The sequence below is a fragment of the Pholcus phalangioides genome, unplaced genomic scaffold, assembly GCF_987345545.1.
Source record: "Pholcus phalangioides strain wild (caught in Gottingen) unplaced genomic scaffold, Ppha-v1.0 ptg000004l_1, whole genome shotgun sequence".
Classification (NCBI taxonomy): domain Eukaryota; kingdom Metazoa; phylum Arthropoda; class Arachnida; order Araneae; family Pholcidae; genus Pholcus; species Pholcus phalangioides.
Genome location: NW_028301597.1, coordinates 28592846 through 28737024, shown reverse-complemented (window position 1 = coordinate 28737024; position 144179 = coordinate 28592846). Strand labels below are relative to the sequence as shown.

The following is a 144179-nucleotide window of genomic DNA, read 5'->3' as shown; positions in this document are numbered from 1 at the left end:
GATGTCTAAAGTCGAAAATGGCACAGGGACAGAAATTCAAAGATGGGTGCTATTCTAAGAATCCGTATTTGCACGAATTCAATATTCCAATCCTTGACACAAAGACGATAAATGACACGTACATATCTCAAGATGACACGAATATATTGAATGCGAGAAACGACTAGACTGGTACGAATGCCTCCTTGCTTTGTTTGCCTAACTCCAGTGACCCTAATATGACTGGACAAAGCTTAAAAAGTTTACATGCCCGACCGGGAATGTAACTTAGAATCTATTATGAATAATAGATACCCGAATCAATGTTTTACATGCCCGAAAAATACACTACTGGCCACCGTAAATGCAACACCCTGAAGGAAGCATGCAAATAATATGAAATTTACAACATGCATTAGCGGAGCTGAGATATGCAAATGATTAGAATTTCAGCGCAGACGCACATCACGCGCGCCTGTGGCGCCACTTCAAAGCGCTATTTAAGGCTTGGAGATTTCGACGATTTGAAGTACGGCAATTGTGTTTTTCTTGTGGTTTTTTAAAAAAAAACGATCAATTATGCCTCGCAGAAAACAGCGATCATCTTTTGATCAAGTATCCGAGTTCGACAGAGGAAGGATAGTGGCCTACCGAGATTGTGGATTATCTTTCAGGGAAATCGGTAGTCGTGTTGGACGAAACCAAAAAACTGTAATGCGGATATGTGATCGTTGGATGCAGGAGGGTACGACGGACCGACGTGTTCGATCGCATCCACCTCAGTGCACCACTTCACGTGATGACAGGCGTATGGCAGTGACGGATCGCTCAGCCACATCATGAACCATAGCACAGCACATTCAGTCTGTACCGCATCATCCAGTGTCTGCGCGTACCATTCGACGCCGTTTACAGCAGAGTGGTCTGTCCGCAAAACGTCCATTGCTTCGTCTACCCTTGACGTAGAACCACAGACGTCTCCGCCGCCAATGGTGCGATGAAAGAAGGATGTGGACGGCACAATGGAATGAAATTGTCTTTACTGACGAGTCACGCTTCTGTCTGCAACACCACGATGGTCGGATTCGAGTCTGGAGACACCGTGGAGAGAGGATGCTGAACAGCTGCGTTATGCACCGCCACACTGGTCCTGCACCGGGTATTATGGTATGGGGCGGTATTGGATATCACTCCTCTAGTACGCATTGCCGGTACTTTAAAAAGCCAGCGCTACACCTCCGAGGTGTTGGAGCCAGTTGTCCTTCCTTACCTTCAGGGCTTGCCCACAGCCATATTTCAACAGGATAATGCGCGACCACACGTGGCACGCATTGTCCAAAGGTTCTTCGTCAATCGCCAGATTGAATTGCTTCCCTGGCCAGCTCGCTCTCTGGATCTTTCGCCGATAGAAAACATGTGGTCCATGGTTGCTCAACGATTGACCCAGATTACATCCCCAGCTGCCACACCAGATCAACTTTGGCAACGCGTGGAAGCTGCTTGGTCTGCTGTACCCCAAGAACACATCCAAAGTCTCTTTGAATCAATGCCGAGGCGTGTGGCAGCGGTGATCTCCAACAATGGCGGCTACTCTGGCTACTGATTTTGGCAGGAACCACACTTCACAGAAGTCTATAAATTTAATCATTTGATGCTTGGTCAACATGCTATCTACAAAATAAATATTGTTGCGATATCTCTTGTCTTTCTTGGTGTTGCAATTTGGGTGGCCAGCAGTGTATTATCCCTTTAAGGTTTTTAAAATTTTCCTGATCCACATTACAATTGCCACAGTCGAAATCATTAGATCTTTCTAGGAATCGCCATCTATATTCAAAAAGAATATTTTTTCTCCGATTGCTTGAGCTGATAAATGATCCCCCAACACCGAAAATAATAACATTAAAAAAAACAAAGGAAGAGGAAAACTCTATCGTTTTCTGTTACTTATGCTGTATTCAATAATGTTATGCAATCTCGAAAATGAAAGGAAAATCATTGTCTCTCTTCTATTATCAGACTTTGAACAAAAGCTGACTCCGCCCACTGGCAGTTGACCGACAGGTTGGAAGAGGGTATGGAAAGTATGTTTAACTGTAAAAACAACTTTAGTGCAGTGACTGGGCTCGTGATTACCGAAATGAGAGGGTTTTAAGGCGATATTTCGTGGTTGCCGAAATAAATCAGATCAAGTTAGACGAGATATCTCGTCACTGTAAGGATTAAAACAAATGAAAAACAAATTGATTTATTTGCATAAAAAATATTGAAAGCGATATATTTTTTTTCTGTAAATTTTAAAAGAAATACAAAAATTCAAAAAGATTGGATTGGATTTTGATTTTATTGGCACAAAGACCATCTACGTCAAGCTGCGCCAAAACAAATGATCATATAAATTTAAGATAAAAACTTGTTCTTGTCATGTCAAAAGTCTTGTTCTTTTCATGTCAAAAGATTTGACGCGTGAAACGTAAAGCAATTACAGGAATTGTAAAAAACTATAATTTGTCGTATAAACCTATGGTTTTGATGTTTTGATGAATTTAAAAATGTGAGATGCATCACAATGATCAGATAAAATGTCACGAAGTGAAAGAGGATTCTGACCAAAAGTGGTCGTAAAATGATGATGATGCGAACAAGTAAAAGCATGATCAGTGATCAATGGACTTAGACAATGTGGGCACTCTGGTTGACTCCCTTTTAATGAAAGATAAGAATGTGTGAGGCGACTGTGTCCTATGGTAACCTGGCAAGCAGAACTTCCTCTTTTCCGTTAGTCTTGCAGCTCGAACGCCAATGGCCAAGCGTGGGCTTCATGGCACGTAATTTATTATATACCGATTATTCCAATGATTTTGATAGCGATGATTCATCACTTGTCGGAGGATTGAGAAGTGTCACTGGCAGGTACCAAAAGGCTATTGTAAATGTTGGTTGTTGTTGTTCGAGCTGCGGTGTCTGCTTTTTCGTTGCCCGGTATTCCTACATAACCTGGCACCCAGTAAAATTTTACTGTGGTACCATGTGATGCATTTCCATGAAAAATGACACGAATAAATGGATGAGTGTGATAAGTGAAGGAACACAGTGCCTGTAATGAGCTTAGAGAGGGCGTTTGTGTCGTATATGAGCCTGAAGGATAGCGTACAGTTTCGCCGAATAAATAGAGAATGTGGCGGGTAGTTTGAAAGATGTGTCCTCACAACAGATGTAGGCACAACCGACCTGCCCAGGGTTCTTGGAGACATCGGTATATATGGGGAAGTACCTGTTTGCACCTACCCCTGTGCCTAAGGAATGTCTGTTGATATATAATGACATCTGCTGTGGTGGCTCTAGGGTATGATGATAATGAAAGAGAGAAATTCAAAAGGGGAATGTGGTCAACAATCAAAAATCTAAAATTAGTCAAACCACCAATTATAATTTTTAGCACTGTTGTCGTTGGAAAAGAGGTCACCAAGTCACAATTCACCTCGCTTATAAAATCACAGCCGATTAACTGCGTGGGGTCGGACTTGGGCAGGGGCAAGCCTAGGACAGGATAGCTAGATCATGCTACCGAGAAACTGGTACATAACACAAATTCACTGGAAGAAACCAGGACATCTTGAAAAATGTTTTTCCGAGGGCATTCTAGTGTCTAATTGTAAGGCAATGAAAGAATAAAATTACTTACTGACACTATAGCCTGAGACTTAAATGGTTTAGTTCAGTGTTCTTCATCGCAGACCGCTAAAAATTGGGTAAACGTTTTCGTGAACCAGCGAAAATGAAAAAAATAATTTGCGAACCAGAGAGAAAAAAGGAATTAGAATGCAATTTTTTTCTGACTGATATTTCAGAACCACTGTGTTAGAGGGAACTAAAATGATTTTTTTCCTCGTAAAATCGGAAATGTCGCGTATAAGCACTGGAACCTAAACCAAGTTTACTTGTGAGGATAAGATGTCAACGTTCAGCAAGAAGATTAAAGTCTGCACGCGGGTATAACACCCACCAGAAATATCTAGTATACCTATACCCCCTGTATATCTAAGCGTGGTACATCCAGGCGAAGACCATCCGGTTTCAATACCTTCACTCTAGGTAAATTAAATTTATGATTTTCCACGTCACGTAATATCCTCTTTATACGATTGGAAAAATATGTTCTAATTAAAAGTGCAGTATAAAGATTAAAAAATCTTATCCATCATCATTTATATAATTCTTAACCTTGATCATGAAAATTAAAGAAACAAAAATTATTACGTATTTATATTAATCCAACCAGAAAATTAATTCGAAAAAATTTGGAGAGCGAAATTCTCTCTCGAAAAACTTCAAAAGAGAAGAAACTTTATTTTGCAACTTCAACATGTTGAAAAGAACTCCCTTTATATTACTCGATAACGTTTAGAATTAATTTTAATTTATAATTCCTTTTCCATTTAAAACATAAAAAAAGACAGGAAATATTGTTCAAACAAATTTTTCTCCAAAAAAATCCTTAAAAGCGAAAGATTTTTTTGACGGATCAATTAAAAATAGAATGGGGGTTTTTTTTTTCCCTATAAATATGCAAAAAATATTCTTTTTTTGGCATCATTTTCATTTTGTTTAGTATTGTTTGTCCTTCTCTCTCTCTCAATATATCTTATTTCCCCCCCCCCCCTTCTTTAAATAATTGTATTTTCTTGTGTGCATTTTCCTTTTTTCAAGAATTCTTCTTCTCTTTGTTCTTTCTGAAGGGAATGTTCCGTTTGCATTGACATTACAAAAAAAAAAAAAAAAAATTATCATGTTTTCTTTTTCTCTTACATGGAATTCATGGAATTTTGTATTTGCTTTGCTTTCTACAATGAGTATCCTGGATTTCTTTTTTGTTTCCCTAGTAGTTATAGAATCGACTAATTTTTATTCTATTTTTTAGGGTATAGGAAAGTATGTAAATATGCGTGTTTTTTTCTAGTGACTTTATGAATGTGCTATGGATCAATTAAAAGAGGGAGGTGAGTTAAGAAACAAAGATTTAATGTATTTTATAAGTTTTCTTTGTCCTTTCTGATTTTAGGAAAAATGGAAAATTGAATTGTGAAATTGTCTCTGGGAGTGATTTGAATCACGATATGGATCGCACGATATGCTTTTTAACGTTTTATAAGTTTTTCATAATTCTTTTTTTGTAGCTTGATTGCAGTTATCTAAAATTTTCATGAAAATTATTTTGTGGATAACGATATACTCGAAAATTGTGTTGCCACATTTTTGGGCAAGTCGAAATGGAGACACATGTTCGTAATGAGTCATTGCTAATGACCATACGTTACCCCGATTTGTGACGTTTTGCATCATGTTATTTTTTCATTGTAGTTTTGGAATTTAGACTGTTATTTTAATCAATTTTTGATCGATAATTTGCAGCTTTCCGTGGTAACTAGAGATGTTGGGCTGGTTAATTTGTTTTCGTCTTATTGACATAAGCTTATAAAAACATATCGGAAACGTCTGACCACTTCTGTCAGACCACTTAACTACTGAATGTTTTAACCACTTTACGATCAAGGACGTAATACTGCGTCCAAACGCTATAATAGAATAAGTTCAAACAAGTTCTCTCTCTTTTCTTCCCTCTTTCCACATCCTCATCATTGTAAAGCTTTGTTGCAACCCCATGAAAAAAAGTAGTTCTTTTTATCTCCGTGATGCATCCTTTTCTACTATATACTGTACATGTAAGAGCGAAAGAGAACAATTAGGTGAGGAAGGAAAAGAGAAAAAAAAATCGACTTTGTACCTACTTTATCTGTATTACAGATGAGAGAAAGTGTATAGCATATAATAGATATGTATATCTTTTTTACTTATCTATTATACTCTGTTTTCCTTTCATTTGTTTTTTTCCCCTTCCTTGTTCCTTTTTCTAACATGCGGTTAGGTTAAGACAAGGTTGCCATATTTATCACCAATTCGTCAAACACAGATCATACGAATTTCTTGCCAATCGCTTGAAAAACGAAGGGCTTAATGAATAAAACAGAATAGTCAAAATTGAATATGTGATCTTGATCCTATAAAAAAATTAAAATTACTGGATACATTGGTGTCATCATTAGGGAATTTTGTTAATTTACTGACTTCAGCTGAATTTGTGTGATTGTATTTAAAGTTTAATTTAGGGGATTTAATAAATTAATTTAATCAGTCCTTGAAAGTTAATATAATTCACAAAACTGTATCAACTTACAATTTGTAGCATGCTGGTTTTATCATGCAAGCAATGAGTTTTTAAAATGCTGTCGAAGCCCTATTTAGCATCAGAATTTATCTCGCAGAATTCTGGCGCTGTAATGATTTTAACGTTATATCGAATCGAGGCTGAAATCTTTGACGGTCCCCTCAGCAGTGAATGTAAAGTGTAAAACAGCAAAAATGATGAGTTTTGTCTGGGGCCCCCCCCGAGCTAGAGCCCCTGTCAGCCCTACTCTTATAGGGACCATGCCATCGGCATGGAGGATTTGGTCTTCATAATTTTCTAGCGCCAATTGGGGTTGGCGCTCCATCGGGGAGAACGGGGGGGGGGGTGCTACAACGGTGTTTGACTACTACTAAACCACACATGCACTCCATCTGCATTCCTCTGCGGAAGTTTTAATGAATTGGTACATGGATTGTGCGTGTCTGTGTTGTGAACCAAACATCCAGTTTGTGTCAGTGTAATGCGTGTTATGTGTAGTGCTGCCATGAATTTTTGTAATTGTGAGTTAAGTGTCTACCATTGCAGGCCTGTTGCTCTCTGTAGCGAGACTTTTTATTGGGGGAGATCGGCTCGCATTCACTTCTCGAAGTTGGGAAACCACAGAAAAGCGACGTCAGCAGACTACCACTGTGGTAGTCTTACCACCATCGTCATACCACTGTGGTGACGGTGGAGGCTCGCCAGTTCGTCATTATGACCACTCGACCACCACAGCGGTAACGGGGTTTGACTGTACATGTTCGAATATTCATTACTATTCGGAGATGATGTCACTCTCCCCTACTAATACGAAGGTTTCGAGAGCTGTGGAAATCTTCGTATTTATTTCCGTATTTCTCGAAATAAGTGCCACAGCGGAGAAGAATCATTAAATATATTCATGAGCTTGAAGTAATTGCAACACCGGCGTATCCAACGCACGTTTTACATTTATTTAATTACTCTCTCCTTGTATTTTGAAAGAAAAAGTGTTCATTTGAGCTCTCGCTACTACTTCTGAATAATCAAAACTCTATTCAATTAGTTGATTATATGAATTTCTTACGATAACTTTCATTATAATTAAAGGAGATTGCGTTTCTTGTAGCAAAAATTAACTTAGGTGCAGGAACAGTGCAAGTGTCGCAAGCTATCAAAATTCTGTTTTAAAAAACGTAAGCACCGCTGTAGACAGCTGTATTATACGGTACTATAAACTCAGGACTGGAAAAATCTCAGGCACCAGGTCACCACGGTGACTAAAAAATTGATATTGGCACCTGAAATTTTCTTTGTGTAGTTACTAATTTGCAGGCTGAGGGTAGCACAAGATGTTTGGAATTCATGGCAGTATATCTGCCAACATGTGAAAGACGGCCACTATGCCCTGAAAAAGTCAAAAGAAGAATTATTTTGGACCTTTTACTCCTGGTGAAAACTTTTTTGCGATGTCTATCCCTGCTATAACTATCATTAATATCGGTGAATAAAGGCATGATGTTTTTACTGTCAAAAAAAAAGTGCAATTATACGACTCAATCGGATTCTGAATGGTAATGAAATGGAACGTGGAATATCGGGTGTCAGAAAGTGCTGATGTGCGAGTATGAAATACGCGCGGAGAACTCCAGTTATACATTCATTCAAGGGGTTATGAAATGAAAACTGTGCGTAGCAAATTCCAGTCAGACACTCATTATTGCGAAAAAAAAGTTCATCTCTTATCCATATCTTTTAAGCTCATAACGAGCATTCCCTTGAGAAACAACTCTCCTAATAATATTATAGAATTAGTGTTTATATCGTCGTCGATATATTTGATCAATGAGAACAAGGATATTTCGATCTGTGTAGTTTAACCACCAAAAACACGACGTTAGACTCTTTCGGAATTTCTCCTTGTAAAATTAACTTAGTTAAATGACCATGTAACAGGGCTTTTTGATTTACTGTAATTACATTATCGTAATTATATACCACTGTCTCTTTAGGGGGTAGAGAGAACCTACGTAGTAAGAGATTAATTAGGACGAGCGTGAATTAGATATTCCCTTTCTTTTTTTCTCTCTTTTTATCTGTAGGTGTCGTACTTTGACAAGATTTGGGTGTGGAATAATCAATCAAGTTCCACCTCCTACGAAGGTCGATGGTCAATCGATGAGCAGTGTGCCGTCAGGACTGTCGCATACGTAGGCGATTGATTATTATTTTATTGAAGTGTAATGAGAGGAGAGAAATCAATCTTTTCATTAAACAGAGCAATCATCGGAATTAGAGAATTGATGGTTTTGGGGGAAGAGATGAAAATAATGGAAAAAAAATCACTGCAACACAATTAAATATTCGTGTGCTTAGGTTGTCAACTTGTTGTGGTGAGGACCTACCGAAAACCATAATTAGTGATACGGGGTCCCAATGGGTAGCTATAACCCATCAACCACCCTTCCCCTTCCTTTCTTCATCAAAACTCTGCTGATATAAGTATCAATCAATAATTAACTTTGTCAACTGTTAATACACATCAACCACTATACTCATAAAGTTTTAATTGAATAAAACATTTGGACTTGATCAAAAATATGTTACAAAGGCGAAATAAATACATTTGAGAGTAGGTACTGGCCTCCAAGTATTCAAGTTGTCTTCAATACGTACATTTAATTATTCTTATTTCATTCTGTTAAGCCAATAGAGGACGCTAACTTCTCTGATGAAAAGTAAAACTCGTGTATTGTGATCATTGTAATTAAATATAATTTATAACGGGATATAATCACCCCCGACTTAAGCGAACCCAGAAGATTCCACACTAAACAAGCAGCTTCTACCGTCCCCGACACATTTCACCCCCCCGGGGGTGATATTGCCCACTTTGGGAGACACTGGTATAATTACTAAACATAGTTCACTAAATTTGTGTAATGTTGAGGAGAAACGCGGCAAAAACAAGACCACAATTTTGTTACTTGAACGTGCCCAGCAGCAAAATCTCTGTCAAGGTCACAGACAAAGAGCTGAAGGAACATTCAGTTCCGAGGTAATGTATTTCTAATCACCTGCACTCGAAAAACATCAGCAAGAATGCAATACTGTTAAAACAATTTCAAGTATTTCTAGTTTTACTATGGTCACGATATAACGGTTTTCCCCTGTATGTCGTAGGCTAATTGAAAATTCCCCCGGCTAATTGGAAGTTATTTAACCCTTTCTAATCAGTCTGATACTTTTTGGGTTTGTAATGAGCCCATGCAGATTATTAAATTTGTTTGCTCAAACAACCTGGTTTCATCCAAGGCATATCGCAATAAGCCAGATTTTTAAATCAGCCTCCAACATATGTAGTCATACAGTCTGGTTTCGTCCGGGCTCTTCACAATAAGTCGCAATTTCAGACTACGACATGCATTACAAAAGTAGCATTTGTAGAGAATGAAATTGATTGAAACAGCATTTCAAGATATTTAAATGTACACATATAACGTGATATCCATGTATTCCCAAGATATGCGTATGATCCTTCCAGGGAATTTGTTAGTATTGATAGGCATTCATGCCCCAAACGGGATTCGAACCAAGATCTCACAGCCAAAAAACTCTCCAGCACGCTAACAACGCTTTCATTTAATATTTGGTTTTTTCAAAATTTTTGATAGCCTAAACTATACGTATGTAGGTACGTACTGCAACTATACGTACGCCTTACAATAAGAAACAGCACATGATACAATGTCCCACAATCGACTGACGGTTTTCAACGGGAAAGCAAGAAAACGGTGACAGATGTATTAAAATCATTCTTGCGGAATATAAATGTGCGAAGTCAGAAAGTTCGTATATATACACGTCCATTCATGTTTCAAGGAGATGTTTAGTTATCAAAATAGAAAAATATTATTGTTTTTTCACGGACACTCTGTGCCCAAAAACCTAATTAGAAAGTCGTTGCCCTGTCTCTGTTAATCCAACCAAAAAAAAAAAAAATTCCACGTTTCTAGGTGAAATATTTGCAGAGATATTCGAATTCAAAAAACGGAGAAAAAGTTGGGAAAGTATCGTTGTCGTTAGTTTTTGACTCTTCCTATCACCCCAAATTTTCCCCCGTTTTTGAATTTGAATATCTCAGTGAATATTGCACTTAGAAACGTGGATTTTTTTTGTTGGCATCAGAAGGGACAGGGCAACAACTTTATAATTGGGTTTTTGGGGAACAGGGCGTGTAAAAAGTTAATTCCGTATAAAAAAATCAATTTTTTATTTTGATAACTGTACATCCCCCTTGAAACGAATGGACGTATATATGAAATTATCTACTTCGCACATTCATATTCCGCAAGAATGATTTTAATATACTTGTCGCCGTTTCCTTGCTTTCCCATTTTGAAAACCGTCAGTCGATTGGGGGACACTGTAGGACCCACACAACACAGAGAATTATTTATCAAAATTTTTGAATCAACGAATGCATAAACAGCATACCTTTCTTAATTAATTACAGTTAATAACTACTCATTTGACTATTAGAACAGAATAATTAATTACTCATGAAATATTATTTAGCTGTTAAAAGTTCTAAACTCATTAAAAAATGAGAAACTAATTAAAAATAATAATTTCAGTTCATTAAACATTCGATTTCTTAATTACTATTCCAACAAAATAATTTGGTCTCACTGAAATTAGTTCGTGACTTTTGAGGAAAAAAAAAATCTTGGAATTAAACAGTAATTAACGATTAATTAATGATTAAAAAAAATGTTTTCCTTATTCAAGGTTTCATATGGGAACGTTTCTGAAGGGAATGCGGTCTAATTTCGATGCGGAGAACTTTCCCAAGAGTTTTATGAACCAGTTCAGCATTGAAATTATTCATTCAGTTCCATTCAAGTGGAAAAATGACATTAAAGAGACAAAAGAAAAATGAGGTTTGATCTGGAAATAAGTCGAGTATATATAGATATTTTAATTTTAAATAAGAAATGGAATACTTGGAAGATATTAACTTCAAATTCGCTTTCAATGCACCTCATATCGTCTCAACTGGAAGGTATTTAAAATGTCATAACTGGGGCTCGGATTTTTATGACTTAAAAATCGTGAAAATATGACCTTAATATTCAAAAATATGACGTTAAAATTTTTTCATTACCTTTTTCACTTATTGCTTCTTCTCTTATAAAGTTAAAAAATAAACAAGCAATTCATTAACTTACCTTTTAATTAAAATTTTCTCACCATTTAAATGGAAACCACACCATGTTGTTTCACTTACCGACTGAGTTTTAGAGATTTTATCATACAAATATCGAAATCCATCTGGTGATAATAGTTTTATAACTTTTTACTGTATTAGCATTCAACCATATTGAAATTAAACATTATTCTATGTATGCAACCCTTTGGCATGCGTTCCGTAGGTTGCTGATGCATGTTCTGATGAATCCGAGATTTAAATGATATCCGTGTTCTAGAGAGACCTTGAAGAAATATCAAAGCTTTAGTGAACGCCGGAAACAATATCCACGTGTCCGAAAATCCTTGAAATACCATTTATGCTGCACAGAATGAAAATTCTCTGAAACATTGCACTGCTCAAAGCTGATTTTGTTCCCAAAGATTTTCCGGTGATTTTGGGACGCTTATTCCTAATCTAGCATTGGTTTTGCCTGATCGGCTCTAGTTTCGGTGATAAAGTAAAAATTAAATTTCTCAATGGTAATACATAAGCGGAGTACAGATCACATTCGAAGTGGGTGAAATGTAAATCAATAATAAACTTAACATCAATAAATAAAGACCATTGATGTCTGAGATGAATGTAATGAATCGTACATTTCTGTATTTGTTTACATCAATTCAGTGTAGATATGCGTGAAATGAATAGAATATATTTTTATACAGCATCAAAATTGATATTGTATAGTTACCAGCACTAGATTTGTTATGAACGAATAGCATTTGAAAATACTCGATTAAAATTCGGTTCGACTAATCGGTCAACTAATCAATTAGAACTTTTTGATTAACTAATTAAAAATTTTAATCGATTCCCACCCCTAAAAATAATTTCTTTCACTCATTTTGAAATTATTTCTTTCACTAGTTCTCAGAATTGTTTCAGCATTTCGAATTATTTAGCATCTTACAGTTCTAAAATACTGAAAATCAATCAAAAATTTGACTGACCAAACTAAAAATATAATGATTAATTACAAAATAATTTTTCTCCGAATAAATCAATCGTTTTTTTTAATTTGGTCCCAAAAAAAAAATCCCCCCCCCCTTGATTTTCACTTATACGACTATCTCATTTATGCATCTTTTTTTCCTTTGCACCGACGTATAAGTGAGAGATCACTGCGAATACTAGTGTGATGGCCATTGAGAAAGAATCCCCTGTAGATAGAGCTTATCCGTTTCCATTTCATTATCACATTCACGGAATCTAGCAAAAAATTCCGGCTTATCGGAAGACTCTTCTGCCCATAGGAAAAAAAAAAAATCTCAAGGGAAATGAATCGCTCAGAGGACAATGATACTTTATTGGATTAGCATCAGCCTTATCGACGTGGTACTGAGTAGCTCTGATCTGTGCTTTTATTTTCCTTGTACCAATCCTTGAAGGAACCAGCAGACGAAAAAAAAAAAAAATGAAGGAACGCTTCAAGTATCACTCACAGTAAATAACGAAGCCAATAAAGCTATTCTGTGTATAGTATTCCCTAGTTATCATCAGCAGTTTTTTCTTTGTTTGGCTCTCGCTCCTTTGACATAATTTGATCATTTCCATTTGCTTATGCTTTTTTTTTCTGGTTGGAGAAAAAGCGAATTCGACAAAAATCAAAGGCTTTTGATAATTTAATTTAAATTAACACAGTTGACGTCGCTTATTACACAGAGAGAATTATGGATAATAATATCACTTGGGTATTGCTATTTATCACTTTTGCTAAGTATGGAACGGACCAATATTGGGATTGTAATAACTTCCCAATAGCATGGGGAAAATTCATTTATATTTCGGTTTTGTTATCAGTTATTTTTTCTATCGAAAATGTGTGTGTATATTTTGAAGCTAAGGTTCAATTCAGTGAATAAGGACTCATTTGTTCCGTATAAGTTATCGTTATCAACCGGCGAGACTATGCAGGAAGTCAGAAAAGAATACCTTATTGACAAAAACTTCCATACTCGTTTAACAATGTCCTAATCGGGCCGTAATAACCGCTACAACACATGTGCGTGAGGGACTTCTTTTGAAATTTCTGTCCTATAGTGAAGGCATGTACAGTAAAACCTATCTTTTGCGGACATGGGCACGACAGAAAAATTTGTCCGCAAAAATGGGGGGGGGGTGACCTTTAATGAGAGATTTGAAATGCATACTTTGATTATATTCGAGGGGCAAATTATTATTTGGCAGTAAAAGAGGACTGACCGCATCTGAGGGGTGGGGGGGGGGGGTATCCGTTAAGAAAGGTTTCACTATATAAGGTTTAAGGAAAAAAAGCGAGGACCCGGGTTTGAACCCCACCTTGTGGTTCCCAACTTCGAGGCTCGAATGCGAGCTGATCTCTCCGTTAAAAAGTCTCGCCACAGACAGCAACAGGCCTACAACCCCAGGGCCGTCATTTCAACTTTTTCCAGGGTTCCGGGGGGGGGGGGAAAGCGCATGTACTCAATGTATGTATATATTTGTGTGTGTGTGTATATATATATATATATATATATATATATACCATTTTTAGTGTATTTTCAAAAGCCGGGGGGGGGACATTGTCCCCCCCCCCTAAATGACAGGCCTGCCTACAACGGTAAAAGTTTTGTCGCAACACCTCATTCATAGTTAGAAAAATGGATAGCAGATGGGGGCACTATAAAAAGTGCTACACAGAAACAAACTCCACGTTAAGTTCACAACACATACACGCACAGCTTCCAGCATGGCCGTGGCCTTCTTCGAGCATCTCTAAAATCTCTCCATTGAGACAAAGCGGCGAGTCATGATCAGGTTAGGAGGATGTCGTAGATTTTCATCTACTAAAAATACTCATATCCCATTGAGTAACAATTCGTCACACTTTAAGTACATTATGGCTCATCTATAGCACCATTTTTTTCTGTAAGTTTCATGAAAATTGGTTGAGAACTCCACATGTTATAAGCAAAAAACGCGATGAAAATTGAAATTTTTATAGAAAAAAATTTGTATTTTCGTGAGTATATATATGCGTGCTGTTCTCACAAAAATGCACACAAGTACTGTACTACGTTAGCACACACATGTGTAGTTAAAGTTTAAAACCATTTTCTGCTTTCTCTAATATATACAGTGTTGATCAAAAACATTTTACTATTAGAAGTTTCAGGGAGAAAAACGATGGTCTATTTTTTGACGGAAATGATTTAATGGTGCCATCTGTTAATTTATGAGGTGTATTATCAATATCTAGAATGAGTGGTGGTGGGGACACCATGAAGACAGTTATCTAGTCGATGTAACGTACAAGTCATTTGATTTAGGAGAAAAAATTGCACGTACGCCCAGTGGCACATAAGGGCCGAAGACCTCAGCCTGGGGTTTCAAAAGAAGCCTACTGGGTAAAGCTTGTATTAAAGATTGATATAGCCATTATAAATTAGAATTTTCAAACATAATCCGATGTCGAACTGAAATTCGCAGAATCTCCGCCTGTTCCTCATTGGAAATGCAAACAATGAACTTCACACGAAATCTAATTAGAGAACCAAAGTTGGTCCTCAACATGAAGAAAAATCACTCCTAACTTATTTATAGTCTGTAAGATATTCTTTTTTATTCAGCGTCGAAGAAAAGAACCCCCCATGGGTGATGCGGTGCAAGTACCGTCGTCATACAAGTGAATTACTTGTACGCATTGTACCTTTATTACAATGGTAAACCGACTCTTCTTCGTGTTTGGGCTTTTCAACATTTTGAGAATAATGCACGGTGACATAGAGGTAAAATTTGTTATTAAATTAGAAATCGGGGTAATTTCATTTTGTTTTTCGATTGATTCGTAAGCCGAAATGTCTTTAAAAATTAATTGATTGATTAATTCATTAATTTGGGTCAATATCGTTGCTAGAACTACTGAGTTAAGTACAAACATGTGTGCCTCAAATCTTAACTTGGAAAAAGAATCATCATAAAAATAATTTAAAACCGTCAAAAATCAGTCTGGAGTTAAAGCAATAAAATGCGTCTTTGAGATTCATTCATATTTTCTATGAGGTGTTCTCATTAACAAATCAGAGTATTTGCGAACAACAAAATGTAAAAAATTCTACTTACTTACCGTTCATAATTCACAAACTTCTTCTTAACCGTACACGCACCTCGTACACATTCCTCTACGTAATTTATTAAGAATTGGAACACGACGGAATGTATGTTCTTAGTGTATATGTGGTCCTAATACATTTGTGTCCTCAGAATTGCACTTGATACGTGTTTTTGCTGGTGCTGCCATTATAATATACATACTGTACTTACTAATACAGGGCATCCATAAATTTTTCAATAATTTAAAAATTTATAAAAGCTAGAGAAGTAGGTATACACGTATTTGAATGCGGCTTACGAAAATAGACTTGCACTGCAACCAGTAATGCACACACTCACACGCACACACAGGAGTGATTTTACCAAAACCCCCTGTTCTTTTGTCCCTTCCATTCGCAAAGCTTTAGCTGGAGTTTCGTCGCTGAAGTAAAACAACTTCACCAATAGTGCTTTATTCACCAATGTCAACATTCCGATGAAAACCTCATGTAAATACCAGTAACAGCAAAATTCAGAAATGAGTTGTTGATTGATCGTACATCCCGCATTTTATGGATCTGATTTGAATATTTCCTGTGATTTGCTTTCATGGAGTGCCTTCTATCAGGCAAAATTCAAACTAATTTTTTTCTGTACCAAAAAAAAACCTTTTGTAAGAATAACTCTTGTGCGAACCACATTCAAATGTACCAACTTCTTTAATTTTTATAAATTTTATAAACTTTTTATGAATTTATGGGACTGCATAAATCATTCAACTTATCTTTAAGAAATGCTTTATTGGAATTACTTGAAAAATATAACGCAATCGGGTTGCTGCCGTGTTCTTACATTTCTGTAGCTTCTCTCTGATATTTACTGGGTGAAGAATATCGTAGCGAGCAGCTTGTATGGTTGTAACTTTCCGTGTTCCTTTCTCACGGTGTTTCGCTACCGGTGTGCCGCGGCTCCCTGCGAGATATTATGTAGATAAATAAAAAACATGACAGTCCACAATTAAGGTCTTATTAAAGTCGAGTTAATTACTCTCCTCTCATCGGATAAGTCGCCATCTGGTGGCAGTGTCAGCAATGTGAGCTTTGGCCTGAGTTAGGTCTGGCTGTCCATGTACGGCCCCATTCAGCGAACACCATCTATAGTAAGGCCTGATTTCAAGTACCTGCGCACTAAGTATCAGTGACAAGTTTAATATTAATGATTAATCGAACAAAACTTTATTGATGTATTTTTACTCGGTGATTTTTGTTATATTAAACTGCAATTGTTATTCAAGGAAAGGTGCCCCCCAACTTTTTTATGTTATTCCCGAGGGGGTGCCGCGAACTTCAAAAGATTGGGAAACGCTGCTTTATCACTTTCACTCTGCTTTCTAAATCGATTGCTTCTCGATTCCAAACCATGTCACGATTTTGACAATTTCATTCATTTAATAATTTTTTAAAAACCTGCTCATTATTATCGATGTCCGTTTTTTATTTAATACTGTACCCTCACATTCCAAATTCAAGTTCATTAGATTGCTGAGATGCATTTCAAAAAGACCGAAATTTCGGTATTCATTACGATTTTTTCGTGTTTCGTGGGAACGTACAATTCGGCATCACTGTGATTGTTTTCAACTGGCAAAGTTTGTAGGACCTACATTATTCCAGTATGCTATTTATTCTTTGAGGTTTTTAGAGTGATACTTTCCGAAGCTTACACACAACAGTCCAATCGATTCACCTATGCGACGTGAACTTCTCATTTTTACCGCGATTGACAAAAGTCAACGTTCTATTCAGAAAAACGTGATCCAGAAGCAAAACTCTGAAGATTGTAGAATGCCCATATTCCTAGACAGTAACATAACATTTATATGTTAATGTTAATTTTTCGTCGATTCCCGAGCTATGGGTTGCAAAGAGAAATGCAATTCGATGGCAAAATTCTCTCTCAAAACATGAATATTTAAATGTTTTCTCTTGGTTCTAGTTAAAAATAAAAAATAATAATTATAAAATTAGTGAAAAAAAGTGTTAAAACTGATTTCGATAAAAATAAATCATTAAAAACTTGAATTGTAAAAAAAGAAAGCCTGCCAAATGTCCGGATTACAGAGGTTTTTATTATACTGGAAAAATGTCATTCAACACATGAAAGCTCGGGTGCCTCAAACCAGTAGTCAATATTGATTTTTGTACAAGAATTAATATTGCGGAATTCTGGAATTCTATAACAAGGTCTCCATTATTATGAATGGGAAAGTTCGTTTCGAGATAATAACTTTTTAGTGTTCAACAAACTTTCAGGAACCAATCCGTCCGGCAACTCGAGATACCATTTTATATGCTTTCTGATTCATAATCATTCGTCATTTCCATAAGTTTTTCACATCATGGAGAACTCTAAACCAGGGGTTTTCAACTGGTATGCCCAAGGACCGCTGCTGTGCCGTAAGGGAATTGTAGGTGTATCACGAAAAATTGCACACAAACAAAATTTAAATAATTTTTTTCTAAAGAAGCCCAAAGTTAAATGTCAAAACAAAAATTGAGACACTATACTACAAAAAAAGAAGTGTCAAAAGCACGTGAATTGAAAAACAAGTAAGAGACTATTACATTTGTTCGAGAGAAAGGGTCAAATGGAAAATAAGATATAATAGAAACGTTTGAAGTACAAGAGGTGTGAAGTCGATGAGGTCCTTATCGAACAAATTTTTGTAAATTTCAATTTATTGCATAAAAAATTTGGAAAAAGTTTGTTTATGCACACCTACATTCGCCGTATACGAGCATTTTATCCAGATTGGGCGAGAAATTCTAATGTTTAAGGCAGTGGTTCACTACCTGTGCTCCGTGGAGCCCTTGGACTTCAAGGTTACTCCAGAAAAATTAAATTAATAAAGGAGTTTAGAGATAAGTAAAAAAAAAAACCACATACTTAAAAGGCTTCAACATAGCGTTTTTTCTTTAAAAGAGAAGAGGTAACAGAAAAAAATGTGTGAGCGAAATTTTACAACTTCTCCAGTGGAGTTGTCAGTATAAACTCCCTATTTCATCATCAAAAAAGCGGATCAATGCATTTAGGTAGACGCACCGATCCTGAATATTATCAACTAGGTAATAAAACGTTACAGCAATGGGACACATGCGTGGATTTAGGTATTGCAATGAGCCGCATTCGTCATATGCTTTCTGTGTGTACGTTCGCCCGACTCTGGAGTTCTGTTACGCAGGTATGGAGCCTTTACAAAATCAACGACGTAAAGTTCCTCGAAAAGCCACAGAGGTAGTTTACTAAACGAATAGCAGGCGTGAGCGGTTGGTCTTATTGCCAGAGATTTCAATTTCTGGGTTTGCACTCGCTGGAATGGCATAGAATCGCTTCAGATCTGAAGATGTGCTACAAACTAGTCCACCAAATTGTTTATCTACCGTCGAGAGGACGTTTCTTCGAGATCATAGACAGGCGCGTTATCCTACGAAGGCATCGCTTCCAAATAAGAATACCAATGGCCAGAAGAGATTGCTTTTTCCACGGATACAGATGCCGTGTGGCGAGAATAGGGAATAATCTGCCAATCAGAACTTGTATGCGCCTCCTACGCAAGATTTGCATCCGCTGTTGAGGATTTCGACCTGGCTCCGTATGCGAAGTGCTATCCTTTCTGACTATTATTTCTAATTATCTTTATTATTTATTCATTATTATTATTATTCCAGTGTAAGTGCATTTCATGCCTTCTGGGGTGATTGTAAATAAAAAATTAAAAAAAATAAATTTTTGACAGAGGATCGTAACTAGCCTCTCCTCGTACAGGCTTTTGCCAGCAGATTTGGATGATCTGATGATCTCTATTTGACGCATCGGCGATAAATCTGGTAACCTTGTCCTAAGCCAATCGCACATTAGAAAAAGGAAGCAGAAAGAGAAAAAAAAAAATAGAAGAAAATTGAAGAAATAAATAGAAAAAAATAGAAAATACAGTATAATTGATAAGTAGATAAGAGTGTATACTATAGATTTCTGTTTTCACCCTGAACCCTAAGTGTTCTCTTTCGCTCTTACATGTATATAGTACAAAGAAACATTATATGGGGGGGGGAGAGAAATAACTAGCAGGAGTGTAGAAAAAACGGGAAGGAAAAACACTTTGGTTCATAGGGTTACAATAAAGCTTTGCGATGGTGAGGAGAGAGGAAAGAAAATACAGAGAAGTGGTTTGAATTTATTCCACAGGCATTTGGGTGAAATATTGGCATTGGGGTTGGCAACAGTAGTTGGGGGTGTACGCACGTGTTTGTTTTTGCTCCTCTAAAAAAAAAGAAAAAAAGGGCAAATTTTTTTTTTTTTGCGTTACATTCTTTAAAAACGTATAATATATACAATTTACAGCATATTTAATTCACATGGTTCGTTACTAATCCTTTTAATGTGCAATATTTATTTTAGTTAAATCCCACGTTAATTATCTAATCACGAGCTACGTAGCTGTTATCAGTCAGCCGTCAATATGTCTAAGTGTAAGTTGTGCTCCGAAGATATTCTAACAATGGATGATGGATTAACATGTGTCGTATGCAGGAACATATTTCATTTTTACTGTGGTGGGCTAAGTGAAAGATCGTTCCGAAAACTCAAACGAGATGAAAGTTCGTGGTACTGTTTTACATGCAAAAATTCAGGAAATCATAGTGCACCATCAATAACTTCAGCTTCATCGATGCCGACATTAACGACTATAACAACAACATCGACATCAATAATTACACCAGTCGCAGCTTCATCAGGTGTCGCCAGCACAAGTCTATCAAATATCTCGATCTCAACAAACGCAGCATCTACTACCTCGACAGCATCAATCGCTGATAACTCCTTAGTCTCTACATCATCAATTCCGCTCATCCAACCGCCAACAGTGACTGAAAACACAGATTGCTCAATTTCAGTGAATACCCAAATGGCCTTGCCATCTAGCGATGAACAATATTTACAAAACTTACCATCCGATCTAAAACAAATAGTTGACATAATCAACAAGTCTTTCGAAAACCAAATTACGGCACTGAAATCGTACATTTCTACTCAGTTCCTAACACTGACAGAACAGAACCATCAATGTCAAATTCAAATAGCTGACCTCCAAAACAAACACCAGGAAATAATATCCGAAAACTCAGTTTTGAAAACCGAAATCACAAAACTACAAAGTGAAATTGGAGGTCTGCAACAATACTCAAGAAGATGCAACATCGAAATACAAGGATTGCCAGAGACACCAGAGGAAAATATCGACAATTTGAAAATGATTATTGTTTCTCTAATAGATCCCGAGATGTCAAATACCATCACAGCCATTCACCGCGTCCCAACGAAGATAAAGGACAAAATTAAGCCCATAATTGTCCAGTTTGATGGGAAATCCAGCAGAGACAAATTTTTAAAAGAAGCAAAAACAAAGAAATTGTTAGCGTCATCAATTGATAACAGACTTAAATCGGTGCCTGTATATTTTAATTGCCACTTATGTCCATATATGAAAAACGTTTATTATCACTGTAAACAATTCAAGCAACAGAGGAATTTCAATCACTGCTGGATCAGAGATGGTAAGGTATTTTTGCGTCAATACGATGATTCCAGGGTGTTCAGTATTACTCATGTAAATGACTTAAATAATGTTTATTAATTATTAATCCCAATCTAAACTACACTGACCTGAACACCCTGGATGAACTGAAAACATACTTCTCTACCAGCAATTCAAATTTAAATAATACTAACTTTACATTTTCCTCATTTAACGTTTTCCATATAAATATACGCAGTGTTAGATCGAATTTTAATCAACTGCTAACAACTTTAGGTACCAATATTCAAAACATACATATTTTAGTCCTCTCAGAAGTCTGGATTTTTGACAACGAAATAAACTTTTTCAATATTCCCGGATTCGAAATATTTCATTGTTGTAGACAATATAATAATTCGGGTGGTATACTGGTATATGTTAACGATTTCCTAAGCCTAAAACATTTAACTTCAATCACCATGCAAACAGCTGAGATTGTTGTATTGTTTCACCAATCTTTGAAGTTTACTATTTTATCTGTTTATCGATCTCATTCATTTCTATCTACCGATTTCATTAACGAATTGAAAACTACTATTGATCGAATCAAATGTAAAAATGTTCTAATTATTGGTGATATCAATATTGACCTTCTTGACTCTAACTCTAATATTACTACTGAATACTTAAACTTATTGTGTAGTAAAGGATTTCAGCCATATATCGAAGGCATAACTAGACCTCGATCAAACACATGTCTTGATCACATATTCATACGGAATTCATCTGATATTTCTGATATATATTCTTCTATTTTTTTCTCTGATTTGACAGATCATTATGCAATAATTTGTAAGCTATGTTTTAGTATATCCACTTCAACTATCAGATCAAAACTAACTAACCGTCAGTTTAAAAAACTTGATTATCGGAAACTTCATATTTTTCTTCAAAATTACAATTTTTCATTCAATAATATTGACCCTTCTAATAATTTTGAAGAATTTTTACTTAAACTTGAATCAATAGTACACAATCACGCTAGATATATCAATTGTAAAAACAATAGATCGCAGCTGAATCCTTGGATCACTCATGAATTACGACACCTGACAAAAATTAAGCAAAAACTGTATTATAAAACACGAAAATTTCCATTCGATATCCCATTAAATATAGCCTATAAAAATGTTGTAAAGCTGGTCAAATCCAAAATAAAATCTGCTAAACTTGAATATTTTTCCTACCAATTTTCAAAATGTAACACTCCCACAAAACGCTGGAGATTCATTGATGGTATAATTAAAAAAACTGATGGTCGTAATAAACTGTTTTCCTCCGATTCTGATCCTATTTCTCTGGCTCAAAACTTTAATTCCCATTTTGTTAATATTTCCACACTCAATATCAACATAAATGAAGATTTTAAGCAATACATGAAATCGAATTCTCACTCAATATACCTTTTTCCAACAACTGCTGATGAAATCTTGACAATTATTAAAAAATTACCCACTTCTGGATCCTTTGCAGAAACAATCAATACCAAGGTCTTGAAAATTCTACCATATAATATTTTGAATACTCTCTCAGATTTAATAAATATATGTATGGCTAATGGTATATTCCCGAGGTCTTTAAAATCAGCTATCGTAACACCTATTTATAAATCTGGAGATCCCAATGATTTTAACAACTTCAGACCAATCTCAGTTCTACCCTCTATCTCAAAAATATTTGAAACAATTATCAAAAATAGAATTTTTTCTTTCTTGTCACATTTCAGTTTCTTTTCTAACAACCAGTTTGGATTCCTTCCTAATAAAAACACAGAAACAGCTCTACTAACATTTACTAAATTTATCGCTGAAAATATTGATAAATCTAAAAAAACCATTGCAATATTTCTTGATATAAGAAAAGCATTTGATAGCGTGAATCATCATATATTACTCAATAAGTTGTCATATATCGGAATCAGAGGTAATACTCTGAATCTAATTGCTTCTTTTTTAACTCATAGAACACAATCAGTTAAAATTCACAATAGCCTTAGCACCCCATTGGAAATAGTGAAAGGCGTCCCTCAGGGATCTGTATTGGGACCATTATTATTTTTAATATTCATAAATGATTTATGTAACTTAAACATAAATGGCAATATCATAACTTTCGCCGATGACACAGTATTACTTTACTCATCTGATGATTTTCAATCTCTTACTAACCTAATCAATACTGATTTAATTAAAATTCGAAAGTGGTTTGTTGCTAACGACCTTCAGATAAATACATCAAAAACTAAGTTTATAAATTTCTCTTCCCAATCTAACACTCACTTTCACCCTAATTTAATTTTCCATAATTGCAATTGTACTATTAATTCTGATTGTAATTGTTCATGTCTCGAACAAGTTACTACAATTAAATACCTTGGAGTATATATTGATCACAATCTTAAATGGAAGAGTCATATCAAGTACTTGCAAAAAAGACTACGACTAGCAATTTATAAATTTTACTATCTCAAATCCTACTTGAATCAGTCGTTTTTATTAACCCTTTATTATTCCTTGTTTCACTCACTCCTACTATATGGTCTAACTGTCTGGGGTTCTGACTACCTTTCAACCCTTTACCCTATAATCAGCCTCCATAAGAGAATAATTAGAATCATCACAAATAACTTTACTACACCATCAATACAACTTCATCAACATCTTGGAATACTTACATTACGTCAATTATATTTCTATAAATCTATTCTCCTCCTATTCAAAGGTCAATTCTCCTTGCCTTTAAATACATCTCGATCTTCAAATAGATTAAATAATATGTATTCACTTCCGCTGCCTCATAAAACACTGTTGAAGAAACATTTTACTTACCTTATCCCAAAATTCTACAATACATTACCACCAGATATCACTCACAATACTAATTTATCATCCTTTAAAAAGTGTGTCAAGCAATACATATTCTCACTAGATGGTATAGAAAATTTGTTTTAATGTTTTTTTCACTTGCTCATATAATCCTTAAATAACGTAACAGTTTAATTTAACTACATGCTGCATCTAGTCGTTTTTGCTTTCATTCCAACATCTAAAAAAATTATATTTTTAGTTGCAGCATGTAGAACTGTTTTTAAATTGCACTCCTCTGTTGCCATTAATTTTTATTTTAATTTGAATAATTTTGATTTTTTTTTTTAGTTGACTATTCTGTTTTCCATACTAATCTTTACTAGCATTTACCAGAATGGGTCATTTTTTGATTGACTCCTTGGTAAATTTTTTTCTTTTTGTACTGTTATATGATAACAATAAATTTGATTTATATAATAAAAAAAAAAAAAAAAAAAAAAAATATTTCGTCCGAAATCTTAATGGGGTTAAATTATTAAAAATAGATATTAAATTGTGATTTAGTTTGGTAAGTCATAGACATTCGGAATCGATAAATGGCTCATTTTGAAATATTGCAAAAAAAAAAAAAAAAATCAATAATTCTATTAGCATATCAAATCAGTTTTTCTGTAATGGATGATATCAAAAATAAAACCCGATCATAAGTGGAATTCTTGGAATAAGATTTAGGAATGTCACTGTCTAAAAAAGAAAATATTCGACAAATTTGCCAAGCTTAGATACCTAATTAAGCGTTTTTTCACGAATTTCAATCATTTTTTTATTACGAATAGAAATCAACTACTTTGTGATTAATGATAATAATAACTAATTCATGATTACTCAATATTACTGATAACCAAATAACTAGGTGTATAATTTTTAAAACCTCAATTTAAGTTTGCGGTGGAAGTTGAACTGTGCTGTGCGATAGAAAAGGTTGAAAAACGTTTCTCTGAACTCGAAAAACGCATCGAACGTAAAAATATCGAAGAACCCAGCATTATTCTCTACTACTACTCCCTTTACTTCCGACAAAAGCAACAGTATAAAAATACAATATTATTTTCCACAATTCAACGGAAAAATGAGTCAAACATTACGTTGACAATATAAGTCAAATACATTTCACTGCGATTTATGACACGACAAACCTATACATTTTTATCTAAGTCTACATTCATGACATATTGGAGATTTCTAAATAAAATTCTGCTCATATGAAATTGTAATAAACTGCTCTAAAATTCGATAAAATGTTAAGATACATTCATTTATTATCCATCACCGAAATAAAGTCAATCGTAACTATTGTGTGATCTATGAATTCATGTTCGAAGGAAAAAACAACGGAACATTAAATCATTTATTCAAGGAATTCGGAAGGAAAGGCACTCACATACATCTTTTGTAAGAGAAAAGTTTTCTTAAGAAGAAAGATCACTTTTTCTCAAGTTTTTTTCTTCCTCTCCTGTAGGATCAACCGGAAAAAGGTGTACAGTTTCTGGAATAAGGAATCGAATTTCTGTAGTTCCATTCCGAAATACCTCCTAGGCTTTTCGTCCTTATCCAGCCGGAAGGATATTCCTTCGCAATTTTTTTAAGGATGACTGGTGTGTGTGTGTTTGTGCAGTATACTCTTTTATACATAAATATAACTCATACATCCTTCCCTGCAAATAGCCCAACAGAAATATGTATTTTTTTTTTGGCACGTAACATTCAAGTTGCCAAAGGGCTCCTCTGAGCAAAAATAAATATACCTAAATTTTTATTCCGTGAAACTAGGTCAAAAAAAAAGTTTGTATAAGTGACCATATCTATTTTTTTCCTCTCTGTAAAATATGAGCTGGTCAAGTTTCATAAGTTTTTTTAACATAAAATTCCGAGAAATAAGCGCAACTCCTTTTTTTAAATTTATATTTCACATATACTTTTATTTGGTGTCACTAATAATATCCATACGTACAGAAATTTTTTAGTTAGCGCATGAGTATAAATATGAATTTCGTATAAAAATTCGGAATATTCAAAATTTAAAGTTGATTTTAATTATCAATGTCGAAATATATAAAATACTGAAATGATTTCGTATATTTATTGTGTAAATTGTATTTACAGTGCATTATTCGAAAATGACTGAAAGAGAAAAGATTTCGGTGTCAGTTCGACAATCAATCATTGATGCAAAAAAATTTTATTTTTATGACGATAGAGGATACGTAAGTTTCGCAATAAAAAAAGGCAATAAAAAATTTTGCATTTATTGGCAAGAAAACGAATCGCACAATTTCTTTTACAAGTTTAAATTACAGTAATTAGTTAGAAAGCCTAAAATTGTATATACTGTATGTATATATTTTCTTCCCTCAGCCTTTGCCTTTTGTCAGTAATAACGACGACATTGAAACTAAAATATCTCTCAACATCCTCGCTAGTGGTGACTATGAAGGCTTTGAATAGCTTCCCCTTGAAAAGTTCATGTAGGACTACTTGTATTTTTTTACATTTAAAGTCTGCAGACAAAAACAGAAGTCTTTTGGTTCTAGAGGTGTCGGAAGCGTTATGTCCCTGTGGGTGCTTGGTTTGAGCTTTATATGGCAAATTTTGAGTTTTGAATGAATTCTGGAGTAGGGAGTGTTCGGATCAGTAGTAAAGAATACTGGGGGTGCTTGAGCACCCACTGCACCACCGGCTCTGACGCCACCGCTTAGTTCAGTACTGGAAATACCTTTCTGTTAACCCGCAACCCCGGATTGATGCAAAGCAATTTACTTCCGTTACCTCAAAACCGGCAAGGTTATGTCGGAAAAAGTTAGCAAAGGTATATAGCAGTGCCCCCCCCCCGCCCCGTGCTCCCAGCTCGCGAGTATCAAATCACTAAATCACTCGCGCCGTTCTGCTCATGAAGACGGCTATCAAGTCGATGTAACGCACAAGCCATTTGACTAAAATGGGTAGCTGAACCAAGAAGTTTGCATGATGAGGTGGGAGTGATTCGAGAATGGTCTAAATACACAATATATACAAAATATATACAGCGCCTCCACAGTGACGGGAAACGAAGTATCAATGAACGATAGGTCATCACGGCAGTGACAACTAAACGTTACCTATAGCGATCTATGACTCCTGACGACCCGATAACGACAATCGAACCGATATATGGAAGCTGGACGATGTGATAACACGGATGACTGTGATTACCTGATTCACTGATTCAAAATTTCATATACAAAGATTATCGACGGTCATTCGATTTTAATTGACAATTACTAGATTCTTGTAGGATGAACGGCTATACTCCATCACCTCATAATCATTTATAATTTTAATTACCAATTGGCGTAGTTTGTTAATATTTTGTTTGTCTGTTATATGATTACAGATGTTGATTGCTGATGTTGCAAGATGATTACATCAATTTATTTCTTCTTACCTTCGTATGAGGCGGCCATGTTTCTTTGTTTTCAATAAAATTCTCGGATACACTCCCATCTTTCGAGAATGTCAATTCCTGTGTCGTTTTCAAAAAAAATACCCTTGACCTCAGAACCTAAGATTACTTCACAAAACTTGCGCGAATGAATAGTTTGAACCTTCCAAAAAAAATTGCCGGTTAATTTTGTAATTCTTTTATAGACTAAGAAACGAAAGTTAAACAGAATTCGTATTATGTGAATTAGAACTTCATTTTCAAAACTAAAGAAAGGTTGCCTAAACCAAGTACATATTCTGCGAAATAATCATGTATGTCTTTAAAAAAGTGTAAATTATTGAGATTGCGTGGTAAAGTAGTAAAAACAAATTTTCGCATTTATTGCATCTATTTTGTAAATACAAAAATTACGTATCCTTACTTATACCGCAGATATTACCCGAAGAGACATGAAATTACACTAATGATAACTACGATTCAAGTCACTTTAATGGTGACATTTCGTGAATGAATCCAACTTTGTGAGATATACATATTAATATCAATTCGAATGATATTAATATGTTAATGAGTGAAGACTTACTGTTTTAATTCGCAAATGTTGAAGAAAGTTTCGGAGATAGATGTGATTGTTACGGAAGAACTGTCGAGAAAGTTCGTTTGCCTTATGACTCCCATTATGATTAATTTAAATTCAAAAAAAGAAAAAGTTCTTGGATCAAAATATTTTGTGATAACTTCAGAAGAAAAGATTACGTATCGATCATTATCATAATTATTAGATGATACAGAATAACTTTCAGAAAATGCCATACGAACGGATACGAAAGATTTTTAGCGGGTAAACTTCCTTTAATGTCTATGTATTTTATTATAATGTCATCACATGGAAAAAGCACTGTCTATTTATATATTATTGTACTCTATTTATATATTTTATTATATATTAAATTAACTATATTAAATTCCTTATAAGTAAAAATCTCATAGCAAATGACTCTTTAAAGTCACGTGAACTTAATGAAGTATGTTCTGATATACATAGTTCAGGCCACTAATGCAATTCATGCTCATAATTGTTTTCATGATTTTTATTCTCAAAATTATAAAGATGATAATTTTCAAAGTTATTTCCAAGAAATTTTGAAACATTTTTACTCTAATTATATTAAAAAAAATACAAATTATAAGTGGAGAGAAAAAGAGATGATAAGAACTAGTGGTACTAATTACAGAAACCAATCCGCTTCAAGAGCTTATGGTCTCTTGCTTCGTGACTTACGAAAAGTTGGTTCATTGTGAAAGACAATACGGGAAAACTTCAAAAGATCAGCTTATTTGTTAAGATGTTTTCAGACCTCCTTGAAAAATAAAAACTATGTTTTTTAGAGGAAAGTAGAAGGACAGATTGAAATTTGAGACGTGGGACTTTAAAATAACTGTATTGTATTACGCATAATATTTGAACTAAATAACCGCCAATTCTCTCTATGTAATTCTAAGTAGATTTTTACGAAATAGGATACGTAGTATAGAATACATAAAAGGATTCAATATAGAGGAATAATTTTAAATGCGCGGTAAATTAACGAAAAAAATGTGAACTTTCGGTAAAATTTATTTGCATAGAAGCGCGGATCATTATATACAGGGTGATAGCTTATGTCCGTTACACCTCAAATAATCCGTAAACGTTGGCTATAGAAACATACTTTCAATTTAAAAAAAAAGTGTTTAAATAACGTGCTCATGTTTTAGATGTGCCATTTATTTTACTAAGGGCTGTATATGTACCGAGATGAGAAATTTAATTTTTTTATTTTTTTATACGGCTCCCTGTTCTCTAACTTCCTATTAGAAAGTTATTGCCTGTTTGTCCCCTAAGTCGAACAAACAAAAACAAAAAAGAAAGAAAAACAATTCCATATTTTTAAGTCTATCTATCTATCTATCTATCGAAAATAACCGTATAATAATAGATATAAACCTATCGAATAATAGATAGAACCACTCACAACCCCGGACTGATGCAAAGCATCTTACTTCCATTTCCTCAAAGAGGCATTGTTGTGTCGGAAAAACTTAGCAACGATTTTATAGCAGTGGCCCTCTTACCCCGTGATCGCAAGTACCGAATCACTCTCGCCGTTCCTCCCATGAAGACAGTTATCAAGTCGATGTAACGTAAAATATACATATCCACCGAGATAGTTGAACTCGAAAATCACTAAAACTATGGAAAAGAACAATATATGAAGTGAAAAATGAGCTTGTCCGTTAGTTTTTGCTGTTTTTTTCCCAACTTTTCTTCATTTTTCGAATTCAAATATCTCAGTCTGAATATTGTGTTGATGAGCGTGGAAATTTTTTTTGTTTTCCTCAGCAACAACTTTCTAGTTGGGCTTTTGAGCACAAGCTGAGCACAAGGCTTTTGAGCACATAACATAAAAAGTTATATATTTTTATTTTAACAACTATACAGCCCCTTGCAATATGAATGACTTATCTGAGGTCGAGACTTTTTATTTACATTCTTCTTATTATTCAAAGTATGTCTTGAGGGTGAACGGTTTGCCAGTAATTTGTGGTTCGTGCTGTTAGCTACGCACCCTATGTAAAGAATTAAGTACGTATATCCTAAATCACAATGAACTCTTGACGGATAGATAATAATATTAATTATTATTATTCTATTATTCTCAAGGGAATAACAGAATAACAATATAAAGAAAATGTAGTAAGTATATTAGTATTTGTGTTAGATTGAATTGTATATGTGAAGTAAAATTTAATTGTCTTTAGAACGAACGCCATTAAATTCAAAGGAAATTTTCTCGTTAATGACAGCATCATCAAAAGTAGAAATTTATGGAAACGATTCTGATTTTAGTTTTAACAAGCATATTGAGAATTACGTAAATTACAAAATTCTTACGCGCATATCAGGAAGATTTATTTATTAACGATAATATCAGTCAATTTCAGTCTAATGTAATTTATGAATACTAATTTTTATTTATAACTTGAGCGACGGAATTTATTTTTTTCCATACATACCATTGCCATTCCACAAAAAAGCCATTCCATTGGCTTTTTTATATACATACGCGTCAGTCTCAAATCCCACGAAGCAGCTCAACTTTTGTTAAAAAACATGCCAGCAGAGCTTCATTAAAGGTGCTAATGAACTAGTTTTTTAGCTTTAGATGTCACTCTCGTCCAATGGTTAATGGGTTAAGTTTAATAGAAGAGCCGACTTTTCACTATAAATAAGAGAACTTTTACTTGCTCTCGCTTTTCTTCTTGAGTAATTTAAAACCTGAATAGATTCGCTAGAGAAAGTTAATCACTCCCCCCCCCCGTTTTTACCTTTTTTAATTAGTGATAATTCATCTCGGATTTTTTTTTTCAATTAGGTCACGTATGAAATTTTTCAAATTACTCACTTCAGATAATTGGTTTCTTTTATTGTTTATTATTAATATGAAATTCATTTTAATATCAAAGTTCAAAGACATTTATTACGACACACGTGTTAAAATAATTGAGAAAAATAGCAAAATATATCAAACGCTCGTTAGAAAGAAGAGAACTTTTGTTCGTAACGACAAAATGAATTTTTCGCTTGTATAATATATAATGATGGCTGTTATTATTCTACTCGATCTTTGTTCTTCATTTTTTATTCTGTTTAACTGTATTTATGGCGATGAAGATGCTACAGATTTTTGAGATCGGAGATGCAAAAATTAATTTTTCCACCTCAAAGACTTGAAACATGTTTCTCTTAGCGTGAATGCACCTGTTGACTTTTTTTTTAAAAAACGAAAAATTCAGATAATTTACAGAGTGGAAAATGAACTGCGTTTATTCCCTTTTATTCCCCTGACATAAAATTTATTTCTTTCAAACATGATATAATGTTATGACTTTCAAATTTTGCGGTACCAATTTTTTCTATAGAGTGTGTATGTTACTGCCAAAGAACGAAGTTGGCCACTTCGGTGAACTGGAAGGTCCAGTTGATCCAGCCAATGTCCGAATTTCGGGTTTTCGCTGGGCTTTGGCCGGCCCCTATATGTTTATACCTATATATGAATCACTAAAATAGCAATATTCCCTTTGATCGCTAGTGTTGCCATAGCTAACCATAATTATTATGGTTAGCTATGGCTATATGGTTATAAATGACCATAATTGTCACAAAAAAAAAAAAAAAAAAAATACGCCAACGTGACTATGATACCGAATCATACGGATATATATATATAGGCATATATAGAGATCAATATATGGGGGCCGGCCAAAGCCCGCATTAAGGACATTGGTCGGGTCAACTTGTCCGGCTAGTTTCCAGCAGTATCCAGTCCGTTAGGGCAATGAGCCGATATTGCCATAATATGGCGATGTGGCCTGGATATCTTTCGGTTTGACGGGCCGGGCAGTTCACGAACTGGTCAACTTCGGGCTTTGGTAGTCACGTGTATATATATATATACAAAAAAGAATTATTTTAAGAAAAAGGAAAAAAAAATTTGAATTTTTTGTGAATGAAATAGAACCTATATATATATATATATATATATATCCGGCCATTTCCCAAATTTGCGGATTTCGTTAAATATTGACCCGGAAAATGTCCGAATTTCGGACACTAGCCGGCCAGTTTGCGACGTGGCCGGCGATGCTTGGCCAAAGTCCGATAACCAAAGATATAATTCGGAATCATTGTGAAGTTGGTGTATTTTTTCGTGGTAATTATGACCACGTTAATTATGGCAACCCATCAAACCGCAGTGACAATGCGGTAAATATTTTTTTGTCTAAAATTTGGCAGAAAAAAAAGTATATCTTTGTATAATTACTATTATAGTTTTTCTCTCAAATTTAACTTTTTTTCTCTCTCGTCACATGAAGCTAATCCAATACAGCTTTATGTAGACAGGTATCATACATTGGTGATTAAAAAAACGGATTTATCTCCTACCGGACTGTCTAACATCAGCCCATTGAGCTTTGGCAGGAGATCTCCGGCCACTTCGCGAAATGGCCGGAAAAAATTTGAATAATTTCTGACATTTGGACTTTGGCCGATAATCTTGGCCAGTTCGTAAAGTGGTTGGACCCGTCCTGAATTGGCCGAACTTCGGGCTTTGTGGCAGCAATATATGAATAGATTTTTTTCACAAATTCTGAAATTGTGTTTCATTTATTGCAAATTTGTTTCTCTCACTTAGGGGCCGTTCAAGTATTACGTAAGCAAATTTTTAGCCATTTTTGACCCCCCTCCCCCTCTTATCAGCAAAATTTCGTCATCAGCTCTGTCCCTCTGAATCCTAACTCATATTTTCATAAAGGGTGGTTGATAACGTAAGGACTATCCAAACCCCCCCCCCCTCCCCCCTTGTCATCAAAAGTCAACAAATCGGAAACCCCCTCCCCCTCCCATCGATGATGACGTAATACTTGAACGGCCCCTTATTGCAAATTTGTTTCTTTCATTTATTGCAAATTTGTTTCTTTCATTTATTGCAAATTTGTTTCTTTCATTTATTGCAAATTTGTTTCTTTCATTTATTGCAAATTTGTTTCTTTCATTTATTGCAAATTTATTTCTTTCATTTATTGCAAATTTATTTCTTTCATTTATTGCAAATTTATTTCTTCTAGAATTGTTCCATTTACTCCAGAATTTTTTCACTTATTTTAGAATTATTTCTTTCATTACTGCCAGGATTAATTTTCTTCAATGTTTTCAATCATTTCTGACATTGATCGGTGGGCCACGACAGAAAAATTCGAGGGCGAAATGCAGCCTGCGGACCATGCGTTGAAAACACCTCCCAAAGAGAGACAGAAATGCCAAATAATAATTTCATGAATTATTTTTATGCCTCTCAACAGTTATTAAATGAACATTTGAAGTATATAAATTTATATCTTTCATCTGGGTTGGTTTTTAATGACATTAATGCATGATAACCATCTTCCTAAGCATGAAATATTTATTACCTATATTAAAAGTATCATTTTATCAGATCAGTTTGAAGTTATCATAAAAAAAATACCCTTCCACTCGAACTATATAAGTGATCATTAAAATACAAAATTATTAAATAAATTTCAACGCACTGATATGTTTATATTAAAAACATATGAAATCAGATACGGATAGGATAAAAGCAGTGCAAAACCCACGTGTCTCATTAAACTTTGAATAGGAAACGCCGAGTAATCTAGCGTATTTTTCTCGAAACGATGGCCCGTTTCAAATCCCGGAATTAAAAATTTACTGACATTACCACGCTGGTAAAGATTGAGATCGGAAGGCGTGTGGGTGTACATAGGTAATAATAATTTAAACGAATGTGTGGATCGTGCTTCGGTGTCGAATGCATTAGAAAGGGAATGTCAATTAACATATTTCCCCCATTGTTTCTCTTTCGTGCTTTTAGAGCTCCTGAAACTTTTATGTATCGCCTGGAAAAGGAATTTGTTTCCGAGCTCCGTGGGAGGCCCGAGAGAAAGATACGTCTCTCTCTCTCTCAAGTATTTTCTTCTCTCGGTCTATATAATCCGTGTAAAACTACATCAATATTCGATGGCGAAGATTAACCGTTTTGTTGCTCACACACACACGCCTCTTTTAATTAACTTTACTGTTCCCCGATCGTCGACAACTTATCGGTTTTACGAAGAAGAGAACTTTCCTTGCTTTGTTATTACTGAGCATTAATTATTTTTCCATGCCTACGTGTTTAACGTGTTAAAGTAGAGGATGGAATGGATTTACAAGCGGTTATAAAAGTGTGGATAAGCGGTACTTCAGTTTAATACCCTTTGAAAAATGTGTTCTGGTATAAAAAGAAACTATAAATAAAGAATTTATTGATCGAAATGAGATTCCTTTTATAATTTGATTTCGAAAATTAGGTTTGAAATACTTATTAATGTGAGAGTTGTGTTTTTTTTAGGTAGTTTTAAATTTCTAGACAGCCACTCAACACTGAATTTGCAATTACAAACAATTCAGTTCACTTGTAATTTCGAAAAAAAAAGGTGTCAGCACGTGAAACACGAGTTATACGCACACCTCAGACATCCATGTTTTGTTAAGGGAATGATTTTATAACAATTTCCAGCATGTAACCAATCTATCAGAAGTTTCTGTAGAGCAGTGAGATGCTTATCCAGGAGGTCCTTTAAGAGGTTTTAGCAGGTCCATATGATGTGTGATGAGAAAATAATGAAATTATCGTTCTCACATATTAAATATATGTTAATATGTTTATTAAGAGGTTGGAGAGGTAGAAGATATGACTTAGTTTTTTGATGTCCCATAAATACGTAAATGTTTTGGAAAATTTATAAAAATTGCAGGAATTGCTAGATTCCAATGAATTCCGTTTGTGAAAAAGTTATTCTGACGAAGGGGCTTTTTTTGCATTTTTTGCACTAGGAATATGTAAATCAGGATCCTATAAAATGTTGGATTCATGATTAACAGCTCATATCTGAATTTTTCTGTTACAGGCGTTCACCTAAGATTTTGATTGGGGTGAAGTAACTCACCTCAGCTACGAATCATTGGTTGAAGCTTCAAACACGTTTTGTACACGGAAGATGTTTAAGAAAGGTTCAGGTCCAATTATCCTAGTGGACTATCAGGCAGCACCCTCTGTCGACAAAAATAGGAACGTTTTTCATGGAAAAAAAATCCTTCGTGCGAATAATTTTCTACAAACCGCATTAGTATCTTCAATTTTTTTTTCAATTTTTAAAATATTTACGAATTTATGGGACACCCTGTATTATTCTGAAAATGGGTTGATGGATTTCATGTTATCGGCACAAAAGGTCCGTGGAACAAAAAACGCTAAGGACCGCTACTGTAGAGGATTGTTTATGATCTGCATGTGAAGCCTTACGGTGTTAGTATTAGTACAGTCTCATCGTTACACTTAAAAACTCCGTTATAAAGAAAATCCTTTTAATATAGGAATTTTTAAATAAAATTATAAAGTTTGTTTATTGCGCAGCGATTTTCAATTACTTTTAGGCGTGAACCCTTCTCTTTCCAGGAAATCTTGATATATGTCATGTAGAGAATCGGCCCTACCCAGTTATACCAGCCATTCAACAGTGAAAATATTTTTTAAAAATAGAGGCCATTCTATCCAGTACTAGTAAAGGTAATGATATAGCAGTGCCATCTACTGGACTGCAAAAGAAATTTCGTTAAGTGGAAGTAAAAGGAAGTTCGTTGATTGGAGACTCAACTGTATTCGGGTCGGCAAAATTTGAGGAGCAGCAAATTTGAAGATAGCGAGAATTTGAAGACAGTGGAGCAGAAGTGAGATAATTTAACAAACATGTTTCTGAGGTTTCGTTGGGCATTGAGGCTGTTAAATATTTGCCTTCACTGGGCCGTAAGAGACCCTATATTGGGGTATGAAAGTTGCAATTATTAATTTTATAATGGTAAAATAAATTATGTTCTGAGAATAAATTTATGAGTTTTTTTGTAAAATCATATTCGTTACAGGGCATGTCCGAACCGGCACCGGCACCGCTAAGACGCTCGACGAGACTGCCAATCAGGCGCCGATACACGGAGATATCTACCTCGTCGAAGCCAGAAGATAGCGAACCATCTGCCGCCGGACCAGTTAATCCGAAGCTGACAACCTCCGTGAATAGAAAATCTGGAAAATGGGAAAAGAGGCAGAGGCCCACTAACTAGACCACAGGGAAAAGAGACACAGTGCCCAATAAAAGGGTTGAGAGGCCCACACGACATAACAGCCGAGTGCCCATGATCCGCTTAGTCTACACGGCGAAAAGTGAAAAGAGCCTAAAGGCCCACTAGCTGGACAAGAAAACAGGCCAAGAGCCCCCAACATTATATTATTGTCTTATTATTATTTTCTTATTATCATTTTCTTATTATTATTTTATTATTATTATTTTATTATTATTATTTTATATTTTCTTTTTATTATTTTCTTTTTATTATTTTATTATTTTCTTATTATTATTTTCTTTTTATTATTTTATTATTTTCTTATTATTATTTTATTATTTTATTATTTTCTTATTATTATTTTATTATTTTATTATTTTCTTATTATTATTTTATTTTCTTATTATTATTTTATTATTTTATTATTATTATTTTATTATTATTATTTTATTATTTTATTATTATTATTTTATTATTTTATTATTATTATTTTATTATTATTATTTTATTATTATTATTTTATTATTTTATTATTATTATTTTATTATTTTATTATTTTCTTATTATTATTTTCTTATTATTATTTTATTATTTTCTTATTTTATTATTTTCTTATTTTCTTATTATTATTTTATTATTTTCTTTTTCTTCTCTTCGTGTTCTCCCTCTTATCCGGCCGGACCGCAAGCCGGAGTTTTCCCGGCACGACTGCGCCCTCCAGGGTACAGAGCTTACATAACTGGCGCGATACAGCCTGGTCGTGTTCGGTTCGTTTAGTTTCTTACAGTTTAGTCTGTGTAAAATAAACTATCAGTTTTTATTAAATACTGTGTCTGATTTATAGTTATAACATTGAGTTTTCTGTATTAATCAACACAACATACGGATAAGAATCCAATTTATACAAACAAAATATTCTGCTTATCCAATCTGAAATGAAATTTTAATGTTATTCTAACATTTCCCCCCCTCAGTTTTCAATGAATTTTTTTCCACTGAAATTTCATCGTTTACGTCGAAATCCCATATAATAAATACACGAAACTGAATTTGAAGCCACAAAATTCATGTTTATCTTTCGACTTTTTCCTGCATATGATATATCCTTAGGGGGACTGTTTACAGATATATTTCCACTGAGAATGATCGAGATTTTTCGGGAATTCGTACGGAACTTCCCGAGGCCCAAATAAACAGATGTTAACATTGAATGATGTAATTGCTCTAAGTTTGTATGTATACTTATCGAAGTCATAAATAAAGAAGTTTGGTCAATTTATTATGTGATATTAATAAATAGTCACATAATAAATTGGATTTCTATTCCATGGGGAGAAATGTTATTAGTGGGGCTAGGATTTTTATGCCCTAAAAACTCCAAAAAATGCATTTATGCCCTTAAAAAACTGTAAATATGCCCTATAAAAAGAAAAATATGTCCTAAAATTTTTTTAAATCCTATATCTCAGATGTGCCAAACACGTACAGAAATTTTTTAAAGTAAAAAGAAAAAGGGGGAAAAAAAAGACTTGTTTTCCCTTGTCCTCCAGTCATTGAAGACCGCCCCTGTCGTGGTTAAGTGGGCATAGTGACGGACTCGCACACGGGTTCGAACCCCAGCTGAAGTTGGTTTTCTGTGGTTCCAAACTTCGAACCGCGAATGCGAACCGATCTCCCCGTTAAAAGTCTCGCCACAGAGAGCAACAGGCTTACAACGGCAAATCTTCATTCACGATACTTCACTCACGTAGTTCGAGAAATAAGTAGAAGGTGGCAGAATTATAACAAAAGCATTACACAGAAACTAAGCTTCACGCTAGGTTCACAACACGGACATACAGATTCCAACATGTACCAATTCCTTAGAAGTTGCGCAGAGGAATATGGACGAGGTGCATATATATATGGTTTAGTAGTAGTAGTCATTGAAGACCTCATTTATGTTTTTCGGTGTTCATGTGCTGCAGCACACTGAATTTCTTTTCTGCAGCAACTTTAGTATCGCACATTAGCAAAACATAGTTTCATCTGTACAGAACGCTTTCTCACCATATTTAAATTATTACTTCGGCTATAAATTGGAGCGAACGAATTGTAATGAAACTTATTACTTTGAGGCTGTAAAATATTTGCCTTCACTGGATCGTATGAGATCCTATATTGGGGTATGAAAGTTGCAATTATTAATTTTATAATGGTAAAAGAAATGATGTTCTGAGAATAAATTTATGAATTTTTGTAAAATCATATTCAATTACACGGCATGGCCCCCCTGCCAACTTTCGAAGCTTTGAGGTGGTACCGTCAGACAGGTGTGGATGCGTAAGTTCCATTTATTTAGTCGTTCGCTTCACTTTAGGCATATTGAAAATTCGATTTCACAATAATACACGAATCATTCACAATCGCTACATAAATTATTTACAGTTACCATATGAGTAACTCCGGAAGAATTTGAAAATATTGAGGCCTTATGTCCCTTTTATCCAGACCTGCTTGATCAGATGCATTGATGGTAATCTCATCGAGCCAAAATTTCCCTCAAAAATTTATTTCTCTTTTGTGTAAGTTCACCCTCACAAATTCGGAATAATGTGCTGCCATCTATAAACAAAAATATCCAGCCGAGTATTCAGCTTTAGAAAAGCATTGCACAACATAAAAAAAAGCAATAATTCTTCTTTACTTGATAAAAACTTTCAAAATTTCCCTCAAACGCTAGAAAATTTCCCCCATGGACCAGTATTAGCCAGTTTTCTCCATGAGTTACCACGAAGAAAGAGCTGTTGTCGGAGGCGGGAACCGAAAAAAACCTATCTAAAAAATTTACTTTTAATCGAAAACTCTCCTAAATATGTGCAAAATATGCTCTATCACGTAAAAATAGCGAAATATACTCAAAAATAAATAAAATATGCATAGACAGAAATCCGAGCCCTAGTTATTAGTATTGGCTATATAAGCAAAATCATGCTGTGATTCTGCCATCTTATTTGATGTCAAATAAAATGAGAAAGAAAATGAATGTATATACCACAGAAATTCGCCTTGTTCTTATTTTACGGAATATCTGCAATTTAACAAGTTTGGTGCATATGCAACTTTTGTCTTTCACACGATTTACACGGACCCAACCAAGTCCTAGGCGTGACCTGTCACCTATGGAGCTGTCAATTCCTGAATTCTTAAGTACCCGGCATTAGCATGTGTTTTGAAACTTCGATGCATCACTTCTCTATCAGGAAAATACCATTTTTTTAAGGTGGATTTTTTTTTTCCAGGAAATTTTCCAAGTATTTTTGCTCCCTGAAGACGAGAACTTCCTCTCTTGAAAATTCTAGGAAATTTTTCTCATGCTTCGGATTTTTCGATGTGTTGTTTTGACATCACACGTTTACCCTTTCCCATCTATTCACATATTTTCAGTGGGTAGAGAAGCTATGGCATATGTTGCGAGGGTATTCATTCTACTACTTTCACAGAATATATTTCTCAGTATCACTAACAGGCTTAGGATTTCTATGAACATATTTTTCAATGGTTTTGCGTATTTCGCTTATTTTCACACGATGGAGCATTTTTCATGATTCTTGATTGATCTCTTCATGATTTTTTCAGTAATTTAAGACATTTTTTTCAGGATTTTAAGGTATTTTTCACGATTTTTAGAATTGAATGCATATTTTCATATTTTGCAGCATTATTTTGCATATTTCAGCAGAACGGTGAAGAGGGATTTTTTTCCCCTTCTCAAGCTCTCTATTCCCTAGCTTCATTTTCTCCACAGTTGGTTGTTTTTTCGGCGATATTAGCAGTAATTGTCAATTTTAATTACCTTTGGCATCGTTTTTGGCAATGATTGTCTATCTTTCGGTGACATTAGCAACAATTGGCAATTTTATTTATTTACCTCTGGCATCATTTCTGACAATGATTGGCGATTTCCCTTATTTTTCTTGTAGGAGTGTAACATTTTTAGATTTCTTAGGGGGGAAAAATGCATTTTTTTATGGAGGATATTCTGCTGGTTTTTAGGTCATAAAAGTCCTAGCCCAAGTAATAAGAAATACTTGAGATCGATTCTACCGAGTTGATTGGGAATTTTCTGTTGAATCAGTAATGAATGAACGCAGATGAAATTCATCTCAACAATTTCAGTATCATATAAAATTATTTATTAATTTGGATCATATAAAATTATTTATTAATTTGGATCATATAAAATTATTTATTAATTTGGATCATATAAAATTATTTATTAATTTGGATCATATAAAATTATTTATTAATTTGGATCATATAAAATTATCTTCATTGTTTATCATTCAATCTATACATATTGGTACTAATGTATATCAGTCTAAATGCCGATGTTAAGTTACAGCGCACCAACTTATTCATCCACAGAAAAAATAATTCATTAATAAAGAAATGTACAGTAAGAGATGTCTACTTCATAGTTAGAATGAATACGTATTTCTTATATTTCAGTAATGAAAATTCCTATTTTCTGAATTGGGATTAATTAACTATTTATTATTTTGCCTCTTTTCATTTTGACTCGTTAGTTAATATCGATAAATAATCGATTGGCATGTTAATATCTGAATGAACCTATTTATAGCATGAGTTAGGTTCTTAATAAAACTAAATCTTCTCGAAATTGTACAAGGTAGATAATGCATCTCAAGAACACATATATCTAAGCCATTACAAAAAATTATAGCAAGACAGATTTTATGGGTTAAATGTAAACGAGAGAACGCCTTAATTCTCCACTCAATCGATAACTATACAATTTCCGAGGTTTTTCATTTTATGTCCGGCATAATTATTTCTGCTGAGCTTAATTGGCATATTCATGTACGAACAAAAATGTTGCAATGTCGGCAAAAACCTAAAACTAGTGATCTGTGACAATTTTGCAATCAAATTTATATTATTCTATAGGCCGTAGAAAGAAATTTATTTATGAAAGGGGTGGACCTTAAACTGATGACCGTTGAAATTTTTCGCGTGATTCTATATACACAGTAGAGTGATATTATTGTAGACCCCTTCCATTTTTTACATCGACTACGTGTAGCTTACATCTGTTGCCGTATCCCAAGATGATGGTCCGAGAACAAGGCTCTGCAACCACTGCTGGAAGAATATAGTGAAGAGCTGGACGCAAACCTTACTTCACATCTGACAGAGATATCAAAGCGGCTGGAATAGACAACAGATCTGGACAAAGCTATTGTTTGGGTATTATAAAAATTTTGGCCTGACATGCATTTTTCCCCAGTTTTATTTCCGCTTGTTGCTTTTTTCATGTTTCTATTATAGGACTTGAATGTCAGAGACTAGTCTAATATCCAATCTCTCTATTTGATAAAATTAATTTATTTATTAAGAATAATTTCTGAACTAAATTCTCAATAACCATCATCTTAATAGTGATATTTCAGCTGAAAAAATGAATATTTTCTAACATTATCCTTTTAAGTCGGCTTAAGAACGGTGCCCGAACCCCCTGGGGGGCACGGGAAAGCATTTTTAAGGACTCGAGATGGAGAATTTTTATTTATTTTTTTTAATATGCTGACTGATTATTCAGGAAAATTCTAATTCATTTTTTTATCTTTCGCTAGCAGATATGAGTTGCGTAAAATTGAATGTTCCCAGCTTGAAGGAATTTAGGGGACACACTTTTAATACAATTTTCAGATGCTTTTGCAAAATTAATTTTACGAATCATTGTAATTCAGTAAAACATGATTGCACTGGGCTCGGTAGCCCAGATAAGATACTCGCCTAAAGTATCAAAGGCTGTTTAGAGGTGTCGCGAGTTCGATACCCGGTTCGTCCTTTTCAGAAACTTTCCTTATGCGGAGGTACAATATATACATGACCACAGAGAAAACGATTGCTACGGGAGGTAGCAACCCCAACATCCAAGGGGTTAGCACACCAAACTGTCGGTGAGTATAAAAAAAAGGCTGCCGTTCGGAATAAGCAATGAATTGTAGGCCCCGGTCTAATGAGCCCTCGTGTGTAGAAAATGACCGTGTTGCGACAAAAATGATCAAATGATGATTTCATTGAGATGCGAACGAGCGTACGTATTCAAATTGAATTTTCAAAATTCTGATTAGCTTTGTAAACACTTCTATAATTCACTACCAACTACTCTTGCAAAATGAGGTTTTCGCCATTTTTGCGGTTAGCCCCCCCCCCCTCCTCAAAGAAACAACAGCAATTTCAAAATATTATATCATATTATATTATTATATTATATTTTGATAATATTATATATATTATCAATCGCAAACTCGACACATAAGTAATTTCAATTTTGCGGCGTTGACACTCCTATTGCAATTTTTTTTAAATAAATTAATTTTGCAATCATCATTCAAGTTTAGAAATTTCATAAAAATTAATTAGTGGATAATTATTCAATTAATTGCAAAAAAACTGAGTTTCAATGAATAGACAACTCATTATTCATAGAGGTGCAGAATGGAAAAAAAGGTTAAGATTCACTGCTTTAGAAGAATTTACATTATCATACCACATACTAACACACACAATCACCGAGAATACTTCAATTTATTAATTTTTTTTCTTATTTTATAGTGTTGCTTAGAATAAATTCTTAAATTTTTAATTTTTATTTATAGCTTTAAATTAAATTGAGGTCCATTCCAGAAGGCAAAATGCAGGGTCTAGGACAATTCGTCGCGCTCAACTTGTCGCGCGACAATTCGTCGTGCTACAAACTCGTCGCGGTACAAATTTGTCGCAGAGTCAGTTCGTCGCGGTGCAAATTTGTCGCAGACTCATTTCGTCGCGGTACAAATTTGTCGCAGAGTCAGTTCGTCGCGGTACAAATTTGTCGCAGAATCAGTTCGTCGCGGTACGAATTTGTCGCAGAATCAGTTCGTCGCGGTACAAATTTGTCGCAGAGTCAGTACGCCGATCAAATAAATTTTCAAAATTCAGTTTTCATGGTATTCATGCCACACTTCCCGCTTTCTGGCGGGATCTCCATTTCTCGCAGCGAGGGGAGTTGGGGGAACACACCAAGATGATAAATTGCGATAAAATAAATTTTTCAAAATTAAATTTTCACCGTATAAGCCGCACTCCCGCTTTCTGGCGGGATCTCCATTTCTCGCAGCGAGGGGCGTTGGGGGAACACATGAAGATGATAAGTTATGATAAAATAAATTTTCAAAATTAAATTTTCACCGTATAAGCCGTACTCCCGCTTTCTGGTAGGATCTCCATTTCTCGCTGCGAGGGGCGTTGGGCAACACACCAAGATGATAAATTACGATAAAACAAATTTTCAAAATTCAATTTTCACGGTATAAGCCACACTCCCGCTTTCTGGCGGGATCTCCATTTCTCGCAGCGAGGGGTGTTGCGGGAACACACCAAGATGATAAATTAGGGTCAATGCCCATCCCAAAGCACAATTTGCCTAAGGGGTCATACAAGTATTACGTCAGGATCGGGGAGGGAGTTTTGGATTTGTTGACTTTTGATGGCGGGGGGGGGGGGGGGGGTTGAAGGTCGCTTACGTCATCAACCACCCCTTTTTTGAAGATATGAAATATTCTAAGCTGCTGGTGAAATTTTGCTGACAGGGGAGGGGATGGGGGTCAGTGTTTTGCTGATTTTTGCTGACGGGGGGGGGGGTAAAAAATGGCTGAAAATCTGCTTACGTAATACTTGAATGGCCCTAATTCACTATTGAATATGTATCTGCCATGTAGAGAATACATCTTTGAGGAATTTTTTACCGATAATATATCTAAGGCCAGCATTACACTATGAAAGTGTTCTAAAAGTCCTTTTATAAAACTTGAAAAATTCAACCAATAAGATTATCGGTTGCATTTGCTCGAATGTAACCTATGAACTTTATTGGTTGGATTTTTTGAGTTTTTAACTTGAGCAACTTATCCGGTGCAAATTAAATTTTGAAAATGTATGTGATCGCAATTTATCATCTCGGTGTGCGCCCCAACTCCCCTCGCTACGAGTAATGGAAATCCCGAGAGAAAGCGACAAGCGTGGCTTATCCGGTGAAAATGAAATATTAATTTAATTAAATTATTAATTATTTCAGGTTCTTGTGGAGATACTGTAGTGGTTAATGTTGGTGGGAGTCTCGATTCCACGTGGGACAGATACAAGTTTACACTTAAAGAGCGCCTCCGCTGTACTGTAATTTGGGGAATATCATAAACACCGACATTTTTTTACAGAATTTTAAAATTTTATCATAGAAAAAATGATTTTTTTAACATTTACAATAATTGAATAATAAAACATTAATGTCAATTGCAATTTTAATTTCGATGATTTTTTTCGAAATGACAAAAAAAAAAAAAAATTTAGTAAACTGTGTGCATTTCTTGATGGAAAAAAACTTTTCTTCATGTTTATTTTTTCACGTATGAGACAAAAAACCTACATACAGATCGCGTGACGAGTTGACTCTGTGATAAATTGACGTCCCGACGAATTGGTTACACGACAAATTGGCACTGCGACGAATTTGTATCGCGACGAATTGGCTCTGCGACGAATTTGTACCGCGACGAATTGGCACTGCGACAAATTGATGCGCGACAAGTTGAGTGCGACAAATTGACCGGCTAAGCAAAATGCACCATCTATTCGTTACCAAACAAAGAAAAGTCTCAATTACCAAACCTGGAGCATTGGCGACATCAACCCTGTATTATGTCAATACTGTACAAACCGTCGTCTATAGCCTCTACCATCCATTATCCTCTAAGTCATAGTTTCCCAACCTTTATTGTCCCATCGCCCCCTTCTTCAGAAATTGTTTTCTCCCAGCGTCCCCCAACGCAATCTAACCCGTAGCTCCTACCACCACCCTGGAACATTCCATCGCCCCCAGGGGGCGTTAACGCCCATGTTGGGAATCACTGCTCTAAGTCATGGTCTCCCAAACTTTTTGTTCCATCGCCCCCTTCTTCAGAAATGTTTTCCTCTTATCGCCCTCCAACTTAATTATCGCCCATAGGATCCTATGTTGAATAAGTAGGTTCTATCACCCCCTTGGACCATTCCATCGTCCACTTTGGGAAACACTGCTCTAAGTAAATCGAACTTCACAAAAAAGTTTCAAACGTCATTTTCTTTCCTGTAGATTTTTTTTCCTATTCCCATTTTCTGAATAAAGGGGAAAAACTTTCATTCTTCCTGATTCAAACCTAAACCGATAGATGGCAGGAGTGAAGTATTCAAGGTTTGATATATCGAATGTATGTTGGCGTGAGTGTTCTCTTTACTCCACCGGATGCCTTAAACCATCTCCTTGAGCAACGCTTGTTTGGATTTTTGATTATAACTTTTATAAGGGGGGAAAGAAAAAGAAGTAATCATTAGTGAGATAGAGATTCCAGGCAAAATATTATTTTTACCAGCGAAAGTGGATAAGTTTGGCGAAGAAGTATGCGTGAATGAGAAAAGGTAATTATGCGTTCATGCATTTTAAACTTTTACCGTTAAAGAATGTTGATCACTTTATTTTGGAAATCTTAAATTATTTTGTACGCAATTTCTTGAGCTGAATATTTGATCCTGTACGTAATATATTCAAATGAAATTACTATTCTTTTACACAAAGTTATATTGAAATAAATCTTATTAAAGAACAAACCGATCTTATAAAATCAATTGAATTATGATGAATTGAATTACGATGTGATTTTTTAAATTATTATACAGAGTACCAGAAATTATTACAATGTCTATCTTGATTATTTATAAAAAAGTTATCTTTCAATTTTTTTATCGAAAGTTATGGCTCTTTATTATTCGTGCAAAGAGCTTTTATTGAAGGAATTCGAAAAATCGCAAAGTTTTTCATGTAAGGGCCAGAGTCTATTGCTGCCAGAGTATTTGTGATTTTAGCTGGTATATTTTCAATTAAAGTCCGTTATAACGACAGCTCACAATCACGGGCACAATTGTCGTTATAACAGACTTGTGTTTAGTGAATTTCAATTCAATGCTCTCGCTCGGGTAATAAGTTGCAGAAAATTTCTGCTTCATCTGTATTATAATTGTTTTTTAGATGATTTCTCTTTCTAATGTTAGCGAATGTCAAGAAATTAATTTTTTTGCGCTCACACAGCGCAATTGATTCCTTGAAACATTTTCGCGTAGAATTCATATTCTGTGGAAAACCATTAAACCAACAATTAATATTGTAGATTTCGTGGTTTTACGGTAAAATCTTCCAACTGATCGAAAGAGCTTTAGCATGATTTGTTGTCCCGTACGGAAACGACTTTAAACAGTGAGGCGAGGTCAAAGATGTCTTGGCAATGAAAGGTGACCGTAACGAGTCTGTCATTCACTGAAATTAAGAAAAAGTCCAATAAAGTCGTTACATGACCCTCATGTATGTTAGGAAAGCCTGAGAACAGGAAGAGAAGTTGAAAATTATGACTTTGTGTTTGTCCATCCCTTTGTTAGAAGTAACTCAGAATGATGTTTACGAAGAATTTGTGCGATGATAAGTGGTATTATTTTATACCTGGGGCATAATTTTTCAGGTATAGAAAAAAAGGGGCGTTTATGAGATCGTGGGTTCGAACCCACGATGTAACTCGAAACTCGAAACACGACTAATGTAACTTTAACAGCTGCTATATAGTCTACAGCAGTGGTTCTCGACCTTTGGAAGCCCGCGGCCCGGTGTCATTTATTTTTGTAAGTGGAAGTCCCGGTCAAACACATGATTAACGGAACCTGAATGGGGAAAAGGAAACGGCACATCCGTCGCGGCCTGGTATGAATGATGTCACGGCCCAGTACCGGGCCGCGGCCCGGCGGTTGAGAAACACTGGTCTACAGTCACTAATATTTGCGTAAAATTTTTATTTCAATTTTTGATTTTATATTCGATGTGTTATTACATTTATATCATGATCAGGCATCATCGGTCTTTACTTTGGATGAGCGCAGGTGTCGGGGAGATATGATCGAAGTGTTGAAAATTTTCAACGGGATGAATAGGACGGACCATGAACTTTTAGTACACCGCCAATCGACTGCTTTTACAAGGCAGTGTATGCCAACAACATACACCAGTATCGATTGGTGAGGGACAATGCAAGGTTATGGTGTTGCAGGGAATTTTTCTCTAATATGGTTGTTAATAAATGGAATAGCTTACCCCCGGAGGTAGTAAATTCTAACACAATTGACACGTTCAGAAAGAAATACGATAAACATGTTGGGGTAAATCGAGAAGCTATCCATACTTAGAATAAGACAAACATAATATTCTTTATGGACATTGTCTTTGTACGGCAGAAGTAGAAGGGATGTTCAGTGATTTTCGGCGATGTTTTCTAAAAGAATATTATAATGTTTGACAGCCGTTTCTTCATTTCAGTTAATCTGTTAGAGTATAGCTAACTTCCGACAAGGACAATGGCTAAAATTCGCTAAAGCCAATAGCGCTTGGGCCGTGTTCGGTTTGATAGAAAGAAAGAGTATGATAACACAAAAGGCTTCCTCTTCAAATTTTTCCTATACGTGAAGAACGGTACCGTAGGGTCTATGCAATGGAAACAATTCATTGCCTATTTAACTTCAGTTATTATGCTGCTCATAGTGAAATTTTCCTGTACTTCTTAATGTTAATCAACATGTGTAATATTGCTTCGGTTTCAGAAAGTCACCTCGATTAATACCTCCCCTACCGATTTTTGAATTGTTGCTAATTATGCTAATTTAATTCCTCAATTTTCTTCTATATCCATTTCATTGAACTCTTCTCCATCCACCTACTTCGCTAACGCGACAACGTCTTTCATTATTGCTTTGACTGGCTCCGTAGAAATGGATGTGCACTTAGTCACACACAGCAGCCAAAAGTTCTTCCAACGCGAGATGACTGCTCCTATCGTTATTGCTTCCACACTAGACGGTGAAATTCATCCATGACTTTTAGAAGTTTCTTGCAGTTGCATGTTCTTCGATTGCTTGTGCAATCATCATTGAGTAATGTGTGTGTAGCGAGCAATAAATGTTCGCATAACATTCGATCAAGCAACTGAATGTTAGATGTAGAGTTGGAAGGCATATAGAGCACTAGAAAAAACTTCAAAAGTGGTTTTTGAAACGCTTCTTTAACACGTACAATTTATATTTTGTTCCAATACCAGAATTAGCACTGCAACGGCGTTTTACAGAAAACTTGGAAAAAGACCGCGAATACGAAAACCACAAATATGAAATCCGCGAATATAGGAGCTGACTGTATCACTATTGAAATTTATTTTTTCACTTTATCTTCAAAATTAGAGCCAATCTGACAAAACCAATGCTAGACTTCAAAATTAGAGCCAATCTGACAAAACCAATGCCAGATTCGGAATTGGCACCCCAAAATCACCCTTAAATCACTGAAACACATTTGGGAACGAAATCAGCGGTGACTAGTGAATCATCTGCAAATCACTCGTTATAGTGAAATTCTAGTTACGAACCGTACTCGTTATATCAGACTTTTACATATTGTATTAGCATTGTCGACCAAACTAGTTCACCAAATTGTTTATCTACCATCGAGAGAGCCTTTCTTTGAGATCATAGACAGGCAAGTTAACCTACGTAGGCATCGCTTCCAAATAAGAATACCAATGGCTAGAAGGGATTGTTTTTTCCACGGATATAGATGCCGTGTGGCAAGAATATGGAACAGTCTTCCATCAGAACTTGTATGTGCCTCCTACGCAAGATTTGCTTCCACTATTGGGGATTTCGACGTGGCTCCGTATGCGAAGTGCTTCCCGTACTGACTATTATTTTTTTTTTTTCTTCCAGTATAAGTGCATTTCATGCCTTCTGGGGTTATTATTATTGTAAATAAATAAATAAGAAGATAGCGTAACTATTTTTATCAATGGAATAATATTAAAACAAATATTTGATTCAATATCGTGTGGGAATATTTTGAAATAGGGAAAGAATACGACTAGTTATTTATAGATATCATTCCTTTTACACATAAGTGCTCTGCCTCCATCACTTCTGTATTTGGGTCACTTATTTATTAAAGAAAGAGAGTGTTGCATTAAGAGGGAATAGGCTATAATTCTCTCTCACGATTGTCTTATATTTCATGATTATGTCTTCGTGTATCGATTTCTCAACAATCTAAAGCAATAATCAATTATCAGCGTGATACACTATATAAAAACACGATGTAAGTTTTGCAATTTCCGAAATGCCAAGTATATTTTAGTATGATCAGACGATATCTCAGCTGAAAACTTTCACTGAATTTTTTCATTATGATAAAAATTATGAAATCGTTACAATGATGGACGTTATGAACTTGTTCTAGAAAACTAATTAAATTTAGTTAAAAGTTATTTGTATACCTCTAATATGAGTATTTTAAGCAGCTTATCTTCTTAGCACTATAGTTGTGATTTATTATATATTAATAATAATAATAATGATAATTATATACCAAATTCTTATCCCGTGTATTAATTTTGGTATTTCCGAAAAATAACTTCTTCTCTACAAAAATTCAAAAATATTTGATACTACCATTGAATAAAAGCGCTTTGAAAAATTAGAAAACAAAATAATTCATTACACAAAATATTTTAATGATATTATATATTTTAAATCCAACGGGGGAAAAGAAAAATCTTGAAAACCATTATTTTAATTATAAATATTTGAATAAAAATAATATGAAAGTTTTTCCATCGAAACAGAAAACATTGAATTTTTTTAACAAATAACCTCAAGGGACATTAAGATTTTGCTTACGGTTTAATAGATAAAATATTCAAAGTATTGTGCTGGAAACAAATTTACGCTTACACAGACATGCATTTATTGACTTCCCAATTTCATTTAAGAAATAATCCATTATTAAATTTTGTTTTGAATTAAAACATCAGTATAATTATGAATTAAATGTATTTTTTTACTCATTCCCTTTGATTAAAAAAAATTAACTTTCTATTTTTCAATAGTATTTTCAAAATATATGTGGCATGAGGTTTTGTATAAATGAAACTATACATATACAGGGAAATACATACAGGGTGAATCAAAATGTTTGTCCACAGGCCCATCTCTACAACCACTGAAAGATTTTTTGTGGGGGGGGGGGGTAGTATATATATATATATATTACCTTTATACCTTACATATTACCTTACATATTAAATTACCTTTTTATGTAGACTCTTTGTGCTAAAACTTCCAGTGAAATGAACATGCTCTGGAGAATATATATATATATATATATATTTCACGCTGGTTCTAGATTTCATTAAGTTGAAGATTTAACACACGAAGACTGTTAAAGTTAATTTCTTGATATTTTTTTTCGCATACACGACCCTCTCACAAAATTACCTCATTTTACGAAAGGGGCCATTCAAGTATTACGTCAGCATTGGAGGGGGGGGGGGTTGGATTTGCTGACTTTTGATGACGGGGGGGGGGAGTTGAAGGTTGCTTACGTCATTAACTACCCTTCTTTAAAGATATGAAATATTCTAAGCTGCTGACGAAATTTTGCGGACGGGGGGAAGGGGGGTCAGTTTTTGCCGACTTTTACTGACAGGGGGAGAGGGTCAAAAATGGCTAAGAATCTGCTGACGTAATACTTGAGTGGCCCCAAACTGCATGTTTGGCGGAGATTGGCCTAACTCATAGATTTGCATAGAGAATATACATACACGCGCACAGACAGGAAATCAATTTTTATGTACATGTATGCCTAGTTTTTCGTGGCATTGCGCTAACTGTGACCGAAATTTTGAACTATTTTTTATTTATAAAAAAAAAAACTCCAGGCCACGATAAGCATTCGAGTGCAAACCATACCTTTTTTGTGTCAATTGATTGCTTTTTAATTTGATAATTTTTAAAATGTGACCATACCTTTTTGGTTATCCTGCATTTTATATTATCATGAAATTATAAAGAAAATGATTACACGGTATTAATACGTTTATTAATCATTTCGCCAATTGTTATTATTTTTTATAAGTCCTTACAACAGCCGTATGCCCAGTTCCAGTTAAATGGAAAAAAAGATGAACATAGATTTTTAAATAGAATATAATAGCTTTGAATTTTTTCGAGCATTTATAATTCTAACTCTGACATTGACTAAATGACTCTCAGGACATATTTTGGCACAGCAAAGTTAGCATTGTTAATAATATCTTTTTTTATTGTGACGTAACGGTTCAAAACTATTACATGATCTGTATATCAGTAAAAACACACGTATGTTTGTGATATCTAGGACCTTTCAATTACTACCATGGCTTTTTTGACAGTCTTTTTTCCCCGATTTTAATTTCGTTCTATTACACGAGAGGAAACACTTCATACGAGCAAAATATCACTTCGCTTCATCTGCGAGGAACGAAACCCTATATTAGACGAAGTGCAGAATGTATAGGATAATAATAACACTATCGTTTTCGCGTATACGATAAGGCTGATACAATTTCTGTCAGAGAAGAGAAAAAATAGTAACGAAGTAAATAAATACACCAAAAGATCCGAGTGGCTCCCATATTTCCTAAAAAAAGAGAGAGAGAGAGAGGAAAGATCCAGTTGGCATGATATCAAGGGATTCCATGGTAGAGATGGTTATTTTCCAACCTTATTGCCTATAAATCGAAACAACACAGATGTACTCGTCCTTTGACGTTTCTTTTATTCATAAATTGTTTCTCGTCTTCAGATACGGATACAGATAAATTTTTATTTAGGTTTAGGTCTACTCCTGCCCCAAGTATATTATCGGGATTGTCAAATACCATCGGATAATAGAGCGTGAACTCTGATGTTCTCCGAATAACTGTTCTGAAATAAAAATAAAACTAGGAATAACATTTTCTTCCATGAAACCCCCCCCCCCCCCCTATAACCAGTGACTTGAGATTTTTTTGATGATGAGAAACAGTATAAAACTTATTAAATATCATGTAATTACTTGTCCCAAATTGTTTGCGCAACCGTTGACTTTAGAAACATACTTTTCAATTGCGAAAAGTTTTAAATGACGTGCGATTAAGCATAATGCCATAGATTGCTCAAGGGGTAGTGTATATGAAAAGTAGAAAAATAAACTTGAAATTATGTAGACCCTGTGTGCTAAAATTTCAAATTAGTAAAATACAAATGCGGCTGCGTGTGAGAAGTCAGTTATTTACAAAAAAATTCATTTCTTTAAATGCAAGATTAATAAAGATATTTGACTTTGAAGTTTTCATTTAGTTCAAAGTGATGATTAATGAAGTTCGTAAATGGTTATTAATGAAGTTCATAAATGGTTATTAATGAAGTTCATAAATGGTTATTAATGAAGTTCATAAATGGTTATTAATGAAGTTCATAAATGGTTATTAATGAAGTTCATAAATGGTTATTAATGAAGTTCATAAATGGTTATTAATGAAGTTCATAAATGGTTATTAATGAAGTTTATCATTTATATCATTTATCGCCAATGATTGTAGGTGTTCACAAATTGCAAAGTTGTAAAAATTCTGTAATTGTAAAAATAAATAGTCAAAAAATTTAAATGCTATTTGCTGTGAATAAAAATCGTTGAGTTCATTCTATTCCTAGTCTCTAAAAATGACGACTTTAGAGCCAATGAAAACTTGACAACTGAGTGAAAGTTGCCAAAATATATGATTTTATATACATTTACTATCCCGCTAAATACTGCATTAAGAGTATGGAATTTTTTTTGCAGGTGACAACATTTCAGAGAGCGGTTCTACATTTTCACAATTGAGAACACACGGGAACTGTACGAAAAGTTAATTTGTTTTTTTATATAGTACGATACTCAAACAAATTTTGAGATTTCAAGTAATTGCACGTCGTATCTGAAAACTTTATTTTAACTAAAAGGTATGTCTTTCTAAAGTTAACAATGTTCTTTGTCACTATTTTAATCAATTAAAACGTTAAAAAATCACAATTGAATAAAAACTACATGCCCTCCCCCCAATTGTTTTGAGCAGTGTGGGCTGCGGGGAAGTTAGGATAGGGCAGTCCGGCTCTACTTGGTCGGATTGACCCGTGACCCGGATTAATTTGAAATTCTGTTTAAATTCAGTATACTAAACGAGTTCTCCTGCCACAGGCACAGGATGGTTAGTGAGTGTTGTGGTTTTGCATTTTGAGTGTCTTTTGGCTATGTTATCTTTTATTATTTCTAATTTGAGTGGCTTGAAAGGTAAATTTTTTTTTGTAATACGAAAGGGGCTATTCAAGTATTACGTAAGCAGATTTTCAGTCATTTTTGACCCCCTCCCCCTGTTAGCGAAATTTCGTCAGCAGCTTAGAATATTTCATATCTTCAAAAAGGGGTGGTTGATAACGTAAGCAACCTACAAACCCCTCCCCCCCTTTTCATCAAAAGTCAACAAATCGGAACCCCCTTCCCCCCCCCCCTCGATGCTGATGTAATACTTGAATGACCCCAAATATGTTGTTTAAATCACATGCCGATTGATTTAATGAATATTAAGTTTGCGGTTTTACAACGTAATGTTTTAGAGATATTTTTAAAATGTTATGTTTCTCGCGGGTTTACCCCGAAAGCACGAGTTCCGTTGGAATGTTTCAATCGTTACGGATAAGGTGTGGGGGTGTTGTTGGCAGGTGCTGCTAATTACTTTTTCCAATCAGTAGTCAGGTGAAAATAATGGGACGATAGAATGAATGTTCTTTTCAGAGAATGTTCTGGATCTGACAGAGTGGGTGGAGATATTTTTTTGGCTGTCTCTCATTCGCTCCTCAAATCTAAGAAACCATATAAAATCCAGAACGAGAAGTTTATTTCATAAGAATCGGGTCCGATATAATGTTCCGACCACCTGGTTATATATTTTCCTGGAGAAGGAGCGGCGGTCCATGATCTGGTAAGGAAGAGGTCCAATATATGTGTATTGTGGATTAACTTAGCTAAAACCAATGAAAAAGAAGAATAGGTTTTTCCTTTAAGTAACCTTATTTTTAGTTTACAAAATGTTTTAATTCAAAATCTTCAGTTTCTCTAACCGTGTAATATCGAATTTCCAAAAAGATTTATTTACGTTCTGAGACTTCATGCAACCAAACAGTAGGTAACACATAATTTCTTAAGAAATTCGTCAATAAAATCTATCACATTCTCTAACAAGTTGGTGCCAGTTGCGCTTCCAGTAAATTTCCAATGGCGCGTGAGGACATCACCCGATGGATCTCCTTCTCAAGAGATCGATTTTCTTTGGCCCCATGACTACACCATCTGGGAATCTTCACTTTTCCGCTCAACTTACATCATTGAGTCTCTTGATTAGAATCCCAAAAAGAAAAAAAAATGCACGTAAACACACGCTTAAAAGCGTTCATTTTTAAAATAGTTGATAAAACAATCCTCTTAGGATTAATTTTTGGAGAAATTTCAGAAATCTGATATAGAAAAATCTTGAAATATTTAATCAAATACGTTTTTTCAAAAGATAATTCGGTTCATTTTCACAGGGTGTCTATATAATTGATATTGGCGTGTTTCAAGCTGTCTATACAGCCTTAACTACCCATTAGACATGTCAAACTTTCGAAATGTCTTAATGAAGGGATGGGAAAGAAATCGGAAGAAAAATAAAGAACTGTTCGGATTATGTCCTACTAGAGGGTGTTTTCATGCGAATCTTAGTACATGCTAGTTTTTTGCAAAAAATGTGGCAAAACTGCTTGAGCTTCATGGGAGGGTATTTGGACATCTAAAGCAGAATCAATTGAATCCTCTTTTCTTCACTGGCGTTGCTTTTTTGCTGGTGAAACTAATAGCTATCTTCTGGAGATTTTCTGTCTTTGAAGGGTGTTTGGAAATTTTTTCCCTCACATGACGAATGAAATTAAGACAGTGGTTCTTAACCATGGACCCCTGAGGGTTCTTGAAGAATTTCGGAGGGGGGGCTCATTATATTGATTGAGGAAACAATTAACTTATCGTTTTTACATAGTTATGGGATGAATATTATTCGGTAAAGAGACCAGCGGCCTTTTTTATAACACATTGGGGAGCCCTATGTCCTTCCTCTTATTGGCATAACACTAAAGGCTAAACCATTGGTTTGATCATTTCTGTCGAATCATGATAATTTTTCTCCACATTCCGAACGGTAGCGTTCGACATTTTGGCTCTTTTCGCTCTCACCGACAGGTTGGTGAGCTAACCATTCGAGTTTGGAACTCCCTGCGAAAGCAAGGGATGTTTTTGTGATGTTTACTTAATTACATAAAAACACATTATAGACACCCTGTATATATTCTAGATAAAAAAAAGACAATACAATTTCATATATTTAAAAAAAAAACCATTAAACCAGTTTATATTGGTGAAATGTAAATATATGTATACCCAGGGCAGTCATTTCAACTTTTTCCAGGGGGGGATGGTGTAAATATTTCCCAGGGGGGGGGGGGAAAGCACATGTACTCAATGTATATATATATACCATTTTTAGTGTAAGTACGAATCATGCTCAAAAAACTGCCTTGAAAATAAGTTTATGAAGAATGTTGAAGAATGTTATGAAGAAATTTTGAATTATTTACAATAATAATTTTTTTTCATCAGATTTATATAAATTTTTTCAGATTAATAATCTCACGATTCAAAGCAGAATTAAAATGACTCGATTTATGTTTTGTTTGTGTATTTTTTTCATCAGACTATTTTTTTTTGGCCATGCGGTTAATCAAAGTTATAGAATGGAGTTACCGAGAAAGTTATGATGCATATTTTCTAACAAGTTTCTTGGGCTATCGATTGGATCTGGTCTTAGTGGTGGCCAATAAAAGCAGTGGTCAGTGTAAATGATGCCTCGTGCTCTTTCAAATAACATTTTACACACAGCTCGCATTAACAATCACCTTCAGAGAAGCAAATACCCATAAATGAATAAATTTCGTCATAAAATATGCTTAGATACTCAGCTGAATCGATTTTGCTTATGTACAGTATTACTGACTCTTAATTATTCCGAACGAACCATAACGCGCCCTTCTGAGGCTTGCATAGTAGAAACATTGGTCAAATACAATATACCAGTGTTCACAAACCTTTTTCCAATTACGTAACGATGAGATTAAGTGGACAATTTCACGGACTGGCATAAACGGGAGAAATAATTTGAGAAGCGAATCGGTGAAGAAAAATGATGATAGAAGGAAAATGTCTTAACCTTGTAACTTATTACGTTTTATCACGTGAGAAACATCGTTGAGCCGAAGTCCCTGCTGCCACCTATCACATAAAACAAAACTTTATGTTATAATTCTTTCAAGTAAAACTTCCTGGTATGGTTTTAAATCGGCATGCAGCATGAAAACAAATAGTATACATGGTACGATACCATGCATTTTTTATTTTCATGCTACATATTGGTGTAAACTTCATGCGCCATAATACCGGTAAATATGTTTTTATGTTTACCACAAAATAATTTTGCGGCAAACAAAATTATAGTAACCGGTATTATGGTGCAAAAAATTTACATCAGTATGTAGCATGAAAATATACAATATGTGATATCATACCATGTAACTGTTAATTTTAAAGCTGCATACCGGTGTAAAACCAAACAGTCAATTTTACTTGAAGAATTTCCAACAAATAAAGTTTTTTCTCATTTAATAGATGGCAGTAGGGATCACATCGGAAAAAGTTTGTCTATTTCAATGAAAATATATGCGCATTTCTCTTATATACTGAACGGGAAAACGAACAGAATTCGAACTCATTCATGAATGTTTACGCTACATACTTTACTATTCAGTAGCAATTTATTCACAGAGCATCTATATCTGTATGTTAAAAACTATCCCGTGTTTTCATGTTTTTAATTCAGTTCCCGAGGAGGTGGGTCTGATAACTCCCGGGGGTGAAATGTACTTCCAGCGAGAATTCTCATTTCATCTCAAGTTTCGTCATCATTTTGACGGAGTGAGATGATTCTTAGATTGCCATCATTCCTATCTTCTTTATAGCAACCATAGCTTCAATGCACTACTACAATCAGTCAACAGAGCGATGATGAAGAGTTGTAGGAGCTGCAATTGGCTTATCTATACGCTACCTCAATATACGAATTAGATTCATGTGCTGTTTTTTAGTAGTCGGAAAACACTGGTTTTATGTTTTTTATATAATATATATACATACATATACATACAGGGTATCCTGTGAGTGCTAGTACGGTCCTTATCTCACCAACTGTCCATCGTAGAGGTATGATTCCAATTTAAAAAATGCTCAACATGAGTTCAAAAATTACACTGTACCAGTTTTAAGAGTGAAAATACAGTGTGTAACCAACTAAACAAATTTTAATTTTTATACCGTCCCCCTGTGCTCCGGCTGCCAATTGAAAAGTGGTTGCCCTGTTTCTCCTGATGTCAACAAAAACAAAATCCACGTTTCTAAGTTCAATACTCACAGAGATATTCGAATTCGAAAAATGGAGAAAATTTAAGAAAGAACAGCGTTAAATGCGGGTGAAACGGATATTTCGCATTTAACGCTGTTCTTTCCAAAATTTCCTTTTTTTTTCGAATTCGAATATCTCTGAGTATTGAACTTAGAGACATGACATTTTTTTTTGTTGGAATCATACCTCTACGACGGACAGTTAATGAGATAAAGGCCATGCTAGCACTTACTGTAATAGTATGTCTATTAGCCTGTATATATCTATATACATGTCTTTTTTCACACATAGCGCTGTTCCTGAGATATAAAGCGTTGCAACAACCTCCATTCGATTTCTTTGTTTGGTTTCCATTAACACGACTGAAAAGTTTTGTTTCTCTCACACGAATAGAAATTTTTAAAAGTATCCCTCGCTCCCCTCAACAATTCAGCTTTCTAATCATGTAGTTGCTTCAAGAATTCGGTGAAATATTGCGCGAAATGATTGAAAACACTGTAATATACCACTTTTGTTTTAGCCACGCAGTGTATAGTTATAGTTTTAGAATCGTGTAATGTTTCCGAGAGTCATGAAGCTTCTAGAATATATATTTTTTAAGTTTTTCCCAACTTATCTTCAGATACTTCCTTTGTCCCGCCGTGTGGTGTTGTCGTGATATTTGGAGAAATGAAACTCCAAATTTTAAATTTCTGCTCGAAAAAGGATTGTCTACTCAGAATACGGAAAATGAGAGTGTTTTTGGAATTTATTTAAGTGTCAAAAAACATATATATCCCCCCATAATATTCGAGGAAGTATTCCAACTTTCTATACACAACTCTTAATAATATGCAAATTGGTACCGGCTGTTGTTTCTCTTATGGGGAATTTCTCCTTTTGTATTTTTCTTTGTCTTTCCGCAGTATGTTGCGGTATATCGAGCGATACACAACAGCTTTCCAAAAAAAAAAACCACACGTAAATTGAGGATATAATTACAACAGCAATAATAATAATGAACGTTTTTGCTGCATGAAATTTGTGCAGATTTTCTTATGCAAAAAGTTCCGAGACTTATTTTATTACGGAAAAATTAATACAGATAGATCCTATTTACAGTCAAATCTCGTTAGTGCGTCGCCCGGTTAACACGTCACTCCGCTTACCGGGTCACTTTTTTGAAGTCCCAATTGTCCTCAGGAATTGGCACAGCTATGGCTTATTCCGTTTAACGAGTCACTCCTCTTACTAAGTCATATTTTTGCTCTCCCAAGAGGGACTCATTAACGAGATTTGACTGTATTTGGTGTTTTCTTCGAAGTAACTACGCTGCGCAACTGAAGTTTCGCCATTGTTCATACAAACAAGTAAATGCGGATTGCAAGCTTTTTCGACTCATTTTCCAGTGCCTTCGTCACTGAACTTCGGAACCTGAGAATCGTTGCCCTTTAACCAAATTCTTTATCCAAGAAAAAAGTCACATGGGGCTTGATAAGAGGAAAAAAGCTGGTTTTAAGAAGTATTGAAATGTGATGTTTTGACAAGTAATCTGACACCAGGAGGGACCTGTGAACCGGTGCATTGTCATGGTGGAGCTCCCACGACTTGGCCATCCAAAGATCTAGTCTCCTGCGTGTCAACGAATCATTCAGATGTTTAAGGATTCACGGGTCCCTCCTGGTGTCAGATTACCTGACAAAATATCACGATACTTCCGCAACCAGCTTATTCCCATGATCTTTCCCCATGTAACTTTTACCTTTTTCCTCGGATAAAGCTTGAGGGGGCAACGATTCTCAGGTTTCATACTTCTTTGTATGAACAATTGCAAAAATGGATAATTACACAGAGGGTAGTTACTTCGGAGGAAGCACCTAATAAACAAGTTGTATCTGTATTCATTCTTCTGCAATAAAATAAGTCTTGTAAATTTTTTAACTTAGTATTAGTATGTGGGAGAATTTCGCATTATCACACAGGTAGGGGAAAAAATGAAACCCGAATGCATTGATGATTAGTTATAAAAGTTTGTGAATATGTGGAGTTCTTTATTCCGTCTTAGTTTAATGATTGCACCGAAACATTCAAGAGGCATTGCGTGTGGGCTTCTGTGGGTAAAACTTTCAACGGTTCGCTCTGGAATTATAAGGAGATGAAAGTAAGAACGTATTCGCAAACTTGTTACTCTGTCAAACAATTATCGTTAATTGATGAAACAAAAGTGCCCGTAGCAAGTTTTGGCTGATCGTGCGAATAATTATTGCGCCAAAAAGTATTTCGTATGGCCTTGAGGCGGATTTTAGGGAAATGAGGCTCATTTATCACGCCTGAAAATAATGACTCTATTCGTATCGCCCCATTTTTTGTAATTAAATTCGGATGTGGAATAGAATTTTCGACGGGGAAGACAAATAGAAAACTCGTATGAAATATTAAGTTTTTATCAAGAGTTGTTTGATGAATTCTTATTATGCTCTGTGTGTATATGAAGGAAACATGTTTTCTGGATATTATACCGAGGAGAACTCGGAATGAGAAGTCGTCTAGTCTACAACGTGACTCGAACCCAGGACCTCTTGCAAACCGGCCGAACATGCTACCATCTACACCACTGGAAACATGACCATGCCTTCCTTATTTCAAGCACTGTGGCCTGAGGCGCTGAAGTAGAGACGGTAGAGACGATAGATGGGTTTTTTTCCTCAGCCCAATCTCAGTCCTAGGCATAATATACAGAAAAACATGCTTTTCTTTGATATTTTAGCCTGAGGATAAAAAAAAGCCTCTGTAAATGTATCTGTTACGTGGTAAATGTGATAAATCCGGATATTATGCAAAATAGCCGAGCATTTTGGAAAGTTTGTTTAATTTCCCTAAATTTATTACTTTTTCCCTTAGATTATACGTAGAACTCAAGCGTCGCTGGTAAATTTAATAAGTACTAAAAAATTATCACTTTTACCGGTGATTATGCATAATACCCGAACGTTCGCGTCGTTGGTAAACGTGATAATTCGTACGTACATGGTAATTCATACATGTGTTGTACCATAATATCGTGGTAAGATCGTAAAATTTGTTATCATTACATCGGGGTCCGACTGTATTCATCTCAAATACTAGACTCATTTGGAGTTTTCCCATTATTATCGAATTCACCAATTACTCTAGGGTATTATGCATAATCACAGATGAAGATAATAAATTTCAAATATTTATCAAATTTACCAACGGCACTTGGTTATTATGCATATTCGCCGGTAAAAATGATAAATTTATTGAACTTGCCAAGACGATTGGTAAGTATGCATAATAACCGGTTAATAATTGAAATGACCAATTTATCACATTTACAGTAACATATCAATCGCTATTTGTAGCAAAAACGTGTCGTGGTTGCATAATACCGAGAATCCCAAGAGTACTTCATCGGGAAGACAAGTCAACGTACCAGTGCCCCCAGGAAGCGTGCATTTGCTACAATTGATTCCTTGTTGCTATGATTTTCCAGTCCCCCCCCCCCCAGAATGGCATTCTCGGTATTTTCGCTGACCTTGCAGTCCAGAAATCGAAGAGTAGTGCCATAAAAACGCAATCATGTTAAACTGCAGTAAATGCAAGTGTCTCTGCTTGAAAAAAAAGGAGGTGCTCTTTACCAAAAGTGTACGTTCCCATACACCTAAGAAATCTAGAAAACAAAAGATTTATCTGAGAAATACCTAAGAATGCATTCCAGATAAACCATTAAGACATTGAACCGCACACAGGCACTCTCTATGCGAAAAACAAACTAGATCAAGTGATGCGAATGTTATCTCGAGTTAGTTCCCCAAAAGTGTTGGAGACTTTCGCTTTCTTTCAAACCGAACACGGTCTAAAGAGAAAAGAAACTGATGCCAACAGCACTTGCTGTTCCCAGATGGTCAATCCCCCAAGTACTAACCGCACCGGATTTTCTTAGCTTAATATTTTAATATTAATTCCTTAAATATTTTCTAACTGGGGTCGCGCAGATCATAATAACTGCCCGAATAATATAAATGTATAATTTGGACAAAAAATAATTTTATTCCTCTTAAGGCTCTCGTTGAGGAATAAAATTATATTGTTCAAATTGATTATTCGGGCAGTTTTTATGGTCTACGCGGCCTCAGGAAATATTTAAGGAAAACGAATAACGAATATGCCCAGATGGGTGAACAGAATGACTTTTGCACAGCACCTAAGTTTATAAAAGTGTTCTGAGACATGTGAGTTGACTCACATCCATTACTGATTGACATCATCAAAAAATTTTCATGGAATCAATTTAAGAATTTTCACGGAATTTAAGAAATTTCATTGAAGAATTTGTTTTTTTATAGAATTAACGTAAAATGACCAATGACCTACGTGAAGGAATATGTGTGAATATGTATGATAATATCTATCTATCTATATATATATATAGATTATCATACATGTCCTGACTGACTGATTCATCATCACCGAGCTGGAACCACTGAAACTATAAATATCAAATTTGATCGATAGTTTTGTTTCATGACTTAAAGGCTCGCTAAGAAGGTTTTTTTAAGTTCGACTGCTGACGGGGTCAAAAGGGGGTTCTAAGGTAACATATTCAGGTACAAAGGAATCATCCCGAGCCAAAACAGCTGAAGTTATAATCGTGAAGTTTGTTCAGGAGTGTTATTTCAGGACGTAAAAAAAAGCAAAGGGGTCTTTCGAAATTCGACCTATAAGGAGGTCAAAAAAGGGTTCGAAGGTAACAGAGAAATCACTTTTTCGAAATTCCACCCACTAAGGTCATAAGGGGAGTTCAAAGGTTACGTAGAGAAGTCATGCCGAGCCAAAACCGCTGGAGCAATATGTATGAAATTTAGTCAGCAGTTTAATTTCATGACGTAAAGATACACTGTGCAGAGGTTTTTCCAAAATTGGATCCCCTTGAAGGGGGTCATAAGGAGGTTCAAATTTTATACAGAGAAATCATGCCGAATAAAAACCGCTGAAGCTATAGTCATGAAATTTGTTCAGAAACTTTACTTTATGACGTAAAAACAAACCAAGAAGGGGTTTTTCGAAATTCGGCCAATTGGGGGTCGAACGGAGGTTCAAAGGTAACATATAGAGAAATCCCGCCAAGCTGAAATTGCAGAAGATATATTCATCAAATTTGGTCAATAGTTTTATTTGATGACGTACTCACCAACACTGGTTTTTTGAGGGGGGGGGGTCCCCAAAGGTTATATGGGATAATAATTCTGAGCCGAAATCAGAAGCTTTAAGTATCAAATTTTGACAGTCGTTTTATTTTGTAATTTTAAAACTCACTGACGATGGATTTTTCAAAATCCATACTGTAAGGGGGACATGGGGGGGGGAATCAAAAGTTATATGGGGCAATCATCGCTAAGCTCAAACCACTGCAAGCTATAAATATGAAATTCGGTCAGTATTATCTATTTATATAAAACAAGAGAGTAAAAGCTCTGCATAAAAACATCGTAGAAGCAATGGTGATCACTGGGTGTGAGCGAGGAGAGATGGCTTTTATTCCAAAAACAAATACCATTAATCCCAATGGAGTATACATTCGAATTCAAGAGAAGACAGTTCCTCTCAAGGTGTGCTTTGCCATGACTATTAATAAATCTCAAGGGCGGTATCTGGAAATGGCCGGCATAGACTTGAGAGAGGACTGTTTCTCTCATGGACAGTTTTATGTCGCATGTTCCAGAGTGAGCTCTGCCAGTAGCCTGGTCATCTTGTCCCCAAAAGGTATAACCACAAATGTGGTTTACAGAGAAGTGCTGGGCTAAATGAAACTAAATTTTTTGGTATGTGTTACGCTTTATGAATTTTTCCAAAATTCATCCCCTAAAGGGATCATAAGGGGCTTAAAGGTTATATAAGGCAACATTGCCGAGCCGAAACCGATGAAGCTGTAAATATGAAATGTGGTCAGTAGTTTTACTCTATAATGTAAAGACTCACTATAAGAAAAGGGATTTCTCAAAATTCATCCTCTAAAGGGGTTATAAGGGAGGGGGGATTAATGTTTATAAGGAGAAACTCTAAAACCACACGTATGCAATTTTGTCAGTTGTTTTATTTTATAATACAAAAGTTAACTAAGAAGGGATTTTTCAAAATTAAATCCGTAAATTTGTGTTAAGGAAGAATTTTCAGATTACCATATCCACGCGAGCGAAGCCACGGGTAACAGCTAGTGACCTAATGTAAATGAAATCAATTCCAAATTTTCATAGAATCAGTTTAAAATTTTTTATAGAATCAATTTAAGAATTTTCAAGGAATCAATGTAAGAATTTTCAAGGAATCAATGTAAGAATTTTCAAGGAATCAATGTAAGAATTTTCAAGGAATCAATGTAAGAATTTTCAAGGAATCAATGTAAGAATTTTCAAGGAATCAATGTAAGAATTTTCAAGGAATCAATGTAAGAATTTTCTAGGGATCCCAATATATATATAAGATTTTTCATGAAATCAATGTAGATAACTGCGACCATGGAGGGAGAACCGTCAACGAAAGACCCCATTCCATTTTTAGTGTGTTCGAACGCACGTACGATTCTGCGCATTTGAGTCTACTTGAAGAAATCCTTTATATTCATTATTTCATCAGGCACATTAATCACTGAAAAAAAATAAGTAGCACACCAATTTTGCACAGAATAAATTACTATGGGCATTTACGATGCGTGGCTCATATTAAATTGCAGTTGAGCTGTACACGGGCAATAATAAATACCATTGGTTGTTGAATTTGAGAAAGAAGAGCACGAACTTCATTGAATATCAAATATAAAATTAATCGCTCTATAAACTAGAGAGCCAGAGAACATATGCCTATACATATAATATGCATCTAATACTATTAGACGTCACGTAAATGGTGACATTAATTTTATCATTAAACTTTGACTGTTAAATAGGGTTTGATGGGGGTCCGAATCTCGGATATTAATGAGCCGTCACCTTAGAAATTGGCTCATCCTTCGCATGTTGTCGTAATATAACTGCTGTTGGGTTGCAGTTCCCATTCGTATATAAGTACTAATAACTCGATTTGAATGGCTGGTGGGCTGCTAGTTATTAAGCTAGTCATGAATCAGGTGTTGGCTATGACTCCTAAATTTGGTTGGCAGTGATTTGCATTCATGCGTGAGTGCATACGTGCACAAAACTTAATGTAAATCATTTTCTCTCGAGTTGGGATCATTGCGGCAGTGACGGGACGAGTATTCACATGATAACAAGGCTGTAATGTAATGATATTTTTTTATTACAGTGAAAACTCGATATAACGAAAGAAAAAATATTCTAGAGGAATTATTGTTATATCGAGAGGCAATTTTTTTCAATAATTTTTTCTGAACCCACGTTACACCATCGAAAAGGGGGTTTAAGCATTTACCTACTGCGAAAAATTGTAATTGATAAGATGATTAATGAAATTCAGTTAGACGAATCGCCCCTGTAAAATTGTTTACCGCCTTTAACTCTTGTGTCTAAGCAGTGTCTAAGGTCGGGATAACAGTGTAAAAGAAAAGTTTAAAACTTTTAGAAAAGTTTTTTTATAAAACTTGAAAAATTTAACCAATAAGCGTACCGGCTACATTCAAGCGAATGCGATCAAGAGTCTTATTGATTTGTTTTTTTTCCAAGTTTTGTAAAAGATCTTTTGTCACACTTTTATAGTGTAATCACGGCCTTACACAGAACGGACCGAGGATGGACAGGTTCTGTCGCTTACGTGGTACAAGCTCATTGCTACGGAGGACATGGTCGAGCCGGAGAAAATTCTTAGTTACAAGGAGAAAAAAAATAATTGCGGTCCCCCCTATCATGGGATCCAAAAGACCCCTAGTCATGTATGTGCATTCCTATACAATTACAAAAAACGTGCGCGAGGTCAGACATATACGAAGAGAATCAGGTTATTCAGGTTATATGAGTTCGGAGGCTCTATTTTAGGGTACTTGATGGCCCTTTGACAATACGCATTCAAATACGTGATTCAAAGTAACATTTACTAGCATAAATACATGCACAATAGTGCGAGACTGTACAAAACAAATAAGTAAAAATGAAAAAAATAGATCGAAGGCTTTTTGGCATTAGACCTAAAAGACATATACATTCAGATATAGTTTAAAAGCCTGTGCGAGGGCAGGCAAATACGAAAATGATCAAGTTATACAAGGAGTTCGGGGACTCTCCCTTATTTCAGGGGTGTCTAGAGTCTAGACGATCCTTTGAAAATTTGCATTCGAATGAGGGAATTAAAGAACCGTATAAATATATGGATAAAAGTGCGAAACCATAAAATAAAATCAAGAGGGCAATGGCGTGGGACCTAATGGACCCAAAGTCATGTATCTTACACAGAAAGAAGCAACATCAAAAAATTTATCAAGAGTTTTTGGTGATCACATGATGCTAGATACCGATTTTATCAGACACCATCATATGAACGAAAAAAAAAAGCGTCAAAATAACACGGAATTCAAGACGATTTTGAGCAAAATGTCAAAAAATATCATTGTTGTGCTTGTAAAATCTGCCGTTACACAGAGATATTTATCATAGTAAAGGGTATCGTTGTATCGGGAAAGAAGTATAACATTAGACTATAGGCAGTACCAAACAAAATTTGAAAAAAATATGGAGTTGTAGAGGGATTGATCGTTATAATCGAGTAACGTTGTAACGATGTTTTACTATATTGCTTTCTTCAACGACGACCAAAAACACGGATTTCATTAAGCATTTTCTCTTACTACATACATCAAATTTTTATAGAAGAACCTTCGATTTTTTTTCACTCACTTTCAAAAAACTCGCGAAAGTTTTAGGGCAATGAATAAAATGTGTTTGAGAAGTTTTGACACTAATTGTCACGCAGTGATCGCCATTAAACTGATTGAATTTGATTGTTAATTACATGAGAAGACAGCTTTATTTGATAAAATAAATTTATAACTGGGTATAAGAAAAACTACCAATTTTCCCTAATAGCTAGTTCTATTTTTCTTTCCAAAAGTAAATGAGATATAGGATTTTCTATTCCATAGTTAAATTCCCAAACTAAAAAACGTTTTGTCCTTAATTCAGTTTAAATTTACGAATTACAGAGTTTATATAGGAAACAGTCAGTTGTTAAACATAGAGAGAAAATTTTTATTTCTTTATGGTAAAGGGGAATTGCTTGAATTCAATATTTCTTGCATATTCTGTATAAAAATTATGAAATTTCGAACAGGGTAGAAATAACTTTGCTTGTAAACAGGGTGTGTATAATAATTTTACACAGTTCAAAGCCACAGGCAGTCGTAATTATTAACTAGAAACCTACAAAACGTTGGGAATATCCTAATTAAGAGACTTCGAATGCATAGAAGAATTTAAAAAGTATATAAAATTTGTTATTGCAGGGCGTTGAAAATGGTAGCGCTCAGGCAAATGCATTAAAGCAAAGATTTGAAAATTTATATCACATGGTATGATGTAAGGCACTGATTTTGAGTAGGTTTTCTTCAACTGTTTTCTATTAAATTTTGTAAATTTAGTGTCAACGTACAGTGCGGTATCGTCTGCGAATGAGAATAATTTGCCATTTATGTGAAGTTTGAATATGTCCATTTATGTAACATGAGGAGCGATATAAGGCCGAGAACAAATCCCTGGGGACACGTTTTTTTTATTTTGAAGAAGGTACTGATTTCTTCACTATTCTAACTGCGTGTTTCCTATCAAAGTAATATGTTTTAAGCTAGCTCTCAATATGTTCCCACGTATATTATAGCTATACTACCATTGCTGGGGATAATGTTTACATTTTTTGCGAGGGTTGTAGAGACCAACACCGAAGTTTTAAATTCTGAATATTGCTGAATAATTCCCCTCCGAATAAATTCTCTTCTTGATTTCGAATAAATTCTCATCATAGTTATGAATAAATTTTGTTTGTACAAACAAATTCTCTTTTTTGAATTATGAATAAATCATTTTTTTTAATTTTGAAATTTTTTTTTTAATTCTGAATTGTCTTTACTCTAAATAAATTCTTTTTATAATTCTGAAAATTCTGCTTGTAATTATGAATAAATTCTATTTTTGATTCTGGATAAATTCTATTTAATCTGAATCCTGAATTCATCTTAATTCTGAATTCATTCTCTTCTTAATTCTGAATTCATTCTCTTCTTAATTCTGAATTCATTCTCTTCTTAATTCTGAATTCATTCTCTTCTTAATTCTGAATTCATTCTCTTCTTAATTCTGAATTCATTCTCTTCTTAATTCTGAATTCATTCTCTTCTTAATTCTGAATTCATTCTCTTCTTAATTCTGAATTCATTCTCTTCTTAATTCTGAATTCATTCTCTTCTTAATTCTGAATTCATTCTCTTCTTAATTCTGAATTCATTCTCTTCTTAATTCTGAATTCATTCTCTTCTTAATTCTGAATAAATTTTTCTCTAAATTCATTAATGTTAATTTCTGAATAAAACCATAGCGCATCCTCTAGTGGTGAATTTTATTTTAATACTATTTTTCCTCGGAAAGCTTTGAAATTGAGAACGTTCTCAATTTCAAAGCTTTTCGATGATTAATTACGGCTGAAGAGAGCTCAACAAGCACCCTGTATATTCAATACGGTTTTTTATGGGTCTAATGGATCGACTAAAGTACTTGTACGGAAGAACATCTATTCATTTATTCAATCAATTTTAATTTCCCTTTCTATCAAGAATGTCCCCTTCGAAAAGGAAAAACAAGTTCTCACAACCTTTCGGTCTAAAGAATATTTTCCTATTGAAATATATTTTCAAAACATGTCGGTAGCCATTGGGGAATTTCGTCAGTTGCTTTGAAATATATTCCTCTTCTCCCGCAGTAATGGATTGAAAAAGGAATACTCAGCGTACGATATATTATTAAAAATGAAAAAGAATATATATACAAGTACATATATGCTTCCGAATTTTCCAGGAAAAAATAGTTTTGTTCATTATGCATGGCATCCGTATTCTGATATCATGTTTGAATGCAGAAATATTTTCAAAATGTTTTATACATGCGTTTCGGATTTCTGAATATTTATGTATGAATATGTGGTAATATGGCTTCTTCTTTGTTGCTATATTCCTCTTTTCGATGTAATGTTTTCTTTACACGGTACATGCATATCCACACCGCATGTATCACAGAAATTTCACTTAATCTTTTCACAGAAAAGCTGTTTTTTTCATATGTTTTTAAATATCTCGTTAGTTGTGCGTTCAGTTTCACTACAAATATTTCGTTTCGAAAACCTCATTCATACCAAAAAGGAAGAATGTGATTAAATAAAATTAATTTTTCGACGTTAAATGTTGATACAGTGTCTTTTTTAAATGTACATATATATATTTTTTTAGTTTTTTTTATACGATAATAATATCCATTACTTTAATTTTATTATCCAGTCACTTCCTTCTTCTTAAGTTATTAGTGATTCTACACGACGAAAGATATAATTATGCTAATAATGTAATAAATTATAATAATTCAAATTATGAAATAGAAATATATGATAATTAATGATATAATATACAGGGTTTCCCATAAATTCGCAAATACTCTAAAAAGTCATAAAAATTGAAAGGAATATTTGAATGCGGTTTCAGAAAAACCTATTTTCACGAAGGGGGACTTTTCTTGCAACAGAAAAAAAATTAGACAAAGTTTTCGACAGGAGTGATTGGACACGAACTTTTCTTCTATCTCTCCTTTGTTTGAAACGTTCGTAAAGCTTTAGCCGCCTATTCGTGGCTGAGGTAAAACAACATAACCAATAGTGCTTCAGCCGCCTATTCGTGGCTGAGGTAAAACAACATAACCAATAGTGCTTCAGCCGCCTATTCATGGCTGAGGTAAAACAACATATAACCAATAGTGCTTCATCCACTAATCCCAACATCACAATAGAAACCTTATGCATGCGGCGATTACGACCCATGTCAGAGAACCATGTACCGTAGGCCAAAACAGGTATTGCATACTGACTGTACACTCTACTGATCTTATAAAGAAAATTATGTATTCTATTATTATTTTTATTATTAATGACTTGGAGGAAAAAAATGAATAAATGGAAAAAAATATAGAAAAAAATATATATATTGTGCATTTTGCTGTTTCTATTAGTATACGTCACCTTATTATATTCTACTTTATCTACTTTGCTGCTAGTATATTGTACTCATTCTTCTATTCGAATGTTTTATCTCTATATCTTGTACGTGCTATATGGTTTCATTGCAGTTGAAATTAGCTGCTTAACTCGTTTCCTTGTAGCCATTTACGAAATACACATGGTATTTATATTCTCTATTATATTACTATAACGGTTATTGTCGGTATTAGAAGTAAGCTGTATTTGTATCTTGTACGAAATGTTCTTGTTCTTTACTCTTCCAGTCAATATTTACGTACATAAAGATCTCATGCTCGTGTGTATATATATATATATATATATATAGCTTTCCCTGAAGGAAACCAGAAAAGAAGACATAATAATGTTTCTGGATATAAAAATATACAAAAACAACAATAAATGGGAAACAGGTGTTTATGAAAAGAGAAAATACTTCAATTTTTCTGTTAACAGTTTAAGTCACTGGCATTCAAACATCAACACCAAAACATTCAGAAACATACTCATTTCGCAAATTTGTAGATTCGGACACATTTGTAATAATAAACAGGAATTCAACCGCCTTCTTCAACGGCATTTCCAGAAAAATCTTCAAAACAACAACAGTTTCCCATTTCTTGAGGTATGTCCGGTTATTTTTTGGCTACATTTTTGGAATTTTTAATGTGTTTTTGACATTTTGCGTAATCCTTGTCAAATATTCACTGTAATTATTTCATTCATGGAACTTAGTATATATTTTTCTCATACTTCTTTGAGCTTATAATCTGAAGTTCCGTATATATTTTTCAAATATTGTATTTTTTAACATTTTTTCATTGTCTTTTTTTCGTCCAACATGTTTTTGAGAAGGCAGGCATCGGGGAACAAGGGTTGGCATTTTTAATACATTCAGGCATAGCCACCCTTCAGAAACGCCTACACTTTTCGAATCATGCATGGGGTTCCCCCGATGACGGCCCACTACATACATGCTATTTCACTCTCATAAAATTCAATTTCTTTTTGCCTTTTTCTTAAAATAATTCTTTTTTTTTGTATGTATATATATATATATATAAAAGAATTGTGGTCCTACGGTTTTTGAAATATTGAATATTTTTTTATTTTCCCCCTAATATTGATTTTTCGGAGCGCATACTGCACTTTTACTTTAGACATGACGTTGGACTTGATTTTTGTTTACTCTACACAAGCACACACTCATGCTTTACACATACGTGTAAAAACTTATTTTCCTTCTTCACAACGCGTTAGAAAGGCTATTTGTAAGTCGTCCGACTTACAAATAGCTAGTTAATAAATTAAATTCTGTTCTGTTCTAAAGGTGACAATAAACAATTGCGTACGCACCAGCAAGAGTTTATGGACGGTATCTTATCTGAATAGAGAAGTAAGAAGATGTCCCTCACATATAAAATGAAATTAGAGAGATGTGTAGAATATGGGGAGCTGCGCAAGACTTTGTAGAAAAGAACCACCCAAATAAAGCGGTAACAGTGTGCGCGCAACGAATCTGTCGGACGAACACTGCAATTTCCCATAAATCCTACAAAGGAGGCAAAGGCAAGTGTCATTGGATAACGTTCTTTTTGAAATTCACCCAAAAAGAATAAGTTTGCAAATAACAGTGAGTATGTAAATCGTCCTAAACGATAGTCCTCCTCTCGATCGTTTTTTAGAGTAAGTTAATTTGTAAACATTATGGTATTATATGTTTATTTATGGCGTTATTTATATTATGGTTATTTTATTGTATTATGTATAATTATTATTGTGGTAAATTATTGATTGATTTATTTACCGTTTTTATTAGTCATTTTTATGAGAATGAATAATTGTGGAACGGATTATTCGAGTTCCCATTATTTCCTAAGGGGACGTTTGATTCGAATAACGAGCTATTCGGATAACGAGCACGTTGGCGAAACGAATTAAGCGCGTTAACCGAAGTTTCGCTGTATTTCTGAACCGTGTTTTTTAATCCGAAATTTTAAAGATACTAAGAAAAAATTATCTTTTTTTTAATGTAGATGATTTGTTAATTGCCGGCTCAGATGAAAAGGGAGCTTAAAATCATTATTCATATGTTGTCTAAAGAGTTTTGAAATGTCATAATGTGAATTAGCGTCAGATTCCTTAGGTATTCATATGGAGTTGTCTTCTGACTGTTCATATCTTGATCAGAAATCATATTTTAAGATTGTTACAGAAATTTAATATGAATGAATGCAAACCTAGTGCTGTTCCAATGGAACCGAGATCGACATCTGCTAATTTCATGAATGGGAACTTGTTCGAAGGACCGTACAGGGAGCTCATAAGTTCTTTGTTGCCCTTCGTCATGGGCAATATACTACTGATTGAGTCAATATCCGCTGTGGTGGTTGACTGGTCATAGTGACGGACTCGCATCGCGAGGATCCGGGTTCGAACTCCACCGGCACCACAGTGGTGGTCGGCTGAAGTTGGTTTCCTGCGGTTCTCAACTTCGAGGCGCAAATGCGAGCCGATCTCCCCATTAAAAAGTCTCGCCATAGAGAGCAACAGGCCTACAACGATAAATTATTCAATCATTACACTTCACTCATAGTTAGGAAAACTGGTGGCAGATGGCAGCACTACACATAACAAGCATTACACAGAAACAAACTTCACGCCACGTTCGTTAGAAACTTTACACGCACATTCCAACATGTACCAATTTGTTAGAGGTTCCGGAGAGGAATATGGACGAGGTGCATGTGTGGTTTAGTAGTAGTAGTGCTCCTAATAGCTTCCGGTTTTGACGTGTTCTATGCAACCTTCCCTCTTAGTTTGACCTTGACTACGGGGGAATTTTTTGTTTTGTTCAGAGAAGCTAATTGCGAACGAACTTGTCACATTTTTGTAAATATGGTGCAATTCATATATATCTCCAAAAATGACTAAATAGGTATTTATACCGTGCGCGTTTTTAAACAATTTTGTAACTTTCATTTATTTACGGTTTTTGATAGTAGGTCATAAATTTCATTAAAGTTTGTTCGACTAGTTTTATGTCAAATACGTGTTTATTTTGATTAGCAGAAATTTGTTTTTTCTGTTGACATCCCTAATAATGATAATCATCACTTGGCAGTTGTATAAATCAACTTAATTAGGTGTTCATTACATTTTCTGAGTGTGGGAACTCAACGATTAACATATTGAACTCGACGAATGCTTACGAATTTACGGAGCGAAAATATCTTCGATAAATTTCTCTCTGTTTTCTGATAATTCTTTCTTATTAAATTTTACAATCAACCACAGAATTTCTATTTTTATCGGATAATTTTCATAAACCTCCAGTGAATGTGATGCACTTTGTTGAATTTCAGGATTTTTGGAATTTACAAATTCCATAGAATTTCGAGAAATCTATACTTCGTTCTCGATTTCTATCTACAGTAGGACATTTTCCTCCGTTAGGCTCCATCCAAGTTTCCCAGAACGAAGGCCTAGGGGGGAAAAATTATAATATACAGGTTGGACTATGTATATATGCATATATATCTCCTTTCCTTCAACCAGGACAAAGACATCTGAGAAATCCAGAACATATTCGTAATGAATCCGGGCAAAAAATCTACTTTACTCCTCGAAAGAGTCTCTTCTCCTCTTTTTTCCTTGGAAATTCTTCTCCGAAATTTATTGTTCCTTAGAAATTTTTTTTTTTTTGTGAATCTTCCTTTATCTTCTTGACTTTCCTTATTCGTAAGAACGGGAGGAAAAGAAAACTTTGAAATATATCCTTAAAGTTCCAAGCAATAACGGGATATACAGAGTGGCACTCGCTATCGGCCTGAATGTGAACCGCATCTAACCCTGGCATATATTCTTCTTTTTTTTCCTTCTTACTTACATATATCCTCTCGCTTCTTACTTCCTCAAATAACTTTTAGGATTTTATATTTTTTTCCTCTTCATGTACTAAACGTTTTTAAATGCAGCTATGGAGTAAAATATTCCGGGGGATATAGATGTGTAGAACTTGGAAACTAATATCGATTCTCGGTTTGAATACCATAGGATTCGCCATCTGCCATGGGGTTTAGGTATATTCTTAGACTATATATTTTATTCGAATGACACCAAAACCCATCCAAAAAATGATTTTTTCCCTATAAAAATCATTATGAAATTTTTTTTCGAACAAATAACTTGTTGGTAAAGTTTATTGATGTTTACAAATTTCGTATTCCACAAAGTGAGGATCTGGTATCCTTTTCTGCGCATGTCACGAATTCCTTTTCTACTGCGCAAGTGGTGGACTGATAGTTTTTCCCAACTGCGTACTGTGACTAAAATCATTGTTCCGCCTATGATGTATGTTTCTTCCTTTATATGTCAGCGGACTGAAAACATTTTTGCATCAGGTGTTTTACGTGGTCAAAAGAGACGGTTCTGAGTTTTAAAAAAACCGCAAAAATATATTAATTTCGATTTTTTTCTGGACTGAAACTGTTTTTCCTTCCCGACCCTTCAAATGAAATTTCGTGCACAATATTTGATTGCACACATCTGCTTATATTTCTTATATACGGGGTGATTATAAAAAAACTATCTCGACATATGGGCCCCTAACTATCATACCATTCACAGAAACTGAATGAAATTTTGGCATAAGGTATTTTGAGGTATGCGCTCAAGAATGATATGGAAAACAACAGTGTCACTCTAACAGTTACGGTAACAGTGAGAAAATTTCGAAAATATCAAATGGCAACACCAAGTTTTTTGTATTGGAATGTGATCTCCATTGTGAAAAACCCTAAATAGCGTTCGAACGGCTACTGTAGCATGAAAATCACCGGCGGTAGATAGGCTAAAAGGGAGGACAACAAATAAGGACAGAGAAGCAGCATAAAATAAAGCATTTTATTATGTTTCACAAATTTTCCACATGACCTTGTGGAGGACTAACCAGGCTGGGATCGAAGAAACGGTGTGACGAATGAAACGAACGTTAATGCTCTGGTGCATGGCAAAGTCCTTTTTACTTTTTCCTTGCCTAGCTCCGGGGATTTTCGTGCTACAGGTGCCATTCCAACGCTATTTAGTGTTTTTCAGTATGGAGATCGCATTCCAATACAAAAAACTTGGTGTTTCCCTTTGATATTTTCGAAATTTTCTCACTGTAACCGTAACTGTTAGTGACACTGTTGTTTTCCATATCATTCTTGAGCGCATACATCAAAATACCTTATGCCAAAATTTCATTCAGCTTCTGTGAATGGTATGATAGTTAGGGGCCCATATGTCGGGATAGCTTTTTTATAATCATCCTGTATTTCTTATATATTTAAAATACCTCAAAACCTAACTTCACCCTCGGTTGTAATGACATCTTTGTTATATCGACAAAATTTCACGATTCATAACAGAGTGCGACTGTATATAAATTATTAGAATTTTTTTTTGTTTTGGGTTGCTTTATTTTTATATATATTTGATATCCATATTTTTTTATGGATTTTTCTTTCAAACAGCCACCTTGTTGGGCATTTTGACTGTTGTGGCTCTTGAATTTGCATTAAAAAAAACAGTCAACAAAAACGATCTTGACCATAAATATATGTATCATATTATGTGTCATTATTTTGTCATTCCCTATTTTGTTAGCAAATACAAAAACTTCTTCTTTGTGATATTTATTTGTTATTACGATGATAATTTTATTTACGAATTTATTAGAATTGGCCGATCCCAGGTATAAAATAATTTTTTGAATGAGGTATTTATTCGTTTGTGGCGTTGATCACATGAAATAGTATCGAGGTTCTACCATTGTTATTAATGAAAAATAAATCATTATTTTTTGCCACGAAAATTACTATTTTATACTTTAGATCAAGCATTGAAATTTCTGGTTTAAGTAGGTTTGTTCAACCATTGATAATTTTTGTTGCACCACGGTAATTTTCTGCATATGAGAACTAATTGGACCGGGACCTGCAAATTATTGCCGATTATGAACGACAGCGTTCGACATTTTGCCCTTTTTATACTCAGCGAGAGGTTGGTGTGCTAGCCCTTTGGTGAGGGGCTCCCTGCGGTGGCAATCATTTTCTGTGGTCATGTTCTCGCTGCTTCTGTTGTACACCCACGTCAGGAAGGTTTCTGTAGCAGTATATTTCTTCAAAATTAAAAGTACAGAATAGAATGATAAGTAATATGTGAATATATGCGGAGAGGAAAACGTGTCTACGTTTCAAGAAGTTTTTTTTTTATCGTCGATTTCAAGTGTAGAATCATTTTGAAATCAGATGAATGTTTCTTAATCACCCTGTATACGAAAATAAAGGACCATCACTTCGCTACACTTCCATCTCGCATAAGGGATGCCAAATACAAAAAAAAACTGAATATATCTCTTTTTGGGAGTCAATGTCACCCAATTAAAATTGGAACGTTTACTGGCCAAAAAAGAAATCGGAATATCCCAGAAACCAGGGAGATAGGGATCTACGTGGGATCGCGGGACATATGGTCAGCCTATAGAGGGGTCGCCGAAAAATTTTTTGGTCAAAAGAGGGATTCTATATTCAAATTAAGATTTAATATAGAATATAGGATTATATGCTTGATTTCCAATTGTATGCGTAGATTTTGATCTCGCAACTGATTTTATACTTAGATTATGATTTTATAGTTATGATTGCAATGTATATTTTGTGATGTATGTTTTTTTATAAATAACTAGCTATAATACCCGGCGCTGACCGGGTTTTCTTTCTCCAATGAGGCTTTTTGGATATCACGTGATCTTTCTTTCTTTGTATGAGGGACATACAAACCGTACCTAAGTTAACCAATATGGCGACTTCCTGCGGGACTCATGAAATAAACAAATCTGGATTTAAAGAAACGTAGAAATGGAAATATTTTTCTTCCTTTTTCAAACAGGGCTGGGTATTTCAATCCCCCCCCCCCCGAACTTCAGGTTATCCATCTGCCTATTTAAGCCTCCAAAAATGCTTAGCTAAAGCTGTGGAATTTCTTCGCGCACGATGCACTTTACGGCAGTGCCGTCTTAACGCATGGGCCCGTCTGGGCACGGCCCGTGGGCCTCAAGAGAAGAGGTGTCTCACAAAAATTAGATTTGGTTGAAATTTTCTAGAATTTACCTGGTAGGACCTCAGAAAAACCAACTGGCCTTAGGACAGCCCTGTTTTACGGGCCCATAATTAATTTTAAAACAACCTAAATTATATGCATTTATGCAGTTGAATGCTAAAAGACAATGCGGAGACATTAATTTTCATGCTTGAGAACATATAAATGTAAAGTTGAAATCAATGTGTTATTGAATATCCAACTCGAAAGTAGGTCCGGCTAATGGCTTCATATTCAATTTTCTGGCTTCGTATCTCTAAGCAAACTCAATATATTAAAAAAAAAATCAAGAATTCAACACAATTTTTGAAATTACGGATGCAGCAGAAAACCTCATTAAATCTTCGCATTTCTACAGTAAAATCGGATATTTTAACATTGATTTCTATGAGGATCACCCTTTTCCTGACCCTCAAAGCGATGCTGATGATGACGTCATTCAAAAAACCACATTACTGGCAGTATTGAAAATGTGGCAAACCATTATAAAGACATAAATTATTATTCATATAGTAACAGGATTAGAGAAGTAACAAACCATTGTAAAGGCACATACACGTCTGAAACGCATTGCTAGGGAACCACAGTAACCAAAGTAAACGTTTCGAAAGTAATTGTTGAGGCCCAAAAAAACCATTGTTGCCCGACAGTTTTTTTGCCCGTTTGGAGCATTTGCCCTGCTCTGACGAAATTTTAAAGTAGCCTATCGTTCAAGTCGGGTCCCATTTTGTATATATGCAAAATTTGGCGACGATTGATCTAAAATTGTAGATTTATATAGAGAACACATACACACACCCACACACAGACAGACAGATACAAAATCAATTTTATATATATAGAAGATTGCAGAGGTATCCACAGTCCGTGAGGACAATGAGCCGATATTGCCATATGGTGATGTGGCCTGGGTATCTTTCTGTTTGAGAGGGTCGTGCTTCAAAAAGTTTGCGCACTGCTTTAGGAGATTACCTTATCGACCTAGACTACCGCGCTCTAAGTAGGTTTCAATTCATATACTTTATTATTTTACATTTTATTCGATTGTAAGTGTTAATTAAATTCTTGTGGGGGAAGTAAGCACTTTCCCATACTATTATAGCAAAGTCTTGATTGGACCCATGCATGGAAAACTGTTTTTAAGAGTTCCGAACTCATATAATGTTTCCCTCAATCTATATTTCAATATTATTTTTACTAACGAAGATAAAAATTATGATGAAAAGAATATGATATATCGATAACTATTTATATCGCCATTCAGAAGAGATATTTCTGCATTCTTGACAAAAACAAATATTAGTTCATTACCGTTGTTACCATGACGCACACTTCAGATGAATAGGCAATATCCTCTACGAGATACAAAATGGCATGAGTGCGAATATGTGTATGATTTATTTTCGTTATATAAGGAAGGTGCCTCAGAGAGAGGCTCATAGGAGTGAACAAAGAGGAAAATGAGCATCATATTGGTAATGTATATCCCGGAGGCATTGGACAAGGCTCTCGTTCTTTTCTTGTCTAAGTATTTTGAGATCTTCGCGTCAATAACAGCCACGAGCGAACATTCTAGGATGAGAAGAAAAATAAAAACAATTCTTCCCTTGATGAAGAAAAACAAAAGAATCAGCTTTATATAGTCATCCAAAGCAATATACAGAATCTGGTGTTAACAAGCTCCAAAAATAATAAAGTTGAATAAATGCGGCAACATTTTCGATAAAACGATTCAGCAGAAAATTTTCGCCACTCTCCATTTTAATATAAATAATACATGCGCATGATAACGTTTTCTCCTTTCTAAGGAAGATAACACATACATTTTTAGATGAAAAAATGCATGAATTTTTTTGTGAATTTCAGTATAAAAAGTGTCTGCGTAATATTTTTCTCGAAATCGTTTGTATATGCAAAAATATGCAGAAGTGTTTCAACAGATAGATGTTGCAACTGCTGAACTTCATTGATGAATGGCTATTATATGTGTTAAAAAATCAATGGATTTTGTTTGTGTTGCAATACAATGAATTATACAGCTTAGATGTATTATTTTTCTGCGCCAATACAATGAGAATATTTAGAAACTAAATGAGAAAAAAATGGTAATTTTTGGTTTTCTTGAAATATTAAAAAATTGGCCGAATGAGCTTCATTAGTTTTCGGATTCTATTGAATTAAAGGTTTTCAAGTGCATTTAGAATAAAGTTTATTGAGTTATCTCTGTATCTTGTCTACAGCAATTTCGCTATGCGTGTGAATGTGTATTTAATAAATTTTTCTTCGAGTTTTTTGCTTGTTTACATTTTAAGATATGACTTATTTTCAGGATCTCCCATAAATTTGAAAATTGACAAAAAAGTAAAGGAATTGGTATACTCGGTTTGCAAAAAAAAAGTTATTCTATTCTGCCTTCTCTTGAACAGACCCAAATTTCGTCATTCCTCAGCCGATATTTCAACTAAGCTCTTGCTAAAAGTTGAGGCGATGCCTTTCAATAACTAAATTGTGAAATTTTATACATAAATAATTACCGCAGTTAACTATCAATTGATTTTTATCATTAAATACAGGGTATCCCATGAACTTATTTTTAGCTTAAAACTTTATAAAATTGAAGAAATCAGGTTTTTAATGCAATTTGCAAAAAATATTATCCCTACGAAGGAAAATATTTTAAGTGCAGTAAAAATTTAGTTCAAATTTTCATTAGTGGAGAGGGCTGCAAGAAAACAATTCATTAAAGATATGCAAATCAGAGTCATATAAAACGCAGGGTATACGATTATAGGCTCATTCTTGAACTTTGCTGTAAGGTGACATTGGTGGATAAATTACTATCTTGAAATCGTTTTACCTCAGGTACGAATCGCCGGCTTAATCTTTACAAAGCACATGTACTCAATGTATGCATATCTATATTCCTATATAATGTATATACCATTTTTAGTATATTTTCAAAAGCCGGGGGGGGGAATCAACGGCATCCCCTGCCCCCCCCCCTAAATGACGGGCCTGCCTGGAATCTACCTAATTCTGAGGGAACCACAAACATTTAATTTTTGGCATGAAATCAATTTATAATGACTGCCAAGTTAAACTATAATTGAAACATGTAGACAGAGTAAGTGCAATCTAGTTTTCGGACACTTAATATCCCTGCTTTTAGTTCTTTTTCCTGTCTTCCCAACTTTTCTCCGATATTTGAATTATAATATCTCAGTGAATAATGGTGTTATAAAACATGGGATTTTTTTATTGGATTCAAAAAAGACAGGGCAACAACTTTCTAATTGGAAGTTGGGCAAGGGAACCGTATAAAAACTTAGATTTTTTTTGCTTTGTGACACACTGTATTCTCACTCTGAGAACTGACCTGCAGGGTGGTTTTTTAACGCCTTTTGAGCATTTTTTTAAATTGAAACTATATACCTTTACGACAAATGATTAATGAGATAAAAGCCTCGTTAGCACTTACAGGACACTCTTTATATAAAATTGATTTTCTGCCTGTCTCGCTGTGTGTGTGTGTTCCTTATACAAATCTACAATTTTAGACGTATCTTCGCCAAATTTTGCATATCTTCCTAACGGGACTCAACTTGAACGATCGGCTACTTTAAAAGATCATCATAACTGGGCAAAAAACTGTCGGGCAACAATGATTCGTGGGCCTCAACAATGAATGCCGGAATGTTCAATTTTGTTACCGTTGTTCATAAATAATTCGTTTGAGGTATGTCTATGCCTTTTAATGGTTTGTCACTTCTTTAATGCTTCTAGAATATGGGGGGGGGGGAAACCCGGGCAGCGTCGGGTACTATAGCTATTTGTGTATCAAATTGATCTTCATGGGTTTTGTTGGATACGCTTTAAAGCTCAATATTTGAAAACTTACTATTGGTTTATTCTTTTCCTCCTCGATTATTCAGAACTGAAATCTAAAAAAATTTAGGGCAAAAAATTTTTTTTTTAGTTCTTTAAAAATAATGACCATTTTTTCTGTTTTTAAACATTATATCCACTTTGTTGGGTAATATTCCAATTGTAACTTTCATATTTGCATTTTCAAGCGCTTTTCCATCGAAGTTTCATTTATTCCCAGCCCATTTTTTTCATAGAAACTTGACCGTCTACTTACCATAAAAATGATATACATAACTGCTATACAAAAAAAATATTGTATGTTTTAGAGACAGTATTTTTCTAAGGAAATACACATCCGAATTAATTTTTATTTATAATGCCCGTTGTTACATTTACTAAAATACGGAACTAATAGTAACATTATTTATGTAAACTGCGAACATTGCCTATGATTAACATAAGGAGATCGTAATTGAAAGGGAGCTTTCACTTTTACACACGAATTGATCTTCCCATTCTCATTAATATAGAAATAGAAATGAAGAATATTCTATCAAAATTTATTCAGAATATTTTTCCGAAAAGTATTGTCCCATTTCATAGGGGGAAAAAAAATCTCTTTTTAATTAACTTTTTTCCGGAACCTTCGAGAGCAACTTAGATAGGGGGAAAAAAATGCAATTTTGATTCCCGGATAACGATCATAAGAATCGAATTTCTTTTCCCTTCTGAAGAAAAAGAAATCACCATATGAAAGAGGATTGGTTTTTTTTTGTATTTAAATAAGAAGAAGAAGATTTTTAAATGCAGACCTGAATAATGTATTTCCCGTTAAAAAATACCTGTGAAGATAGAACAAACCGAGAGAATGTAATCTTTATTATTCTCGGATTAAGATGCATTAAAGATATATTTTGATGTTCGCGTTCGATTATGTTCTCCTCTGAGTGAAAGTTTGGCAACTAAACTTGCATTTCTTCCAAAAGCACGGCAGGTGAAAGCTTCTTGCCCTTGTACGTGCATACGTAGCGGCTACAATTTGTTTCTCTTTAGATCCAGAGAATATCTATATTTGATTACTTTATTTAGTACACTATCAAAGATATTGATTGCCGATCACGACTGCCATACTCGTTCTAAAATCACTTTATATGTTATACTATAGTATAATAACAAAAGTTCTCTCTAATTTTTTTTTCATATGCGCGTATCTGCGTGGATGAGAATACGTAGTGAGATGCTACGGTATACGCTAGTGGTTCAAAAAGTGGCTCCTTGGAGCGATGCCAGCTTCTGTCGAAGCTATCGCGAAGAGTTGCTGTATTGATGTATGCCCTTGCAGTGCTTTGAAAAATGAGTAGGTTCTAGATTATTCTGGGGAGCCGCGGATAAACTAGACTAAACTAAGGGAGTCACTGGTGGAAAAAATTTGCGAAACACTGAGGAAATGTTTCGCACCAGGGGTGCACAACTTAGGTAAATCCTAGGATTTACGTTAGTCTTTTAACACGCATATATTGATCTTCAAACCATAGATGAATAAATATCACAATAACTGCTTTTTTTTTCAGTTTATGGAAACACATGTATTTCGACATAGACGAAATAAACTAGAATCAAAATATGAAATAAAATAATAATTATTATTTAAATCACTTTATATTATTTCTATATTGCAATTCAGTAAAAGAGACAATGTGCCAAAAAAAATTTCGATGTGACATATGAGCAAAATATTCATTTTTAGATTAAAAATTGTGTGAAAACGATCCAAAAAGGAGATATTTCAAGTCAAATATAATTCAATAGTGAAAAAGAGGCTTAAATTCAATAGTGAAAAAAGCAATTTTTCTGAAGGGATCCAATTGATCACAGGAACACAAAATAGTAGAGTGAGAAACGTACTATGAGAAAGTTCTTCTGGAAAAAATACACTTTCGTTTCTTTTTCCGTAAAGACAGATTTCTGTCGGTGTTCCAAGAGGTTTCTGGAGTTCAAAAAACTGGATCATATTTCACTCGAGAAACTTTTTTTTTTCTCAGAGAAGGGTATCGGATATACAATGCCTCAGTTATACCAAAAGAAACACTTTGGTTACCTTAACTAAATAAATACAAACGCGATGTCTCATATGACAAGGCAAGGTAAGATGATAGATAGATAGAGCCGCTCACAGCCCCGGACTGATGCAAAGAACCTTACTTCCGTTACCTCAAAAGAGGCAGAGTTGTGTCGGAAAAATTAGCAAAGATTTATAGTGGTGGCTACTCTTGCCCCGTGCTCGCAAGTTACGAATTACTCGCGTCGTTCTCTCCATGAAGACAGCCATCAACTCAATGCAACACATATAAGCCATTTGACAAAAATGGGTGACTGAATCCAATGTCTATGGAGAGAAATTGCACGTGCGCCCAGTGGCACATAAGGGCCGGAGACCACAGCCTGGGATTTCGAAAGAAGTGTGGAAAAGACTTGTTGGCAAGAAAGAAGAAAAAGAAGCTGGCATGTTGAACTGGGAGAGATTTGAGAATGGTCTAAATACACAATGCATACAAATTACATATATTCAGCGCCTCGACTGTGACGGGAAAACGAGATGATAAATACATGTTGGTGTAGTTGATATTTCTGAAGCTATAATGGCGATAGACGATGTTATTATTTACCATATGTATATCGTTCCGATGTAATATAGTGAAGAAATATTCATTATGGTAATGGAGAAACATAATGTTATGTGCGGAGACTTTTCAATTATTTTAGACTGCTTTGATTTAAGAAAGAAATCATGGATACGTTTGAAAAGAGAACATGTTTCCACGAAATAAAGGACGATAAGTATAACACGTAGGAGGAGGCAGGATCCGGGTAAAGAAATGTAGGATTTTTACGAGAAAATCGTCATAAAAATTTTTATTGTTTTTCTATCTTTCACAAGGGATATTTTTTCCGCTTTTGATGTGTTTACAGACGTGTGGAATTCTCTTCCGAACAATTTATACTAGTTACATTTCTGCAATCATCTGACAATGCAAAATATTTTACGGAATGGAATTTTCACATTCCCAACCCAATAGCCACATGGACAGTAACCTACGGCTCAGAATTAAGAGATGAAATTGTTCTTAACTAAAGGAAAATTAATAAGTAATAAATAACATACAATAATATGCTTTTATTTCATTTCAACAAACAAAATTAATTTAAAAAATTAATAAGAAAATTAATAAGTAATAAATAAAATATAATAATATGCTTTTATTTCATTTCAACAAACAAAATTAATTTGAAAAATGATAACTAAATAGATGACAGTTAAAACACAATCTGTGATATCTAAAAAAAGTGACAGTAAATTTTTTGATTTTCCAGTATTGTTGTATCGCATACATACAGATTCAGGCATCTGGTGTCCACAAGTAGAAAACAGATGGCAGCACTTTTAACCCGCTAACGGTAACACATTAATAACAACATTTGGAATATTTAGTATTACACAAACAAAACACATTTCAGCATTTGTTATAAACACCCCAGGAGAATGTGTATCTGATCTTAGTTCATGGAAGGCAATTTGAAAAAAACAAAGCAACGCACCTTGACTTTGCTGTCGGATGCTGAATAACACAGTAAAGTTTGATCATATTTTTGTCGCACCATGGTAATTTTCTGCACACGAGGGAAAATTAGACCGGGACCTACAATTTATTACTGATTCCGAACGGTAGCCTTTTTTATACTCATAAAAAGGTTGGTGCGCTAACCCCTCATTGTGGGGACTCCCCACGGTAGCAATCTCTTTCTGCAACCATCTCCCCCTTTCTGTTTTGTACCCCTGTGTCAAGTACGTTTCTGACTAGGACGAACCGGGTATGGAACTCATGACACCTCAAAGCATTCTTTGGTACTTAAGGCGAGTATATCTTATCGACCTGGGCTACAGCGCCCAACACAATAAAGTGGAACAGCAAAATAAAAAACAAAACGCCTATATTAGCATCAATGTCAACGTAAGAGCTGTCGATTCACCAATTCAGTGAATTCTCAACTGGGGACCATATGGCAGGGACGTCATTTCAACTTTTTCCAGGGGTGGGGGGGGGGCGGCGGCAAAGAACATGCACTCAATGTATGTATGTATATATATATTAGCCATATAGTATGTATTATATACCATTTTTAGTGTATTTTCAAAAGTTCAAAAGCCAGGGGGACAACAGCCCCCTGACCACCCAAATGACGGGCCTGTCATATGGCCTTCTCATGTCCCTGGTATATTTTATGGAGAAGTGGACACGGGTTGAAACCAAGTACAAGGGGGGGGGGAACCGATAACAGGTAATTAAGGATGGGGGGGGGGTCGGGGTGACAGAGACTGATGATTAAAACAAAACAAACATAGATGTGAAGCATTCAAGAGAAATGAATGTGACTATTACTTTTAGAATTCATCAGAAGTACCCACAGAAACCCATAAGCGAGAGAGGCTGACTGATAAATATCCAGCAAAGATGTACAAAGATCTACCTCATTTATAAAATTTTGCGCTCAGAAATCACTTTAATAATTGGAGAGGGACTTGATTAGGACAGATGGTTGCCAGAAAAATCATGTGGTACAATGGCGGCCATGGGAGAGAGAAAACAAAAGACACTGCAATAGTCGATAAGATAATTAGGAGGACTTTATACTTTATAACTTAACGAACTTATAATTTCTTGTGTACTTAAGATTTAATTAGGCATTTACGAAGAATAATTCAATTTGTGCAACTTAGCATCTTTTGGACTCGTCATCGAATCAAATAGGAACGAATAAAATCATTTATTACGGAATATACAGTTACACCGGCTTATAACGAGCAAACGTCTGGGTTTAACGAGCAAATTAATGCATTTGGTTTGATTCAATGCTGATTGTATAGCACTTCTGTCGCTTTTATAGCGAGCAGGTTCTTCACGGTAGCTTGGCTTTAACGGGGGATTTGAAAGAAAAACCTTAAAGAAATGAATACAAGAATGAAAGAAAAAGAAGAAGAAGAAAAAAGACTCATTGCTCTTATAATACGGAGATAATGCACTTTGACGAAGATAATGCTCTCGTTGAAGGATGGTTGTCGATTCAAATAGTTCGACAAAAGGTTTATTATCTCTTATCCCTCCAGCCGCGGGTGGTTTTTAATTTTTCTGTGCAAAATCACTGGGTATTTTTATCCGCTATTTTTATAGAATGCGATAATAGCGAACTCCCGAAATTTCATGGAATACGTGAAACGCGACATTCACGTTTCTCGCGTCTACAGCGTTGAGGTGTGTTGTCAATGTGGCAGGAACACTTCGTTTAGAAGCAAAGTTTGTTGAAAGAGTTTCAATGCAGGTTTGTCTAGAAAGGAGGAATTAGCATGGAAAATGAAGATAAGAAACTGACCAATCGGAATTTTGGAAAGTGAATAATTCATTCGTTGCTCAATACAGTCTCCATGTGTTTTCGAGTGAGGATCTACAGCGAAATTTTTCCCTTACCGTGCGTTGTGTTCTTTATTTTTGAGGGAATAAATGCCAAATACAAAGTCTTCACTTTCAAAATTAAATAAAAATCATCAAGTTATTACAAAAAAGACAAAAAAAAAATTATGTGTTAAATATCGATATTTTCTCACATGTGACTCACTATAAGCATTTAATTTGCAAAATTTCATTTTTTTAGTTGAAAATGGATTTAGCGAGTGACCGGATTTCACAAGAATTTTCGCTGAAAATATGAGATACTCGTTATCACAGGGGGTCCGACTGTATATCTATAGGAAGCGTAGGGGATTAGGGAATAGTCAGGAAATATGAAATACCGGGTTTTTTCACCTTCAGGTATTGCCTCCAAGAGGAACGGTGATAAACATTACGTGATGGTGACTTCAAAATGTCACCATGATGCTATAGAGCCCCTGTTTCTCGCACAGTTCTCGCCATCATCACGGTTGTAATAGGAGAATATTTGTTTTTCCACTTCCAAAAATTTATTCGGACAAGTTTTCAAAAGTGTGTTAATTATTGGAAATGTGCTCAATAATTTGAAAGTAAACTTAATGTATATCGCAGTGTTGTATTTTATTTTGCTCTACTCATTTTTAACTAGCGATTCTTCAAAGTTTGCTGAGATGTTATTTCTTCAAGAGTAGTGTGCTGGGTAATATGGGATATTTCAAGCATCATCTGAGTTGGGCTATAATCTATATTTCAGACGAAAGCTGGAAGATAGAAGAAAAGAGGTCTTGTGGTCCAGTTCATTCGGAAGTCTGGAATGTGTGTCGGGTTCTTTGTGACTGTTTACCTATGACTGTTTTGGTGCAGAGAAGGAAAATTGCGTAAACAAAAACAGAAATGACGAAATTTTCATTTTTGTTTGTCATAGACTCATTGATTCTCGATTTTGTGTGTGATTAATTTTTGAATTAGTTTTCTTCATTTCCCCCAATTCCATATTACCCTATTCTTCCATATTACCATATTAAATTTTATAGAAATACAAATTTCAGGTTTTTCTTCATGTTTTCAATTGGAATAATAAACAAAATAAAAACGGTATTCTATCTAACTCGAACTATATAGCGTCAACTAAAACTTAAGTTTTGTGATTGACAAAGGTAATGAAATCGAAAATACAGTGTTGCCCTGAAAATAAGACCTAGCGGAAAAATAAGCCCTAGCATGATTTTCCAGGATGCTTCTAATATAAACCCTACCCCGTAAATAAGCCCTGGTTAAAATTTTCAGCCGTACGGATACATTTATACGTCCGTTGCTACATTCGACGAACGCACTGAATTATAGAATAATAACATTCCTATTATTGCTTGGTTGCCATCGGTTTGTAAAAAGGTTGTACTTATATAAAGGTACTTGTAAAAAGGTTGTTATATTAAATAAATTCATATTTGTAAATACTCAAATCGGTGCCTATTTCGAGATTTGTGATATTGTAGGCATACGTATTATTCAAGCTTCGTATTAAACAAGCTACTGAATTTGAGGCTTTCACTAATTCTTAAATTATAATGTAATTCTGAATTTTCAATGTTAGAATTTTTTTGTAAGGTTAATTATCTGAATTTTCATCAATTGCGGAATTATTAATTCTTATTGACACTGATTATCTGAATTCTCACCTATTCTGGAGTTTTCATAAAAATTCTATAATTATTTCTTTCGTAAATTTCTGAATCTTCGTCAAAATTCTGGCATGTTTTGTTCCGTTAACTGTAAATTTTCATCGATTGTGGAATTATTAATTTTATTAATTCTTAATGTTCATAAATTCTGGTGTCATTTATTTCATCGATTCTGGAATTATTTCTTTCATCGATTCTGGAATCATTTCTTTCATCGATTCCGGATTCTGGAATTATTTCTTTCATCGATTCCGGATTCTGGAATCATTTCTTTCATCGATTCCGGATTCTGAAATAATTTCTTTCATCGATTCTGGAATCATTTCTTTCACCGAAACTGGAGTTATTTCTTTTACCGATTCTGGAATTATTTCTTTTACCGATTCTGGAATCATTTCTTTTACCGATTCTGGAATCATTTCTTTTACCGATTCTGGAATTATTAATTGTGGAAATATATTTATTTCATTAATTCTCAATTTTGGTGAACTCTGGAATTTTTTCTTTCATTCTGAATTTTCATAGTGATGCAGGAATTATTTCTTTCAATTATTTGTAGAGTTTATCAATTCTAAATTTTCCGTTAGTTTCGGGAATTGTTTCCTCATTAGCCGCAAATTACCTTCAGTGCTGAATCTTCATAAATTCTTGTGTTAATTTACATTTAATTTCTATGTTTAATTTTCACACACCATTCCTGTATATTCTGAAGTAAGAGATACCGATTCCCCAAACATATAAAATTGTGGAGACGCACCTGACCCAGCGTCTGGTAAGGCCTTTTTTTTGTGTGGGGGAAACCCTTTAACTATAAATTCAAGCTCTTGAATATGTTTTGAAAAGCCTTATTTGTGAGTGCGTAATAATACAATGTATCGAGAAACGGAGGTTTCTCTTGAAGATTTTCGGAAGCTTTTCACAATCAGAATAACGGAACGAATCGCACCGTGAGAGTATCGCGCACGGTTGGGTCTGAGTTTCCTGTTTCCTTCTGAGAGTCGCGTCCGTTGGGAACCATACCAGTATTTCCACAATACCAGCTGACCCATACGGGGTCTCGATCTCTCTTCGTCATACGGCGATGCTCATATACTGCTGAAGTAATACGATTAATTGATGCGATCGATCTTATTAAGTACATACATGCACAACTCTTTGGAGCAGCGATCGATGCCTGTGCTGACGACCACGGCTGCGAGGAGACGAAATTCGTGCCGCCGTGTATGATGTATTATACTTTTTTTATACGAGTTCTGGGCTTTTGGCTGATCGGCATATTATACGGTCTTCGACAGGTATAAGCGAACAGAAAATATCTCGTACCAGTATACTGAGCCATGGAGGAAGGGAAATACATAATGTTAGCAAAAGCTTCTACTATTTCTTAACCGTACATGCTCCTCGTAAACATTTTTATGCGGATTTCTAACGAATTCGTACATTCCAGAACGTGTGTATTTTGAGTACAGTGTGGTCTTAACGCATTTATGTTGTCACAGTTGGGGTTTCTTTGTGTGACACTGGTGCTGTCACCTATTTGCTATATTTGAAGCCAAAACGGTGAATGTCTGAATTTCCATGTTATGTATGTTTGTGTCGGAGGTTTACCTGCTCTCTGCGAGGTGTTAGTAAGTTAATAAACAATCATATTATTTGTTGAATTTGATAATGTACTGTAATGTCTTGCATGAAGAGAAAAGTTATTAAAGTTAATGTTTGTCTCTTGCAGCTAATGTCTAATTGCCTAATGTTAATCATTTACTATATGATATTCTGGAACAAAATTGACATTTATTCAAAATTTCTTAATTCAGCTCTTGAATGAAAATTATGTGCTACCTATGGAAATTTACCGCGAGTAAAATGCATTGGCATTTCTAAGAAACTTTATCTCTGGTGGTTCTTCTGGATGTTGTTTATCGCCGTAATTTACAGTAATTAGCTTTGATTTACCCATGTTTGAGCTTTCACCATTAATGTATTCAGGATATTATGCAGATATATAAACTGTATCTCTCTTAGGGCGGTATTCACCGACATGGTTTAAGCTATAGTCACAATCTTTTGATAAGAGATCGACATGGATTGATTAAATTCAGGGTTTTAACCAATCTATGTTGATCTCTTATTCAAAAATTGTAACTACAGGTTTAAACCATGTCGGTGAATACCGCCCTTAACCTGTCCACTCTAGTGCTTATGTTTTTCAGAAAACACAATTTCGGACACTAGCGGCTCTTACTCTTATGCGTCATCTGATTTTTGTTTTCAAAACAGTCTTCAAGAAATTTATCAGGGACAGTATCACATAATATTGGATTGGATTTTTGATTTATTGGCGCAAGAACCATACATAATGTTCAAGGGTCAATGATTGAATTAAATTTCATTTATCCAGAAACTGTTCTCGGCATTTAGCTACGGATCTGTCTGGGAATAGGCAAAAAATAATAATTACGTGAATGTAAACTTATTCCTGACTCTTTCGTCAATATGGGACATACGTTGCACAAACTTTATTTCGACGATGCTTATTCCCATGAGCCGGATAGGAACACGGTACAAACATTGTTTGGCTCCTGGGGTAAATTAATTTATTCAGTTATGTATGGTTGATTGCGTTGAAAGTTATATCTGGAATGCCATTCGACTGAACACCTTATCTGAATATTATTACCTTAGAATACGCTTGGAATTTAATCACGTTTCTGGCGTATATGGTACTATTTGTATATGTTTTAGCCAGAACGCTCAACATTATTGTACTTGCTGAACACTTCTGTGTATATTGAAAGGGGAACGTCATTGAGTGTTCTGTTTTGTCTGAAGAGCATTCAGGATTCCATGACGTGCATGTAATGTTTCAAGTAATGCAAGAAATTAATTCACGCATATACATAATGATATATGCACGTATGACATAAATGATCGGACTGTTTTTAAACAAAGTTGAATATACAGGGTGAGCGATAAGTCTTGGACACATTTAAAAAATTCATTGAAAACCAGCAAATTGACATTAAAAGTTGTGATTTGGATAAAAATACTTATTTTGGTGAAGTTTTTTCTTCGGTAATTTAAAAAAAAAAATCGAAATTTTACTCATAGATAGCGCTGTATCATGAAAAACTCAACATAACACATAAAATGGCACACAAACAGTGCATAATTAATGTTTATCACGATTTGCGTTACATGACACTACTACATTTCAATATATAAGCACAATTTCATCCGTTTAGATGTATTTCGAACCACCAAAAAAAATGCGCTCGTATTGAAATGTGGTAGTTTTGTGTAACGAAAATCGTAACAAACATTAGTTAGTTTTGTGTAACGAAAATCGTAACAAACATTAGTTAGTTTTGTGTAACGAAAATCGTAACAAACATTAGTTAGTTTTGTGTAACGAAAATCGTAACAAACATTAGTTAGTTTTGTGTAACGAAAATCGTAACAAACATTAGTTTCACTGTTTGTGTGACGTTTTATGTTATGTCGTCGAGTTTTTACACGAGAGTAAAATTTCTTAGAATAATTTTGAAGTAATCTTATTGATTCAAAAAATAGTGATTCTACAGCCTGATAAATATCTTTGTGAGAACCATTTTTTGATGTCAATTGGTTGAATTTTTCGAAACTTTTAAAATGTGTCCAGGATTTTTCTCTCTACCTGTATCACAAAATAACATTTGCGCAAAATATGGAACTACACACACATTTCTTTTATATATTTTCTGAAAATGTTAAGTAGAGTTTAAATAGGTTTTTCAAGTCCACTCATCACATTTCCAGTTAACATAACTGCAGTTTTCTACGTTGATAAATTCCCACCTCCCCACATTTTCAACTTCCTCTCGCTTCCTTTACTCAAAAACCATCAGTGTCGAGGAATTATTCTAAGCGGTTTCTGCTCGGTAATTATGTTGCAATTATCTCTTGGGCAATTACAAGTGGCGTATTAATTACTAAGTAAAGTAATGGCCCGGAACTGTAATATTGAAGTAAAAGCTCGAGAGCAAACTCATTATCACTTGAAGGCGTGAAATTTTCGAGTTGTGAAATATGTCGAGGTGTTAAACAAGTAGAAGGAACTTACCATATTTTGCGTTTAGGGATGTGGTGACTTGTCCAATATTTTGGAGCAGGGGTGCAAAACATTTTCAGTCCGCGGGACAGATACGCGGTATTTCTGCCGCGATTGCTGGTGTTTCAAGATGATTGTATTAATTGTTTTTATTTATTTTATATTTTGTTGCCTTCGTCTGTGGTGACTGTTTCTTTGATTTTAATAAGACCTTCCCGATACACTTCATCCAAAAAAATCCTTCTACAAAAAAATTGGTAACTTAACTTTATTTTGACAATTTTTTGGCCATAAGTTGCAGCTTTACTTGCTTTAGCAATTTTTTTCCTTCAAAACATTGAAAAAAATGAAAAGTAGTCAAAGGGTAACTTTAATGCCCTTTGAATATTTTTTGACCGTATTTGACAAATTTACTTGCTTTTGACTATGTTTGGACTGTAATTGACAACATTACTCGCATTTGACTAGAATGTAATTCGCAACTCTATTGGCACTTACTAGTTTTTTTTTTGGTTGTAATTGGAAAATTCACTAGCTTTTGTTTTTTTTGCCCAAGACTGCCAGTTTTATTTGAATTTGACACTTTTGTTGCTATGACTGGCAACTTCACTCATCTCAGATATTTTTTTTGGCTGTAATTGGCATTTTGACTTGCTTTTGACAATTTTTTTGGCTGTAATTGGCATTTTGACTTGCTTTTGACAATTTTTTTGGCTATAATTAGCAGTATCTTGTGTTAAGCCCGTATTTTTATGAAGTAAATATGGTAAGCTTATGCATTTATCATGTCGTATGCGTATTGATACTTTTCTACCAAAAGACCTTTCGTGGGCCGGAGGTTGAGCACCTCTGTTTCAGAGGCTTTATCTTTTTGGGAAAATTATATGGAATGCTATACCAAAAATATTTCGCAGTGAAATGTTTCTTTAATAAATGATTCTCTCAATAGAAATTTTTATTTCTTTATGCATGTAAAAGTGATGAACTTTTGCGCTGCAGCATTCGGAAAATTTTGCTGAAACTATTTGCGTTAATAGTGAAATTTTTACAGAAACTACACTAAAAAATGCTGTATAAATTTCAACACAGCATATCTTTGAAGTGAGAGTAACTCAACAACAGCGTTGAAAACGAGCGTATACGTTTCTATCTTTCCTCTGTTTTGGGGCGCTTGGATATTAGACACAGACACGCTCTTCTTCTGCGAACAACCATCTCGAGAGGCTTATTAGGAAACGTTATTGAGAGCGTTGAAATTTTAATTCATTTAAACATCACGGTTTTAGACGAAAAGCTATCATTTGCTTTGGCTGACGTTTTAAATTTTACGACGCAGACCGATTTAGAAAATTAGTGAACATTATGTCTTCCAGAGAAACTCTAAGTCATTTATTAACAACTGAATTAAAGAGGAAACCTCCGTGACACCACAATCTGGAGGTGTCCTTACTGGTGTCTTCTTGTCGAAGCAGTTGACGGTGTATATATAACTCATGGTCCATAATATCCATCACGTTGAAAATTTTTAAGCACTTCAATCATATCCCCCGACACCTGCGTTTCTCTAATGGAAATATATTCAAAATTTTTAGTTTAAGCCTTATCAGTACTTACCATAGTTTAAGCGTTGTGTGCTAACAAGAGCACGTGTATCTCTTCTTTGCGGCCCCCCCCCCCAACCAAATCTTTACTCTTCTGAAGGTATGGCCTCCAAAACCTAACGGAATGCTCCAATCCAGGACGAATTAAGCATCGGAAAAGCGGAAGAATGACTTTAGAAGAACGCGAAGAGACATTTTTTAAGAATGAAACCGATAATTCTCTTCGCTTTTTTTGACCACCGCTGAACGCTGTTCAGAAAACATAAACCGTTCGTCAATGATAATTCCTAAATCGGTGACCATACTAGTACCATTCAACTCGTAAGACTTAAAAATCTTCTCCGAGCTAGTCCTCTGGCCATACGACAATCACATAAAAACCGGACGACGCCATCCCACTCAATACAGATCTGACTGGGAAAGACGGAAATGAATCCCGAATCGAGTCAGCGGAGCCAGATTCGAGGGGTGGTGCTAACCCTATTAATGTCTGTCGCGTGGTGTTTAGTTTTAGCTACAAAACTAGAGCTGCTGGCCCCAGGGCTTAATGCAACTCGTAAGTGAAATGTGGGGGTGTTCGATCCAAAATTAGCAATCATGCACTTACCAAAACTAAAGATCATGCTGCATCCATTATCCCATGTCACAATCATATTCAAGTTCGTCTGGAGCCTCTCCCTCTCGCTTTGATTCCCTACTACTCCCCCCCTCCCCCTCCCTCTATAATGAGCTTCACGTCATTTGCGAATTTGCTGACAATCCCGTCGATACTCTGATCCAGTTCATCGATAAACAAAGTGAAAAAAGTATGGACCCAAGGACTTCCCTACGGAACTTCACTCTTCCCACCTGCCCCATCAGAAAATTCCCCGTTCACCATCCTATCTCTCAACCACAATTTTATCCAATTCAACAAGTTGTGTGTCCCCAATCATAATCACACGTAGAAGCTTCGAGAGTTTACCATGTTGGATCCGATAGAATGTCTTCTGGAAATCAAGACAAACAACATCGACGTTTTTTTTTTCCTTTTCCCAAAGATTTAGTCACGTGATCATAGAAGCAAAGGAGGTCGCTTATACACATGACTTCCCCTTTCTGAACCCATGCTGGTAATTCGTCACTGTTTCTGTACTACCGGAATAAATATCGGAACCACATTAGCAATCTTCCAATCCTTTTGGAGGAGGCTACCCTCAGCATCACCACTCCTATAAATCTATGCGATTGGCCCCAATAGTTCATTAGCACATTCCCTAAGGACTCTAGGATAAATATCATCTGGTCCTGGTGCTTTGCTTGCGCTCACATTTTATGGACAGTGCATTATATATTATTAATTATTATTTTTTTTGGTGATATATGCTTTTATATTTGGTTGCTGCATTTTGGCTATATTTGACATCGATACTTTTTACGGGCGTAATTTTTTTAGCCACTTCGGTGGGCAATTTGTCTGTTATGGCCTTTGTATTTGTATTTACAGAGATGAAATTTCTCCTTTGTGTAGGCTTCACTGCAGATATGTTGATACGGCAGTGAAGTATACTCACGTCTACGAATAAATCGGGAAAGTTCAGAAACGTTGATAAATGTAAACGAGGCCGGGTGTACAGCTTATGCGGCTCAATGCATTCGATAACACTATCTGAGTGCATGCCCTACATTACTCTAACTTTGAGGCTGCGGGATCAGCATTCAAATATTTTTTTCCTCTTTTGACTACTAATTTACTTTATTCATAGGAGAGAGGAGCTCAATAACAATCCATGCCGGAAAGGGAGGGTGTAAAAACCTTGGTATTGCTGGTGGATCTGACTGTGCGACCATTGTTGAAGCGTGAGAATGATATTTTTTATTTGAAATATCTGTAAATTGATATAATTTCGGACTAGGTGTTTCTAACTTTGAAACAATATGTTCTAGTTTCACGGCACATAATATACGGTCTATCCACGCATGTGTCTAAAGCCAAAACACACTAGATAGACAGACAGAACCGCTCACAACCCCAGACTGATGCAAAGCACCTTACTTCCGTTGCCTCAAAAGAGGCAGAGTTATGTCAGGAAAAAGTCAAAACACACTACACTGACGCCACATGATTATCACGTCACGTCAGTATAGTGTATTTCAGCCTTACGTCTGTCTCTGTGCTTAAGTTATGTATTTGATTTAAATCTAAATCAAATACATGATGGTTTTCTGAGTTGGAGATTCGAAATGAAAACACACATACTAACATTTAGTATTATGTATACATTTATTTGTTTATACATCCCTATACTTTTGTAGGTATGCGGATGAGCTGTCCACTTCAAAATTGCGACCAATTACCGGATGAGCGTCAATTACGACTATGAAAAAACGTTTTCGTTGAGTTGATAGCAGTAGCGTACGCTACCTCTTATACCCATGAGATTGGAAGTGTGGTTATATCTGAGTAAGTATAACATTTTGTTTCGGCTTACAGCGTACGCGAATTAGACAGAATTATAATCCTCAACTTAAAAATCAAATAATTCATGTACAGCAATGTCCAACACGAAAATTAAAGCACTTGTCATGTTCATTTCAAAATATGGAAGCCAGATGGCAGCACTTGCGGAACATGAAATAAGTACAACTCTGACGACATAAACATGTAGGGGCTACATACGTATATACACATGCAATTCGTTCCGACAAACATAGATTCATAACATACATGTAGTATATATAAAATAGGGTTTTTTTTTTACAATATTATTTATTTATTTATTTTTCCCAGCCATCTTGTTGGGCAATTTGCTTGTTGTGATTTCTGGTTTTGTATAAAATTATTCAGTGTAAATGGGTGTAATATTGGAATGAGTAAATTTCAGATTTGCGCGACAATCGCCCGCTCTGACAGACTTTTCGGGCTGAAAAAACTTATGAGTTTGAGTATCGAATTCACGTTTCTCCCACACAAGTGAATACAGATCAAGCCAGCTCATAATCAAATTAAATACGTCATTCCTCTCTCAACTGATATTGCCAACTTTGCCTCTTTTAAGGTAACGGAAGTAAGGTGCTTTGCATCAGTCCGGGGTTATGAGCGGTTCTATCTATCTATCTATCAACTGATATTGCGATATTTTCAGCTAAGATTTAGTTCAAAGTAAAGTAATGCAATGCGCAACAACTTTTATTATGAACTCCTATTGGTATTTCATTTCCACAATTAGTTATCAATTGATTTTCATCATTAAGTATAGTGTCCCATTAATTTGTGATTACTATAAAAATTCATAAAAATTGAAGAATTTGTTTTTACGAAGAGGAATATCTTTTTTCGTGGAGTAAAATGGTAGTTTAATTTTTCGTTGGTAGATAATGCTGCAAGAAAGCAATTTATTGTGCTGAAGTTTTTATATTTTACTGGTTCACAGAATGGCAACGCCACTTTATTGTTTATCTTCTGCTATTTACTTTCCATATGAGTGACAACGCTCAGTCTTGTCAATCTTAATGATCGTGAACATGCAGCCACACTATTCGCCAATGATCAACCTAGGAACGCGTATTTGGCCAGGCTGAACACAAGTGTGACTCCGGTTTAACTATAGCTGGTGTTGAATTGGTAGGCACGGTGCACACTGAAGCGATCGTATTGATATTCTTTTAATGTATTAATATATAGCTCATTGGATCTGCCATTTTTTCTGATTGTAGCTGTCCCAAAAGCATTTTCCAAGGCAGGGAATTTATTAGAAAAAGACCGGGATTGCACCGACAAAAGGGACGTCTGGCCACGCTATACAAGATCAAGTAGTAAAGTAATAAACGGGATGTTTTAAGGGCTGTTTAGAAAATGACTATACTAAAAAAAGGCCAAAATAAGAGAAATTACACTGTAATTATTTTCTTTTTAATCTAGGAAAATGAGTAACATCAGGACGCATTAGACGAAGCATGTACTATCACATTTAATTATTCAACGCATTACGTTCAATAGCATCTTCAAAATAGTCGCATTAATTTTCTCAAGCTCCCCAGCACTCATTGGATGCTTAAATATCACTGCACGCAAACACAAAAAATTGAAACGATCTCTTTCGAATTAGATTGCTGTTTAGTTTACACACGCCACCGGCAGTGTAAAGCAATCTCACAGCCGAACGCCGAAGCTGTTACATTTGTTGCTGGAAAGAGTCAAAGAAAATCTCCACAACCGCAGGGCATCGATATTAGTTTGCCAATTACTCCCCGGAGAGAAGTTCTCCGTAATTAGACATCCGGCACTTAATTGGTGCCATTCATTTGGCAACAGCGCAGCATGTGATTCTGATATCGAGTGTTCCGTTCTAGAATCATCAAATTCTTTCATACCATTGCACTTATTGAGACGTGGAACGAATTTACATAAAGGCGCACAACGTTTTTTCCTTTTCGTATTAAAAAAAAATCAGTGAAAACATGAAATGATTATGAATTTAAAGACTTGTTATTATCTGTAATAATGAATTTAAGAACGTCCAATTATGGTACGTTGTAGGGCTTTTATTTCTTCATAAATGATTGGTTTTTTTGTCAAATTAATATTTGATCATTTCTATTGATAATAGTGATTACGCATAGGGTGCCACATAAATTCGTAAATACAGTTCCGATTCAAAATATTTGAATATCGTGAAAGATCCACTACATGATTCAAAAATCGATTTTATTTCAATGGAAGGAAAATGTCTACAATTATCAAACTACGTCGACTGATTTAACATAATTTACAGATAAATGTAACACATGAACATAAAAATTGAAACTTCACAAATTTAGAAAAGAAATCGGCATTTTGGAAAAATCACAAAAGTACATACAATAAAATTTAACTTGATTCAAAAAATTGCAATGAGATGTTACAAAGCTTATGGTGAATCTCTCAAAAGGAATTCATTTAAATGTTCAGTATATTTTGGCATCTCCCATAGCCTTAATAACCTATCGCAAATGATTTCTATGTTATATACTTGATTTTTGCAACTGTTTTTACTGATACTTGCCCACGTGGTCTTCAAAATCATTAAAAGATAATTTGTCTTTTGGAGCAAAATTTTGAAGTTGTTTCTTCATGATGTCCCATAAATTCTCGATAGGGTTCAATATTGGTAAATTCGAACACCAATGAATTTAATTTTTTTTTTCTTCGAGTCAAGCCAACACCTACTATAGCAGAAAGCCTCCGCGTGAAGCTTTGACGTAACCGAAGTCGACCATTTCACCTGTAACCATTGGATATAGCAGTACGACGTATGCGAAATATTTACCTTTTTTTTGCAGTGTGTATAATGACTATAGGTGAAATGTACGACTTCAGTGACGTCACGAGCTTCGCGCGGAGGCTTTCCTCTATAGAAGGTGTTGGTCAAGCAGTGGTTGATTTCGAAGTGCGAGAAGATGCACAGTATCGTTGGAAGATGAAATTATCATCCAATAAATCTACAGCCGATGGTATCACGCAGCGAAAGCAACAGGCCTACAAACTGTACAAATATTCAATCGTTACATTACATTCACTTCACTTCTGAAATATAGAAGGCAGCACTGAAAATGAGACGATACACACACACTCACACTTCCGGCAAAACTCACTAGGTAGTAAATTACCCATGGCGATAGACCTAAGTTGTGCTCTGTTTGAATGAAAGAAAAAGATGTATCATGCAGTAATCTAGAATTTCTCGATATATATCGGAATTCACTCTTCCGGTCAAAATACAAAGCCTACTTGTGCCATCAGCACCCCTACAACCCTATACCATAACGGAAGTAGCAAATTTCACTGACGGCTTCATTCACTGCTTCGTGAATGCTTCATGGTTGAGACACCAAACACGGATACCTTGATCACCAGGGGACACACAAAATATCGATTCATCACTGAAAAGTTCCCTATTCCAGTCTTGGTCATTCTTTTTACAGCATGGATCAGGTTTTTGACCACCTGCTTATATCTCTTCGTTCAGACAGAGTGGCGGGCCATGTTCTGGTTAGGAGGAGGAACACCCCTGGTCACCCCATAACAATCTTAGTTTGCACCATCGTATTTGAGCATTCATTTGGATTCATGTAAGGAGCGGCATTTTTTTCAGCACACAGGATTTATATCCATAATGGTTACTATGACTGAACCACTCGTCCATATTCCTGTGCGGAACCTCTAACGAATTGGTACATGTTGCAATGTGCGTGTAGGTGTAGTGGAACCTGACGTGAAGTTTGTTTCTGTGTAATGATGGGTAGTGCTGCCATTTGCCACCAGCTTTTCTAACTATGAGTGAAGTGTAATGATTGAATAATTGTATCGTTGTAAGCCTGTTGCTTTCTGTGGCGAGACTTTTTAATGGGGAGATCGGTTCGCATTTGCGCTTCGAAGTTGGGAACCACAGGAAACCAACTTCAGTCGACCACCATTGTGGCGCCGATGGGGTTCGAACCCGGATCCTCACGATGCGAGTCCGTAACTATGACCACTCGACCACCACAGCGGCTATCCTTAATGGCTGAGTCGTCTCAGTGTGGTGCAGGATGATGCGTCGACACCAAGTCCTTTCAACTTTCTATGTATGAACCTGACGCTAGGTGGAGATACGGGGGGGGGGCATGGGGGGAATGCCCCCCCTCCCCAAAGGTGGAGTCAACGGATCTAATGTATATGTGTATATATGAATTGACATCAACATCACTGCGCCTCCCCCCGCAATAATGACCATGCCCCCCCCCCCTCCAGAATTGCAAGTCTATCTCCGACTATGGCTACGAAAGCGGTTTTGTCTCACGATGCTTTTTGAATTTGGAATAGTTAACAAACGGCACCAATGTCGCCCATTTTCGTTGTGTAATGCTTCAGATATAGCGGAAAATTTTTTGTTACGAATCAGGGCCTCAAGCCTTGTGCCCAAACGAAAAGAGATATTCAAACCGGAGTAATATCATTAAGTGCATCGTTGCCATGTGCATTTGACGATACCGTTACTTTTGGCTTGCGTTGGGTACTTCCTGAGATACGAGCGTTTAAAGAATTTCGTCACCCAGCTTTTTGCCAATGTTTCTATCACCGTCAGCCGATATAAAGACGTATTCACGTCAAAAAAAAAAATCCAAGCACAAAATATTGCATTTACTTGCCAAAACCGAACAAAGATAATGAAATTTTTATCAAGTTTAATTATGAAGCTAAACTTTTCGAAAGATAGTTTTCAACATTTCAAATCCGCGGCCTGTCCAATCATTTTTTAACGCTTGACTTAGAAGGGACTTTAATTAACTCTTATATAAAAATATTTTTGACTTCTTCCTTTTGGATTCAGTTACAATTGGATTTTCGCTCCAGAATAATGATTTCTTATTTTTTACTCATTTATCAAAATTTCGGAAGAAAAATGACCACTGACGTACTGTTAAATAGTCTGTCTTTGGTATCGATCCTGTGCACACAAGCGAGTTTTCTTTCTCTCTCTACCGAGTTTTCACCTCCAATGGTTGGTTGCTGCCGTGTGATAAGAATAACTAGACCGACAAATGCCACGTGGAAGTTATTTTTCGTGTCATTGCCTTCTAGTTGGGGAGCTTTCCGCGTATTCGATTATACATAATCGTTTATGAGAGTACTTACGCGTGTGCGTGTACGACAGTTGTCGTCTCCGTTAGAGAGACTTTATTCCTTTGCTCCTATGCTCCTTTTCTTGTTTCCCGGCAAAGGAGATTCAAGTTTCAGTTTACATCAGGGTCATTGAAGCTCACCTGCCCTACCGGCTGCTGTGCCCTCAGAATTATTTTTTCAGCGCGTCTACCCCTTAACTTAAACTTTATATTTGTTTGTGACAGGGTCAGCGAGAGAAATGCGTACTCCACTTGACTCAGATCTTGAGTACGTTCTACTGTTCCAAATGAGATAATAATGCTCCATTGAGGTACGTAATTCGTACTTTATATAATAATCGTATTAATCGTAATAATCGTATAAATGTTTATTAGAGTACTAAAACTGCTCGAGAAGTCCCCTAATATGACATATTGAACAATGCGCTCCAATTGCACAGCACAGCATTCGGCGCCATTTTCTGGATATTTAGGTAGACTTGATACCTTCAGCTGCGAAAACTATGGTTTTGCGATAAGAGCGCATTATCCAAAATGAAAGAAGATACAGTAAAACCCCTCTTAACCGCACATCCCTCAGATGCGGTCACTCCCCCCTTTTACGGCCAAATGACAATTTACCCTTGTACTGTATAATAAAAGTATGCATTTCAAACCCCTGATTAACGGTCACCCCTCTTTTACGGACGAATTTTTTTGTCCCACCGGTGTGCGCAAAAGAGAGGGTTTTACTGTATTTATTTATTTTACCACTGAAGAAAGCCGTAATTTGTTTTATACATTTTTTACAGAATATTTTGTGGGAAGCAGTGTTTTAATGCATTGTATTTGAATTTTATTTTTCACACATTAAACATTTACACTTGTGAGCAATATTCATATGTGTGATACTAAATTCGTACCACTTATTGACAGATATTTGTACTATTGTTTCATTTTGATAAATGATAAGTACATCATTGTGGTACAGATTTGGTCTCATTTGGAGCAGTAGAACGCACTCCAGAACATTCTGAAGTGGGGGAACTTATTTCTCGTTATCCCTGTACTTCTCTCTCTCTCCCATAAACCCCAAATGGGATTTTATACTGCAGCTTCTATCGTCCCAAGGGTTCAATATAAACCCCATAATTCGTTATGAGGCGGTATATCCTAAATGTGGTGTATACATATTCTGTTAAAATTATTGTTGGCAAATGGTATACGAGTTTATACTCGTAAACTACGAGCTTTCAACTACGTATATTCCGACGCTATAATTTTTGTGATGCCACGTCGTTTTATTTTCGACCATTTGCAGTATGAATGCAAGACACGAGAAATATGTCCTGCGCAGCAACAGAAACATCTTTATTAGCAGACACGAATATAGTGTGTGAGTTGTTTTTCGGGAAGAGAGTAATGGGAATGTGTCCGCAGAAACAAATGATTCACTCTTAATCAAGGACGAATTTTTGTTTGGGAGATTTATATCATAGCAGAATATGTTACTGATTACGAATGTTTTAGTGTTACGCTCGAGTACTAGGTCATACATTAATCAAGAAAATATGTATACAGAGTAGTAACAAAAAACGGAATGACTCATAAAACTGTTTAAGTACGTGTGTGGGTTTCATTTATTCATATGAGTCGAAGGAATTTATAGTACCATATTTTCTGACGTATATCATCGAGGCGGCTCATAATCTGCACGCGTAATGTAACAAAATCTTAAGGAATAGAAGAATTCATGAGTCACGTTTTTGTTGGGGAAAATGCCGATTTTGTTTGCTTGGATATACAGGGTGTCCCGTAAATACTATCGTATTTATCTCATCAACCTTTTGCCGTAGAGGTATAATTCCAATTTAAAATAAATGCTCAAATGGCGTTAAAAATCACCCTGTACCAGTTTCCAGACTGAAAATACAGCGCCACAAAATAAAAAATTTAAATTTTAAATATTTGTACGGTTGCCTTATCCTGTAACTTCCAATTAGAAAGTTTTTTGCCCTTTTCTCCTGAGGCCAAAAAAAAACCCCTTCAAGTTTATAAGTGCAATATTCAGATTCGTAAAACGGAGGGAAATTATTAAAGAACAACAAAAAAAAAAAAACTAACGGACAATGCTCTTTTTCCCTCATTTATGCTGTCCTTCCCTAACTTTTCTCAGATTTTTCAATTCGATTATCTCAGCGAATATTGCATTCGGGAAATTGGAGTTTTTTCTGACCTCACGAGAAACACGGCAACAACTTTTTAATTGGAAGTTCTGCGAAGACGAGGAATCGTATAAAAATTTAGATTTTTTATTTTAACTGTATTTTCACTTTCAAAACTGGTACAGGACTGAGTATGGAAACTTTTGTAAATAAGGGAGTCTGCTGATATCCTACATGGTCTTGCAGATTGATAACGATATCTTATGAGGGAAAAATGAGTCTGGATCAACATCAGCTTCAAAATATGCAAAAAGAAAGAGCTTGGGACAAAAACAATTTACAACATACATACACAATATTACAATTACAGAGAGAGAGAGAGAGAGAGAACGTCATCTGTGTTTCTGATAAGCTGCTTCTACTGCAATAACTTATTATAGAATGTCCGTATGCTATAACTTCCAATTAGCGAAATGTAGAACCTGCACTGGAAAGTCATTGGTAATAGAAATATTCCATACTTTCAAATGCGATATTTATCGAGTTTTATCGTTGAATAATTTGCTTGAAAATTTATATTTTTAGAGGCACACAGAATGAACTGAATTGACCATTTTATTTAGATTAACTTTTGGTGCATTTAATAGATAATGATTTCCACCATTTACTGTATCGGATATATTTCATCCGTCTTGGACAAAATTAAAAAAGGAGAAATTATTCAACCTCTCTTCTGAAGACCAAGAAGTGTAATATAAAGAAAAAACCCTTAGAAGACAGCTAATACAGCAAAGGGGGGTTGGTGATTCCAACTTCAAACCACTGATCACATAAGAAACGCAAATGAAAAGATCGTCTTATTGTGAAACAATTTGACTAGAAAGACTTCATTATTAAGATTATTCAATTGCAAAACTATTTTATTTTTTTAGATACAATGACAATTACATTTTCTCAGTATTTTTACGCTTTGAATTTTATATGGGTTTTCGCAATTTGTGATCCATATCCTTAAACATTTGGCGATAAACGGTTACTGCAAATGACTTTCCGGAATCTACATTTCACTTATTGGAAGGTTTTGCATACGGCAATTGTGTAAAATAATATTATTATTATTTGTTTATTTATAAGACTCTCCTCGTAAAAAATTACGAAATTTTAAGAAACCGCATTCATTTGAAAATTTTTTTGTGACCGGGTATATTTCTGAAAGCAGAGATAGTACTATGGACAAAACATTTGAATCTGTGAGTAAAAATGATAAAAATAAATAATTATCGCTTCCAAAATGTATTGAAATTGTTTCAGTCTAAAGCACAGATATTTTCTTTGCAACTTTGCAGAAACTGATATTTTGCACCTTTTTTGGTGACGATTTAGGCCTGATGTTCAGTCATTAAAAATCTTAATGTTACCGCGTGTGAGGATAAAAAGCTGAAGAAATCATTGTGGCTGATTCAAGAAAAGAAACTAATTGAATTTTTTAAACTTAACACCGTGAAATTCATGAATTCTTCCAAACGCTATCTTCATTTTATGATTGTGTGTAACTGTTTGGCTTCCAGTTGAGTCGTGCTAGGTCGTTCAAGCCGCTGGATATCATTTTCCTTATAAATAAACAAATACGTAGTAAGATCTGGGATTGGTTAATCAAGGCATTTTCCGAAGCCAATAGAGTAAACGAAGTTTCGCTAAGTGTGAATATGCTTCTATTCTTGAGTCACGAATTGGAAGTAAAAGCAATTACCTGAACCGTATAATTTCTGTGAGGATTCCTTCCGACTACAGTGAAGAGTATTTGGAATTAATAACAGACTTCAAACCGAATAGAGCTATTGCATTTTACGGTTGAAAGTTAAAAAATTTAAGTTAAAAGTTTTTCAATACAATAAAGACGATATTCATTTCGAGAAATATTCATATTGGTGCTCACAAAAGTCCTATATGCGGAATTTCTTTTAAATATTCCGATTTAAAATTATAATTATTTCACTTTTTTTTGAAGTTTTAATCAGAAGATTATTTTACTTCTTCTTCTAATTAACAAAACGTTTTTTTGCCTAACTGATTATACAGGGTGGCCAAAAAGTCCGCAGAAACTTTAGAAATTCATAAAAAACCTAAAAAATAACGGAAATAAAAAGTGGTTTGCAAGGTTAGCCTCGCTAGATCACGGGAATTTTTTCACAGGGAAAAAAATAACAAAACACAGCCAATAGGTGGCACTGACGTACACAAATCAAAGAAAAGATACGCAAATAACGAACAGAATGCCTCCAAATCGTTTATTACTGTAGTATGTGTTCCAGGGATTGAATGGAAAGAGGGAGAGAATCCATGTGTGTATTCATCCATTTTATGGATGACTATACGTAAATACGCTTCACATATCACATACCGACTCCATCTATCGATGACTTATGGAAATGTATCTTATCAAATTCGTGCAAAAAACACAATGTTTCATCATTATTTGTTCCGTTATATTTAATTTTAGAATTTTAACGATCTTTTTACATATTCATGCCTCGAAGTTAGGAACCACAGAAAATCAATTTCAGCGGACCACAACTGTGCCACCTGCGATGATCGAACCCGGGTCCTCGTGATGCGAGACCATCACGACGCCTCATGACCTCGTAAGTAAGAAACGGTAACCGACTTCGAAACGCAACAGTATGGATAACGATGTATCTTCGCAAAGATATCGATATTGTTTCGAAAAGATCTGCTTGTATACAGCATTAACGTTTACCTGTGACCGACTGGTTTATAGTTTCATTCACGTGGTACTTAAATATGTATCTTGAAGAGATGCTCCTATTAAAGGGGGAAAGAGAATTGTTTGTGTGTGAGAGAATATTTTAAAATGGGAAGTGTCAGTATAGATAAATAACATCTATTTCTGCTGTAGGCCTATATTGTATGAAAAACGTTTGATTTGAGATCCATTTTCTTATCAACTTTTCGATCTTGCAACCAGTTCAGCCAGATAGCGGATACAGGGCTCTCACTCAAAATATTGGAAAAAGTAGGAACAACATAATATCATAGCACAATAAAAAATCACCAGAAAAAAGTTAAAAATAGCTTTTGTTTCATACCATAATTTTGTATCGTATATGATTGACTCGAGCCTAAGCAAAATGACAGAAACGACTTGGTAAGAAAAACAATTTGTGACAAAGCAGCGTACTAGCAACCACAGATAACTCTTTTCCGTCTCTCCTCTTCACGATAGCCTATATTACATTCCTTTTTTTCAAGGAGTGTTCCAAAGTCCAGTCTGTCAACTTTCTTTCTGGATGCATAGCAAATTATGAAGACGAAATTTTTTTAAACCTACTTCGAGAGCACTTCCAAATGCCCAGTGCAAAATGTGATGAGTAAATTACAAAGTCAATTCAAACAAGTCAAGATGAACCGGATGGTTTTACTGAGCTATCCATTCTGTTTTGAAGAGATTTGTTTATATTTTTTACTGTTAAAAATGCCAGCGTCATCGTTTTTGACTTGCAAAACATTTCTAGCTCTTTGCAGAGCTTTGTAAACATTGTTTGTGCCGTTGCAAGTCCTAAAAATACATAAGACGCATACATATTTGATGCTGCTACCCATACTATTGGGTAGCATCAAAATCACATGACCTACAATACGCCTATGTATCCAATTGCATTGCGATGAAAACTGTTGTTTCACCTATACACAAAAAGTGTACTATAATTTTGAATGATGAATGTTAGTTACTATAAAATTAATAGTCCAAGACCATGAAGTGGTAGATACAATTTTTTCCCATCCACACAGACATTTTTAATGACGTCAACACAATTAATTATTCAACACATGAACACAAAATGAGTTTCTGAACCACGAAACTAAGCAAAAGAAAATTAATAAACCAAATAGTATACATACACCATCCACATGAAATGAAAAAAAATGTTTTTTTCTCTGCTTTGGCAGAATCATTAATTGCAATATACTACATTTGTATTACTTGGCAATATATGGATGATTCCTCCTCATTTAAAATAAATTACACTTAATAATACACTTTAATTTTGTTGATAGGATTTGGTTAAAACGTAGGAAAAGTAGGACATTTTTAGAAAATTTGGACGAGTGGGAGCCCTGCCGATTCCAAAGACGTATTCACATTAAGACGAAATTTTCAATTCGAAGAAAGAACATTCGTAACTACCGTAACTGTGTTACTTGAATAACTTCAGCCTAAACGGCATTAGAAGTCCGTAATTCAGAGACATGCTCTTCATGTTCTTTCTTTTCCGCGTTAAGTTTTCTCAATGCCCCAATAAAGATTGAATCCTTGAAATGAATACTTCCAGCGATGCATCGGAAAATTATTTTCAGTGATCTTAAACTGCGTCTTCAAAACTTTCTAAGTACACACGCCCGAGTGAATCTCTTCAAAAGGAAAATCCACGTTGGTCGTTATCAGTGGAGTAATCCCATTATGTCATCCGATTACATAATATTAAATGGTGTTGCCATTCAAGAGTCGACGACGTTCTGTTATTTCTTAATTTTGAATTTCCAATCCGTGATTAAAGTGCATGCAATCGGGTTGCTCGATCGGAGACGAGTTAATGCGCTGTAGGGTTTTAAAACAGATTTACCGTGAGTTAATGCAAATTTACGGGACACAAAATATCATCATTATCCTATCCTTTTCTCGAGTGAATGGTTTCTCGTTTCAAAGTATATATTTATTCAAGGAAGAAGTTTGACGATCAACGTATATTAAGTTAGTTATTATGAGAAAAATCGAAGTCTTCGACGACAAGATTTCCTCTTTGTTTTGGCAGAACTGATGCAAACTACACAAGTTTTCTTTTACCAGAAAACTTCGAAATGTCTCTTTGTTTGCACGTTCACACCAATCTTTTATTTCAAAGTATTTCCATGATAAAAAATGAAATATATGTTATAAAAAAAATACTCAAACTTTACAGTAACATTTTAAAATAAGAATTTAGTATTTCCAAAGATAAACTCTGAAGTTATGTTTCTAGGTATATAATGAAAAATACGCAATTTTGATTAGATAAACTTCGTGTATCTTAGGAAATACTTTTGTGTATTTTAATGTTCCTTGGAGCTATGTTTATCCTGTAAAATAACAGACATCTAACACGAATATGTAATCTCGTGATCGCAATAGACGTCGTTGATGCTGTGAATTCATGCCGGCGGCTAAGTAATTTATATTTCTTTTAAAAATGGGAAAATTGTTATGTAAAGGTGCATAGCAAACACGGGGTATAGAATTTTATTGGCGAACCGTTGATAGTAGAGGTATACTTCCAATATAACTGGTAATATTCACATCTGCCATTCATGTTAAAAGTGATTTTTTGTATAGTTATTAAATTGAAAAAAATTAACTTTTTATACAGTCCCCCGTTTGTCTTGAAACCCAATTAGAAAGTTGTTGCTCCTGTCTCTTCTGATAGAAAAAAACCGTTTCCATGAGAGCTATTCGAGTTCGAAAGATGGCGGATAGTTGGGGAAAAAACAGCTCTAAATGCGGAAAACCCGTTCTTCCCGCATTTAACGCAGAAAATTCAAAACTCTCAAATTTCCTCCGTTTTCGAATTCGAATATCTCAGTGCATATTGTACTTAGAAACATGGAATTTTTTATTGGCATCTAGAGACAGAGAGAGAGAAACAACTTTCTAATTGAGTTTTGGGACGAACAAGAACTGTATAAAAAGTTGATTTTTTTTAAAAATTTTAATAATTATACGGCCCTTTGAAACACGAATGACTTATTTGATTACTACACGATATTTAGAAACTTTTTCTAACTGGGAGTATACACCTGCAGGATCAACGATTCGTCAGTAAAATGACACGTCCCTGTTTACTATGCACCCCGTATATATTCATTGAGAAAATCTATCCAATTTTCGGTGATTATTTATTACAGCTTACATTTTTCGTCTGACAGTTCACTTTTTCCAGTTTATTAATGCAATGTGTGAATTTAATTTCTTCAAAAATAATACTTTGAGTTTAATTTTTCACAATAATTAATATTTTAATGTAAAAAATACGGTCTATCGTTTCATAAGTTTTTATTATTACCGAAAATAATTCTGAAAATTAAGAATAAATATACTGATAATTAATTTAGCTTTGGTAGTTTTTCTGAATTCAATGATTTATTCGTTCAATTTAATTTTAATTTATTTTATTTATTCAATTCGTTGATTTATTTACAAAATTAATTTACTTAATTTAAATTTTAAATTAGGTAATTTTAATTACCTTTTTTAAATTAGAATTTTTCTCAATTAGATGATATATTTATCATTTTTACAGCTGATTTGGAGTGAGAGAGAGAGAGAGAGAGAGAAAGACATCACTGTGTGTGAGTTCGTGTGGGCATCGTGCTGGACTCGCATCGTGGGGATCGAGGTTTAAAATCCGTTGACGGCGCAGTGGTGATCGGCTGAAGTTGGTTTTCCAAATTCGAGGCGCGAATGTGAGATAGTCTCCGATTTGAATTTGAAGAAGTCGTTCCGTAGAGAGCAGGCAGACTTTCAACGTGGTACTTAACATGTATATAGGAAATTCAAGCATTTATAATTTTTACTTCAAAATATGGAACACAGATGGTAGCACCTGCCAGGACACGAAATAAGGACAATTCTAACACCATAAATACGTTAAGGCCATGCAACACAAACTCACACAACAGGTTCCGATTCGTTAGAAATTCCGCAGGGGAATGTGTAATCGGTACGTGTTATATGAAGGAGAAGCTGAGTCAGAGATCCCCCAAGCTTGTTATTATATCTTCCACGTGTACCATTACGGTTCAACATGGGAGTCTTATAATAACATTCCTACATTCATTTCTTGAGATTGGTATAGGTTACCAATTTCCGTTAAATAAAAATATTATGATGCTGAGGGCTTCAAATAATTTGTAATATTTTTTAACGAAGTACCGGTACTTGTCAGTCTATGACACATTTCAACAATCAATGAAAAATCAACCAATTGACATAAAGTGCCGTTTGCTTTGGAATAGCTTTGGAGCTTAGAGTTCTTTTGATAAATAAAAGAAGTTCAAAATGTCACTCACAGATGACGCCGTATCGCAGTAAAACTTAAAACAGTTATCTACATCAACCAGACATCAGTAAATCTACTGTACGAGTTAGAAATCTTTAAAATAATTTTTACTCCAGGGTGGTTTAAAATAAATTGACATTGCTCAGATGTTATTTTTTCGCCCACTCTGATGGAGGCACTTTGACCAATTTAGTATATAGGACCATGGGAAAAATAAAGATTCAATAAAATATAAAAGTTTGATTTTTGACCTCCAGGGGAAAAAGTGGCGCTTTTTTACCACATTTATCTCTTGCCCTCATGGTCAAAATAACGTATATAACAACTTTTAACGAAGTACATCCACCACAAAGGGTGCTAATAGCTCAGAGTAGTGTTAGCATAACTTCTCAACTGACACTACTCATTTTATTATAATTTTTTTCAGTTGAAATTACGCTGACACTATTCCGACCTATGTAGAGCCCGTTGTGGTTGACGTACTTCATTGAAACTTGGTATATATACGTTATTGGACCATGGGAAAATAATAACTGCGATTAAAAGTGCCACCTTCTTATGTGGCGGTCAAAAATTGAACTATTTTTTTTTCTTTTAATTATTAAATCTTTCTTTTCCCCATGGCGCATTTACCGTTTTGGCTATGCAATTTCATCGAAATACCTCCATCAGAATGGGCGTCACATGCGTTTGAGAAGTGTCAGTTTATTTATAATCATCCTGTATTTTTTTATAATGACTGAAAAGTTGAAATTGAGCAAATCTCAAAACGACTTGAACGCCGACGATATCATCTCTTGACTCATACAATAATAATGCATTCAAGGAATGATAAAACGTGTCAAACAAAATATTCCATTCTTCAAATTGTAGAAATCCAAAGTATACAATAACCTATCTTTCTCGTCTTTCACAGCTATCTATATGTGTGTTTGTCAACGTTTTTTATCCCTTCCAAACCATGTATTTTATCAGCATCGCTTTTCTAGGGTATATATCAGATTACTATCCGAAACATGACTCAATGCTCGTGTTTCAATCTCTGAAACTCAACATCGAAATCTAGAAACATTCCGAATCTCGACATCAGTTATAGGTTCTGTCGTAGAAATGCCAAACGATATAGTGAAATGTTTCTTGGAATACCCTCTATCATTGAAGGGGGAAAAAGAAGACATATTGACCTCTCTCATGTGTATGTAAGAGAAATATTTCAAACATGTCCAGAGACGTCTATTTGAGATCCCCGATGGTTTTAAAGTCTGACACTCAAATATTTAGAATTTGCAAGCCTGATACGAATATCGGCTAGTCTACTGCATTTTCAGAAACGCTATCTGCAGGCTGAGTTCTATGGATATACGTTTTTTTCTATGGGATGATATAAGCCGTGCACGCGTGGACGCATACGTGCACGGTGTCTGGAAAAGGGCACCTCAACTTCGAAATTGAACATATTGAAAACATCGAAAGAGAAAAAAAATTATATATTTTTTGCACGTTTTTCACACAGCCATTAAAATTTTCATGGCTAGATTTGGAGAAAGTGATGTGATGTATATACAATGAGATTTGAACTTTTCTACCTAATCTAATGTTGAAATTGTTTGTTTAATTTGAACTTTTTTTGGATAATTCAAAGTGGGTGGGGGGGGGGCAATCATGATTTTTTGCTATGGGAGAACATAGACAGTTTTGAAGAAAATCGAGAAATGCAGAGCTCACTATACAATATATTTTGAATTCGTACTGTAGAGCGTCATCTGGGAATGAAATTTGCAAATGAACTCATGTCTGGTAGATATGAAACTAAAATAAATTTCAAAATTAATTCCAAATGTTTGAAACAGATGACATTTCTTTCTGAAAAAAAATGTACTATCAAAATACTGTCAAAATATCCACCATTTGCGATAACAACATGATGCGGTCTCAGAACCAAACGTGCAAACGTCTCAGCTGTGATGACCTGAATTAAATTTATACAGAACTTCAAAATCGGTTATAAAATTTGTTTATCCTTTATAAGCGGCAGAGCACAGAAACTACTGATATATAGCCCCTATGTATATTGAGATTATGAGCCACAATCTAAGGTCTATAACGTATATTTGTCGAATTACAGTGTTTTATATACGAAATATAGAATGAAATTAAAAAAATTCACATGTAGGCTTAAATTAACATATTTGAGTGTAACTTATGAGCATGTCATACAATTCTTTAGATTTCGGTTCATAATCTGCACAATTACTAGCTCCTGCGAAAAATTTTTTTTGCAATCGTGTTTGGAATATCACGGGAATTTTGCATGAAATTTGACATAGAAAATGCGTTTTTCATAAAAATCGCCATAGGTAGTTCAAAATTTATTACAGTTTTCATCATTTTGGGACGCTTTCTATCAAAAAAATGTTATCAAAGCTCACTCAAGTATCATTTTAAAGAAAAGTGACGAGAAAAGTAGTAGTCGAGTACCTTAAAAAGGTTAATAGATGATGCAGCAGATTCTGGAAAATGCAGCATATTCTTCAAAATTCATTGGCTCTCAAAATTCAATTACACGGGGGTTTCCTGGAATTTGAGTCTGCATTATTTTCTTCAGTAATTTTTAGCTAATTTTCTGACACTGAAAATTTTTCTTTTTCCCCAAACGCCAATGCTGCGAACGGTGCATTTCTCTCGCGTTTCGTCCCTTTTTTATTCTTTTTTTTCAAATGTTCCCATTGATTTCAGCACACCCTGTATATATGTTTTTCATATATATTTCCATAGCGAGGCTTTCCATTTTTTTCTGTTGAATTTTTCAAACTTGTCGTCTATTAAGATATCCACTACGTTGAAAATGTCATTTTTGAAGAAAATATCGATTTTTATATCTTTTATGAAAGCCCTATTTTTGTGATTCAAAAACAGGCCTTGCTTTGTTTATATGACGCTCAGAACCTAAGGTACGTCCACTCTTGTGTTGCGTTTCTACATGCAAGTAATACGTGAATAAAAACTTAAAACATGTTTAACGATATGAATGATATTTTTGATATTTTACTTGAGTCTGTGACATGATTTCTAAAAATTTATTCATTGTATCATTACGAAACTTTAATATAATATTTTGTTATATATTTTTGAGGTAATGGATCAAAATCGAAGGTCTATTACACATGTTTTTTGGAATTACAGTGTTTTATAGACGAAACGTTGGATGAAATTTCAAAAAATTCATACGTACATTAACGTATTTGGGTATAACTCATGAGAACATCACTCAATCCTCTAAATTTTGTTTCATAACCAACAACATCAATAGTTTAATGTACTGTGAAAATTACAAAACATTTCATTAAAATAATTTTGTGCAATCGTGTTTCGAATATACGTGAATTTTGCCTAAAATTTGACATGAAAATGACCCTTTTCATAGAAAATGACATAGGTAGACCAAAATTTCTTAATATTTTTCTTAATATTTTCCAAAATTTCTTACTGTTTTGGCGATTTTGAGCGAGACACTTTCTATCACAAAGTGCTATTAAAGTTCATTCCATTGCCATTTTATAGAAAAGTGCTCTTGAACGTAGTCGGACACTTTAAGACTTTAAGACTTTTCTTAAGTGTCCGAACGTAGTCGGACACTTAAGAAAAGAAAAATTAAAACTAATTTATGTTAAATAAGTAAAATATCATTGTATATTTTCAGGTCTTCTCGCTAGATTGCTGTCTTCCCTGAGAATCACCAAGTTCGAGGTACCGTCATTCTTGATCCCTGGAGATTCGGCCTACTTGACTTGCCTGTACGATCTCGGAAAAGAGACGCTCTATTCCATCAAGTAGTACAAGGACGACGTCGAGTTCTACAGGTTTTTTCCGAGCTTAACACCTCAGTACATGGCTTTTCCCGCTTCCGGTATCACCGTTGATGTGAGCATCGTATAACGTATAAATTTATTAATTTTAAAATCGCATCATCGATCGTGATGGAAGAGGTTGAATTAGTTAATCAAAAAAAAGAAGTAAATTGTTTTTAATATATTTGTATTTTTATTGGATATTGTGATTTTCTATAAAAATATAAATGTCTATTTTTCATTTTTCTGCATTTTAATTTTTTTTTGTGAAGAAATAATTCACCTCGTTCCATTTTTTTTCAGCCAAGTTAATACAAGGTATATTTATCTTCACATACAATTTTAAAAAAAATTTTATTGCTGAATTTTATGCAATAAATTACACTTTTCCTGGAGGTACTTTCTCCTGGAAGCCGAACTCCCCGAAAGTTCATATTCACTGTATTTTTAACTCAAAACACATAATTCTTTAAGTCAGGGCATAACTCTCTGAAAAAAATCTACAGAGAGAAAATGAAACAAACACATTTGTGGAACCAGGATCTTGCAGGGTCTGCAAGGTTTTAAACATCTCTTCCCTTTTCAAAATTTTATGCATTTCCGTAGCTAAGAAGTATGTTTTGTATAGACACACTTGACAAATTGCATGCAATCCTGTCTTATTATTGGAACCAACACTTTATAGTTTATTAATCTCCATAATATTTTACCATACCATTTTATTTTATCATGTGTATATATTGTTTGTAATTTGTGTTAATTGCATTTTTAATTGGGTTGCTGTATTTTTGAAACATATGACATCCATATTTTTATGGGCATCTTTTTATCAGCCACCTCGTTGGGCATTTTGCCTGTTGTGGCGTTGTATTTGTATTTGTATTTGTATAATCCTGTATATATTTGAATATACATGGTAAAGAGGTCTGAAAAGCCATTATACTAATTTCTTTTCTAACTTTTTTTTGGTATTTTAGAAAGTACATCCTTTTTAGTGTCATTTCAGTGCAAAATACTCTACTACATAAGTGTAATACTTTTTAGCTAGAAAGAGTTGATTCTCTCCTTGTTGGTGTCAATTATAAACGCGCACAAAACTGAGTGGACAAGAAACAAAATTCAAATTAACAACTATTCAATTTTGCTAAGAAAGATTTTATCTATTCATAGATAGTAGTAAAATCAAGTCAAAAACTGTATTTTACTCTGTATTAACGATTTCCGCGAAACACAAAGTCCTCACTAATTAATTGAATTGCTCTATTGATGTGTATTGTTTCAAGTAAAAATATATCAGCATCAATTTAAATTCGTTTTTGTAAAAAAGAAAATTTCAACACGTTTTTATGGGTGTGAACTATAAAGGGTTAAATATTTTCTTCAATGAAAAATTCGAAACTCATATTCAGTTTCCTACCTTTTTATGATAAAAAGGCCCATTTATATTCCGCGACTATTTTTCATGAAAATTCATATTTTTTTCTCGGTAAAAAAAATTCAGAAAAAAAGAATATTAATAATATTTTTTTTAGCTACATATAAAAGAAAAAATGTAAATAATTCTGGACTAACTTGAAATTTTTCTTCTATCACTGGGAAACTGTTCAAAATGAAGAATGTTTGTACGTACGTACGAATACTGTGTTATATCAATATCATGCATGTGAAATAACACGTTAAATGACTGAAGTGAATTAATTTCAGATCGTTTACGTTCTAATGTCTAAAAGCTGGCTTCACTGATTGATTTCTGCAAGTGTTGGTGCTTTTAAAAATGACATTTTTAACATACAAAGCAGTACACGCTTGGTGCCGCTGTGGTGGTCGATTGGTCGAAGTGACGGGCTCGCATCGCGGGGATCCGGGTTCGAACCCCACCGGCGCCACAGTGGTGGTCGGCTGAAGTTGGTTTTCTGTGGTTCCCAAATTCAAGGCGCGAATACGAGCCGATCTCCCCGTTAAAAAGTCTCGCCACAGAGAGCAACAGGCCTACAACATTACAAATATTCAATCATTACACTTCACTCACAATTTGAAGTATAGATGACAGCACTAAAATATCAGATACAACACTAGCTACACACTCAGACTGTTAGGTGCACTCACTTTGTTCCAGATTCTGCCATGAAAGCTGGGCTGGAAGAGATCTCGGCAACGGGATAAGTCCAGTGGCGGAGCCCCTGGCGTTCATTCATTCAGTACACACTTGGTTCTAAGTTATACAGGTCTTCGATATGATAAATAGCATTGAATGAAACAATTGCGGATGCTGCTGGTGCTGCCTAATTTGTTGATGGTATGAATAGAGCAGTATATTGCCTAAAGAATGTCTGCAACTGCTCCGAAGGGTATTCCTCGACGTGGATCCTTTAAATATAATCGAAGCTTAGAGAAAGTATTATACAAATAGGAACACAAAAGCCACAACAGGCAAATTGTCCAACGAGGTGACCGGAAAAAGATGTATATAAAAAATATGGATGTCAAATATAACTAAAATACAGCAACCCAATATAAAGCATGTGTCTCGAAAATTATTATTAATAGTAACTAATACATTGCCCATAAAAAATTATGGTTGCCTTATCTAATTATCGATAGCTTCTCGATTTATCCCAATATGTTTATCGTACTTCTCTTTTTGAACGTGTCAATTGTGCTAGAAGTCACGATCCCCGGAGGTAAGCTATTTCGTTTATTAACAACCCTATTAGAGAATAATACCACAACCTGAAGTTGTTCCTTAATAAACGATACTGGCGTCCCATTGTCGAAGCAGTCGATTGACGGAGTAAAAATAAGTTATGGTCCATCCCATCCATCCCGTTGAATATTCTGAACACTTCGATCATATCTCCCTGGCACCTGTGTTTTCCTCCAATGTAAACATATTCAAGAAATCAAGTCTCTTTTCATAGCTCAAGTCTTGTGTGCGCTCACAAGAGCACTCGTATCTCTTCTCTATACCCCCTCCCCCCAACCAAGGTTATGTTGTAGGTATGGTCTCAAATACCTTACAAATATAAATACAAATACAACACCACAACAGGCAAATTGCCCAACGAGGTGGCTGACTTAAGAACATCATGGAGGCCCTACCTACTACTGCTACACCACACATGCACCCCCCCCCCGGGGAACCCCCAACGAATCGGTACATGCAGGAATGTGCGTGTAGTGAAACCTGACGTGAAGTTTTTTGTTTCTCTGTAATGCTTGTTATGTGTAGTGCTGCTGCCATCTGCCACCAGTTTTTCTAACTATGAGTGAAGTGTTATGATTGAATGATTTATCGTTGTAGGACTGTTGCTCTCTGTGGCGAGACTTTTTAACGGGGAGATCGGCTCGCATTTGCGCCTTGAAGTTGGGAACCACAGAAAACCAACTTCAGCCGACCACCACTGTGGGGTTCGAACCCGGATCCTCGCATCGCGAGTCCGTCACTATAATCAATCGACCACCACAGCGGCAAGTAGGCGGAGATAGTTACGGCCGGAGATGGTTTTGATAATTATGGTTTATAACGTGATTTACGCTCGCATGTAAGCTCAATACTTCCTTACATTCATTTTACGTTATTACTAATTGCCAATGTATAAATATGGAAAAATTATTATTTCCTATCGCGCTGTTGCAGTTGATAGGCATTGATCGCTGCTCTTAAACAAAGCTAACTAAACACTTAGCTTATGATCCAGACGCTTTTTAAACAAAGGTACCGAAATGGAATTACTTCATCAATTTGCATACTACATTCGACGGTGCGTGAATGTTTCCCTTTGAAAGGAATTCTAGCTCTGTGAATTCTCTTCTGAATAAAATGTTTCCTAAACAGATAGCGAGAAAAGGGACAATTGAAAACTTTGGATTCTTGTTTTATTCAGAAACAATTTAATCTCGCAAATTGTGAAATACATTCTCAATGTATTTTCATTCGCTCGCTCGATTTCCCACTTCTTGAAACAGAGTATAACATCGTCCTAATTTACGACATGAGTGCAACAAAGCTGGATAATATCATATTAATATGGAAGAACAGTCTTACAATGCGTCGAACCATATTGAGCAGTTATCGGTGCGTGTGAGCTCCGATGCCTCTAATTAGATATGAAATGACTCGCCTTCAGCTGCTGCTGTTTGCACTTTCGTCCGGAGGCTTTTGTCTGTTACTTCAGTAACATATTCCATTTATTCATTACACGCTCGAACAGAAAATAATGAATTATTACCGAATAAATGATTAATGTCCCTCGACCCCACCATTCCCATATGTAGAACCATCCTGTCGTTGGATCAGGGCATTTCGGCTCGTCGTCATATTCTCATTGTATTGGCTTATGACGTTGTCCTTCTACTCGTATGTTTAAAACGCTGTATTTTTAATCGTCTTTTTCGTAGTTCGCTTACAGCCTTATCTGAAGATATCAGCATGAAAATAAAGTTTATGAAAAATGTGTGAAAATTCATTAACCCTATGACTATTGAAAGCATTTCAAAAAGCCAGTTTCTTTTTAAATCTCGAAACATCACTTACGTTGTTGGGTTTACGTTGTTATTTTGATGTACAAAGGCTAGAAAAAAACTACCTTACGAATATCAGATGACAGCCCAAGTGTTTAACAACTAGTGTTTTGAGTACAGTTAGATGTTTCACCCCTGTTTTCTTTAATTAAAACGAACAAACAGCAAATTACAATATACAAATATATAATACAATATACAAATATATAATACAATATACAAATATATAATACAATATACAAATATATAATACAATATACAAATATATAATACAATATACAAATATATAATACAATATACAAATATATAATACAATATACAAATACAAACACATGTTACGCGACACAAAACACACACACATATATACATACACTATGTAGCCCCAAGGGACTACGAAGTCCTTCCAGCAGGCCTATATGATTTTTATTACATAATTTTCTCCCTCAGCAACAGCTCTTTTCTTCATTAGATGTATTTTAGTATATACTTTAAATAATTTATTCACCCTTTAAAAGTGTGTTTACTGATCGTAATTTTGCGTGGTACCGTAAAACACTGCTTTTACAAAATGTTCCCTAACAAATGTATGAAACAAATTATGGCTTTCTTTGCGGTGAAATAAAAAAAAATCCGTTATGTATTATTCAAACATATTTAAATAATTTAAATAATTTTTTATTTTTACTGTAAGCGTATAGTGCTGATGAAACTTCCAAGTACCAGGTTAATTAAATCGTTATGTGTAATAAATAATTTTTTGAAAAAAGTTTACTATATTTTTTTATTTTTAGGCCATAATTAGAAATAGAATGACCCAACAAAACATTTGCATGATAATTATTTCATTCTTTCATAATGTGGTACACAAAGGGCTAATAATAAAGTGTTCAAGACTAATTGCAGTAAAATTCTAGTGCAATATAGTAACTTTAATTGAAACCTTGCTTCCCACAAAATGTTCCGTAAAAAATTTATAACACAATTTATGGCTTTTTTTGGTGGTAAAATTCTTTAAAATACAGTAAAAATTCTTTTTTGCGTATACCGATGGGATAAAAAAATTCGTCCATTAAAGAGGAGTGAATATTAATGAGGGGTTAGAAATGCATACTTTTATTATACAAGGGAAATTATTATTTGCCCGAGGGTTACCGCATCTGAGGGGGTGTCCGTTAAGAGGGGTTTTATTGTATTCACCCAACTGTATTAATCAACATATTTGTATCAGAGTACTTTTTATTTTTATTGTAAGCGTTATAGTGCTGAAAGGCACTTCAAATACTGTACCAGGTTAGCTAATTTGTTGTGTACTACATCATTTTTGATTTTTTTTTGTTTTCAGGCTTTAATTACAAATAAAACGACCTGCCAGACAATTTACATAATGACTATTTTGTTTTTTTCATAATGTGGTAGATGAAGGATTGAAAACAGTTTAACGTCTGAAATATATACTGCTGTTCAGAGAAACTGCAACACAAACAAGGAATGTTCCAATACCAGAACTATTAGATATTGGTCTCCGGAAATACCAGGCTATCTTTCATTACTGAGTTGTTTGCCTGTAAAATGTTTTGATACGGATTAAGTATGATGAAAGTTATTTCGAATTCCCAGATGCCCTGCCGATGAATATCAATGGAAGGTAGAGACTAAAGACTGAAACACACACTGCTATGAGGTGACGTGATTTCACGTAATGTCGGAAACATTGTGAATTCTGATTCGTTTAAATTCTGTGACGTGGGGGTTGCACGTAACATAATTTATACGTCACAAGTTTTCCAGGAATCAGAACTCCCAACGTCTCTGACATTACATGATAATCACGTCACGTCAGTGTAGTGTGTTTCAGCCTTAATACGCTGGACGCGTCTTATCTCCTTTAAGGAACCTTAAGTACAACTTTGGACGTCAGGACTTCCGTTTGCAGTTAAAAAAAGAAAAAAAGTAGGACAACCTCTCTCTCTATCTGCAAGGCTGCATTGTAGATCGCCATAGTGGCCCTACTTTAAGCTTGATGGATCAGGCTGCTGAACAATTTCATTCATACCGTTACGAAAATTATGTAAATAGTCGTCATTTAATGTCTTATCATTTACGTCATTTTTTTTCCACCTGTAAATAATAGGTAGTGCATTTTCTTGTAAACCGATCGAAGTTAACGACAAACTTGGTGCTTTTGGCGACAGCTCCGATGCGATGCCAACGGAGAAGTGTGAAGATAATCCAAGAAGATAGCAGAAAAATCTAGAAGGTATCCTTTGACCTTCATAAGGTGGCGTCGTTTTTCAGGAACTAAGAAGTTGTGAAATTGTGTCGACAAGTTGTTTGCCGATCACATTCCGTCAAGATCTCTGCGTGTAAATAGCTGTTCCGGCACTAAATCTGTGACGTCTTGCATCCTGTTTCATCCTCTGCTCATTTCAAGGACTTGTGAGAGAAATTATCTGAAACAATAATTTTGTCTTCAATGAATCTCAGTCGATATGAATAGTTGGAGTATTGGAAATAGAAGTTTTACACCATATTGCATAGAAAAATGGAATATTCTTGGGGGTCGCGGGAAGGGAGGTCACCTATCAGCATAGAAAGATACTGCGCGTCAATGTTTCCTGCTCGTTTTACTAACTGTTCACTTCCTCTGCCTCAGCTCTCATAGTTGTTCGGTAAGAAGTCCCCCATGGAACATTTTACAGTTCTCTCCATTACGTGTTGCATTTTCTCTGGATCGAAGAATATACATATTATATACGTTTTGATTCACATGTTGATGATGATGAAAATAATAATGATAATACAGCGAATAATAATAATACTATTTTTTTAAATATTTGAAAGCTTTCAAAGTCAGGACCGAGCACAGTTTATTTGAGGAATGTAAGTCTGGATACAGAAGGCAGGTACACGTGCCAAGTGTCCGCTGATGAACCATATTTCGGTTGCGTACAAGTTCACAGAGAGGTCACTGTCTATGGTAGATATTATTATTATTTTTTAGTATGTTCAACTATTCAATATACACCAAGTACAGGGTGGGCAAAAAGTCCGTAGAAACTTTAAAAATGAATAAAAACCGTAAAAATAACCGAAATAAAAAACGGTTTGCAGGGTTAGCATCGCTAGATCACGGTAATTTTTTTAAGACTGGAAAAAAAATAACTCAAAAACAGCCGATGGTGGTGCTGGTACGAGCGACTTCGGTGAAAATATGCAAATGAGACGGTTATGAGAACTTGCGCTCCTAATCCACAATCAGTTCACCGTTGTAAACCGTGTATGTGGATCTGCTGCACTCTGCCGTTGCTGGTTTTGTGACTCACCTGCAATGTGCTATCCCCTGTGGTGGTGGTGATGTGGAACACATACTGCTGTAATAAACGATTTGGAGGCATTCTGTTCGTTACTTGCGTATCTATTCTTGGAATTGTGTACGTCAGCGTTACCTATCGGCTGTTTTTGAGTTATTTTTTTTCCGACATAAAAACTGCTCGTGACCTAGCGATGCTAACCCTACAAACCACTTTTTATTTCGGTTATTTTTCGGGTTTTTATGAATTTTTACAGTTTCTAAGGACTTTTTGTCCACCCCGTATATGTGATTTAACGAATTCTTGGAAGGAAAAGTTACTAATTGAGAAGAAAATATTTTTCAATACAGACTGATGAAAACGGCAGGACAGATGAATTATATTGCTTGGGGGTGAGGGGTATCGAGTCTCGCAAAAAATGGGACGCATAGCATGTGCCATTATATAAAGGGTCTTGATAGTGTAACGGCTGGGGAAAAGTTACCCATTATTATCTTGAGCATTGGCCCTTGTGGTCCTGGGATATTCTGGGGGGGGGGGACAAGGGTGAAAATCAGATAGAAAGGGAGCCACGACAAGTGGTAAATTGGCCAACAAAGAGCTGTGAAGAAATAAAGCTTTTACGTGAAATGCGGTGGGAAAAATGTGACTACTTTTAGAATTCAGCAGAGCTGTCCATAGAACTAAGGCCATTTAAACCTTACTCTCCGTGAAGGTATGACCCAATGCACCATATCCATAAGGGGCCTGCACAACGATATTTTGTACTCAAAAAAAGTCAATTGTTACTTCTAGCTAAGTATGGGGGGAAACAGAATAATTTGACCAGAGACCCATGTTGAGACGGCCGTGCATGAAATTCCCACAAAAAGGAAGCTCACTATAATCTTTAGCCCAAGAGTAGGTTGATTTATTGTGAAGGTTCGATAAATCGTCCTGTATTTTATTCAGACAATTTCACCTATATAATTTGGCCCTCTGGAGGGATGACAACCTATCTTCTGGATCCATGCCTTTCCCAGGGTTACAGAGTTCGATTTTATTTATAAAATTTTTGTTCATTACAAATTAAGTGTTGTTTAAATTGAATTCTATAAGTATAAAGGGGCTCACTCTTGGATGAAGGTGGGGGGGGGGAGCCCGGATAAGAATGGGGGCCACGAGAAGAAAATATCGTTAATACCGTGTGTCGAAAAATAAAAAGAATCTCAATTTTTATACGATCTCCCTGTCCTCTAACATTCAATAAGATAAATGTTGTCCGCAAAAACAAATATTCAAAATGCAAAAAGTCCAGTATTTTTGCCGAATATAGTTGATAAAAATTGGTTATAGGTTGATAACTAATCTCGGAGAGTTTGATAATGCTTTTCAAACGCACAAATTAATCAATATTAATTTTCAACTAATTAATTAGTTCGTGTGTTTTTGAGATGTTTTCCTTCCATCCTTCGCCATAAAAAGCATCGTTTCCTTCTGTATGGAGCACTCAGAGTCTGTAAATGGAAGACGGGTCTGGTGCCCTTGGCGCTGGAATTGAGAGGGGCGGGGGGCGTCAAATTCACTTTTCAACTTTTACATTTCACGGGGGGCGCCAGTAAATGCCCCAGGTGATAAAGTATCTAGTTGCGGTCCTATAGCAGCGCTGCAAACGTCGTCATCTATCGCGCTTACGACCAACTGGGGAAGGAAGAAGGAAATATAAAAAGTTCGCTCGTCAAGTTATGATCATTTTTTATTGAAGTCGGCGTGAAGCAGAATTGAGATTATACTACAGAAAATAAAACCGGGATTTCAAAATCTATGCATTGTTTATGTTCCATCTGTCTGTAAGCAACAACAGATGTGGATGTCTACTATTTTTTCTCTTTTTTTATGACGCAGACTGCGCATTTTGTTGTTGACAGCGTACGATCTACTTACGCACCCTAATTCATTTTGTGTCCGCCTTCTCCTTATGGTATCTCGGTCAATAAATTTCGCAATTGGCCATTTTACATTCTGAATATGTTTTTGCAGCCAAAAATTCTCTAATCCGAAGTCAGAGGGCAGTGGGGACCGTGTAAAAATTTATTTAGACTTTTTATTTTGTGACAAACTGTATTTTCACTCTGAAAACTTGTACAGAGTCAGTTTTGAACCTATTTTGAGCATTTTTCAAACTGAAACTTTACCTCTGTATCGAAATGCTGATGAGATAAAGGCCACATTAGCAATCACAGGGTCACCCTCTATATACACAGGTACATTCAGAATGTGTACGAGGTGCATGTATGGTTAAGTAGTAGTAGTAGTTGTAGTAGAGACACATTCACATCAACGGTGGACAAATATGATCCACACCCCCGTCTTGTACCCATTCTAGAGGTTTTTCCTAAAGTATATTTTTTTATAATTATTATGGGGCCATTCAAGTATTACGTAAGCAGATTTTCATCCATTTTTGACCCACCCCCGTCAGCAAAATTTCGTCAGCAGCTGTTCAAAAAGGGGTGGTTGATGACATAAGCAACCTTCAAACCCGCCTCCTCCCCTTGTCATCTAAAGTCAGCAAATCCGAAACCCCCTCCCCCTCGATGCTGACGTAATACTTGAATGACCCCTATTGAAATAACTCTTCCATATTACCGTTATCGCAGCTCTAACCAAGTTCGATTCAATTTCGACCATCTTGATTAGTGAATTTTTTTTTCACTCATTCGTATGAAAACGTACAACACATGCTATAACTTGCACGTATGTACAATGTAAAACGTACAATGTTCTTTAATTCGCCAAATAGTTCCGCCTCAAGAATCTCCTAGCATATCCGGGGGAATAACCGAAGAAGGCGAGAATCTGACGATTCGTTGCTCTTCATCAAAGTCCAAACCAGCCGCAAATCTCAGCTGGTACGTCAATGATCTTCTGGTGAGTATCTCTTCGTCTGTAACCCCGATTCCAAATTTTTTCCATTCCCCTATTTATTTATGGCAACTTATATTCATTATAGTATGAATATAAGGGGAGACCCGGAGATATAATATACATTTAATTAATTAAGTTTAAATATGCCTGGCCCTTCAAAGTCATAACTGCTTATACAATTACCGAAGCAGCGATCTTTCGCAAAGAGTCGTGTTCCTTCTAATGGGATTCACCGGTTATCTGTGGTGAAGTTTTTGCGAAGAAGCCAACATTCACACGCACGCATATATGCTATTATTATACGGAAGTTTTGTTCATATCTTTCTGGGACGATTCTAAACTACAATTTAGTAAGGAGCAGTTGGTGAGCAGGCAGTTAGGATTTCTAAAGCAACTAAATCTTCGTTGTGGGAGTGATGCCAGATAATTCCAGTTGCTTCGAAAATGGGTGCTTTCCCGTATCTAGGGACGGAGTTTGCTTCTCAGATGCGCTCTTAACGAGTTCCACGCGGTATAAGGATGATAATAAAATTCCACGGCACCGAGATCTCATGTGGGTGCTTCAAGACGGATCATATTCTGGATTTCGGTGTGAAGATTTATTAACTTAAACGAAGATAAGGCACAATTCTTGGTTATTAAAGTTCTTTTAAATATTGGTTAAGGCAGTGTTGCGTCTTTGTTTTACCAGGCAATCTTTTCTGCACGCCAAGATTTATAATACAGAGTGATCCAAATTGTTTGTGCCCAGTGTAATCCGCGCAACCATTAACATTAGAAGTACACTTCCGAATACGAAAATTTTTTAATTTTTTGAATTATACACGATTTCTTAAAATGTCATAACATTTTTTTTTTGGGGGGGGGGGAATCGTATGCATTAAGAAATAAAGAAATAAAAATAAAGCTACATATATCAAATAATTAATTCCTTTATGCCTGCTGAAAGGAATTTTCAGTCTCTTGAGGCTACAAAGTTTTTTTTTATAGTATGTGTGTGTGTATTTTGCTTATTATGTATTGGAATTTATGTATTACATGTTTGAATTTATGAAATAAAAAAAAATTGTACAGTCCCCGTTAAATTTTAAAATCAGTAAATTTTAAATTTGTCAATCAGTGAAATATAGAACCACTCTGATAAGTCATTCGCGATAAAAATTCCATGTTTTTAAATGCAATATTTATTGAGATATTTGAAGATGAAAAATTACTGTTTTGGCGACACAAAAAACCGACCCAATGTGTTGGAAATTTTTTTTTAGCTTCAAAACTCCATTTTCAGTACTGTAGAGTAATCTTAACTATTGATCACTTCATTTAGATTATTTTGTTGTGCTTTAAAAAATTAGTGCTTTCCCATCTTCCAATGTGTCGAATACTTCTTATTCCTCTTGAGAAAACTATTTTGAATTATAAAAAAAACACCTATTCAACCTCCTAAATAGCAAGAAGTTAAAAAAAACAGCCACATACGAACACCTATAACGTAAACATATCTTTCAGAGATAATAACGACATATTTACGTAAGATGCAAAAAATGCAGAAAACGATTGTGGTTCTTATTTCAAACCAATGATCACATGCGAAATGTAAATGAATATGTTGTTGTGAAACAACTTGATTTTTGGAAAGACCATTCTTGAGCTATGAGCTTATCTTTACACACGGTACACATACAAATACAAATACAACGCCACAACAGGCAAATTGCCCAACGAGGTGGCTGACTTAAGAACATCATGGATACCCGAGCCATTTTTTGGAGGCCCTACCTACTACTGCTACACCACACATGCACCCCGCCCACACACCCCCGCCCCCGCGGAACCCCCAACGAATCGGTACATGCGGGAATGTGCGTGTACGTGTAGTGAAACCTGACGTGAAGTTTTATGTTTCTCTGTAATACTTGTTATGTGTAGTGCTGCCATCTGCCACCAGTTTCTCTAACTATGAGTGAAGTGTTATGATTGAATGATTTATCGTTGTAGGACTGTTGCTCTCTGTGGCGAGACTTTTTAACGGGGAGATCGGCTCGCATTTGCGCCTTGAAGTTGGGAACCACAGAAAACCAACTTCAGCCGACCACCACTGTGGGGTTCGAACCCGGATCCTCGCATCGCGAGTCCGTCACTATATATGTCAATACATAGTTGGAACGACACAATCAAGTTGTTGTGAAACAACTTGAACATGATTTTTGGAAAGGCCATTCTTGAGCTATGAGCTTATCTTTACACACGGTGCACATATGTGTTTTGTTGTTAATTGCTTCTTGTATACTTCAGGAAATAAATTTATGGAATACAAAAATGAAGAACTACGGTGTTAGCGGTGTTTTTGAATGTACAGAGATTTTTGTTTCAATTTCTTGACCATTCTTTTCCTGTTGCCACACTTTGAGTTTCAAGTTTTCAATGAATCCCACTCTAAATCATTGGCGATAAAATTTTTGAAAATTTTTAAGTTGAATATCTCCATGAGTATTGAATTTAAAAATATGAAAGTTTTTGCAAAAATTACTTTCCCGGAGCACCATCTATATTTCACCAATTAGAGGTTTTTGGCATACGGGAACTTGTGCACTTGGTAAAAAGGTAATTTAATATTTTTTATTCATTTATGTATCTTGCATGTATAGTTGTATACAACCCCTCAGGGAAATTATATTTTAAGAAACCACATGCAATTTAAAAGCTTCTTGTAATTGAAAATATACAGGGTGTCCCATAAATTCGTTATTTAATTTAAAATTAGAAGGAATTGGTATATTTGAATGCGGTTTACGGAAAAGTTATTCTCACGAAGGGATGGGGGGGGGGGCATTTCATTTAGTATAGAAAAGGAATGGTTCAAAATTCTGTTGGTAGAGAGCGCTGCTCGAAAGTAGAACTCTGGAAATATGGAAATCGGAGTACTATAAAATGTAGGGTGAACGATTATAACAGCTCATTTCTGAATTTTCCTTTACTGGTGCTCACATAAGGTTTTCATAGCGATGTTGAAATTGGTGGATAAAGCATTATTAGTGCAGTTGTTTTATCTCAGCCACGAATTACCTGCTGCAGCTTTATGAACGTTTTTGACGCAGAAGAGATTGAAAAAAGATTCAGGTTCAACATCACTTGCCGGACTACTTTACCGCATACAAACTCCGGTTATATATCACCATACGGCAATTTCCAAGCAGTGAAGTTGGGTGGGAAATGAAGCCTCCATCTATTAGTGGTTGCCCCTGGCTCGGTAGGTAAAGAACTTGCTTGGAACCCATGGACCTTGATAATGGAAGACGAGCATCTTACCACTGCGCCACTCGGGCGTTACACCTGCTGGACTAGTTTTCCTGACCACTCTATCAACAAAAAAATTGAACCTTTCTTTTCACAGAAAAAAAATCACCATTTGTGAGAATAACTTTCGCAAACCACATTGAAACATACCAATTCTTTCATTTTTTTTCATCAATTTTGAATCAAATAACGAATTTACGAGCGTACCTTTGACTTGTCAACGGTTGCAGAGATACTCCTCATAATTAATTTTTTTGTTTCCATTTTCACGGTGACCCAAGATGATGCCGGACGATCCAACATCATCATACGAAATCATCCGTCATCCCGACAGGTTGGAGACTGCTTCATCCGCCCTAAACATACCTATGGCATCCGGCAGACTTCCAGACGGAAACATACGTCTAACGTGCGCAGCATCTATTTCAAATTTGGTAACTTCGATATCAAAAGAGCTGCTGATTTCGAGACAGAACAGTCCATCCGACACCAACAACGAATCATCTAAAAATTTCGGAATCGTTCCTCAGAGCAGCATACTATTGATTTTAGTAACGTTCATGATATGTACGTCCTGAAAAATGAATTCTGGCTGATGATGAAAAGATCGGCATTCAACTAACTGGTATGAGAAAATCGATTTGATTAATTCTACTTGGGCTCGTGCATGAACGACTCCATTGAAAAGCCCACGAATGAGACGCATTCATCTATGAAAAATAAGATACGTATATGTGAGATTTACCAAATAATACACCATAATCTGAATATGTAAGATTTTGTGCATTTTCTTTTCGATCTATACAAAAGTACTGTTTCGGAGGTACTGTTACGATAAGATAGGTAAATGAATGACTATCTTGCGTTGGTTATTTGTGATCAATGAACCCAAAAAAATATTTCTCACGAATAATTCAATTTTTTCGGTTATAATCAAAGATTAAAACCTTCCATTGACATGTAATTATGAAGTCAACCGTTCTTACCTTAATAATGGTTCATATTCATGTAGCAATGATTTGACGGTACACCTATGTGTTTTGTTGTTAATTGCTTCTTGTATACTTCAGGAAATAAATTTATGGAATACAAAAATTAAGAACTACGGTGTTAGCGGGTTTTTTTAATGTACAGATTTTTGTTTTAATTTCTTGTCAAAAGAGCATAATTATCCCTCCATTATCCTCATAATATAGGGATGCAGAGTTCAAACGTGTTTTTCTTATTTATGCCAGATGTCTTTAACATCTGGCGAAGTGGCGGAGTGCGGGGCACATTGAAATTTCTTTGAAGCCCGCAGGTCTCTATACGCGATACAGTAGGGTATTCAATGTTTTGAATCCGAGAGGGCCACACCAATATTTCTGTGAAGTTACGCGGGCCACGTTAAATGAGAGGGGTGAATCACAGGGGTTGAGCAGACCTCCCTCCCTCCTTCCGGTGAGTATACAATGAGTCATTATGATATAAACTTTGATTTTTTAACAAAAAAATATAAAAAAGATGTAAATAAAATATAATCATCGATGATTAATAAATAAATAATCATTAATTAAGTAATTGCCAATTAATTTGAGAAATTTAGTGCTCTCTCTCACTCTGCGAGTTTTATACAATAATGCCTAAGACTACTTGCCAGATGTAAAAAAAACAAAAAACAACTTTCATTTCAATGATAGCAAATTCCTCAACAAATTTAGTCCATGGTTCTACCCCTCGACCACTACTGATGAAATTCAATAAATTTTAATAAATTATTCTTTTATTGATTTAAAGTAGATAATGGCTAGTAAGAATTCTGGTCAAGATTTTTCTGTAAATACCCGTTGTCATGATTAGAAAGAATACCCAAAATCAGAATTACGATCGCAGTTTCAGATAGTGGAATGCTGATTCCCTTTTTCCCTTACCAGTATCATGACGGGCCACCAAAATATCGTCGGTAGGCCACGGATTGAAGACCCCTACTATACAGGCTGTCCTAAATGGTTTGTACAGCAGCTATCTCTGCAACCGTTGACTTTAGAAACATTTCAACTATAAAAAAATTTTCAAATCTCTTTTTGAAGTGTCATTTGGAAAAAATGTAATGTTCTTGAATGCGATAATTTATCGAGATTATTGGTTACGTAAAATTGCTATATTTTGGCAACTTATCAATGTGATGGCAAGCTTTCATTTTGGCATAAAAGTTGCAATTTTTAGGGACTGTGCACAAATGGAATTGAATTAACCAATTTATTATTTTATTCAAAGTAAATAGCATTTACATTTTTTGGCAATTTCAGAATTTTTACATCTGAATTTAAGTTAGGTTTCGCAATTTGTAACCCTTAATCTCAATCATTGGTGATAAATGCTGAAAACCTCAAAGTTAAATATCTCCAGTAATATTGCATTTAAAAATTTGCAATCTCTTTAAAATATAAACTTACTTATATTATTGCTTTATTTAGTTAGCTCCTCTCAGAGCCACATTTACATTTCACTAATTCAAAGTATTAACACTACATAAAAAATTAATTTTTTAATTTTTTTAATGAATACGACATCTTTGAAAATTTAAGGCATTTTGAGTGATCGCAAGTCATTTGAAAACCCCTTTTTGTAACTGCAAGAATGTTTCTATATTCAACGGTTGCAGAGCTATTCGCTGTGCAAACAATTTTGGACAGCCTGTACGTATGCTATCAAAGAAATCGGAGAGACACAAGTCACCCACGGGAAATGCGTTTAAGACCCGTCTAATGGATAAAAATTCATTCACACGTGTATATCCATGTATGTTGCGGCCAAAGAAGCCCTTATCTCCTCGGGATAACTACTAGAACGAACATCAATTCCCCATCCCATGCCTACCTAGTCAAAGTAAATAGACACCAGAATGGCCATCGCCAAAAAACATGTGACAGAAGATCATACATAACTACCATAAAAAAATAATAATATCAAGTCCATAACTATATATCCATTGAGCTATGAATATTAGATTTTTATTATAGTTAAATTCATCAATTCCTACTTTTCAATATAAACTCAATAGATATTGATTGGGAATTTTCTTATCGATTAGTCTTTATTAGTCACCAAACTATCCCATAAAAACAACACTCAATAATTTTCCCGACAGTTTCCTAACTATTGACCTCGAAAAATAACTTTGCTACAGTGATCGCATTTTTAATGGCTGTTAATGTGATTGTGCAAAAGTAGAGAAGTGTAGAATGAAATCGTACGGAACAAATACTTATTTTCGGTGTATTCAGCAATACAAATTTCTAGCACTTGAGCTTCTCAAATGTGGAAGCGCCTCTGCATACAATATTTCCTTCAGAGAGGCTCACCTCACAGTTCAACAATCCGTGGTATGCAGACTATTATGTGTTTTACAGGCATATTAATTCAGTAATATCTGTCTATGTCAGACATCTATGGTTCTATTAAAATCTGTCCAAGAGCGAGAGGTGTCGAAGATATAGAGGCATATTATTGTGGATATGAGTCGTCCAGTTGCAAAAACTCGTTAAGAGCCAACCAAATGTTTTTACAAAAAGTGAAAAAGAAACTTTCGTAGAGTGTCATTTCCGAGCTAACGCTTATTAAATTGTTAATGTTATGTTCTTAAAATGTTAAATTTCAAGCAGTCAGCTCGAAAAATATACTCTATAAAAGTTTCTTTTTCACTTTTTGTCAAAAACTGTCAAAAACCTCAAATATTGCTTTTCGATATAAAAATTCCCATTGAAAATGCACACGTTAATTGCATGTAATGTTTAAAGTGACTATGTTATACAAAGAATAAATATTTAATAAGATTCTAAAATAATTTTCTACTCCCGACAGAATTATTTTGGACAATATATGTTTTTTTTTCTTATAAAATTTGAATAAAGCATAACATGAACATTGAATGGAAAACTGTGGAACGATTTGACATTCTTTGATTCAAGATGATTCTTGACCTTCCAAAATTTCTTCAACTGCTTATATATATGCATTGATATAAACTATCTGCTGTACTCTTTTTACAACAGATAAGTGTTTAAAAAAGTTTATTACATCATGTATGTAATGTTGATTTCTGTTATTATTAAATTATCTAGATAACCACTGATACTTAAAACAATACTCTTATTGCACATAACATTGAAATATATCTAGCGATCAAAATACTAAATTGTAGGACTAAAATGTCATTTAATTTGGCAATGCTAGCTTGTATATGTCAAACTTGGTTTATTCTTACTTTTGCACTATGATATGGTACATTTACTAGTATTTATAATGCAATGGTTTTCCAATTGAATCTGTATTCAAACGTGCAAAACAAATGCTTTGGGTATCAAGTCTTGTCAGCTCTGCTTTGGTTGAAAATACTCTTTAAAGCTGTGTGAATTTATACACACTGATCTAAGAAATTTTCAGGCGAAAATAAATGAGTTTAGTTAGTGCATTAACAGATGCTGCGTCAGAAATTTTATATGGAACAAAATTTTGGGCAGATCAGAAAATTTAAAATATAAAAATATATATTTTTCCTCAGTAATTATAATTCTGAATATAAAACCCTTTAATCTAAATAAAAGTAAGTATTTTGTTATTTAACATATCAAGTTAACAAAAACGATTTGACATCATTGACAGTAAGATTTTGATAGTTTAATACCGAGTTAGCTTCTGGGGTCAAAAACCTAACCCTGATGCCCTATCATACATATTTTGAATAAGCAGCTCTAATCCACTTTACAAATTGAACACAGGTAATGAGTAGCTTAGATAAATAAACCATAAAATTATATTTTATATGTTCTAGACTAGATATGTTGAAAAATTCAAAAGTGCAAATTATAATTAATATTTTGTTTTAATTATTGTAATAAATTAATGTTTAAAAATAAAACATTGTAATATGCCAAAAAGTAAGTTTTTCATCATGTTGTACACCTATTATGTTCAAAACATTATCAAAAGGCATTCATTTAGGTTTTTGACGGTTTTCGACAGTTTTTGACGGTTTAAACCAGTTTTTGACGGTTTAAACCAGTTTTTGACAGTTTAAACCAGTTTTTGACACTTGTCATGTCAAAAACCAGTTTTTGACGTCAAAAACCCAACCCTGATAGAGAGAGATGTTTAATGTTATGTTTAAAGAGAATTACTCATCCCTAATACTTTAAATGAATAAAACAGACATATCGTGATCAAAGAATGAGAATAAATCAATATCTTCAAATTGAAATCATCATCTTATTCTTGATAGCATGAGATTTTACATGAAAAACTATTGAAACCAGATTACTTCTCTAATATAGAGTTCTAAAAAAAGTGAGCTTTACTCAATACAAATTAACTAAATTCCACTTTTTTACTTTGAGTCTAGTTATGTATCAATTCATACAATAAATAATAAATTAATAACTAAACTGCATAGAAAACATGATTCACATGTGCTAATGCGATTTCCACATGGTCTATTAGAACCTTCCTACATACATGAGATATTAACGACTCAACTACTGAGGCAACAACAGTTGCTCATCCGAGAAACCAACGCGTACGGACAGCGTTTCCGTTTCCTTCGACCAATCCGATTTGCACTTGGTGCGGTCGACGCGTCCTGGTAGTGCTAGGCTCAAGTGATGTTTTGAGCTCGATAATTCCAGGCTTTGATCCGAAAATTTCAACCGGATTTCTTTCTTACAAGTCGTACCTGGGAGACGAACTTTCACGAGACAATCGCAATACGAAGCAGCCGGGCTCTTCCCGTCCAGGTTGAAATACACGTCTTCCGCGGTGACGTCCTGACAGTATCGAATCTCGTACTCCGGCTCTTCTTTGGTGCAGACCTCGCTTCCTTCTTCGTATTCCACTTCGTCCAGTTTCCATATTTCCGGCGAGGGTGGTCGGTACATATCGAAGTGAGACGAAATTCGTCCTTTGGTTTTGTTCGTCTTGGAGACACTCGGTGACACCGAAGAGACCACGGATCCCGGCGTCCATTTCGATGACGAAGTCAGCTGCCCAGGATCTTTGACCTCGTCGTTATCTTCTTCATTTCTGCATTCTCTGAGCAGGTTGGCAAGTTGGCGAATGCTGTCACCCCAATTGACATCCATTATCTTTTACTAGTCAATAACCTCAAACGAAGGAAATATTCAATATTTCTGTCGGAATATTTCAGCTCGACTCAATTCCTGTACCGGAAAGAAAAAGAATGAAAGGTTTCTTTTTTGACTTTGTAACGACTTGACTTATTTGTACAAATATCGACAAATTTTTTAATACTGCATATTAACATAAATTTTATGATCGGGGATATACATTTTTTTCTGATCATATGACTGATTTGTTCTGAAGAGTTCAATAAATGTCTTTTTGGTCTTTGGTCTGGATTTTGGTCTTTTTTATGATTTGCATTTGTGATTCGAAAAGGAAAATTTTGCGCATGATGAGTTAGTTATACGTACATGTATAGTATAGAATGGTTTAGATTTTTTTTTGTTTTGTCTGAAAGCGATCATCAGACTAATTTGTTTTAAGTACAGGTAGTACTTTGTTTTGATTTCGCATATTTGTATTGTTTTTCGAAAAGTAGATTGCGTGGGTGATTTGTTAAAGTATTAGCGGAAGAGTGTTTTGTACGAGAGTTTTCTCGGTGTATTGAGATCTGAATGTGGCATTTCGCTATATACGGTTGTGAAGTTACTATTACACATTATAATGTCAAATCTTAGATACATATATAAAGAGTTGACACAAGTTGTTTTGGTTGTATGAATTAGACCTAATTTTGTCTTGTGCATGTCGCTTATCATCAGATTTAGTCGCATGTCTTCCGGGACTGATCAAGTATGTCACAGGCATAACATAAATCATAAATTAGTATTTGAAACGGTCTATTGTTAGTAAAACTAGAGATGTCAATCAAAAAAATCACCTATGAATTGCATACTTTTCAATTCCGGATCGAATAGATTTTACATTCCTCAAACGGGGAGACTTGGCGGATGACACTGGGTGAATTGTTTGTAGTGTTTATGCATTATCCTATGAGTGTCACGCTAGCCGTCTTCAGATATTGATTCCGAAAGGCTATAGACTAACAAATTCACAAATCGGATTTTTCATTCAATCAACAGCAGATCATAGCACTGCTTGAACACATTACAGACACTCCTCAAAAACAAACTTCACGTTAGGCATACGATACATACACGGCGCATTCTGACTAATAAAAATTCGTTAGAAGTTTATCGGAAGAATAATTACGAGGTGCGTGTATGGTTTAGTGGTAGTAAGTCATCGCGATGAAAAATAGGTTGACGAGTTATCATTATTAAGCTAGATTTAGAAAACTAGGGCTAATAATTACTTACATACACTTTCATGTACTAACTCGTACCAATAGAAAACCCCTTATACATAACTATCATTACAAATTTACAGACTACCGCGTGTTATAAAAGCAACATACACCATCTAGATACGCGAAATACCAGATGGAAAAGCTTTCCCAAACAAATATATCCATGTTATATTGATTCAATTGCTTTTTTTTTCGCGCGTTGCCGGGACGCCAATGTTTCCTGATCCAAGAAAAATACATTGAAAACTCGTTTCCAAGGAGAAAATTTGGATTTCCTTCACAATTTTTGAACAATACATACTATCCGGGCAGAATTCTTGAATTCACTGAATCATATCTTTGGATAAATTGCGTGGAAAAGAGAAATTTACGATGCACTTTTTTTATACGAAACAAAAATAACAATACATATTGGATATCCAGAAATTCTAGAATTCCCCCCCCCCCCCATCATACTTCACTTTCAGTCTTCCAATTATTTTAAAACAGACGAATTTAATTGATCACATGTGGAAGTCGAGGAGCACGAAGATTTACCGATGGGATATTTTATCAATATTCGCTGACAACGGGAATAGATGATTCAGCGGAAAAAATAAACTTATTGAACTCTTTCCGGCCTTTTTTTTTTTACCGAAATAACACGGAAGTTTTGTTGGAAAAGGTCTTATTTTATACTGAAAAATAAATGATCTTATTTTTTTCTCAGATAACAGCAGAAATGCTGACTCGAATCACTTCCAATAATCTCACAGCATCCTTAACATGAAATCACTCAGCTGCCAGGATTGAAACTTTAGATCCTATTAAATCAATTTTAATGGACAATAAGTATGGAAGAAAAGAAACATTTAATGTTAAGAGAGTAAGGACAAAAAAAAAAAAAAAAAGATTCTAAATGGTTGAAATGAAGCTTTAAAAGAGAAAATCACGATCTGAAAAGTACAGGGTGGGAATCGAATAAGTTACTATTGCGGTGGTCGTAAATACTTGATGTTATGTGTCTGCGGTTAGATATGCGTATGAATTTGCTTTTTTGTACCCCAGCTGCAGGCGATTTATGGAAAAATTCACTGCCCTAAAACTGACCGATAGGGAAATTACCGACACACAATTAATAGACCGACAACAGTTCGTCACCAGTGAGTGAATATGTGAACGAATGAGTTATCGAATGAGTTGGTAAATGAGCTAGCGAAAAAACGAGTGAGTGTAGCGAAAACAACGTTGTGACCGTATGAGTGACAAAGTGAGTGACCGAGTGATTGAGTAACCGTATGAGATGCTTGTCTACCGCCACGAAAGTTTCTCTCAATTCCTGGGGAGAGAACTTAGGTAACAAGGTCTTTTCCGACGAACTTGATGCGACCACCTATAGATGGCGCCTTCGTTTCCTACCCTACTTATTCCGTAATAAATTGCTGTATGTATGGCGACATGACCGGAGTTGGTGCGCGGAAGAGTAGTAGTAACCGTCTGAGTGATCGAGTGACTTACCAAATCAGTGAGTGAACATGTGAATGAGTGACCAGTATGAGTGAACATGTGAATGAGTGACCAGTATGAGTGAACAAGTGATTGAGTGAGTGACTAACTTACACGCTCACCTGTTCACTTACTTGCTCAATCGCTCACCTGCTTACTCACTCAATCACTTGCTCTCTCATTGCCCTACTCACTCTCTTACTCACTATCTCTCTCACTCGCTCATTTTCTCACCTGCTCAGTCACTAATTTTACGACTCACTTCATCAAAATCTTTCACTTGCTTACTTACTCACACCTCACAACTTGCTCAGAAACTCGCTCACTATGTCACTTTGCCGGTGAACTTTCCTTTCGGTGAATTGTTGTCTGCGGCGAATTATGGCGATGAATTTTCCGCACACAGCCACACATGTCCCAATTCCACCTCTTTCATTCAGAGTGAATAGGATGCAAAAGAAAATTGTAGTCAAAAGCTTACACTGCATCATATGCTAGGCATTGGGTGGTTATTCACTTCCTCTCATTTGCGATGGGTCATAAGATACTACTTCTATCTTATGGGCTGTCCTGACTAATAAAAGTAAGTACAATAATAACAACCATTTATCACATATTGAAACGAAGATGTTTCCAAGATTAATAGGATTAATTATGAAGCGCACCACCTCACGGCACCATCAACAGCGAAAATTGATGTTATTTCCCCCAAGTTTTTCTTTTATAAATTCAGGAGACGTAAGTGCCATTTTTTATCAGGGTGTTTGTAATTAATCTGACGGTACTCACAGAGCCATCTGTAGATCGATCTAACAACCGGAATGGCAATGGCACTAAACTCGAAGGGAGACTAATGACGACATGGGAATAAAGATTCCTCGAAAAAAAAAAAGAGGGTAAAAGTTTCAAATGTCACCTATAGGCATACTTGTCAAGTACTACGGAATTCCCGTAGTTTCGACCATAAAATACAGAATTACAGTAAATCGTGGAAAACTACGAGAAAGTCTGTTTTTTTTTTTAAACTTTCTTTGTTAAAGGATTATCCTAACGAGTACAAAATGGTATCATTTTGAAAAATGATACTCATCAAAATGATAAATAGGCTACCCTCGATCATAATCAAATTTTCGAGTTCATTTTTATCTTTTCGGACCTTTTAGGTCAAGATAAACGACACATTATCAGAAAAAAGACGTATAACCGCAGGAATTGACCAAGGTTCCAACTTGGGCGCGATGATACACAATATATTTCATGATTATCCTATGGTAGGAAAGGACATCATGAGTTTAAACGATAAGAAATTATATTAATTTCACCGACAGGAAGTTCTTTTTCGTTTAGGAAAAAATATTTCAAATTATTGTCGATAAAGGACAGTCGATAGGAAGCAAATGACTGGAAATATTCAAATGAGATCCCTATAAAATGCAAGGGTTACGATTAACACTTCATTTCCGAATTTCCCTGTTACTGGTGCTTACATAACGTTTTTAATTGCGATGTTACATTGGTAGCAGTATTGACGAAGTATGTACCTCAGCCAAGAATCACCGTCTGTAGTTTTACAAACGCGTTTTGGTTCTCTACAACAAACGAACACAACGTTCTCTACAACAAAAATTTAAACTATTTTTTTTTCTATAACAGAGAAAAAAAAACCCCTACGTGAGAATAATTCTTTTACAAAGCTCATACATGAATTTCTTAAACTTTTATAAATTTTTAAACTATTCGCAAATTTATGAGACTCTCTATACGAAGTAATATGGATGGTAAATTTTTATTATACTAACTAATAACTAAAAAACTTATTCATTGGACTTTTTAGAACAAAACTTAAAAATGCGTAAAGTGTTTAAAAAAATGGGGAAAAAAAACCAGCGAGAAATTAAAAATTTAGGGAAATTTCCGCATTTTCTTTCAAAAAATTCATTTGACTTCAAAGTGATAAATTTTAGCTAGTCGTTTTATAATTCCAAAAAAAAAAAAAAAATATCTGACTCGAAATTTTTATTCTCAAACTTCATATAGTACTGGAATTTCGTATTTTCAGCAAAGTGTGTGATTAATGAATTGAAGTTAAAAGGTATAGAAAAATTATATTCTCAGGCAGTTTCACACATTTAATGAGAAGTTGTCAGTGATTTTGTGTGACCAAAACTACAAAAACATCCAGTAATCTACGCGATTCCCTTTCCATAAAGAAAAATTTTTGTAAGAAAATTGCTAAATTCTGATATTGCAGTGACATTTCTTTCGTTTTGCTATAACAAACAATTTCTCGATAAAAAAAAATTAAATTCTGATGGACCATATGGTATCGCTGTAAGGGGTCATTAAAGTATTACGTCAGCATCGATGGGGGGGGGGGGGTTCCCCATTTGCTGACATTTGATGACAAGGGAGAGTGGGGGGGGGTTTGAATGATGCTTACGTCATCAACCACCCTTTATAAATACATGAAACATCCTTAATGGCATCTTACTCGGTGTGAAAAAAAACGAGAGAAAAGCCTTTCCCTAGTTTGTGGAGACCTGAACTAACATTCTACCTATTGATAAGTTTCCTACAGAGCCACTTCGATGAGACCTGTAAATGCTTCGCGGACCGAGTGATCTGGAAATGTGTCCGAGTCGCCTTGAGCAATGTAAAACCGCACTGGGGGGGGGGGGTTATCGCTTAAGTGCTCTAAAACTGTGCTGTGCCACATATCACTCAAGGGACCTCTAAATGTGCCACGGATTGCTTAAGTGTTTTCGATTGTACCACGGGTCACTTAAGTGATCTGTAAATGTGCCACTTAGTTCATTTTCACAAAATCAGGGTCGTGGGGGCAAGCCACATTTAATCGGGACACAAAGGGTTTGCAATATGGGACTTGGAGGGTGGGTTTCAATGAATTTCTTAAAAACAAATTTTGTTTTCTTAGCCTTCAAATAACATTGAAATTAACAGAAAATGATTATAATAACACATAAAGGTATTTTCTTCTAAAATTTAAAATTTTTTTAGATATTTTTTAATCGTCTTGGAGGGGGAGGGGCGCACGAACTCCCCCACCGCGTACGTCTCTGATCACACTGATATGCGTTAGGAGGTAGGTGGGGGGTAAGAGCTGAGGGGCCATTAAAGTATTACGTAAGCAGATTTTCAGCCATTTTTGACCCCCCCTCCTATCCTGTCAGCAATATTTCGTCAGCAGCTTAGAGTATTTCATATCTTCAAAAAGAGGTGATTGATGACATAAGCAACCTTCAAACCCTCCGAAACCCCCTCGATGCTGACGTAATACTTGAATGACCCCGGATGAAATTTTGCTGATAAGGGAGTGGGTGCAAAATGGCTGAAAATTTGCCGAAGTAATACTTCAACGATTCCTAAATAAATGAATAAAATATTAAGCTTAGCCAAAATTACGTCTTTCGGAAATATTTTCAGAACAAGTTGAGCAATAAATTCAAAAAAAAAAAAAAAATTCAAACGTTATTATACCATTTCTTTTTCAATTTATATAATAAGCATATCACATGTTTTATAAGCATGAAAACTTCTAAAAAATTTATATGATCAATATTAAATTGTCCATATATCTTGACGCAAACTCCTCACGTTCCCATAACTCCTCACGTAATTTTTTAAACTTTATTTTTAGCAACTCATGTTCTCCATCATGATCTATTTTAATCTTTTTTTTTGTCAAAATTTTTCTTCCACACGATGTTATCAGAATTTTTATACGTCACGTTTAAAGTTTAAAAAAAATGACCATATCGTTATTTAATCTTTTAAAAGATGCTATAAACTGTTTCTTTGTTCTACTCAATTTAAGTATTTTCCTTAAAAGTACCTTTTCTTTATTAAGTAAAATTCCTTAAGTATTTTCTTTGTCGTGGATTAAAATGAATGTTATGTGCTAAATATTATTTTTAACAAGCTATAACTAGTGTCAAATGCATATTTTACATAACTTTCAAGCTTCATGCAAATCTCTGATGAGTATTATAGCTAATACAAATTTTCTCATATTTTAAACGGGCGAGGTATCCATTAGAAGCGTACTTTCCGTGTGGAAAGTACTCAATTACGCATATGTATCTAAATGGACGTTCTTTCCTGATAAATTATTAAAATAATCTCATAAATCTATTAAAGATTAACATAACTTTGTGGATGAAATTAATATTTTTTTTAGTGTTCAATCATTTCTTTTTAGTGCCTTGTGATAATTTTGCAAAAACTTAGACCTTTCAAATGTGACCAGGATATAATATAAAATGATGGTCTATTTTCGAATAAGTCGCATGAGGAACAGGATAGACAGTGATACCTCGGCTTACGAATTTCTCGACTAACGAATATGTTTTTTAACGTTTTTCTGCCTTGGCTAACGAATACGGGTTAGCTCACGAACAGTTTGGTTACTGTGAATGCACAAGGTAACATAAAGCAACGACGCTGTGAGCTACATTTTCGTGCCAATCAAAATTAATCCATTGAGTTAGGGTCACTTAAGCCAGATTAATTCATTTAAATCTCGGAATCACTTTCCACATACCTCTCTCTCTCTCTCTTTTTCAGAAAGATGTTGAACCTTTTCATGTAGGATGAATGATTAAGATAACAGAAAATGCATAAAGTCTTAGGCATTAATGGTTTTCAGGGGCATACGATAAGACTAATAATACCAAACTGAACAGTCTAGAAGTTTTGAGAATTTATCTTTTCCTTCTGCATGTGTGTGTGTGTGAGAGAGAGATTGATTGATTGATGACCGCTAGATAGTTCCCCTTGTTGCATTTTACTCTGGAACCGTTGATCCTAGAGGCATATTTCCAGTTAGAAGAAGTATACAAATAACATGCAGACCTCAGATACGTCATTCATATTGGAAGCGATTGAATAGTTATCAAAAAAAAATTAGCTTTACAGACGGACACCCTCTATTCAAAAAGTTGGGTAAGAACAGCATAAACAAGGGGAAGAAATGTCATCCGTAAGTTTTAGCTGTTGTTTCTCAATTGTTCTTCTATTTCTGAATCCAAATATCTCAGCTCATATTACACTGAGAAACGTGGAATTTTTTGTTGGCTTCAGAAGAGAGATAGAGCAAAAACTTTCTGATTGGGTTTCTGAGGACATAAAAAGTTAACTTTTATATTGTCGTAACTGTACCACCCTTTGCAACATTAATGCCATATCTGAGCTCTACACGTTTTCCCGACACTTTTTCTGATTGTAAGAATGCCTCTAAAATCAATGGTTCGTCAGTAAAATGCGGCAAAGAGAATTGTAGAATCATCATGTATAGTGTAAAATAAAAAGATAATCAGAACCTTATCTCCCTACAAATTTTTCTTCATCCGATTGTGAAGTTATTATCTCAGTCCCATTTCTACTTTTATAAAAAGCTGCTTAATGTTTTATAAAATTTACTATAAAATTTTGGGCAGATTCTTCAACGAATCAAACGTTTTACCGTAGCAACTTATGGAAATTGCGTTTCGGCTAATGAATTGAATTCCAGACCGAATTACCTTCGTTAGCCGGGGCATCACTGTAAATGATGTTGCGGGAACAGTATTCGGAAATGCAAATCAATTTTCAGTCATTAGAAGTAAAAAAAAAAAAATAAGTTGTTTGAAATGAATAGAAAAAAAAACTCGGAGCATCAAATGGTCTAGAAGATTTTAGAGGTAAAACAAAAGCTGCGAATGTGCACAGGATCACTTTCACTTCTGTTCACCATTCAGTTCATTTTATGCATCAGAACTTTTGCAAAGAACAAGTTGAGAAAAGAAAATCTTTCCGAGACTGAAACCCTCTTTAGATGAGGACAAAATAATCAACTGCGGAAAGAGTTAAACTCAATTAACGCAAAAAAAAATACAAACTTAAAAACACTCTAAAGTGTAATAATACTTTCGACTCTTCAATCTGATATTCACTATTGATTCACAAAACAGAAAAAAAAATTATTTAAACCATTTGTGTTGCATCTTTGGGGAAATCACGATTTTTTGTTGTTTGATCAATTGGTTATTTTTAAACCAAAACTTTTCCTCGAAAAAATTCAATATTTTATTGATTTAGAGTTTAATGTCGAATATCTGACTGAAAATGCGGATAGTTGCTCTTTTTGTTTCTGAAATGGTACTTTATTGAAAATGTTTCTTGCCTATAGCTGTGTTTTCACTGAAAAATAAATGAATCTTAATTATTTTTATTTTCATCAAATATTGCATACGAATATTGTATTATACATTTTACAAACATGACTTCAATTTATCTCCATTACGATGATTTCCTGCCATCGACAAAATACTATATCTTCTATCTCTTTGTTTGCAAACACTTGAAATAGTGATCGTAAAATATTGATTTATGAGTTTTGAAAAGCCGTGAAATCTCCGTCTATCGGGCATACAGATGACTCTTACAAAGCAAAGATTGAACTGTGTGCTGTCAGTAAGGTATACTGAACAGTAAGCCAATCGTAAGCGTGGAGAACTGGGGAACTAGGACATCTCTGGATCGAGTTGCAAACGATGAAGTCGGACAATCAACCAAAATCATTCAAAATATACATATTTACCATCCGCAAACTTTACTTCTCTCAGATCAAATTTTTATACGTATCGAGTTGGTTGATATCCGATACATGTGAATTAATGTTCCTCAAACAGCAAAATATTCGAGTCGCTGAATAGATTTATCATGCAACACATAAATGAATATCTCACAAATTATAAAAACCCGATACACACATAATTTTTTTTTAAATTATTCAGATCATTTT

At 35.0% G+C, this 144179-nt stretch overlaps 1 pseudogene across 1 annotated transcript; it reads left to right on the top strand.

Moving 5' to 3' along the window:
• Nucleotides 1-45478: 45478 nt before the first annotated feature.
• Nucleotides 45479-129607, top strand: LOC149087044 (uncharacterized; annotated as a pseudogene). Its single transcript, XR_016192568.1, has 6 exons — nt 45479-45658; nt 96062-96209; nt 114346-114566; nt 121856-121991; nt 125108-125235; nt 128808-129607. The product of XR_016192568.1 is annotated as an uncharacterized LOC149087044 (transcript).
• The last annotated feature ends 14572 nt before the right edge of the window (nt 129608-144179 follow it).